The sequence below is a fragment of the Pholcus phalangioides genome, unplaced genomic scaffold (assembly GCF_987345545.1).
Source record: "Pholcus phalangioides strain wild (caught in Gottingen) unplaced genomic scaffold, Ppha-v1.0 ptg000029l_1, whole genome shotgun sequence".
Classification (NCBI taxonomy): domain Eukaryota; kingdom Metazoa; phylum Arthropoda; class Arachnida; order Araneae; family Pholcidae; genus Pholcus; species Pholcus phalangioides.
Genome location: NW_028301619.1, coordinates 953,152 through 1,060,006, shown reverse-complemented (window position 1 = coordinate 1,060,006; position 106,855 = coordinate 953,152). Strand labels below are relative to the sequence as shown.

At 35.4% G+C, this 106,855-nt stretch overlaps 1 protein-coding gene and 1 non-coding gene across 2 annotated transcripts; both read right to left on the bottom strand.

Moving 5' to 3' along the window:
* Nucleotides 1–9,881: 9,881 nt before the first annotated feature.
* Nucleotides 9,882–106,553, bottom strand: Rab8 (RAS oncogene family member Rab8). Its single transcript, XM_089252522.1, has 7 exons — nt 106,187–106,553; nt 95,979–96,039; nt 66,541–66,601; nt 39,553–39,630; nt 23,959–24,048; nt 16,106–16,222; nt 9,882–14,129 (listed from the first exon to the last, which is right to left on the bottom strand). The coding sequence occupies exons 1-7, from the start codon at nt 106,308–106,310 to the stop codon at nt 14,040–14,042; spliced, it is 621 nt and encodes a 206-aa protein (XP_089108648.1). The 5' UTR covers nt 106,311–106,553; the 3' UTR covers nt 9,882–14,039.
* On the bottom strand, nt 38,958–39,031 carry TRNAF-GAA (transfer RNA phenylalanine (anticodon GAA)). The gene has a single exon. It is a non-coding gene; the product is annotated as a tRNA-Phe (tRNA).
* Nucleotides 106,554–106,855: the final 302 nt, after the last annotated feature.

The following is a 106,855-nucleotide window of genomic DNA, read 5'->3' as shown; positions in this document are numbered from 1 at the left end:
TTTGATATATCAACATAATTAATCCTATTAAAATCAAAATTTCATATGAAAAATTATTCATTCAAACGTTTTTAATTTCAATTCAAACAAAAAATTGTACACTCGACTTTAAATTTTCTCCAAATTTTTATTTGAAGGCAATATTTTTATTTAAAGGCACACAATATGGTGATATATCAGCATATTGTGTATCTGATATATATCTTTGTCAGGTTCACGATATAGATGTATGTCATGCTCAGGATATAGAGCTATGTCGTCTTTGATAGATCTATATCAGGTCTATATCGAGAATCTGATATAGATCTTTGTCAGGTGCACGATATAGATCTATGTTTTTCAAACTATATTAAAATAATTTATTGTCCCAAGTTGTTGTCCTTCAAAGTAGAGATTATTCACATGGAATCAAATACATATTCGGCTGAAAAATTAAAGATTTGATCAATTAACATCATAAATAATTTGCACCATATAAGACGAGATCGTTCTATATCATAGTTATGACATCTGATATTCCTCTGACATTTCGATATATAACGATATGGCCCAAATATTGTACTATATCGTTGTGCTACTGGGGTAGGAGAAGGCGGGTCTTCTTCACCCTTTAACCTCTCCTTCAACATCACAAGATAGCGCCGAACTGCGTGCTTCCCCAACAGTAGAATCCCTTCTTTATGAAGGAGTCTTACCCAACACCAAAGCCGCTTGAATGCAGCTTTGCCCAACACCGTTTAGGCCAAAGCTGCATTAAGAGTGGCTTTGGTCTAGGCAATCTTTCAAGCGGCTTTGGTCTAGGCTTTTTGAATAGACGTCATAATCATCATCAGCATCACTTTGAGGGACGAGCACAGGATGATTCCATTGAGAAGACATATAAAGAAGACATATAAGTAGGGTGACCATACGTCCCGTATTTACCGGGACAGTCCCGGTATTTTCTCTTTTTTTTGGCCGTCCCGACTTTTTGGCAAAAGTGTCCCGGTTTTTCCCGTATTTCACACGAAGCCTACTTGAATTTTTATTCTTTATTGAAGTCAAAGATTGAAATTATTTTCCAATTATTTTATGATAGTTACAACTATATATGGGATATTAATCTCCCACATTTGCCTTGGTAAACTTTTTTTTCCGTGGAATACATTTTAATCCACTGCAATTTGCAGTAATGCATCATTTCCCACCATTGTGATTTTTCCGTAATTTCAACAATATTTGGCAACTTTGTTTAGTTTTGGCAACGTTTTTGGCGACAATTGGCGAAGTCCTGTATTTTCCCGCATTTGAAATCCGGATGTCCCGTATTTCTCTCGAGGAAATATGGTCAGCCTACATATAAGACTTTATTTCTCCTCTAAGGATGATCCCCATGGAAATCAATGTTAAAATTGCCGATTTTACCGTAGAAATGCGGAAATTTAGTGGGGTTTTCCGCCACATCAGTAATTTTAAAATTGGAATTCAATTTTCGATTTTCCAAATACCGAGTTTGCTTAAAGATACGACGCCCAGAAAATTAAATATAAAACAATTAACCGGATCTACTTTTGAGTTGGATATTCATGCAATAACACATTGATTTCAACTTTTTATTTATATCTTCTCAAGTGTGAAAATGAAAATTAATATCTCCGTATTGTCTTATAATATCCAACCGCACCAATTCATATTATTCAGGATGTTTTCAAATTGATTACGGCCCATAAATTACATTGAAGAAATTCCGCAGCTTTAATTAAACATTTCTTGAAACAAAAACAGGCAAATCGATAACTTGAACTTCAACAAAAATTTTGAAATATCTAGCGCCCATCAAAAAGAAAAAAAAAGATTAATTTCTGCGTTTCTTTAATTTAGATTTCCGTCTTTCATGAGCCGCGCAGGAAGTCGCCATATTGATTACTTTGTCCACGTTCTGTATGTCCCTCAAAGAAAGAAGAAATATCACGTGATCCAAAAAGCCTCATAGCAGAAAGCCTTCGTGCGAAGCTCGTGACGTCACTGAAGTCACCCACGGGAAGTGATGGTAACTCGTGGGAAATTTCCCATATTCGTGGGAAAAATTGGCTAAAATTTGCCCAAGTGGGAAATTTTGAGAGTTCATCAAACAAAAGAATTTTTGCAAAAAATTAAGAAATTAATGCAGTACAATACGTTTCTATTGTAAAATACTTGATTATGTATTTGCCCCGCTAGAGAGCAGCACATTTTCTGAGTGAGTGGGAAAAAATTAGTGAAAAGTGAATTTTTTGAGGGAAATTTCGCTGGAAGAGGTTACCATCACTGCCGACGGGGCTAACGAGAGAGAGAGTTTGCCGTTCTCGTTAGCCCCAGTCACCCATTTCACCTATAGTTATTGGATATACTTCAAAGAAAGGTAAAGATTTCGCATACGTCGGACTGCTATATCCAATGGCTACAGGTGAAATGGATGACTTCAGTGACGTCCAAGCTTCGCGTGGAGGCTTTTCGCTATAGAAAGTGTTGGCTTGCCCCTGCTGACGAAGCACCTAGTTGCGGCCCTATATTGGATTACATTACCTCTAAATTATGAGCAAAGATGAAAAATTATACACGAAAGCTCTGTTTAAACAGTGTTTCCCAAAGTAGGAAATATCGCCCTTTGAGAGGGATGATGAAACGAGCCAGGAAATAGGTAGAAGCCATGGAGGAAAGAATAACAGGTGGTGACGTGCCAGCGCGTCCGTTGAGAAAGTATTTGGAATCAGGGTTGCCAGATGAAGCCAGTGATCTCTCTATTAAAGGGACCAAGTAAGCCCAAACAAACCGTGGCTTCCCATGCTTTCCTATGAGAAACATCCCCGTTTTTAAAAAACATTTAAAAATTTTCTTTTCACTTCAGGAATTCAATTTTTTCCCCTCAAATTTTGTGGATATATTTATACAATTGAACGAGAGCTTTGACAATTTTAATTGTTATTTGTTTTCGAATATTAATTTCAACAACATGGAACCTTTTGCAAAAATAACCAAAATTTACCCATATCTTGTGCCGCAAAAAAAAAAATTTCTTCTCAGCATTTTAATTAAAAAAAAATTATGCCAAGGCATGTAACATCTCAGTGCGCTGAGATAGAGACAATGTTTAAAGACACTTGAACAAGCGGTGTTTGAAAAAATCTGACTTTTTTTTTTTTGCGAAAAACATTATATATGCAAAACATTAGCATATATAATGCCTTTCAGCTGTTTATTAAAATATTGTAGAAATATTTCCAGTCCAGGTAGAACAAAAACTCGAACACAGACACACACACACACAATTACAGATTTCAAATTCAATTCGAAACTGTGTTTTTTGCGAAATTTCCGTACACATATCACCAAGGGCGTAGCGGGGGGGGGACTTGGGGGTCTGGTCCCCTCCCCGAAATATGAGAGAATTACCGAAAAAAAGAAAAAAGATGGCCGAATCTTTTGTTTTATCACTTTGGTCCCCCCGAACGAAATTTCTGGCTACGCCCTTGCATACCACTTTAAAAGCAAAAGTAATAGATACAAAATGAAGAGGAAAAAAACAGCCCAAGTGATTATTTTCTTAAATACTATAGGCCAGAGAAATGACTTATCGCGGTTCGTATTTTAAGTTTTGAAATACGTTTTATTTTTAAGTTTTTTATTTTTAATATTTTTTTCTCAATACTATATCTACATAGTGGAAGGTTCGAATGGGCGGCATATATTTCAGTAATACGTATTCAAGAATATGAGAGTGGAATGGAAGAAGGGTGGCGAAATTTGTACAGCCTACAGGCAACAAAACCATAAATACACAGTGGCGGAGGACGCTCGAGCACTACCAGTACTTTGAGGCACGGGGGCGACAAAATGCTGTTTGCCCCGGGTGGCAAAAATCCTAGCTACGGCCCTGTCAGAAGGTGCTCGAGCACCTCAGAATTGATTCAGAAATCAAAATTCCTCATGTAAAGCTTAAGACGAGCGCCCACGGGTGTGAAACACTTTCGAAATGTCCCGGATCTATCATAATGATGAACGAAACAAAAAGGCAAAATAAACAGTTAAAAGAAAAAATTATGAAAATTGTATTTCATTGGAGCTTCATATTATTTTAATTAATCATATTCCCATAGGCATTAATATGATACATCGAATTTTTAAAATAAATTGAAGGCACTGAACTAAAAACTTATGACGAGTTGAGAGGGAAAAATGATCTCTCCCCTTTCAAAAATAAATTTAAAATATAAAAACCCCTTATATAAGGATAAGATTTTCTTTCCCCTTTATTGGATCATGTAGATTACCTGGAGACGCATTAAACAGTCATGGTGCTTAAATTTATTTAGTTATTAATATTTTGAGAGAATTCGATCGAGATTTAAAACACATGTTAAGTATAGGGAAAAGAGCGGTTTGTTTGTCAGCCCATAGGGTTGCCACAACGGCTTCAATTTTCGTGCCTGATGTCACCTCCTTGTATTATTTCCTCCATCGGTAGAAGCCACAGATATAATATGGGATCTTCTGGAATGTCTGAAACGAGGGGGAATGAGAAAAATATTATCTGGGGGGGGGGAGGGGGTTGTGAGATGGCATAAATACATTTGGAAACTCTTGACTTGAAAGAACTCGAGCAACAATCATCCTCGTTCACAAAATCTTTTTGTTGATATGAATCTTTATTTCAATTTTTTGGTCGCATTTTTGTTGATTTACTCTTCAAGAGTTTTTTGGCTTAAGAATTTTTTTTTCATTGATGTTTGCCCCGGGACGCTTAATTCCATACCATACATAGGATTTTAACACGGGATACCCTCGTTAGTTATGATCCCTATTACGTCATTAAATGCGGTAACACCCTATCGTGGTTTCGGAATTTCGTGCCACTATATAATGCGCATGCTCGTTTTCGTGACATAATGATCGGCGCCAACGTATTTCCTGGTGACGTTTAATACGGTTATATCTGCAATCGGGACAATGGTAAGAGCATGGTGCTCTCACAACGGAGGTTGTGGGTTCGATTCTCTCATTAACCCCAGCCAAATTGTTTTTTCTTCCCACCCAGTGCTGTCTTAGCGCATGGGCCCAACCGGGCACGACCCGGAGACCTCAAGAGAAGAGGGGCTCACAGAAAAATAAGTAAAGTAGTTGAATTTTTCGGGAATTTGCCAAGTAGGGCCTCAAAAAAATAACTTGACCCGCGGCCTATGATGCGCTTGAGATGACCCTGCCCCACTATCTTCTTAACTGACAATAATAACGGTTCGGAGCTGGGCCCTGCTATCATTTATGGATTTTTCTGATTTAATCCAAATGCATTGCGTCATTAATGATTTAATCCAAATGCATTGCGTCATTAATGATTTAATCCAAATGCATTGCGTCATTAATGATTTAATCCAAATGCATTGCGTCATTAATGATTTAATCCAAATGCATTGCGTCATTAATGATTTAATCCAAATGCATTGCGTCATTAATGATTTAATCCTGTCAGGCCCGTAGTCAGAATTTTCGAGAGGGGAACCACTTTCATTTCAGGGGGACCAAAGTGATAGATTAATAGATTTGACCATCTTTTTTTTCTTTTTTCGGTCATTTTCTCACATTTCGGGGGGGGGGGGGCAGACCACAAGAAACCCCCCCCCCCTTCCCCGCTACGGCCAAAATCCTGCTGCATCAAGTTGACAATAATAATGGTTTGTGGAGGCACACGACGGTTAGCAAAACTGTTCTGGTTCTTATCTTCTTAGTAAAAATTAAAACTTTAGAACATTTCCGGCTGCGGTGTAGTATTACCCGCGGCCAATTTTTGGAACATCCTGTTTGAACTTATCAATTCTGCCATGTTTCCGGTTGTGGTGAAAACAGAGTCGATGTTTTCAGGTCTGAAGCACGGGGTCCCCATTATCGACCCAAGGAGTGAAGCGACGTCCGAGCTCGACGTCGGGTGGCGAAGCCGTTTGCGGGCCACCTCAAAGTACAGGGCTGAGAGAGTTTCCCGTGGCAAGGCCTTCAGTCATGCGATAGAATTGCTTGTTGAAAGAGAATGTATTTTGGTTGAGACAACAAACAATTCTATCGCATGACTAAAGGCCTTGTCATGGGAAACCCTCTCAGCCGTACTTAGTGACATCTACACATACACTATTTTGAAACAAAACTCTTCCGTGAAATCCGTTTTCCTTTTTACGTCAGATATGCTGACGATTGCTTCGTCCTTCTTGACCGTAACGCCAACATTTAAAATATTCTAAATACTCTCACACACAATTCCATTGCCCCTGCATTCTCTAAACTAAAAGATCCCATTGGCCCATTCAACAACTGGGGCATGTACAGCATTTCATGCCAATGTGGATTATCATATATTGGCCAAACTAAATGCGCCTTAAATACCGTTTAAATGAGCATAGAAGATACGTAACTAACCAAGACTTTAACCGCTCATCCATAGCCCAACACTGCTGGTCCTTTGACCATAAATTTGACTTCTCTTCTGTCAAAATCATTCAAAAATGCCTCTCAGCGTCTGACGTGGACTTCTTCGAATCATTCCACATCAACAAAAACACAAACCAGTTGGCCAACGACCTAACTAGAACATCACCCTTCTTCAAAATCTGACAACAGTTTCTACAATAATTATTCTTCTCCATCAGCATCACTATCACGTTCTCGTTTGCTATTGGCTCCACCACTTTTCTTTTTCCGTCCTCCTCTACTCTTTTGTTGCCAGTTCATTTTGAGTTCGAGTCTTTTGTCTACAACAGCGAGTAACTCCCGCCATAAGAAGTTTTTCGATATTTTTCTTTTTTCGTCGTTTCTGCTACTGATGCAGGAACTTCATATAGTTCCGAAACGCGTATAGCCGTGGTTCTTTTGCAATTTTGGGTTCAACTACGTCGGTCGTTCAATTGTATTATATAATCCAAAAGGTAATTCATTTCTATGTTTATGGTATTTCTTTTTAAACATGTCAATTGTGTTAGAATTTACTACCTCCAGGGGTAAGCTATTCCCATGGCCCCCCGCATCTTGGTGCAGGGCCCCTAGGCTGGGATCTTTGGCGGGCCCTTCTATAGTGAATTTATAGCATGGAAAAAAATCAAAAAATGATGATAATTGTCCCGGGCCCTGTTGGCCCTGCCCATGTGGGGGCCATGGCTATTCCATTTATTAACAACCCTATTAGAGAAAAATTCCCTACGACACCATAACAAAGAATTGTCCTTTACCAATCTATACTGGTGCTCTCTTGTAAAAGCAGTCGATTGACAGTGTACTAATAATTCATGTTTCATCCTATCCATCTCTTTGAAAATTTTGAACATGTCTATCTTATCTCTTAGAAACTTGCGTTTATCCAATGTAAACATATTCAAAAAATGAGGTCTCTCTTCATAACTCAAGCCCTGAGTGCCAATAAGGACCTGTGTAGCTCTTCTCTGCACCCTTTCAACCAAGTCTATGTCCCGCTATAGGTATGGTCTCCAAAACCTTACAGCATATTTCAGTCCAGGACGAACTAATCCTCGAAAAAGTTGAAGAATGACTTTAGGAGAACGCGAAGAGACCTTTTTGAAAATGAGACCAAGCATTCTATTCGCTTTTTTTGACCATCACTGAATAATTTTCAGAAAACCTAAGCCGCTCGTCAATGAGAATTCCCAAATCGGTGACCATAGTTGCATCTGGGATAGTGACACCATTCAGCTTGTAAGAGAAACGTGGGTTGTTCTAACCAAAATGAGCAGCTATGCACTTGTCAACGCTAAACGTCATGCTCCATTAATTTGCCCATGCTCAAATCCTGTTTAAGTTGGTCTGGAGCAACTCCCTATCGCTATGATTCCCGACTACCTAAATTAGCTTCATGTCATCTGCGAATTTGATAGCAATCCAATTGGTACCCTGATCGAATTTATCGATAAAAAGTGAAAAAGTATGGGGCCAAGGGCATTTCCTTGTGACGTCTGAAACAAGATCCTCAGAACTAGTGAGAACTAAATCCAAAATCGTAGTACCCCCTAGTGGCTTCCAATACAAAAAATTATCAAGCTTCAACTTCTCTTTCATATTGATCTCTAGCTGAAAGGTTCTCCTAATCGATACTCGAGTATAATTGAAATCCCAATATAACAACTCTCTTACACATGTGAGAAATTTCGTCATGAAGTTTTGCGATGTAGTTTGGATCCTATTCAGTGGATTGTAACAAATCCCTACAACAAGAGTTTGACGCCTTTTCTTTTCAACTTCAACCCATATAGTTTCAATATCACTTCTCTACACATTACTCTCTAGCCTTCAAGACTCCACCCCCTTTTCTATCCGATCTATTTCTTACAAAACTATCGTATCCTGAGATATGTAAGAAAGATTCGTCCCTATCGTTTGCCCAAGATTCTGTAATGGCTATAAGATCCAGGCCCTCCACAGCTGTCATAATTTCTAAAAAATCCTAATTTTTCCAAGCTCCTGGCAATCATTAGCACACATTTTAATTTGCCCTGTGATTTAGTGTCAATCGAGAAGCCATCCTAGTCAGAGGTGGGTATTTCCCCGTCAATACTGTTATTATTAACTAACCCACATTCACGACTACGTGGTGTGGGAGTAAAAAACCTGGTCTAAGCCTCTCATAAACTTCTCAGACCCCCCCTCCTATTCAGATGAATCTCATCTGAACGAAGCCACCTATCGGTAAATGAGGGAAGCTCCAAGAACGTGACTGCAAGTGAGGAGCAAATGTCCTTCAGGCCTAAATTAAATTGGTGGATCCTACTCCTATACCCCCTGGCAGTACTGGAATCATTGCCACTTCTGAATCCCCCCCACTCAAATGGATAATAGTAAGTCCCAGTACTCTGACAGAGACTCACTAATATTTGCTCCTACCCACAAAGGGCAATTTTCAATGATGAAAAACGTCTTGAATGTTGCTAATCTTTCCCCCAGGAAGACAACAGTACTCGAAACCCCAAAAATGATATCACTATCCCCCTACCTCATCCATGACCACCCATTCATTCTCTAAACTGTTGTTGTTCGTGGAGATTGCTTCTTCATCGACAGGTCAATCATCTCATCAAAATTTAGTAAAAACAGTGTTCAAGCTGTGAAAATAACTAATACATTTTCAGACTGCTAACATCATTCCCAGTCATCCAGCTCATAACTTTTGCCTTTTATTATACATATTTTTATCTTGCAGTATATCTGAAAGCATATTAAATATGAAAAAATAGGCTGTTTGCTGTCTTTCTTTGTGGGCGATTGACATTGTGAATTTTTGTGTAATAGGCACACCTCGTTAGTGTGAGAAACAACTATTAATAATCATAGGAAGTTTTTTTTCTTCTTTAAAGATCGAAATTTCATACATCAGATGAGAGTTAGCGAAAGCCAGAGTGATTTTAAACCAATAGAAATGTCTTGAAATACTGTGATAGCACGTGCGATGTGGTATATATTCCATCACAGACACACATGGAGTTGGTCACAATAATGACTACCTTGTATCATTTTAATTAATTAACCCCTTAAGTGCCCTAGGCATACATGTATATGCCTTATGAAGTCTCAACTGTGCTACAGGTGTAGCACAGTTCACGTACATACATCTTTACAGCACGTGAGCGAAAAAGGGTGACAGATCCTTCAAGATTTCGTCAATGAACTCAAAAAACCTGGCAAAGAAACCCCTCTCAAAGATGTAGGAAGCAATGTGATCAAATGACATTAAATAAGCTTCAGAAAATGCAAATATTAGAAAAAATAAATTTTCTTAGCTAAAAAAAAATTAGAATTTTTTTTTATAATTTACTTTTCCAAAACAGTCAGAAAATAAAATCAACAAAACAAAATCCAGAAAATGCTGAACAATGTGCTTTCTGTTAAGCCAGACAATTTTATTTCTGTTCAATTATATAAAACGTACAGGTTCAAGTGCAATAATTTTGAGAGTAGTTGCACTTGGCAAATTCCACACATCAAGCAAAAAATTCACGTATTTCTGTGGTCAAATTGCAATGTAAATAAATTAAAATAAATCTATGAGTATCACAAGCAAATCTCAGATCTGTCTTATAAACAGTATGAACATACCAATAAGTTATTAAGTTGGAAAAGATATTTCTCAAAATCATTTCGGAAAATATATATTTAAAACAAATCTATTAACTCAACTTCCATGGGGTCATTTCAAAGAATAATTTATTCAAAAATTGTTTATTCTTTACAAAAGTGGCCAATCTTAATGGTAAGGCAAAGAAAAAGTAGTGACATATTGTATTTTCAAGCATTATCACAATGCTTCGAATCATTTTCATGTACCAGGTAACTTGAAAAATTCTGAGATTTAGATTAAGTTAATTTTTTTAAGGGTATTTTTTTTAATTTTATCAACCTGTTTTTATTTATCTTTTTTACAGTATAAATAACCAAGAAGATCAAAGGTCCCATACTGGTTATTACAATGTGTTACAATAAGTTGCAGTAAGTTTTCTATAATATACAGAGGCTTTTTAAATAATGATAATCTGGAATATCTTTATGAAACTTTTTTAATTTTGCACTCACGCAAGATCTACACAACATACACAGATTGCATTTTGAATCATGTCAGCAGTGTGTGAATATCCCAGAAGGTCGAGTTGCCTAACTTCTGTGTGTGATACAGACTTTTCTTTTTTTGTGCACCTCATGTATTAATTTAAAAAAAACCATTACACACCTGATATTTTATTAACTTATTCAGTTTTTTTCCCATTTAATCATTTTACCCCCTGCATATGATATGAAAAAATTCAGTACTTTTCCGCAAAAAAAAGTAAATTTGTGAAAGAAAATATTAAATAAAAAAAAAGTTATGTCAATGTTGGCTTTTTGACACACATAGCTATGTGCAAAAGAAACCAACACTAGAGATAATTTCCTTCAGAAGAGTTTATATATTTTTATTTGCCAAATAAGTGGTTTTTAATACATTTTCTCAGGATTTCTTTTGAAATTAATAGAACTAAGTGGTCTAGTTAATTTCATTATAAAGTTTAAAAAAAATCCAAGAAAGTTTTCCTATGGATTAGTAACACCATCTATTAATCAAAAAACAAGGTAAAATAAATGTGAACATTGAAACGGAAATTCTTATTTGTGATATGGCAAATTAGACTGTGCACAAAACTTGTTGTCCGTATCACATATGGGCGAAACTGTTGAGGAAGATCAGGAGAACGTGCGAATCAAGACGACTTATGCACTCACAAGATCAGCGATTACAGGCAACCAGCTTGAGTTGTTATTCGAGCTTGCTTTACAGACTTTCTTATATTAAACAGCCATTTTAAACCTGTCATTATGGTATTTGAATCATGCATTTCACAAATGTGACAATGCATTTTTGTTAGTCACATGTTTTGGTCGAGTGAAGTTACACGTGGAAAGCCGCTCAATCTTCGCTTTCATAAAACACACACACTGCCACTGTGATTCAAAATTACATCTGCCTGCAAGGAATGTTGGTAGATGCTGCACATGTGTTGAATTTACAAATGCACGCTAAACGTGGCATTGCCAAACTGTCCATAAAAACACGTTTTGGATCTTGCAGAACCTTATACATTTTGTACATGTATATTTATAGATATATTTTGGGTAAAAAGAAAGCCATGATCCAACCAACCATTACAGAAATCACTTCTATCATGTGTTGAGGTTCCTTATTTATGTATTACTTATAAAAAATCCATGTTTTGTAGATTTATGTTCATACTTGAATTGAAAAAAGTTTTTTTACAGTCAGGCTCGCTTATAACAAACACAGATATTACAAAATTTCACATATACACAACAAAGTTCTCTTTCCCGGGATATTCATATTGCTTATCAAGCTGTTATGCATATAATGAATAGTTTCAGAGTTTTTTTACTTCGTTACTAATAGGCCCAACTGTATTAATAAAACTATTACGTATGCTATCAATATGAATTTGAATTATTGTAAAGAAAAATTCCCAACAGTCAACTACCACTCCACTCCTCGACTTACAAATGAAAAATACACAAACACATGTTATGCTCTGTCACAATTCGATAGTTAAAAAATTAAAATAAACATTATCCTACAAAAAAAATCTGCATCTTCTGTAACCTTCTCCCTCAACATTATTTTTCTTTAACTTAGACTATAGATTACATTTTTAAATGGGACTACTCTATTTCAAATCCCATATTAGCAACCTTTTGCTTGAAACGATATAAACCTACAATGTTCAAAACAGACCTAATTCATAAGTCAGGAATCAGTTGTGTTGGAGAATATCATCAATTTAGAGATACATTTTCCCCTTTAAATTATTCATAATTAAAACAATTGTATTGCAAGTGCTGTTTTTTTCAAACGAAAACAAAATACACCTAATAAAAAATTTTTAAAACATAGTTTGCAAGTGACAAATATAATGTCGAATTGAAACTATTCAATAAAAAATCTAAAATCAGACAACCTATCAAAACAATTTCTTTTCCATGATGGGTTCATTTTCATGTTTCACAAGTACTGAAAATTTATTTACACAAAATGATTTCGAAAGAAATTGACATTATTTTTCTTGAAACTGCAAAATTTCAATGGCATATTAAAAAAAAACATTTTTATAAGCAAAGATTTTATAGGAGTTATTACTTTCAATAAAAGTAAATTTTGGGAAAGTGTTACTATCACTAAAATGAGTTTCCTACAATTTGAACTTTTAGCCTCAATATACTTTTATAACGTTATTGTAGTGCTTTTTGATGTGCTTGTCCAGCTTATAAGTTTATAAATTTGTTTTTGTCACAATTAAATTACTTAAATTAGTACGTTCCCATGGAGTTGAACTAAAAAATTATTTTAATTAAGGAGAAGCATCACAGTCTTGAATCATTAGTTTACGTGCAATATAAAATTTTGGAACTCTCACTTTAAGACAACACTGCAGTGATGAGGAAACTGATACTGTAATTTTTTCCCCCCAATATATCTCACATTACCAGGGGATATCATGAAATAAAAAAACAACCGAATTCAATAACTACACAAACACAAAATATTATTTACAAAGTATTAGTATTCAAATATGAACAAATATTTTAGAATAAAACATAGAAAATGAGAATTTAAAGTAACTATTTTTTTTTCAACGATGAAAGATTGTTAAACAAGTTTGCAAAATAAGCAAAAAGTAATAAAATAGACTTTTCCCCATTTTTCTTCTAGCATTATGATTGTAAAAACACCCGATTTCAAATAAGTTTTAAAATAGAATTTGTGACTAGGTAGTGCATACCATTGGTGGCCAATGGGGCTTCATTGAGGTTCAAATAACACCGAAAAGAATCATTAATTATACAATTGCATCGAGAGAATTTGCTAATAAATGTATATATAAAATGTCTTTCCAAACGAGCATGTTTAAAATAAAATACTGACAAGAGTACACAAAAAAATTACACTATTTACTAAACCTGATACGACTGACAAATGAGTTAGAAGCACAACTGAGATTTTTTTAGCACTTTAAGGTAGCCAAATCAGTATTTTACATGTCTTGAAACATAAATCATTACGTTTTTTTCCACTGGTCAGAAATTAAACAAAATATTTCAATGCAAATAGTTTTTGTAAAATCTGCACCAAAAATGGACATGACTGCTTAAGGTGCAGGAGAAAAATTGAGAAAGTCACAGGTTTCAATATAAAGTCATTTGGTAGCAAGACAATTATACAAATGTAATATAGCAGTAACCTCTGCTTTTTCACTTACTCAATTTTTTTTATATCCAAACAAATAAGATGGTGCAGCAAAATGTGAAACTGCATTGCAGTATACATTTCAGATTTGCGCTATCTATTGACAATTTGAAATGCTTATGTACAAATTACAAAAATATCTTAATCAATATACAAGTCACTGAATAATAGTTTGCTTGCTTTCATACAGTCAATATATATATATACAAAGCCTTCATTTTAAACATATTTCTGACAAAACTTATGAAAAAACTTGTCAAAGTATTGTACAAAACCACCTAGACTTTCTGACAGGTTCAATATTTTTTAGCTGATGTCCGCAGGTCTTTGGAGGTTGATTAGCTTCCTATAAGAGGAGAAAAATCGTATTCAGAAAAGTACTCTGTATAAATGAGAAAATAAAATTAAGTTTTAAACTTTCAAACATAAAATCCAGAGCTTTGCCACCTGAACATGGAAATTTTTGTGTAACCTGGAATTCAGTGTATAATTCAATTTTGGTTATTTAATCTTAGGCATCAACTTTGAGTTTAAATTAGTTCCTCCTCGCTGATCGACTATATTCCAAAATGCAGCACTGTCATGAGGTTTATTTTAAATGTATTTGACCATGTCAAAAATTAATATATTGATAAACATTTTTGTTTAATAAACATTGGCCTTGAGTATACATGCAGGTAATAAAAATATATTGTTAACCTACTATAGTTTATTGCGCTTAGAATTAAAAAAAAAAGTTTTTGCAAGTCTTACATTTACAAAAACCATGCCATGGTGTTTCAATTCATTTGTGGTCTGGTCTACTATTAAAATGTCTTTTTACATACAGCAGGCAGACCCTTCAGTACGATACTTACAAAACTTAAAAATTGAAGCATTTGCCATTTTCACTTCCAACATGAATGACAGCAGCGCTTCTTGCACACGAAACACGCATAACACTGATATCATGAAATATGTTAGGGCTACACTTATACAACCATGACACTTTCCAGGAACTGATTTGTTAGAAATTCCCATAAGCACCTTATTCGAGTCATGCAGCAATGCACTATTTTCAGGGGCTCAATCCAGTTTTTCTCCACTGGGTTTTGTTTTTGTGAGAATATATTTCTTGTTTTTTGTTAGAGATTAACAAATTTATCATGAATTCAGCCGGTTAGCACGAGTCCATTCACAATAACAAAATTAAGCGACATTAATATTATCACTTTTTTAATGGACAGTATTTATATCATTGGCAATGAAGTTTTCTGCCATTTATTTGTACAGATTTTGTTATAATAAACACAACACACTGAATAAATAGTTGGACTTCTGAGTAAAAAATGACTTGTTCAAAAAGAACACCTAATTTATAAAAAGTCTGAAATATTTGATTCAATTGAAGATGAGAGTTTACAATAATTATACTGATCCAGACAAAACCGGTTTTGAAGAATAACTCCTTCATGAACACTGTGCAAAGCCAATTTCTTTGATGTACTGACACCTAATGGCTGTGCACAGTTTAAAGATAATCTGAGTCCACACTGACCTTGGAGAATGACCAAACTAAAACTGGTTTATAATAGTTACTTAGTATCGTGAGGAGGAGAGGGGTTTCTGACGGCAAACTGTGCATATGTGCAACTTCATGCTCAGACAAACACGTGTTTTGCCAAGGGGTGGTGCACGTGCCTAACCATTTATTCAAACATGTTTGATATGGAGAACAAAACTAAATAGAAACCTGTTTGGAATAGCGGTTCAGCACACATCATGAGCAATTCTATTCCAAGCAGTAGTTTCCACACGTTTTACAAGACCTACAACAGCAGTTTACAAAATGGGAAGTCCTGGAGTGTTCTCAACGCCATATTTCCAGTGGCACAAGTTGCATATTTTTTTAGATACACTGGCCAGACAGAAGTTACAGCTAGGATTGTAACTGATCAGCATTTCATTCTAACACTGTAAACAAATCTCCATGTGTGGGCATTTATCAATGATTTAGTAATTCATTAATTTTTCTTGCAGACAAATAGGAAAAGAAAAAAATTATGAAAGGCTCATTTCAGTTTCTGAAAGTTTGTGAAATGCAATCCTTTACACACAGAATTTTGTGAAGTAAACCTATTTCCCAGACCTGGAATTTTGTGAAGAGTTTTCCAGACCCAAATTTTGGTTGGACAGATCCCTGATTTAGTTAATAGCAATTGTCATTGCATAGCAAGCCTAATGTAGCAATTTTCAATCAGTTTATTTTGCATAAATACACTTTTTGGCACAAATCACAAGACCTCATTTTGACAGCAAAGAAGAGGGAACAAAATTACATACCATCTTCTTTTCCATTTTTGTTTTAATGTCTCTGGCCAGAGATAAAAATGCTTCCTGTACATTTATACTGTTTTTTGCACTTGTTTCCATAAAACGTATTCCATATTCAACTGCCAACTGAGAAAATGAAAAATTAAATATATGTGAACTGCAAAAAACTTCTAAAAATGTCAAAAGATTTAATAGAAAATATTTTATATATTTTTACTCAAAAAGTTTCCATAAAAAATATTGGTATTTCTATTGGAAATTAAAATTTTCTCATTGAATCACATTCATTTGTAAACATATTCAGCTGAAAGTAAACCATCAGCAAAAAATTAATATATTGTTCTAATATCACACATTTGCAATAAACCAGTATATAAACCATAATTTGTGTGAATGCAATTATGGAATGAGGCATTTACACTTTTGAAGTTTTCATGATATGTAAGATTTCCAATGATTTGCGCATGTGCACGCGTTTCTGCAGTTCATTATATTTTCTGTTCTTTGTAACACAAATTGTTTTCTGCAGTTTTTTTATTTGTATGAAAGGGATTGAAATTACCTGTATGCAGATGAACCTTCAGCGAAAGTTGAAGGGACTGGCATAGAATTTGTCAAATACAAAAGATTTGTGATTATCTGACACTAAATTAAAAGACAATTGACAAAATTTGGTATGTCTGTGTGCTCTTTAAATATGAATTCCCCCCAGTGGATAATTTGCAGTTGGGGGCCATTAAATTTGTATTTATTTATTTTCACTTACACATAATAGTTTAGTTATTTAAATTAAACACTCATTATAAAAAAAAACTCAAGGGACCCGAAAATCAAGTTGCTACATCTAATAAAAAAATATTCTATGAAGATAGGACCATAAATTTTCTTATATGTCGAGATTCAATATCAGCCAGGTTTGAATTTATTTCATTTAAGGTGTTTATACTTTATTGTTAGTACACAAAGAAAAATGAAACTAATAATATGCCCTCTTGGTTATCCAACTATTTCGATTATCCAACACGCCTGGTCAGATAATTGGGAGTCTACTGTGCAGGATGTTATGGGTTGAAACCAGGATTTTCTAATGTTCCTTAGAGATGTGTTGAAATAGGTTAGTGCATCAACTGTGATTAGTGTATGAACTTTGATGCAAATACATCTTTATTTTTAGTACAAAGCCCCCCAGATGGAAAACTGAATGATGTAGGCAAGTTTTGTCACACCATTAGAGTGGTTATCATTTAGCCCATGACACGTACACACACAGGACAGGCACACTTGTGATGCCTGTTCTATAGTGAACTGATTCTCAAATACATACTATATAGATCGTGGAGAAGAGATTCAGGATGGGAGAACAGTTGAAAATTCATGCAAGGCTGAAAGAACACCCCTACATTCAGCATAATGTAACAATACAGTGTGATGTCGATACCAAAATTTCATTCTCTGCCCATTTCTCTTCAAGGAGATGTCTTGATGATTCATATAGCTACAAGAAAACAATTTAGACATCCACTGAAATCACTATTCTAACTCACCTGGGTCCTTTTTTGAATAAAACTGCCCCCCCACCCCCAAAAGGAAATTAGAGTAAATGTTTTCCTATCATTCTCTGATACCATATTAAAAATCAAATATCAGTGACTCACTAACACATTCAATCAAAAAGTTCAATTTACCAGTTTAACTAGGTGTAATTATTACCATTGCTAAATATTTTACTCTTACCTGTCACAGGCACTGTTGCTGAAACATAATTATGAAATAATTAAAAAAAATACCTCATTGTTATTTGTTATAATGGTTTTAGAAGAAAATTATTATCAAGCTTACAAAGAAATCCATTAACACAAAAAATAACATATGAACAGGGCTTTACAAATGTAAAAAAAATTTAGGTGCCAGTCAAATTTCTTAGGAACTAAGGAGTTTTTCCCTCAAAAAGCAAAACATTATCTGGGACTGTTTTTCTTAACTTTTTGGGACTAAATGACTCTTTTCCATGTTGGAAGACACATCATTACAAAATCAGAAAACTTGGTGCCATCCTTATACTCCAATTTAGCAATCACATATATAAAATTCTAGTGACCATGGCGACCTTTTGCTTAGAATATTTCCTGAATATCAATATACAGTAGTCTCTTGCTAATGTGGCACATATCAGACCAGCATGTGCTAGATTGCCAAAATTGCTGGATTACTTTAACTTAATTGAAAAAGTCAGTATTTTAAGTAAAAACTTCTAGCAAAGACAAGCACAAGTGACATGTTTTCCTCTTCTATACTCGAAGAAATCCTGCCTAAAAATACTGGATTACTGGCCGGGCCGGATTATCAAGAGTCTACCAGCAAATGTAGACAGGAAAAATTCTACAAGCAGTCAGACTTTCTTCTCTTGACGAAGAAGTTGCACAGTGAATCTTCAGACAAAAAATTAATTAAAAACTGATTTAATATCGCACACAATGCATTTTTTGCCCCAACATTCTGGCTTGCACATTCTTATTTGGTGAGCAATGTTTAAGGATATATACTAACAGTTCTTAAAATAACACCAGGTTTAATGATTTACTTTCAATTAAAAAATGAGCACTTCTTCCTTTGAAACTGCATCCTGTGTATGGCAAAACATGTGCCAGAATTTAATCTGCTTCTTGCATTGGATTTACTGTCTGGCAACTCAGTTATAAAAGTATTACCATATTGATGATTGGAAACTGCCAAAACCCTATGATCTAAATTCGTAAAAGGTTGAATGAATCCAACAAAATTGCTTGGATGATGAGTGGGCTACTTCAAATATGAATTGCCAGCATGGGAAAAATTCAAAATACCAATTTGTAGATTTTAGTGTTTTTTCCCCCCCCCCCATAATTTAATGCCCATTTTGGCAATGTTTGGTTGGGGTGCATTGAGATTAGGTACCACTTGATGTGAATTGTGTTATTCAACCTATGGATCAAGGTGTACCACTCTAAATCAAGCATTTTTATCTTCATTAAGGCCAGGATTACACAATAAGTTTCAGAAAAAATTGTTTATAAAACTTGAAAAAAACAACCAATAAGCCTATTGCTTATATTTGCTCAAATATAACTGATATGCTTATTGGCTGCATTTTCAAGTTCTACAAAAGATATTGTGATCACAGCCTAAGAGTATGGCAGGGTTACCAGACATTTTTTTGTGTCATTTTGAATGTTTTCATATATTTCCGGAATTACTTATTTCTTTCTGAAAGAAAAAAAAAAATTACACTGCAAAAAAAACCATGCATCTCTTTATTAGTGTTTTTTTCCCCCACAAACTTTGACCAATCATGTCGAAATCCACAGATAACAAGAATCAAATTATCTCTGAGCATACCAGATACCGTGCAACTTCCAGCAATAGCTTATAAAGGGATTATGTGCTCAGAGTTATTGGTACACTTCATTTCCCAGTACTACACATTATGCATGGCTATCTTGATATTTAGATCTCACAGCAGTATAGTCCGACTGAGTAAAGGGTTGATTTCAATCGAATGAAAATCCTGAATTACTAAAATAAAAAAATAAATAGTACATATTGTATTTTACAAGTAATTTCCTCTGCATGTGAGGGAATGTATGTGTGCACATTCCTGTTTTTAAAATTTGAACACTGTTAAGAATCAATAACTTGTAACTTAAAGGACATATGGCTGATAAAGACAAAGTGCAAACAATTGGAATTGTTTGTAATAACATATGCCTGAGCCCATCAGCGCCTGCTAAATTTGTTTTGTTAAGAACAATGAATAAATGTGTGACTGTTTATATATCATATAAATAGTGTATCATAAATAGTGAGCTGTAAAATTCTTTTCAGGGAAAGCTACAAAACTTAAATAAAATTTTCAACAAAACACAGAGCATAGAAGAATGACTGGTTTGGATGAAAAGCCTTTGTATTGTAACACTGCTACTCATACAGAACATAACACCATGACAGTGATTCCATGTTTTGAAGCAGTGGAAATCTGGCAGTGGAAAAAAGTAAGACAAGATCATAAAAATGACCTACTTCGAATGGCACTGACAGACAACATTCAGCTTCATCGCAAGTGTTGGTACAATAATAGATCAAAACAGATGTGGCACTGCATGCTTCTATAATGGATTTGGACCTTTTCACAGAAAAGTATCTGCATCTATTCTTTTTCAACATATTGCCATGGACCAACACTTCATTGCAATGGACTCACAGACATTGACATGTTGATAGACAACAGGTCAAGTTTTTTGTTATCAGTTTTTGTTCAACTTCCATCACAATGATGGATGCGCATGTATTCAGCGTTAGAAGATATTATAGCAACAATTGTTGCATTAACCAGATGTGTGGCACCATTAAATATTAATTATTTGATTGGCTGCTAGAAGTTTAGAGAAGCTTCAACAATGCTATAACAGGAAAGTTCTAGATGACCATATGCTTATATTATAACATAAGAAAAAGCCTTTTTACATATAAAACTACATTATAATGTGGTAAATGTAATATGGGTTGACAAAAATTGCAATCTTACCTTGACATAAACATGGATGTAAATTTACTCAAATAGAGAAAAAAATCTGCTTGTATATCTGCAGACCCATTTATTTCAATTTCTATAAAAACAATCTATTTCTATTGTGATCAAATATTATTTATTTGATCACAATAGTGATTATTTATCCAGAGATGGTTTCAAAAATTACTAAGCACGATTAACTGTGTATTTGTTTTCTTACATAGAATAGAAATGCATGATAACTTAAAGGCACATTAGAGTTGAATAAAATACTGTGAAAGCAAAAATAAGTCTAAGTTACATGAAAGACTTTTTGAAATTAAAAATAAAGGCTACTTCATTTTTACTATAGTCTTAAAAAATTGTTATTGATAATGCTTCTCATATCTATGTATATAAAAACGAATGTATGTAAGTCTGTTTGTCCTTTATGCATTACTACACCATTCATCCGATCACCATGAAACTTTGGAGTTGTTGAGTACACTCCCGCGAAGGTTTCTGGCATAAATTTTTTTTTGAATTTTTTCCCCCTTTCCTTCATTTCCTTGAATTTCCTTTCTTCTGAGATCACAACAATGCACGACGGGTAAGCTAGTATATATTTTACAATATTTTCGGTCCAAAAAAAACAAAACAAGATCACGATTTCTTGTGGCACACATAAATTAAAGCAGTATTTTATCACTCAAATGATAAAAATGCAAATATATAATCTTTCACTCTCCATTTGTGTTCTTTAAAACTAAGACGTATGACCAAATTAAGCATTTTCCTAACACAAAGCACAAATTTAATAATGAAAACTTCGCGAATAAATATGACAACTGATTCCAAATTGATAAAAACTTCTATAAAAAAATCTATTGAACACACCTATAACAAACGCAAGTAAATACAGTCAACAGTTTATTTCTCTAATCTTCTGGCCTCAAGCAATATACTATTTCTTCAAACGTCTTTCCCATTTATAAACTAGTTTTCACGTCGGTACGGGTTGGTGAAATTGAGCGTCTACTGTACTAGGTTGAATTTTGAGGTGCAAAAACTTTGTTCTGATTGGCCAAGTATAAAAAATTTATCATGTTCTGATTGGCCAAGTATAAAAAATATACATGCTCTATTAAAAATAATCAAGAACTAAAAATCTATCATAACTGCTATTAATGTATCAGTACCAAATCCGGGTATATAAATAAAAATCCTATTTACTTTTGAAAAAAGAGCCAATTCATTGAAAGATTCATTTAAACAGTTTTCCCAAATGAATAAGAAACAATAATTTGGGTGAGTCACATGTCAGTAATCAATAATGTCATAAAATACAATGTTGTTCATCTGAACTAATTAATGGTGATCAGGATCAGCGATGCACAAACTTTTTGAAGCACAATGCCCTTTTGACCAAAAAATTTATTGGCGACCCATACAGAGGCTGGCCATGTCTCGCGACCCAACTAGGACATTACGTCTATTTTTTGCCAGTAAACATGTCCCAAAAGTCTGTTTTGGAACTCTTGTTCTAATTTTACCTAGGCAATATTTACTTCCAAAGATATTCAGTTTTCTTAAATATCATATAAATATTTACTTTGTTTTTTGATGTATTTGGTGCCCCTTATGCAAGATGGAAGTGTAGCGAGGTGCATGTTCCTTGATTTTCATATACAGGGTGATTAAGAAAGAATCATCCGATTTTGAAATGATTCTACACTTGAAAACGACCATAAAAAAATTTCATGAAATGTGCACACATTTTACCCCGTATATTCACATATTACTTATTGTTCTATATTCAGTGTTTTTAATTTTTAAGAAATATACAATTTTGAAATCGGGTGATTCTCCCATGTACTTTTTTGCAAGAACATTGCACATTCGCGATTCTGGCATGACAGAGCAGATATATTGATTATTGTACAATTAGAATTTGATAAAATCATGTATGATACATGGTAATTAGCTCAGCTGAATAAAAGCATTCTTTAGTTCTAGCATATTTTTAAATAAAAACAAATTTCTTATTTGGAAGTTTTTATTTTGGAGAACCTCTCGCAACCCATTAGTTGATTGACGAGACCCACAGTTTGCGCACCACTGATCTAGATAATACAAAAAAATAAGTATGAAAAAAAAAAAAAGGAATTTTTTTATTCCCGATAATTTCAAATGAAATCACACAAATTTGAGGTCCAGCTTCCTATAGAGTTTTCATCAATTGATATTATGAAATGGACTGAAACGTGGAAGAGTAAATCAACACCACCGGTCGTGTAACGGTGCAAACATGCGGCAGGTGGACAGGGACCACCCCATTCAAATAAGTGCTAATTAATTAATATTTATATTTTTAAAAGTAATAGTTCCATCTAAAAAGTCATGTCAAGCCATCGGATGTGGTGCTGCCTCGTCATTGTTTGCGATAAAAAGGTATGTTATCGGCACTGCTTCCGCCACCTGACGGCTCCAGAATAATAGACATTATGAAAATGGGGAGAAATCGGATCCGATTGGTTGCCTCAACAACAGCCAACCCTACATAAGGCGATAGTGAGACCACCTTTTCGGATTCCTTTTCAACTTTACTCCATCATGTAGTTTCATCTCAATAACTTGCTTCATCGGTCATACTTCGATTCTATCTGGGGGGAGTCTGGTCCTCCGTCATCAATGTTCCTGAATTCTTGGCTCTTGTTGTGTTTGCTCGTGATGCTTACTTAATTCTGATCCCAGTTGTGAGAAACTGTCGCAATCCATGACTTGACAGCCATGACTTGAATTCATTACAAGAGGGAATTCTAAGAAAATTCAAATAGACTAATCTGGTAGTGCCATTTTGCAGGCATCCAATCAGGAAGCTGCACTGGCCTTACACCCAAGCTCTCATTTTCGTTCCCACCACAACGTTTTTGAAGTGAACAGGCATACATTTTTCTGCTAAGCAAACAGAAGGTTAAGATGTGTTATCCAACCCAAGTGGGATCCTTGGTCAGTGTGATTAATGGTTAAATATTTATTCCTCTGAAGACAACAAAATACAAACACACCTAATGCATTTTAGCATTAGGTGTGTTTGTATTTTTTATATATTTGCTTTATTCATTGGTGACTTCTAAATAGAACTGAAACCGTTTGAAGAATTTATTTTTATGCATTTTAAAAAATAAATAATATGACACTGAACATTCATTTGAGGTATCATTTCACAAGCTTACACTTCTGCAACTGCCTTAAGCTGGAAAATGCATTTATGTAATCCAGGAAAATATGACAATTGGAAATGAACATGAAAAAGAAAATGAGTTTAAGCATTTACTTGTTCTCCACGTTCCTTTGAAACCTGCCTTCTTTCATTGACATCACATTTGTTTCCTAAAATCATTTTTTCAACATCTGTTGACGCATGCTGCAATTATAATATGAAATAAAACAATATCACAAACAGAAAATTTTTGATAACTTTGATAAGTAATTAAAGTTCAGTCACTAACACATAAAAACAATCACAGTAGACTGGCTTTGACAGGGTTGATACAAAATTTCCAACATAAAAATTAAGTTTTTAAGGAGTCATGACAAACTTCATAACTTACAAGTTTTATAGTAAAAAAAAAGCACACATGCAAATTTATTTTGAATCTACCACACAAATTTTCCCTCTTCTCAAGAAAAAATTATATATATATATATATATATATATAAAATAATAATAGATAAATGAAAATAAATAGAGCAGTTCAGAAATTACAACTTTTGATTTGTCACCCAGTATTATAAAATTCATAAAAAAATCCATATACAGATAATCCATACTTTTCTGTTGTCACCAGATGTTTTAAAACCTTCAAGTTTTGCTCAAAAATATAATTCATAGCATCATCAAATAAATGATAAAAATTCTACAAGACATTCATAAAGTAATTTCCCCCTCAATTATTCAAAGTAGAAAAACCAAAGTTAAAAAAAATTTTCGTTATAAAATTATTTATATATTTGTAGCAACTCGTTTCACCTCTGAAAGTGGATCAACAAATACATGAAAAATTCTTTGAAATTAATTTTTTCAATTTTCATGGGCACGATTCCTGCTGGCTTCTTATTAATTATACTCAGAAAAAAAAACTGTTGCAAAATGGGAGCAAATTTCGGGAGACTTCACACAATGTTTGGCAATTTAGCACTCGATATTTGGCAAAATTAACATTCATAATTTGTCACATTAGCTCCTTTACTCGCAGAATGAAACATTTTTTCACGAAACATCGGAAGTTGACGCAATGATGATCGATTGACGCATGCTATCATTCTGTTTGATTGCACAACTTATGTAAAAACATCAGGATAGTATTCACTGAGATTCCAAGTCAGTGAGATCTTGTGCTCATTTTTTGATTATCTATTCCTTCCTTTGACAACATCAATCATTAGATAGTAAAGATTTCAAAAATATTTGTCATCTCGTTTGGTTATAGTTTCTAAAACAAAGCAGAAGTTAGGCATAAATGGAGACTTTTTCATATTTTTGTTAGACAGCATTTGAAAACTTAGTAGGAGCTTCCCTGACATCGGTTATAAATTTTTACTGATAGTTGGTTCCTACCCCTTCTTAGCCATTTTGTTTCGTAATGCTGAGAAGGGATATAGAAGATTTTCTTATACAAATGAAAATTCCACAAGAATCACAATCAGTGTTATTCGAAAAATAATTTTGAAGAGTAATTTCACTCCTCTTCAAAGGGGTATTTTTTCATCAGTGAGAAATAACTATTAAAAAAAATTACTCAAAAGCTAGGAGGATTAATTTTGAGGAGTAAAGTTGAATCATGAATCAAGATGCATATTGATGAACACTGGTCACAATAGACTAATTGCTCATTGAGGTGGTTGACCCTTACAACAGCAATCAAAAAAGCAAAGCAATCAAAAAATATCTAATATAAAATATCTAATAGTGAGTTCAAAACAGAACAGAAGAGCCTACAACAACATTGAACGGAGTAAGGTGTGAGTGATATTGAGGTGAGCAGTTTGTTCCATTGGTTCGGTGTGCTAGCTATCGGATTCTGCAGTTTAGTCGAAATCAATGCTTATCGCCAGGCAGCAACAGAAGAAAACAGCATCTAAATAGAATGAGCCAATTTCTTTACAGATTGCATTACCGTGCACAGACAAGAAAGATCTGCACAGGTGAAATAAAAAAATTAAAGGGAATTTTGCTTACAGGAGCCAAAACCATCATGTGAGGGTACGAACATAGTATAGGCAGATTTTCCGATTTCAACAGTCAGTGCACCATTCACACATGTAGGAGAACACGGTAGAGGGTGTGTATGCACACAGCAAGCAGATTTTTCGTCACACATTTTCACACTTCGATCGGCGCTGATTGTCGGAATTGGAAAACGCGCACCATATCCATACCCTGAAGATTGCCATTTGCATCGCTTTTCCATCATTTCTCTAATTAGCTTTCTCTATTAGCTTTCCGCGCTTTGGTGGTACTACCTAAGACAGATAAACATTGTAAAAATGTGGAGAACTCAAAATTTGTTTTTGCTCATTGAAATTCTGTTGATTGGCCCTGAAATCAATCATTGTTGATTTCATGGATCTAAGGTCAGCTTTACCAGATGTGGAGACCAACCATCATCCCCACAAGAAGAGGGGGGAGGCTCCAAGACAATTCTTTTTTGTTTTTTCACACTTTAAATTCACTATAGAGGGGCGGGCAATGATAATCTGGCCTGAGTTTGCCAAATATCTTAGCCTAAAAGTCCTGCTGCATGATGTGGGGCCATGGAACCAACTATAGGCTCTTCTAGATATATTTCACATATACATTAATTATACTATTCAGATTTTTCAAAGTCCAATATTAGACATTTGCTATTTGCCCTACTCAGAGCCACAACTGGGGGGAGCAGGCGGGACTGATGCCCTGGACCAGAGAGGGCACAAATTCCCCACTTTAATCTGTTTAACATTAGAAGGGGGTGCCAAAATGCATGCTTGCCCCAGCTCACCAAGCATCAAGTTGTGGCCTCCTAAATTATACAGGCCTCTGCACACGCAATCAAGTGATCTGTGACATCAGCAACAGTAATGCTATATCTTGTTCTTTCCCTATGTAGCCGAGCACTATTGAACATGTTTTTTTTGTTTGTCTCTCTCGCACGTATTTTTATAATTTCACTTGGATTGCCCAGTTTTTAACATTCATTTTTTTTTTTTCATATACAAGTATATACGTATATTTTTATTTCTGATGTCATTCACGTGTGTCGTTCCGAATTGTCGAGGCAATTACAGAAATGGACCAACGTGTTAAGATTCCCCTCATATTAAAAGAAAAGTTTTCAAAATTACCAGCAGTAGTAGGGAAGGGAAGTGCGCTTTTGTATTATTTATAATATTAATCAAATTTTATTGGTTATGCAGGCAAAGCATTATTATACTATTTTTATGATAATGTGGAAGGCTAGTCAAAATTTAATCATGCAGCTCATAAATTTGGATTTGTCTAAAGAATAAAATATTTCTTTTACTTCAATACAAAATAAAAGTTAGTATTATTGCTTTTTTTGGTATTGCTGTTTTATGATTATCTCTATTGATTAAGCAGATTGAACATTGATTTTCCATCAAACATGTTTACCATGAGGTAGCTGTTTTTAAATAGCATGCTATCACTTATTATTTAATTTTTTGTCCATTTCAGCAATTTTCTCATTGTTTTATTTTTACATAATTGTCGATAGTTTACATTGGTTTAACTTCCCGCTGATGATTGGCTTAATAAAGATTAGTTATACATAGTGATGTAAAATTCTCTAGAATAATCTTTAGGAGAATATTCTTATTGAAGAGAATATTCTCAAGAATATAGTTATATATTATAATGAATGATCTCTATAAATAACTTGAGAATATTCTCTGGGAGGACAATTATAAATAACTTGAGAATATGTATATATGTGATATTCTTATTTTTGATAAGAATATTTTCTTATCGAAGATAATATTCTGTACATGTCAGATAAAATCAAAACATTTAAACCCCTATAATTGTCTCAAGATGACATTAAATATAGACATTTATTGGTATTGTCGAAACCAAAGCAAAATCCCTCTGTGTCTCAAGATGAAATATTTTCTTATATGTACGAATTTGGCTAATGTTATGAAATACTATGAGGTTTTTTCCTCGTCTTGTAGGTATGTGAACATTTCAAGTCAAATGAAATAATTAGGGAAGCAAGATATTTGATGAAAAATCTGGGAAAATAATTACTGTGCCTTTTAAGCACCCTAAACTGCAGAATGGTGCAATTCCATCGCTATATCCAAATTGTCCTGCATATATGTCTGCTTCAACTTCAACATAGTCATCCGGCAGAGAAAGTCCAGAGATGAGAAAGAAAAGAGAGTTCCAATGTAAAAAAAGCATTAGAGAACAGCTTTAATGAAAAAGATTACGAAACCAGCAGAAAAGTTCAAAATATAGCTGATATATTTTCTAAAATTGACTGTTGATATTGGACACCAATAAAAAACAAAGACAACATATTTCTTCATATAGTGGATGTTCCCAATCCAAGAATACAACCATCTGTTGTCATTGACAACAACCTGATTGTTTCCGCTGCTGTTGAAAACTCCCCAATTGAGGAGGTATGTAATGCATGAATGATCACTAACATTACTGAACTTAACTCTGTTGAATTTTGTCAAGACGTGTGATGAAGGGGATGTATCTAAATTTGATTCAAACTTGAAATTGGTGGAAGTATTGTTAAAAAGAACTTTAGGGGAAAGTACAGACATGTTTCATTTTATTATAGAATAATTGAAACTGTTTGCATTGAAAGATAATCAAAAACACATTACATGTTCAATTGATTTGTCAGTTTTTTCTTCCCTTTTCTATACATGTATGTGTGTGCGACACCTCATGCCTATAAGTTTGTTAGGGACAGTGGATTTCTTATATTACCTCCCCCAGCACATTGCAACGAATGTTTCTCGGATGCAGACCCAACAGTTTGAGCAGAAAAACAATTTTCTGTGGTATGCTCAAACTAGTCGAAATCATTAACAGACAGCGAGAGATATGTTATGTTAATGGTAGATGAAATACACATAAAACAATTTTTTGATTTCAAGGGAGGAAATATGGTTGGGTTTACCACTGATGGGACTTCTGCTGCAACTAGCACCCATGTATTTATGGTTAACAGCATTTTATGTGCATTCAAAGATGTACATATATTGTCAGTCAAATCATTTAATGCTGAATTTTAACATTTTTATATCAAAAAAATAATCCTAGGTTTAGAAGGTGTTGGTTTTTTTGTCATTGCAGTTATCACTGATAACAATAGCATTAATAAAAGTGCAATGGCCATGTTTACTAGTCCACCTAAACAGCAGATAGTACATTGTCACCCTATTGATAAGAATAGGCCATTATTTTATGTTGTTGATGCTGTGCATTTGCTGAAGTGTATCAGAAATACACTCATGTCCATAAATTGAGGATAATGCCAGGTCCGGCATTCATTCATATTCATAACGCCCATTTATTAAACAAAAGATAAAGAACAAAAACGATGGTGTATGTATGATACCATTCATAAAAACTACAATTTTTGCTCCCTGGAGCAATTGTAAAAAATATCTTCTTTACAAAAACTTACTATTACATGGTTGGTATGATGGTTAATACATTGTATGTCTCCCATGCGATGAAATACAGTCCGTACAACGCACACTGTGACGATGTCCACATTGCATGTTCTCTACTCCAGGCTAATCGCTGCCGACAGTGGGTTGCCGTGAGCGGAACACATCTGACAGGCCTGCGAGCATATAGACCAATATCTCCCAAACGTCTGTACACGGTTTGCCTTGAAACTGTGGTACCCGTGGCTGCAGATAGCTGACGAGACAGGTCGAATGCTGTGCTCCGTCTGCTTCTTTTGGCAGTTACTGCCAAATACCGGTCTTCATTCGGCGTTGTAACTCGGGGGCGACCTGTACTGTAATGTCTACTGACATTTCCGTTATCTTGGAATCGTTGCCAAAGCCTAGAGATGACACTTTGGGCAATTCCTCGGATACTTCCATCTGAGTACGCCCACATTCCAGGCGGCCGATAATTCTACCACGTAAAAAATCATCCACATGCGTCCTCTGTGTCATAACTGTTCGCTTATGGCACTGAGCGCCTTACAGAACTCATGTGAACAATTTTACTTCTTTGCCACCATTCCTTATATACCCCCCTCTTACACTCTCGTCATTGTGACGTACTATCGGCATCATCTGGTGGCTTCCTGAAATTTGCATATCATTCTTGTAGATGTGTGTGATAATTCTACAGGTGAAATTTTTACTTTAGATTCAGATTTCCAAGTGATTCTGAATTATCCTTAATTTATGGACATGAGTGTAATTGGGTTAACCAAAAATACCCTGAAAGAGCTCTGTATTATCCTCCATTTGAAGGGTTCACAGAGATAGGTGCACAGCATCATTATTTGTTTTGGAAAAGGTGCACACATCAGGAGCTGAAAGCTTATTAAAATTTGGTTACAATCTATATCTTACAGAGCATTGCACCCAACCACATAGCTGCCAACTTTTGAAAAAAAAATTTCCAAATAAAATAGGGATTTTCCACACATAAAAGTTAAAGCTTAGGGGAATAAAATCCCTACGCAAAAAACAAATGAAATTGGAGGCCAAAACTTCAATGGTGATTTTAAAAATATATTCAGTCCCCCCCCCCGTATTCGCGGTTTTTTCCTTCATTGGAAAATTTTTTTTGAAACACTCAACAATCGTCATTCACGCGTGTTTTGTTTACAAAATTTGAGTTGTGTGTGTTTAGGATGGCTCATTTTTCAAGTGCTACTGATAATGCTTCGGAAAGACAAAAAAAGAAGTGAAAGGTTTACAAGAAAAATTGGATATATAGACTATGCTTGGCGAAAGAAATTCAATTGCTGCTGCTGTGGCCCATCATTACGGAATCAACGAATCTACGGTGAGATATATCAAGAAAAAAAAATCTGAAATTCGTTCAGCCGTGGCTGTAGCTGCACCTGAGGCAGTGAAAACTGTGCATCGCCTACATTCTTCCCGGAAAAAACACACTATAATCTTGGCTTGAGGGGGTAGAACCCCAACCCCGTCCTGCATATGCCAATGTATTGTGTTCAATCAGAAACGATGTGAACAAACATTCTGAGTGAATGACCACAATATCATTGGAAGATGAAGGAAAAAAAACGTCAATTTTTGAAGCACATTGACTTTTTGTGATACTTGCTTGGTGTTTTTTTTATGTCAGTCTCCACCATGGCAGATGTTTATGTCCGTTACACAACACAACTTGTACAAAAAGAAAAAGTCTGCCCTTTTCTGGAACGTTCGATGAAAGGAAATTCATTGGGGAATAAGTATGTTTAAAATTGATTATATTTTTTGTTATCGCATGTACGTTACTTCAACAAAAGAGGAGATTTTGACACATGCGTGTCACTATAATCTTCAATTATTATCCAGGACTATTGGCTGCAAAGCTATTTACCTGCACGATAAGACAAACAACTTTTCTTGTTACCATCAGAGGGTTTGTAAAACTTCCTTTAAAAGGAATTTCCCATTTACGATATGTGACATCATTTCGAAAAGGGAAAAAACAGAGGCAAAAAACTTTTTGCCCCACAAGAAATTCCTTATGGCTTGTTTTCAGAAGAGGGATTCTTTTTAAATGAAGTACAGAATTTTTAGGGACAATTAGGGATTTTTTGTGATTTTCGTAAAAATTTGGGAGATTTAAGAACTTTTTGGGAGGTCGAGAGATGAAGATAAAATTCGGGAGACTCCCAGAAAATTCAGGAGACTTGGCAGCTATGCAACTATTATAGAGAAACAAAACGTGAAACTTGCTTTACAGATTTTCAATCATATATTGGCGGAGGGGTTGCTAGAACTTAATAAAAAAGCAAACGTTGTTGACTGTGAAAGCACTTCTCATTTCATAAAGATTATTTTAAGGTGCTGGAATGTAATGAACGTGAAGGTATTGCAAAAAATGAAATATCAGGCACCTATCATACCATCTGAGAATGATGAAAGAATAGTATTTCTTCATATGGTTATGGATTGGTTAGATGCTTGGGAAGCAATGGGTTGTGAAAGGGGAAATCGACAAAAGAGACTCATTCTGTTCTAAGTTTAACTAAATTCACTGATTGAAATTTGTAAGTATTGTTTCGATGAGTTGAAAATGTCATATGAACTTTTAGGGAAATTCCAAACGGACTGCTTAGAGTCTCGCTTCAGAAAATATAGACAATTCAGTGGAGCTCAGTACAATGTCTCTCTAAGGCAAGTATTTGAGGTAGAAAAAAAATTACATAATGAAACATTGTTGAAAGCTGGATTTCTAGATAATGAAGAAAGATGAGACAAGAAAATTGTTTTCATTCCAGTCTCATTGATATTGATTGTTTTAATGTTTCTGTATCAGATGAAGATTTAGAAAACTCTGTTGAAAAGCACTTCCTGTGATTGCTTACATAGGTGGATGTTGTGTGAGAAATGTGTTAAAGTTGAATGTGAGAATTGTATAGAAGCATTAATTATGAATGACTTATCTAATCACCACTCTTTAATAAATGCCATTAGTCTGGGAAACTTGTGTATCCAGAAAACATTGTTGTGGATGCGCTACTTTTTAATTATATTGTTGTTAAGCTCTGCACTGTTTTTGAGGGAGAGTTTAAGAGAGATGATCACAGGAGAATAGCACATGAAATAACGTATAATTTATTGATTGAAAGGGAAATTTTTCCACCTGAAAGATGTGAAAAACATTCTATGGATTATAATTAGGGATACGTAAATTTCGCAAAAAAAAATTTTTTGAATCAGAAATTTTGCATTTATTCACAATAACGAATTCCAAATGAAAAAAATTTCACTTTCATTCACACACATGAAAAGAACTCGAATAAATGAAACGGTTTAAATCAAAAATTTAGCATTTTAAAAAAAAAGTATCTATTTCACTATTAATTTAACCTTATTTTTCAAATGCTTTTTATAGCATCATTTTCCGAAATTCAAAAAAGTTGCATATACAGTTGGGTACACTTATAACATAACCGGTGGATAAAAAATACAGTTGTGAAATCCTTAAAATTTGGACCATTCACGTCTATACTTTTTTATCTCTGTTATACCCTACTTAAAACATGCGTTGTGAATATAACAAAATAAAAAAAGTAATCCAGATGTAATACTGCAAAAAAAAAAAACCAAAATTATATAGTCAAAAACACAGCCTTTTATGGATAACATTCCTTGTATACGGGTGATATCTTAGACCTAAATTTTTTCAATAAATGCGAAAATACATGGATGGAATAGTTACACTTCCTAATCAACAGATATTATAATTGACAAACTTTAGCGCCACCCGTGGATAATAAATATAACTATTTTGGAAATAAAATTTTTGACATTTATTAAAATCCTGTCTTCCTGTGCAGAACTGTATTGTCTATGCTCTTCAAATTATATGGAATTTTTACTTGTTTTTATAACTTTGTGATGTTTTTTTATTCGTGGTCTCAATTCAAGTTGAGACTGGTGGCTAATTCAAGTTTATTATTAATTGGTAAATTCATGAACATCACAGTGGGATTATTTTTTCTGAATTTTTTAAATGTACAATACTGTCAACTTCAAAGGGAAAAACCATTAGCATACTATATTTACTACTCAAAAAAATCATTAACATTTCAAAAAATATCTGCATGTTGTTGTATATATTATCTCGTTTTCTAAATAAATTTCCAAAATTACCAGGTACCAATCAAAAACTATATTCATGCTATATTATATTTCAATTATGTGAGGCATAAGCTTATTTTTTCCACGCCAATCTCAATAATGCATATATATCATTGCTACGTAATCTAATTTCAAAACCTCCCTATAACATACACGTCGGTTATTACACACTTCTCAAATCACCTAGGGCTATGTTGTAGCCGAACTCGACTGTATTTACATCTAACACCACGCCAAAGAGGGAAAAAGTGATGCTTGTGGTTTCCCTTTCAAGCACGCTCACAAGTACTGAGCAAAATTACGACTTTCCACTTCAAAAAGTGTAAATTACCTAGATTTCGCAAAAAAGTAATAAAAAAATCAATTTCAGCATTTATTTGTCAAAGTTGGAAATATTTCACATTTATTTTGTAAATTTCGCATTTATCGCGGCTATTTCGTAAATACGAAATTTACGTATCCCTAATTATAATATAAAGTCAATTCTATAGGCATCTACTAATGCATACTTGAACAATTTCTGTAAAAAAAAGAATGACTTACTTGTAATGAATTCAAAATAAAAAAGTAGAAAACAATCCCAAGCGAAAGATATGAGAAAAATGCAAACACTTTCCAAGTAGTTTAAAAAGTAACCAACAATGAAGACAAGGAGAAAGCTGTGAATTCCTAAATGTATTTAGACATACCATTGGTGTCGTTTTCAGAGCTAGGAAATCATGGCTTTTTGCTTTGCTATTTGCCTTTATCGTTAATTCCTTCTTCAATTATGCTTATCAGGCAAAGAATCATTATTTGTTCATACTATCCAAAGAGGTTTTTATTTTTTCAAATATTTTGCAGAGATGCTGTGGAGACAATGCGAAACCGCCTGTGCACTTTCGAAACATAACCATTAAATGAAAAAATATTCCTTAATGCAATATACTGTGATTTGGGAGGGAGACATCAAATTTCAATTTAATTTATTTATATATTGTCTCCCTTATACCAGAAATATAAATGTGTGGACGGTTTAGAGAGATATAGATGGCTTTTTTCTCAGCCAGAGATATCAAGGAAATAGTTATTTTCCGGATATTATGCTGATATCTCTGGCTGAGAAAAAAGCCATCTATATCTCTCTAAACCGTCCCACCCGGGGGCCATTTCCTGAAGTTAAGAGAGGCTACTAATGCCTCTACTTCAGCGCCTCACGACACAGTGCGTGAAATTAGGAAGGCAGATTCATGGGTCTCCAGTGGTGTAGATGGTAGCATGCTTGCCCGGTTTGCAAGAGGGCCTGGGTTCGAGCCCCGGCGGAGACGTGATGACTTTTCTTTCCGAGCTCACCTCAGCATAATATCCGGAAAATAACTGTTTCCTTGATATCTCTGGCTGAGAAAAAAGCCATCTATATCTCTCTAAACGTATATATAGTTGAAAAAAAATTTCAATGTTTTGACAAAAAACCCTGACTGGTTTCGTAATTCATGGAGAAAAAAAAAAATCAAAAAATATCCTCGCAGTATCTGATGGGATTGTTAGGTGAGGTCGCGGTTTAGCACTACTTCTTGTGACATCACAATCCTACACAAAGGCCAGTTATCTAGGCAGTTGTGCTCTGGTGTTGGCTTGCACCGCAAGCTTGTCATCGTATCCCTTTAAATTTGGTCCAAATATTGCATCACAACACTATTATTGGAGAATGACTCTTCAATTCGATCACCGACCTTATTTTAGTCTGATGTCTATCATTTTTCGAACTCTTGTTCTGTCACATCCACATACTATTTAGTTGTTACGCTATAGCTAGTTGATAAAGATCGACCTGATTTTAAAAAAAATGTACAATAATTTAAAAAAATCTTACTTCCTTCTATGCAAAAAGAAAAAAATATCAGTGGCCTTCCTCATGCGGGAACCAATACTGTTCACAAGGACTCCCAACTGTCCCTTAGTTCATTACAGTTCCCTTCTCCCCCATTCCTCGTTCAGGCAAATATTACAGATGTTGAAATATCTGGACAAGCAAAGAAAAAAATTTTTTTTTGCTCATCAAGCTGAATAGCTTTTTACCCCCCCCCCCCATAATGCCTGTCTCAATGTAGGTTACACATTGACAGATAACATTGTTCTTTTCTAGCGCTACTTACCCATCCACCCCCTCTGCAAAAAGGGTTTGGAGAAAAAGAAACCCGGGGGATATTGGGGGGGGGGAGGAGGAAAAGTCTCTCAAGAACCATAAAAAATCTGTGACCTTTACTCAAACTTAATGACTGATTTGGGACTTCTATCTTTTTCTCATTTTGTGATTTTTCTGTGATGGTAGACACCCTGCTTAAAAACCAAAACTATATGTGGGAGACATTTCTTTTATTCAAATGCTGATTACTTTTGTTTGCCATATTTTTCATCAATATTTTGAGCGCAGGGCTGCAACTAGGGGGGGGGGGAACAGATGGGTCTGGTGCCTCAGACACAGGGGGCGAGAATTTCAACCTCTGCTTCCACATTACAAGGGGTGCCAAAATGTGTACTTGAAGAACCATCTAAACTGAAGAGCCAAAAAAACTGGTAAAGGCATGCGTATGCAAATAAAGAGATATGGAACCAATCAGAGTAGGGCGCTGCAGTCGGCAACGCCTATATAACACAACAAGTGTCTGGCGTAGTTGTTAGATCGGTTACTGCTGCTACAATGGCAGGTTATCGAGATTTAAGTGAGTTTGAACATGGTGTTATAGTTAGCGCACGAGAGATGGAACATAGCATGTCCGAGGTAGCGATGAAATTTGGATTTTCACGTACGACCATTTCACGAGTGTACCATGAATATCGGGAATCTGGTAAAAAAAATTAAATCTACGACATCGCTGCGGCCGGAAAAAGATTATGCAAGAACGGGACCAATGGCAACTGACGAGAATCATTAAACGTGACAGACGTGCAACCCTTCCGCAAATTGCTGCAGATTTCAATGCTGGGCCATCAACAAGTGTCAGCGTGCGAACCATTCAACGAAACATCATCGATATGGGCTTTCGGAGCCAAAGGCCCACTCGTGTACTCTTGATGATTGCACGACACAAAGCTTTACGCCTCGCCTGGGCCCGACAACACTGACATTGGACTGTTGAGGACTGGAAACACGTTGCCTGGTCTGACGAGTCTCGGCTCCAATTGCTTCGAACTGATGGACGTGTACGGGTATGGAGACAACCTCATGAATCCATGGACTCTACATGTCAACAGGGGACTGTTCAAGCTGGTGGAGGCTCTGTGATGGTATTAGGCGTGTGCAGTTGGCATGATATGGGACCTCTGATATGTCTAGATACGACGACTCTGACAGGTGACAGGTACGTAAGCATCCTGTCTGATCACCTGCACCCACTCGTGTCCATTGTGCATTCCGACGGACTTGGACAATTTCAGCAGGACAATGCGACACCCTACATGTCCAGAATTGCTACAAAGTGGCTCCAGGAACACTCTGACTTTAGACACTTCCGCTGGCCACCAAAATCCCCAGACATGAACATTATTGAACATATCTGGGATGCCTTGCAACGTGCTGTTCAGAAGAGATCTCCACCCCCTCTTACTCCTATGGATTTATGGACAGCCCTGCAGGATTTCATGGTGTCAATTACCTCCAGCACTACTTCAGACATTAGTCGAGTCCATGCCACATCGTGTTGCTGCACTTCTGCGTGCTCGCGGGGGCCCTACTCAATATTAGGCAGGTGTGCCAGTTTTTTTGGCTGTTCAGTGTAGTTGCTGCCCTGCTTGAGAGCAATCATTCAAAGATTTCTTGGGTGTCGAAAATATTGTCATACAAGATTTTTCTAAAGTAATTGTTGTAGACAACCTGGTTATGCATTACTACCATGAGCAATCTGCCACGACTAAAGAATAGCATTCCTATATAAAACATTATCATTATAGATGTTACTGTTTTATAGAAATCCTGCTGTGTATACAAGGACATAGCTGCCAACTTTTGAAAATGAAAATTCTGGAGATTTTCACGCGAACCCGTATTTTATGCTAAAACCACTCCCTATTAAATACAAAAGGGATTTTTCTAAATAAAATAGGGAGTTTCCACACATAAAAGTTAAAGCATAGGGAATAAAATCCCTACTCAAAAATTGAAGTCAAATAAAATAGGGATTTTACACACATGGAAGTTAAACCCTTGGGAATAAAACCCCTACGCAAAAAACAAGTGAAATTGGTGGCCAAAACTTCAAAATGGTGATCTAAAAAAATAAATAAATATTGTGTTCAATCAGAAACGCTGTGAACAAACATTCCGCACGAATGACCCCAAAATCATCGGAAGATGAAGGAAAAAAAAGTGTCAATTTTTGACACTTGCTTGATGTTTTTTTTTCATTTCACATGGGTGATGATGTCAGTCTTTCCACCATGGTAGATGTTTATGTCCGTAACACAACTTGTACAAAAAGGAAAAGTCTGCCCTTTCCTGGAACGCTTGATGAAAGGAAATTCATCTGGGAATAAGTATCTTTAAAATTGATTAAATATGCTTTTGCTTATCAGTATTCATGTTTTGTTATATCGCAAGTACGTAACTTCAACAAAAGAAATTTTGATCACATGAGCATCACCATAATCTTCAATTATTATCCAGGACTATTGGCTACTAAGCCATTTCCCTACACGATAAGACAAACAACTTTCTTATTACTATCAGAGGGTTTGTAAAACTTTCTTAAAAAGGAAATTTCCCCATTTACGACATGTGACGTCATTTCGAAAGGGAAAAAAACAGAGGCAAAAGACTTCATGTCCCACAAGAAATTCCTTAGGGATGGTTTTCATAAGTGGGGATTTTGTTTTTTAAAATGAAGTAGGTAATTTTTAGGGACAATTAGGGATTTTTGCAATGTTCGTAAAAATTCGGGAGATTTAAAAACTTTTCGGGAGGTTGAGGGATGAAGCTAAAATTCGGGAGACTTGGCAGCTATGCAAGGATTCCCAGAACTATATCTTCAAGATGAGACCTAACACATGTAAAGACAAAGATTTTTTTTTAAATGGAACCCAGGGTCATGAGCTACTTATTCAGGGAATACATGCATTGCCCCGCTTCAGAATTTGGCAAAATATGGCAACCCTGCTCAGATCATGATGAGTGAGAGAAATTTCTTCCTTTGAAACACCGACAAAATTACGGAGAGAGAGAGAGAAAAATACAGTCTTTTCTCTACGGACATTAAGTGCGCGGGGGGGGGGGGGGACACTTTTGCAATTCTGTTTAATTACGAAAATTGTTTGTCTTGATGTGTGTGCTATCACCCCTCTCATTTTGGCAGTAGAGTTCTAGGAAACCCTCTGTATATGTTTAACACATAACTTGCAACATAAGGGGAAATACGAAGGTTTTTAACAACTGGCTGTTGCGAAGATATATTTCGGAAAGAGAGAAAATTCAACTGCCCCTGCGGGGAATCGAACCCACGTCCTTTCACTTTTCGGGTGAACGCCCTAGACCACTAGACTACAGAGGCACAGAATCTCTCAATCTTTCCTTGGAGCTCGTGTACACTGAAAGGGACCGTACATGGACGGCCGGACCAGACTCAGGCCAAGCTCACAACTGCTGACGTTGCCACCAGATGGCGACTTATACAAGGAATTGAATCCTGATGGCGACTTATACAAGGAATTGAATCCTTGTATAAATCGCCATCTGGTGGCAACGTCAGCAGTTGTGAGCTTGGCCTGAGTCTGGTCCGGCCGTCCATGTACGGTCCCTTTCAGTGTACACGAGCTCCAAGGAAAGATTGAGAGATTCTGTGCCTCTGTAGTCTAGTGGTCTAGGGCGTCCACCCGGAAAGTGAAAGGACGTGGGTTCGATTCCCCGCAGGGGCAGTTGAATTTTCTCTCTTTCCGAAATATATCTTCACAACAGCCAGTTGTTAAAAACCTTCGTATGGTAGCGGAGAGTGACGTCATCCTTGTATAAGGGGAAATAACTTTTTTTTTTTTATAAAACAATTGAACATTAGATCTAGAATGAAAAATTTACCTCCTCAATGTTCCTTATCCAGTTTTTTATATTTTCAAATGACCTATCATTTGTTACATCATATACAAGCATGATACCCTAAAAAAATAAAACAAAACTATATGATAGTAAAGTTGAATTATAAGGCATATGAAATTCCAAATATTTTAAGCACTGTTGCAATATTTATTTTGCATCAATAAAATATACCAGCATAATATTTGTAATTCCGATATTCATGAGACACTGACTTTCATGAATAAGAAAGTTATCTCTATTAACCACTTTTCATTTGATGAAACATAATTTTATACATTTTAGAAATAAAATAAAAATTTCAATATGCAGTGAAACACTATACAATAACAGTACTCGAGGGACCAGAGAAACCTATCGTTATAGATGGAATATATAAAGACTATGAAAAGTGCATCAGGGCTAGAGAGTAATATCATAATATAGTCGGTTTTCATTATAGTGAATATCATTAGGCAATTTTCACTCTATTCTCATTCTTTCTTAAAAACAATATCTGCAAGTTAATTTTATTAAAATTAGTGTAAAAGTATGACATTGACATGGATTACACCCGGCTGAACCGGGACTCATCAGTGAAGAGAACGGTCGCCCATTGATCCATACTCCAATTTCTATGCTCTCTGCACACCATGATAAACGGATTCTCCTGTTTGTAGAAGTGAGCGGGACGCAAACAGCAGGTCTTCTTGCAAACAACCCTCTCTCATGAAGTCTTTTGGAAACAGCCACCCTTGATACACGGGTTCCTGTGGCTGCATACAAGTCACGAGAGAGCTGAGAAGCTGTAGCACTCCTGTTACGCCTCGCTATAATCGACAAATGGCGATCTTCTCTGGCCGTCGTGGCTCTTGGACGACCTTGCCCAGGCTTTCTCTCGATGGATCTGGTATCCTGGAACTGTTTCCATAAGTTACACACGACGCTGGGCATTAAATTGAACTCTCTACAAATCTGGACTTGAGATTGGCCTGCTTCTAGCTTCCCCACAATTCGCCACCTCATTCCATCATCTAAACGTTGGTGGTTACTCATTTTTACTGTTACAATTTGAAATTAACTGATTGCTGCAAAATAACACCAAGAAATTCGCTGAGGTGTGCTAGCGAACGAAATGTGTCTTAACTTACGCGCGCTTATAAAGCCTGTTTCTCTACTGGCTCCGCCTACACACAGGTGTACGCTTACGTATTTGACGTACAAGATTTGCATTTTTGTCTAGAAGCAGTGGTTTTACATTCAGTTCAGTTCTTTTCATGAAATTCAATAAATATGCAAATTCTCTTAATTTATTTCACCAGTGTAACTGCCTAACAAGAGAACAGCTCACAAAATATTTAGTTAAAAATCCTTCTCAACAGTCACCTCCCAGAAATACGGTTAGCTTTGTTTTATAGATAAATAGTTGACCCAGAAAGCCAAATAAACATTTTATTTTAATGCTATTCCCATATTAATAATTAACCCTTTGGCTGCTCATCCCGCGGGCATGTGTTTTTCTTCCTTTATTGAGGAGCGCATCCCGTTTTTTCCCCGTTTAACCACTGAAATAAATTATACAGTATTAGACGTTTCATTTATGTTTTGGCCAACAGATGTCGTTAGTTGTCCACTAAATTGCGGCATTTGAACACACGTGGTATTACCGCTCAAACTTCACTTTTAAAATTAGGCAATTTTTGAAGCAATTTCGGTCCACAAATTGAGCAGTCAGAGGGTTAATCTGTGAATATCTTTTATATTTTAACGAAGACTAACTTTTGCAGTTCAATTATATTATAGCTTATAACTTGCTTAGCTAATTATTTTGTTTGAAAATTCTTAATGACTTGAATCTTATTAACCATATAATAGACATTCTCTACAGGTACTTTCAATATGCTTGATTAAGAAGCTATTTTGTAAAAACTGTGATATAGATCAGGGCTCAACAAATCACAAAAAAATCTAGGCACCATAAACAATCAACACCAGAACTATCGCGGAGCATATTTCAAAAATACACGATACTGTTTTAAATGTGGATTTATTTTGGATTAAAATAAGTTTTATAAGGGCTAGGGTTGCCTGTCTTAAAATATTTTCGTATAAGGTTTTTTGGGAAGAGTGGGCACTCCTAGGGGCCCCAACTCCGCGAAAAAACTTAATTATATATTTCAAACTTATATTGTGTATTTATTCATTGATTTCAAAATTCCGATAAGGCAAAATAATGAAAGGTTAGTATAGGGATGCCAGACATCTGGCATAAGCGGCCGAGTGGCAAGATGCTCGTCTATTACCAAGGTTACCGCCAGGTTGGAACCGGGAGAAGAATAATATTGATAGCAATATATTTTTCCCTAATGAGCTTAAGACAACCATTGATAAATGATGCCTTTGTAGCGACCTCTACTTGAACTTTCACCGACTGCGGAAAAATTATGACGTCGCACTTCGCAATTTTCTGGTGCGAATATTTGTTGCCTAGCAACACGAGTTGCGATAAAAAATCGAATGTTTTTCTTCGCAGTCGGCAAGCAACCATTGTCATGTGATGTCTTTCATTTTTATGTGTCCGTACCAAATTAAACATGTATTATATAAAACCTTCTGATTGTTATTATATTTAATAATGGAGCTCAACAACCGGTCCTACAGATAGGCGCCTACACACCGGTGCCCTGCATCGGTCCCTAAACTGGGTGCCTAAACTGGCGACGCCGGACGTGATTTCGAACAGCGCCATGATTTCGTCCATCAACTTCAAAAACTAATGCGTTCAATGAAACCCATACCTACAACAACTCACGGATCTACGCCAACATATGTTCCTACATGTCTACAATCCGCATCTCATGTGTTCCTGCGTAACGATGCACCACACTCTGCCTTGCAACCAACGTATCAAGGCCCATTTCTGGTCAAAGATCGACGAGATAAATTCTTCGACATCGACTTCAACGGGACATCCAGGAGAATCTCCATCGATCGGTTGATCCCAGCTTTCCTAAGTGACCAGTATACCCAAGTGCCTTCGACGTCACCCGTCCATCCAAGTACAGTACCAGCAACTGTGACTCGTTCCGGTCGTCATGTCCACTTCCCCGACAGATACTCGACCACGACATTTCGTTGACACTAGGGGGGGAGTGTGTAGCGACCTCTACTTGAACTTTCACAGACTGCGGAAAAATTATGACGTCGCACTTCGCAATTTTCTGGTGCGAATATTTGTTGCCTAGCAACACGAGTTGCGATAAAAAATCGAATGTTTTTCTTCGCAGTCGGCAAGCAACCATTGTCATGTGATGTCTTTCATTTTTATGTGTCCGTACCAAATTAAACATGTATTATATAAAACCTTCTGATTGTTATTATATTTAATAATGGAGCTCAACAACCGGTCCTACAGATAGGCGCCTACACACCGGTGCCCTGCATCGGTCCCTAAACTGGGTGCCTAAACCTTCATTTCCAACCCAACTCCTTAACAGCAGTAAGGCCCAGTATATATCGATATGGCTATAAGGAATTCAATAAAGCACACAAGGGGAGGAAACGTGCATTGCTTTGTGTGTTCATGAAATTATTGAGGGCATATGTCAAAAATTCTTGGGGCTCAAGAGTGAGCTGAATCCTTAGATTTCCCCTACCTATGACATCCCCCACTTTGCCTTCATCCCAAGCAGCCAAGAAAATTTGACATTTTATGCCAATACTCAATTTTACTAGCAGAAAGAACATGAGGTATTGTTGTTGCAAGAGGCAAACCATTTTGACACTTATCATGTAATTGTATAATGAGCCCAAATATGAAAAAAAAAATTTAAAAATGGTTCTGTACGATAAAATACGGGATCTAAGGTCTACGGGAGAGTAAAAGTTGTACCACCAAACATTCAACACTTAGTTGACCCTTCGACACATCCAGCTGAGCTTGCGGCTGCAAAATGCATGGTTGAAAATAAAATGTGATTCACCTCTTTGGCTTTACACTCAAGGACTCTGGCACCTTTGTGTTCTATTTTCCACCAAGTATATGAAAGATAAAAAATAATTATTTCATGCACTCTACCATACTTTAGAAATTAGTCCATCTCCTTTTCAAATACCCTGTATGTTTGCTTACGTCTGAAATGTTTTTTTAGTATCCTATAAATTTTTATATATCCTAGTTTCATAAAAGAGAAAATTAACAATTTTATTTCTTAAAAAATGTATTCATGGCATACCTAAAATCTGGTTAAGCAACAAAATTTTCAACTGCAGTCAAAATGACCGCTCAGTATAGTTCTAGGTGGAAGTAATTTTTAAAAATCAACGGAAATGACTTTAAATTTTCGTTTTTGCTCCAAAAGATTCCTTTAGGAAAAGTCAGGGAATTTTCCTTCCTCAGGGAATTTTATTCCTTCAGAAAAAGAAGGGGAATTTTCAAATTTTGAAAAATAGAGTTGCAAATGGCGATCAGAATGACTGTGCAGTTCTAGCGTTAAAAGCCATTTTCTTAGAGAAAAATGAACAAAAAAGTAATATTTCTTTCTGTAATAAATATAATTAGCCATTTGAAAGGCTAAAACCAAGAGGGGTTATTTTGCTATCATGTAATGGCAATGGTGCTTTTGTGTAACAACGTTTTTGTATCTCCAGGGTTTGGGCATTTTCACTCCAGTGGCTAGTTTATGTATCTCCACTTTTAACATAATAAATAATCTGCTATTAATATTAAACCAGTTCTTGAAACATTATTTATAATAATGGAGACGAGGAAGTGTTCCGGTAAAGGTAAATAAATCGAACCTCGTACACGCTTAAAAAGAAACAGATTACGCTATAGTTACAATGTCAAAAATAGGCCTAGTTGAAAAACGTATGTCGGTGTTGATCTCCATGCAAAAGCATGTAAACTGCTTCGTAACTTGCTTTACTTCTATGTCTACCCAAGGACTGAGAGCGTGAAGAGCTCGTCAAATTCCTTCAAGAACATTTTTGTCCTGCACCCATTTAGCATCGCTAAAAGTTTCAAGTTTCGCCGACAAAATCAGAAGGAAGGTGAAAGCATCGAAGAGTATTTTGTGAAATTGGAACAGCTTGCATCAACGTGCATTTTTGGCGATTTTTTGGACGAGGCTTTGCGGGATAGATTATGCATATTCGCTGTGAGGCAACTCAAAAACGTTTACTGGCAAGAAAAAATTTGAAACTTGCAGATGCCATTGACATAGCTGCAGCAATGGAACTTGATGAAGAAGGTTCTAGCAATATCAAAGTTACAGCAGCTGGACTCTCATTGAATGTAAACGAAGTGGAAAAATTGACTTTTCATCAAAATAAACCAAGATGGAGTAAAGGTGTTCACAGTAACAAGTTCTTAGAAATGCTATTAATGTTGTGCATCAACCAATGCCGAAAAGTGTAAATACAAAAATGCTAGGTGCCATGCCAACAATAAAATTGGACATATTTCTCCAGTATGTGCAAGTCAGAGCATAAAAATTTCTCTGCTAAAATAATATTTACTGCAGATAAATCGGACACAGAAGGGTATAATTTATTTTCAGTGAATTCAATTAATAAATTGAATGAGGAATCTCAATTCTTGGTTAATGTACAGATCTCTTTTAAAGAATTAGAAATGGAGTTGGATACTGTAGCAGACGTAGCCATTATGTCTGAGCAGGGTTAGTAAAAAAAACAGGTTTTTTTGGTTTAAACAGTTTTTTTGTTTTAAATAGTATTATCATTAAAAACAATAAAATTACTGAAAAATCCTAAAACTTCTAATTAATTAAAATTAAATGTTTATTAATGTAATTAACGCTATTCCCATATTGATTAATCAATAAATATTTCTTACATTTTAAGAAAAATCAACTTTTGCAATTTAATTATTTTTTGCTTAACTCAATGGATTACTGTTTGAAAATTCTTTTAATGTTATCATTAACCATATAATATATCAAGGTTTTTTCTCCAGTTACTTTCAGTATACTTAATTAGGAAGCTATTTTGCAAAAAACTAATAAAAATTAGGTGAATATAATGTATTTAATGAAGCATAAATAATGCAGATTAATTAGAAATGATTTACGATATACAGGGTGATTATAACTAAGGTTCTGTTTCAAAACACTGTAAAAAAAGAACTATTGTCAGAATGACTTGAAAATTGACATGAATATTCCTGAAGAAATGGAATTTTATTTGGTAAAGGGGAAAAAAATATTTAAAAATGTAAAATTAATGACATCCAATACGTGGGAAATTTGGTTGCAGAACGGAAACGATAGCCAGTCATGGCAAAATGATAATTATAGCATTTCACGATTTCATAGTTAATGGAAACATCACAAAAAACGAAGTAATCAAACACAACTACAACTTACTCAAGAAATGTTAAATATGTTGTCCACTGTGTTTTGGCTATGAGGTGAAAGCACAAAAATTCTTGTTCAACAACAGAGTATTCCATGGTCATGATGTGGATGAGCTTGCAATTCACCTTTATTGAACCCCCCCCCCCCCAATTAATATTCCTGAGGAACTGCTAACATATAGGGGATGCGCTGGAGATTGCAATTCAGCAAAGTTTGCAATCTGACCACTGTTCACAACATTTTGTGGTACCCCCCCCCCCCACGCCAGAAGTTGCATACTGTCATTATGGGTCTAAATAACATAATTTATTTGTTCCCAGTCAATTTCAGTAATACTATACAAATTAGAGTTTACAATTAAATTACATGTTTTACAATATTTGACAGAAAATGCAAAGAGAAAGAAAAAATGTTTGAATGGACACGGTAGAAAATAGTTAATTCATAATATGGTGAAGAAAGCTGGGACAGGGAAGAGAGCAATAGCTAAAAGCTAGTAAAATGCTCTCGACCCTATGACATCTTTGCTCTTGCGATACACGTAAATCTTATTTCTTTTGACCTGAAAGAAAGATAAAAAGAACGAAGTATATCGGCCAAATAGGTGCAAATATATTTATTTATTAAATCAAAAAATGAATTATGGCAACCAAAAGCTGATATAAGAGAATTTCATTCTACGCAGTTTTTTTTTTACTTTAATTCAATGGCAAATTTTTAATAATACAGAGAAAAAGCTAGACAAAAATAGCAATTAAAATAAATAGCATCTACATTTGATGTTAACGATCCATATAACCAAATCGAATTATTATTTCACTTAAATTTACCTGTCGAAATTATTTATTATTTGATATAGAAAATTTGATATCAGGATAAATTAAATTTCATTGCGTAATATTTGTTTAAATTTCATTTATTGTCTTCTCATTCATTAATGTGACATTGCTATTGCAGTACTTTGCTAACCACAGTTAATGAAACAGAAGGAAAGTTGCTTTCACCAACAAAGGAGTTGTCCTGACTTTCTGTGAAAAGTTCATAATTGTTTGTAAAATTAGTTCAGAAGAAGGAGCCAGCAAAAAGAATTAATTTTTTAAGAAAGACACCAAGCAAGTCACTTTACAAGTGTCGTTGATAGGGGTGGGGGGAGATAAAAAAAGTATGGATAAAGTAGAGGTGCTGATAAGGACACGAATGGGAGACCCCATGCCGATTACAAAATCCTGTAATGTCCCTTCAACAGTTTGGTTATGGAGAACAGGTGATAGAAAAAAAGGAAGAAAAAAAAAACCAGAATGTATCACGGGAGAAACATTTACAAAGATTACAAACACATTACAAAAATTGGATTAAAAAAGAAAATAGTTTTTGACGAGAGGAGAGGTGAAGGAAAAAAAAACCTCTTATCAGTGATACCAAGTGCTTTTGTACATATGTACAGACGAGCACGCGCAAACTGTTCATTCCAAGGGATTTTCATCCAGAAGATGGTTAAATACAGTTTAGGGACCGATGCAGGGCACCGGTGTGTAGGCGCCTATCTGTAGGACTGGTTGTTGAGCTCCATTATTAAATATAATAACAATCAGAAGGTTTTATATAATACATGTTTAATTTGGTACGGACACATAAAAATGAAAGACATCACATGGCAATGGTTGCTTGCTGACTGCGAAGAAAAACATTCGATTTTTTATCGCAACTTGCGTTGCTAGGTAACAAATATTCGCACCAGAAAATTGCGAAGTGCGACGTCATTATTTTTCTGCAATCGGTAAAAATTCAAGTAGAGGTTGCTACACACTCCCCCCCTAGTGTCAACGAAATGTCGTGGTCGAGTATCTGTCGGGGAAGTGGACATGACGACCGGAACGAGTCACAGTTGCTGGTACTGTACTTGGACGGACGGGTGACGTCGAAGGCACTTGGGTATGCTGGTTACTTAAGAAAGCTGGGATCAACCGATCGATGGAGATTCTCCTGGATGTCCCGTTGAAGTCGATGTCGAAGAATTTATCTCGTCGATCTTTGACCAGAAATGGGCCTTGATACGTTGGTTGCAAGGCAGAGTGTGGTGCATCGTTACGCAGGAAGACATGAGATGCGGATTGTAGACATGTAGGAACATATGTTGGTGTAGATCCGTGAGTTGTTGTAGGTATGGGTTTCATTGAACGCATTAGTTTTTGAAGTTGATGGACGAAATCGGATTGTTTGATGTCTGGTATTGCGGAGAAGTACTCGCCAGGCAGTTGCAATGGTGATCCATAGAGGATTTTGGCGGAGGAGCATCCTAAATCTTCTTTCACTGCTGATCTCAGGCCTAGTAGTGCTAATGGAAGAGCGTCAACCCAAGCTGCATGGGATTGGATTCGGCATCTTAGGGCAGCTTTCAGAGATTGGTGTTGTCTCTCGATGAGTCCATTCGCCTGAGGATGATATGCGTTCGTCTTGTGATGTTGGAATCCGAGGTATCTGCTTAAGGTTTGGAAAAGATGACTCTCAAACTGTCTTCCTTGGTCTGTGGTAATCTTCTGTGGTATGCCAAATCTGGCAAACCAGGTCGCAATTAGGGCTTTGGCGACTGTTTCGGCTGTTTGGTCTGGCATAGGTGTGGCTTCGATCCATCTGGAATATCTGTCTATTATCGTTAGGAGGTACCGTGAGCCTTGGCATAATGGCAATGGGCCAACTATGTCGAGATTGATGTGTTGAAATCTATTGTTTGGTACTTTGAATTCGGCCAGAGCGGAACGAGTGTGTCGGTGAAGTTTAGAACGTTGGCATGCAATGCATGCTCTAGTCCACGCCTGACAATCTTTTTTGATGTTGCGCCAGATAAAGCGTTGAGAAACCAACTTGGTAGTAGCTTTGATACCTGAATGAGAAAGCGTATGGAGTGATTCAAAAGCTTGTCTTCTGTGTGATTCTGGAATATAAAGACGGATGTGTCCCGTAGAAATGTCACAAAACAAGTGCTTCGTTATATTACTGTCCGGCAAACGCAGTTTAACGATTTTCAATGATGAGCTTTGTTGGAGTTCACGTAATTCATCGTCACATTGAGAGTCGGCAATCGCATCGTAGTCGATTGGTGATGGAGAAGCAATAGTTGCGATGCGTGACAAAGTGTCAGCAACTACATTGTTTGGTCCGGGAATATACCTGATATCAGTAGTAAATTCTGCGATATAATTTAATTGCCGTAGTTGTCGAGGCGAAGCTTTGTTCGGGTCTTGTTTGAAGGCATATATCAATGGACGATGGTCACTATAAATGGTAAAATGACGTCCTTCTAGCTGGCATTTGAAATGTTTAACTGCGCTATAAATAGCTAGAAGTTCTCTGTCATACGCACTGTATTTTACTTGAGACTGAGACAGTGTGCGAGAGAAAAAACTGAGGGGTTGGATCACACCGTCATGCTCTTGCTGTAACACTGCACCAATGGCATTGTCCGATGCATCTGCTACGAGAGAAATGTGCGCATTTGGCTTTGGATGAACGAGCAAAGTGGCGTTGCATAGCGCTTCCTTGACATCGACGAAGGCTTGTGAAGCTTGTTGAGTCCAATTGAGTGGTTTCCGGCTGTTTTTCGCGTGACCTGCTAACATAGCGGTGAGTGGTCGCTGCAGGTCCGCACACTTAGATATGAACCGGTGGTAAAAATTCAACATGCCCAGAAATCGGCGCAAGGACGTGGCGGAAGTGGGTTGCATAAAGTTCTTGATGACATCTACTTTGGCGGATAACGGTTTGAGTCCATTCTTGCTAATTTCATACTCCAAGAATTTGATGGTCGGGACGCCAAAGATGCATTTTGGCACATTTATGCACAGTCCGTATTCGTCTAGTCGACTGAATACTTCACGTAAGTGTTGGAGATGAGTTTGCTCGTCTGGAGAAGCTACCAGGATATCGTCTAAATAACAGAATACGAATTCCAATCCTTGTAGGATCGTATTCATGAATCTCTGGAAGGTCTGCGCTGCATTGCGTAATCAAAAGGTCATATATTGAAATTCGAAGAGTCCAAACGGTGTAGTAATTGCTGTTTTTGGAATATCCGGCTCGTGCACTGGAATTTGTTGATACGCTCTAATTGAGGTCGATTGAGGAATATATTGTCGTTCCGTGGAGAATGTGCGAGCAATCTGTGAGGAAAGGAATCGGGTAACGATCAGGAACTGTGATTTTGTTTGTTTACATAGTCTCCACACGGTCTCCAGTCGCCAGATTTCTTTGGCACTAGATGGAGTGGACTAGACCAACTGCTCTTCGTAGGCTGACAAAGTCCTTGTTGCATCATGAACTCGAACTCTTTTAGCGCAACTTTCAACTTTTCCGTGGAAAGCCGTCGAGGTCGGGCAAAAACTGGTGGACCTGTAGTCTCAATGAAGTGCTTGATATTGTGCTCTTTAATTTTCTTATTTTGGATGTGTGGACGGAGAATATCAGGAAACTCTTTGACTATATCCCGATATGGCGATGATAATAGGTCGATACCGTTCAAGCAAAAAGATGGAGCTGCGATATTTCTTGCAATGGAACAAGTGGCAGATAGCAAGGTCGTTCCATCGATGAGGCGTTCCATCGATGTTTGCTATCGACTAACAGGTTGAAATGCGATAGAAAATCTGCACCAATAATTGGTCGGGTTACGTCGGCTATGATGAATGGCCAAGCAAATGTCCTTCGGAGGTTCAAATTCAATGTTAGAAGTTTGGTACCGTAAGTTGAGATAGTGGAACCATTGGCGGCTGTAAGAATCAACTTCTCGGGTTTCTTGTGGGTATTGACGACAGTTCGCGGGACGACTGACACATCAATGCCCATGTCGATCAAAAAAGTCCAGTTGGTGGAAGGATCGGCCAGTATGACTCTGTCGACGAATTGGCAGCCGTGGCCTTGGCAGGTGGACGACTGCCTTAGTTTCCCGGTGAGGTTTTGAAGGAGCAGGGCTGTTGATATTTCTTAGCTTGAGCTCCGAAACTGGTGTGATAGAAGCAGAAGCCATTTTCAGCTTGTTTGTATTGGGCTCGGCTGTGGGATCGCGAGCGAGAATACCGTTCCCGATGACGGAATCGAGGTCTAGGCTGTCGCTGTGAAGTGTGAATAGCGGCCTTCAGCTCACTCAACTCTTTGGTCAGAGCTGCAACTTGTTGCTCCAGTGATTGGCTGATTGCGTTCTCAGGTCAACCGGATGCTGAACAGATATTTGGAATGGCCAACTCGGCGATTTTATCTGCCATTGAAGCGAGTTGTGGAAGCCCTTCGCTCGAAGCAGCTAGTATAGCTTGGACGTTAGCGGGGAGTCGCGCTAACCACAACGATTTCAGCAAGTCATCACTAAAGTTACGTCCGGCAAGCTCACGCATTTGGGCAAGCAGATGCGATGGTTTTTGATCTCCTAGTTCTAAACCTTGCAGTAGCGTACGGATTTTCGATGATTCGCTCTCCGCGTAAACCTGAATCAATCGTGTCTTCAGCGCGTAGTATTTATTCTGCTGAGGAGGTTCTAGAACTAAATCTTGGACTGTCGATAAAATATCGGCATCGATACCAGTGATAGTATGGTTGAACTTCGTAGCATCGGCAGTTATCGCTGCGATCGAGAATTGTGCTTCTAGTTGGATAAACCACAAGTTTGGATTGTTTCTCCAAAATGGGGGCGGCTTTATAGCGACGCGATCGACATTCGGCGGATTGTCCATTTGGAACGGAGGAAACGATTACTCACTTACCTTGAGAAGCTTGCTGTTCGAAATCATGCCGCTGTTCGAAATCACGGCCGGCGTCGCCAGTTTGGGCACCCAGTTTAGGGACCGATGCAGGGCACCGGTGCGTAGGCGCCTATCTGTAGGACCGGTTGTTGAGCTCCATTATTAAATATAATAACAATCAGAAGGTTTTATATAATACATGTTTAATTTGGTACGGACACATAAAAATGAAAGACATCACATGACAATGTTTGCTTGCCGACTGCGAATAAAAACATTCGATTTTTTATCACAACTTGCCGACTGCGAAGAAAAACATTCGATTTTTTATCGCAACTTGCGTTGCTAGGTAACAAATATTTGCACCAGAAAATTGCGAAGTGCGACGTCATTATTTTTCCGCAATCGGTAAAAATTCAAGTAGAGGTCACTACACAGTCATTTTGAACAATGCTAAGGATTTATTTCGAACGCTCAATGGCAAAGAATTCCAAATGTGAATACCCCGGAAGAAAACCATATTTTTCTTGAAATTAGTTCTCGCTGTAGGGGTCGGGATACAGTTTCTAGAGGAGAATCTTGTTGGATATCCATGTGCAGTGATAGGAAAAGAGGGAATATGTGTTAGTTTATGTAGTGATTCATACATTATTATAGCTAATCGATATTTTACCAAGCTATCTAACGGAAGAATTCGCCATAGTTTAAAAAGAGGAGCCATGTGCTCATTAAATGAGGCAAAGCTCATTACCCTCAATATTTTCTTCTGAGCAATTATCAGGGGTTGTAGAGATGCTTGAGTGGCAGATGACCATACTTCCAAGCAATAAGTTAATTTAGAGAAAAAAAGTGAAAAATATAACATGTGTATTACATAAAAAGGTACGAAATGCCCTGCTTTCGAAAATATGTATATATAGGAGTTTAATGATTTGCTGACTTCTAGTATATGGTTAGACCATGAAAGATGTTCATCAATTAAAACTCCGAGGTATTTAACCGAATCGACAAACTTTAACTCATCCTGTTTGAATTTTATTGGCAATGGCACAGTGTCCAACGGCTTTTGCCAAGGTATGAAAAGTATGCAAACTGATTTAGAAGTATTGAGTTGTAGTTTATTCACTGATAACCAGGTGCTTAATATGTTCATATCGTAGTTGATTTCATCTATGATTTGAGGAATTTGATTTCCTGAATGTAAAAGGGCTGTGTCATCTGCATACATAAATACTTTGCAATTTCTGAATATTTTATAGATGTCATTGACATAGATCAGAAATAAAAGTGGTCCGAGGCAAGAACCCTAAGGCACCCAGCAAATCACGTTGTTGACACTAGAGTTGTACACTCCAATATTTACAAATTGTTTCCTGTTTGAGAGGTAACTCTGAAACAATTTTAATGCTAAACCACGAATTCCATAGAGAGCGAGTTTTTTAGTAAAATTTCGTGGTTTACGAAATCAAATGCTTTCTTAAAGTCTAAGAATATTCCGTACGTGAAATTACCATCATCTATAGCGCATCGCACTGTGTCAATGAACCATATAAGTGCAGTTTAGTTGACATATTTTTACGAAATCCAAATTGTTTTTCATATATGGAGCAATTGTTTTCTAGAAAATTCAAAATTCTATTGTACATCGCTTTTTCAATGATTTTACTCAATGTTGGCAAAATTGAAATGGGACGATAGTTTAGGGGATCAGTTCGATCACCCTTTTTAAATAATGGAATTACTTTTGCAATTTTTAGCTGATCTGGAAAAATTCCGCTTTCAAAGATCAAATTTATTAGATATAAGAGAAAAATTTTTAAAAATTCTATATTTTCTCTCACAATACGTATACTTATCTTATCAAAACCAACAGAAGATTTAGAGCTAAGTTTTGATATTATTCTGTTTAGTTCATCAGCTGTAACTGGGTTCAGGAACAAAGAATTCGCGACAGATGTTATATTATAATTTACAAAAATTTCGTTATTAACAGCAGGTGACATATCAGTGTTATTATTACAGAATGCATGATTCAGTGTTTCTGCAATCTCTAGAGTATTAGTTGATTCTGATACAGACCCTAAAATTTTTAGGCTCGGGATCACAGTAGATTGTTTGGTATTCTTATTTAAAACTTGATTAATTACTTTCCATGTTTCTGAAATATTTCCATTAGATTTTAAAAATTGATCTTCAAAATACTTTCTTTTGGCATTTCGTAAAGTAGATGTCAGTATATTTCTATAGGTTTTATATTTTTCTCTTAATTGAATGTTGAAAGGATTGGATTTCAACCTACTATAAAGCCTGTCTTTTTTTTAATAGACTTGAGAAGTGAGCTAGAGACCCAGGGTTGTTTGGGGATGCTGTACTTTTTAATTCTAACTTTTTTTATTTCTGCTTCTTTCAGTATATCCTCAAAATGTTTAGAAAAGATTTGATAAGCAGCGTTGGGATCACTGCATGAAAATATATCGGAGACCCAAGGTGGATCAGATAATAATAAATTTAGTTTGCTATGATCATAACGAGTGTGGATTTCTTTACGGCTATCAATATTATTTTTAAAATTATCAAGATAAATAAAGATCGGATGATGATCTGTTATATCAGAGTTTATAATGCCCACTGTAGATATTTGTTTCTTTGTTCTTATAAAAATATGATCCAAAGCTGATGATTTTCTAGTGGCATTGGTTATAACATGTTCTAGTCCGTAAGACAATAAAATATTACTGTAATCTGAACAAACTTTGTTATTAGCTAATAAATTTATGTTGATATCACCACAAACTAATATTTCGGTAGACTTTGTAGACAGCGAGTTTAAGACAGAATCAAGTGACTCTAAAAATCTGTTCACATTAGAGATAGGAGGTCGATAAATTGATCCAATTATTAAGCTGTCCTTTGAATTATTATAATTTACTTCAATCCATATTGATTCACATTCATCGATAACTATTTCTGATTTGCATTTGTAATTCAACTTATTATGCACGTACATTCCAGAGCCACCATGTGAGCTATCTTTTCTAGGTGAAATTAATAGTTCAAAATCTTTAATACCCAAGTAATTACATTCTACTTTATTAGTGACCCTGATTTCACTTAACGCGATAATTTTAAAAGGTGTTTTGCAGCACGTCAAAATTTCAGATAATGAGTCGAAGTTCTTTTTAAGGCTTCTTATATTTGCATAAAATAATGATAATTCGCAGCGTTTGTTGTTGTATAATGGATAAATTTCCTCAGTGCTAAAATTTCTACAATTAATTAACCGTGAAGAGTTTGTACTATTCATTTTTTTATTACGTTTTAAATTTAACTGAAAAAAAAATTCTATGAGATCAGAAAAAATTCGGAATAATACTTATCTTTCAAAAATCTTCTTTCGTAGACCTCCTTTATATCGTATTTAGAGCATAGCAGGAACACTCTGCTCTCCTCGTCCTTTCGGGTGTAGATAGCTCCATTCTTCGTCCATAGGAAGCGCCAATCGTGAGTCTTCTTTGCTGCCAGGGCCAGGGTGTAGATCTCTTGCATCCTTGGTGTCAGGTGTTCACCGAAATATAGCCTTGTTGCTTCTCCTGGAAATCCAAGATCCTTTCTTGTAGACTGCCTTTTTTTCGCCTTGGTTAGTATCTGCTCCTTGTGCCGACGGTTGACAAAACTGACTATAATTGGTTGACTTTTGCCTTTGTCTTTTCTGCTTCCGAGACGGTGACTTGCTTCGATGTTGCTTTTGTCTACTGTAACTTCCATCTTCTCCGCAAGTTTCAATACAATCTCGTCCGTATCCTCTCCCTTTCCTTCAGGAACATTTCGGATGACGAGGTTATTTCTTCGTGCATAGGCATCCATGTGTTCAAGCTTATCTTCCAACATTTGGTTTTGGCGCCAAATCATTTCGTTCTCCTCCCATAGTTTCCTATTCTCGTCTTGTAATTTGCTGATGGTTAGTTTCAGCTCCTCAAATTTCTCGCTCATGAATTTGACACTTTCTGATAGATCACTCAGTGAATTCAAGCATTCTAGTTTTCCACTGATGGTATCCAACGCAGTCAGTTTAGCCTCGATTCGGTCGACGGCAGACAGCTTATTCTCCATAGCGGAAATCCACTTATCAAGTTCGGCGCAGGAGGGTGCCATTTCTTCGATCGGTGCAAAAGAATGGAGAAGAAAAACGTGCGTCTTATCTCAACAAAGTCTCAGTGGAAAGTTAAAGCTTCAGCAGCTGCTTTGCTGATATTGCAATGTGCAGGAAGTTGTTCTATCCACACACTGATGCTGTGAAAGTGCCGAAATGATGTGGTTGCACAAAATAGATTATACTGCTGGCCAAGTACAGCATCATCTACTTGCACTTTTTTCCTCTTGCAAAGGAAACTTCCATTGCTCCAGGAGTATCCATCACAATTTTCAAGTCATTCTGACCAGTACTTATTGTATAGTTTTGGAATCAAAACTTAAATTATAATCACCCTGTATATAGCTGATTATTTTTCATAAATCTGTTACTACTATACAGTAGAACCTTCATTAACTGGACTTAACAGTGAAAGTATAAAAAAAAAACTACCAACTATTGAATATTAAGACTGGGAGATATACAGTAGATGTGCTACTTCTTATGGGAAAGAAAATGGATGTGAAGGTAATGTAACTACTAGTACACTAGTCTTTGTTCTTTAAGGACAGCTGGTGTCTTTATTGGAATACAAGACCACCTGTGTGTGTGTGTGTGCCCCTAGCATGATGGTGTTACTACTGTTGCTGCTTCTTTGTGAAGGGAAAAAGAAACCTGTGAGAAATACACCACATTTAGATGTGTGATGCAATCCTTATTCATGAATTTGCTTAAGATAGAGCATCAGAATGTAGCCAAAGGTTAGAAAATGTGGTAAGAATGAGAAATTTTGGCTTCTGTATATAACTTTAAATAACTAAAATACTTCATATGAAAAAAAATAATATATATATATTCAGGCCACTTTTATGACTTTTGAAAAAAACCACTAATAAAATCTTATGTCATTTAAAGATATACCATCAGAATGTACCCCAAGGATATAAAATGTGGTAAAAATGAAACATTTTGGCTAATAATGAACCAATATGATATATGACATTTAGGCCAGTTTTATTTGATTTTTTGAAAAAAACCACTTGGTTAAAACCAGGGTTGTTTGGTTTTAACCAAGTGGTTTTTTTTCAAAAAATCAGATAAAAGTGGCCTAAATATCATTTTTTTCCTTGAAAAATATCATATTGGTTCATTATTAGACAAAATGTTTCATTTTTACCACATTTTATATCCTTGGGGTACATTCTGATGGTATATCTTTAAATGACATAAGATTTTGTTCATATGAAATATCTTAGTTATTTAAAGCTATATACAGAAGCCAAAATTTCTCATTCTTGCCACATTTTCTAACCTTTGGCTACATTCTGATGCTCTATCTTCAGCAAATTCATGAATAAAGATTGCATCACACATCTAAATGCAGTGGTGTATTTCTCACAGGTTTCTTTTTCCCTTCACAAAGAAGCAGCAACAGTAGTGATACCATCATGCTAGGGGCAGGTGGTCTTATAATCCAATAAAGACACCAGCTGTCCTTAAAGGACAAAGACTAGTGTACTAGTAGTTACATTACCTTCACATACATTTTTATTTTCTTTCCCATAAGAAGTAGCACATCTACTGTATATCTCCCATTCTTAATATTCGTTAATAATAATAGTTGTTTTTTTTTAATACTTTCATGGTTAAGCCCAGTTAATCAAAGGTTCTACTGGATAGTAGTAACAGATTTATGAAAAATAATCAGCTATATACAGCATGATTATAATTTAGGTTTTGATTCCAAAACTATACAATAAGTACTGATCAGAATGACTTGAAAATTTACATGGATACTCCTGAAGCAATGGAAGTTTCTTTCGCAAAAGGAAAAAAGTGCAAGTAGATAATGCAGTACACTTGGCCAGCAGTATAATCTATTTTGTGCAACCACATCATTTCGGCACTTCCACAGCATCAGTGTGTGAATAGAACAACTTCTTGCACATTGCAATACCAGCAAAGCAGCTGCTGAAGACCCATTTTGACAATAACAGGATGCAAATTAACCCTTGCAACTTCTGGGGGGGGGGGGGGGGTTGGTGCCACAAAATGTTACGAGCAGTGGTCAGATTGCAAACTTTGGTTAATTGAAATCTCCAGTGCATCCCTTCCTATATGTTAGCAGTTCCTCAGGAATATTAATGGGGGGGGGGGGGGGAAGAGGTCGGTTCAATAAAGATGAATTGCAAGCGCATCCACATCATGACCATGGCATACTCTGTTGTTGAACAAGATTTTTTGTGCTTTCCCCTCATATCCAGAACACTGTGGACAACATATTTAACATTTCTTGAGTAAGTTGTAGTTGTTGATTACTTCGTACTTTTTGTGATGTTTCCATTAATTATGAAATCGTGAAATGCTATAATTATCATTTTGCCATGACTGGCTATGAATTGCAATCTCCAGTGCATCCCCTCCTATATGTTAGCAGATCCTCAGGAATATTAATGGGGGGGGGGGGGAGAGGTCGGTTCAATAAAGATGAATTGCAAGCGCATCCACATCATGACCATGGCATACTCTGTTGTTGAACAAGAATTTTTGTGCTTTCACCTCATATCCAGAACACGGTGGACAACAAATTTAACATTTCTTGAGTAAGTTGTAGATTACTTCGTTTTTTTTTTATGTTTCCATTAATTATGAAATCGTGAAATGCTATAACTATCATTTTGCTATGACTGGCTATGAATTGCAATCTCCAAACTTTGGTTAATTGCAATCTCCAGTGCATCCCTTCCTATATGTTAGCAGTTCCTCAGGAATATTAATGGGGGGGGGGGGAAGAGAGAGGTCGGTTCAATAAAGATGAATTGCAAGCGCATCCACATCATGACCATGGCATACTCTGTTGTTGAACAAGAATTTTTGTGCTTTCACCTCATATCCAGAACACTGTGGACAACATATTTAACATTTCTTGGGTAAGTTGTAGTTGTTGATTACTTCGTTTTTTAGTGATGTTTCCATTAATTATGAAATCGTGAAATGCTATAATTATCATTTTGCCATGACTGGCTATCATTTCCGTTCTGCAAGCAAATTTCCCATGTGTTGGATGTCATTAATTTTACATTTTTAAGTTGTTATTTTTTTCCTTTACCAAATAAAATTCCATTTCTTCAGGAATATTCATGTCAATTTTCAAGTCATTCTGACAATCGTTCTTTTTTTACAGTGTTTTGAAATCAGAACCTTAGTTATAATCACCCTGTATAGCGTAAATCATTGCTAATTAATCTGCATTATTTATGCTTCATTAAATACATTATATTCACCTAATTTTTATTAGTTTATGCAAAATAGCTTTCTAATTAAGTATACTGAAAGTAACTGGAGAAAAAAACCTTTATATATTATATGATTAATAATAACATTGAAAGAATTTTCAAACACACAGTGATCCATTGAGTTGCAAAAAATAATTAAATTGCAAAAGTTGGTTTTTGTTAAAATGTCAGAAATATTTATTGGTTAATTAATATGGGAATAGTGTTAATTACATTAATAAATATTTTATTTTAATTAATTATTAGAAGTTTGAATGATTTTTCAGAAATTTTACTGTTTTTAATGTTAATACTATTTAAAACAAAAAAACCTGGTTTAAACCAAAAAAACCCGGTTTTTTGGTTTTTGTAAAAAAAAACGGGTTTTTTACCAACCCTGGTTAAAACCAAACAACCCTGTCTCCGAGTATTGGCTAAAGAAAAATCTACCTCAGGTTGTTCCCAGATTTATGAATGTATTTCTTCAGGATTACAATAAAAATCCTATTGATGTTTCCGGGGAGGTGATTGTAGATGTCACTTACGAGAATCAGACTTTTTTTTTTTTTTTTTTAAACCAAGCACAACTCAGGTCTATCGCCAAAGGCAATATCAAACTTCCAAGTCTTGTGCTATAATTGTGCAAAGCGATCGACCAGCATTGTTTGGAGAAGAGACTGGATAAAATGTTTCAAGTTGAATTAGCCTAAAATATTTTCTATATGCAAAATGAATGAATCTGGTGATCCTGCCAGGAGGCTGACTGATAAATATTACAAGCTTTTCGAGGAAAGTTGTGAACCAATTAGACATATCAAGGCAACAATGGAAATGAAGGATGCTCAACCAGTTTTTTGCAAAAATCCCATCCTGTGCCTTATTCATTGAAAGTGAAAGTTGCCAAAGAAATTCACGAATCTGTACAACGTGGAGCATTCCAGTTGGGCAACACCTCTTGTGATGAAAAAGAATGGTGATGCTCGACTCTGTGGTGATTTTAAAGTCACTGAACAAGTATCTTTATCAAAATCAATATCCACTGCCTACACAGCAGGATTTGTTTTCGACTCTCAATGATGGAAAGTATTTTTCAAAGTTGGACTTGAGTCATGCTTATCAACAAATCAAACTTGATCAACGTTCTCGAGAATGTCTTACTTTCAACACTCACCTAGGTTTAGTACATCCATCAAGATTGTTGTATGGCATAAATAGTGCATTAGCAATTTCTCAATCATCAATTGAAAAGATCCTTCAGGGTTTGTAATCAGATATGTTTTCAAGATGATATTTTGATTTCTGGTGATACAATTAACGCACATTTGAAAACATTAGAAAAGGTATTTGAATGATTTTCTGATTATAATGCGAAACTTAATTTGTCAAAATGTAGCTTTTTGCAAGAAAGTGTAAAATTTCTTGGCCATATAATTGACAATCAAGGTATTCATCCTACTGATGTGAAAAGATTAAGTGCATTAAGCAAATGAAAGCTCCCACTAATGTCACTGAACTTAAGTCATTCTTAGGTCTCTTGAACTATTACTCAAAGTTCGTTAAAATTTTGCTATGCTATTGGGTCCTATATATAAATTGCTTCAAAAGGACACACCATGGAAATAGTCGTCTCAGTGTGAAGAAACTTTTAAGAAATGTAAAAAAATTTTATCATCAGATGCAGTACTTCCACTATGATGAAACCTTGCCATTACAAGTATCTTGTGATGCTTCTCCATTTGGTTTGGGAGCTGTTTTATCACATGTGATAGACAATAAGGAATGTCCCATAGCATATGCCTCTAGAACATTAACTAAAGCTGAACAAAATTATTCTCAAATTGAAAAAAAGGCAGGAACAATAATTTTTGCTATAAAAAAAATTCAGCAGTATTTGTTTGGTAAACCTTTTGTATTGGTTACTGACCATTGCCCTTTAATAAGCATTTCTGCACCAGACAAAGGAGTCCATGTAATTGCAGCCGCTAGGCTGCAGAGGTGGGCTTTATTATCTTCATTCAAGTATTCTATTGAATACAAAAAGAGTTCTGATTAAGACAAAGCTGATGGATTATCTCATGCTCCAGTAGAATCTGAGATGGATGCACAATCTGATGCATTCAAGATTTCATATTGTGAGGATTTGCCGATAATTAGTTCAGATATTGCCAAGGTAACTTGCAATGACTCAATTTTGGGAATGGCCTTGAAATATGTTCAGAATGGTTGGCTTTAAAGACTCAATAATGAGGCTTTAAAACCATTTTTCATATGCAAGGATTAGTTGTCCGTGGACTGTGGTTGTCTTCTATGGTACGATACACATTCTGAAATTTCCAAGATAAAAGCTATTGCCAGAGGTCATATTTGGTGGATACAATTGCAAAAATTGAAAATCTTGTTCAACATTGTTCTGCATGTCAGAAGGCAAGCAAAGCTTTATCAGCAACCCCACTTCAACAGTGGGTGCGGTCCAAATTTCCATGGGATACGGTGCATATTGACATACTGATTTTGCACAAAAAGATGAAAAGAATTATCTTTAGGTTGTTGATAGCCACTCTAAATGGTTGGAGGTGATACAAATGCTTTCTATTACTTTGGTTAGTACCACTGATATGCTTTACAACAGTTATTTTCTCGATATGGTTTACCATCAGAGTTGGTTTCTGACAATGGTCCTCAATTGGTTTTGGAGGAATTCAGATCCTTTTTAAAACCGAATGCAGTTTTCATTCAACTCGCAGAAAGGTCAGTACAGACTTTCAAGCATGTATGAAAAAACTGAAAAATGATCATAGATCTTGAGTAAGGAAATTTCTCAATCCTGATGACATATCGTTCACCTCATTGTACAACTGGTTTATCACCCGCTGAATTGTTTGTCTAGACAACTCAGAACACCGTTGTCTCTTGTACATCCCAGTGTTCAAGCGAGGGTAAAAAAACAAGATTCACAGAAAATGTATTATGAATGAAAAAAGCTTTTTTCACCTTGGTCAGAAAGTTTTTATTCAATCCAGTAACAATCATCAATGGAGTCAGGGAACGTTGGTAGAACCCAAGGGAAGCAAGACATGGATTGTTAACATCGCCAGTGAGAAATATCTTGCTCACATTGATAAGTTACGCCCTGATCATGCTTATAATCCAGTGACTGCTGATAGTAGTGTATGTGATATTCCTAGGAAATCAATTGCAAGTGAAAGATGTGATCAGCACGTATTCCCAAGAGATTGTTACGATCTATCCAGGGAATTTGTTAGTATTAGTAGACATCCATGCCCGACCCAGGATTCGAACCCAGACCTGCACAGTCAGAAGCTAGCTCCCTAACCACTGGACTGGCAGGCGGCAGATCTATTACACATGTTCCTGTTGATGAGAACATTACCCATTCATCACTTCCAAATCCGTCACGACAGATGTGACAATTATATTCCTGTCAAATGTCAAACAGTGGAGTGAGTTCTTCTGCTGTGCAACAAAAAGTTATCGGGTGAATCATAATATTGCTGATAAAAGTACTGTACCAGTGACTCGTCGATATCCATTGCGTGAGCGAAGAAAGCCTTCACATTTGATTTACGAACATTAACTTCTAGTTTTACATTCATATAATCATCTATGTACTTCCGATTTTTTTTGGGGAGTATTGCAATAAATATACTTAGCCATTTAAAAGGCTAAAACCAAGAGGGATTACTGAGAAATTGAATTTTCTGGATGTTATGCCGAAACTAATATTTGGAAAGAAAAGTGATTTGCCTCCTCTGGGAATTGAACCCGGGTTCCCTTCCATCTCTTCATACAAGAGGGGTTATTTTGCTATCATGTAGTGGCAACAGCACTTTTGTAAACACAACATTTTGTGTCTCCAGCAAGTAAGCGGTTTGGGCATTTTCACTCCAGTGCTTAGTTTATGTATATCCACTTTTAATGTAATAAATAATTTGTTATTAATATTAAACCTGTTCTTAAAACATTATTTATAGTACTTTCAACTTTTTCCAGAATACAGTAACACCCTTTAATGTTGATAAATATACTGATATGAATTTCAAAAAATTTAGTAACCATATTTAGAAAATTTTAGGTGCCAATCCTAATTTTTCAGTCAAAATGGTGACCTGGTGCTTGTCAGGTACTGATACAGACTAAGTAAAAGTACAAAATGTGTTTAATAAAAAATAACATTGCTCAATTATTTTTTTTTTCTGAAGTTGCCAAGGAAGTTTCAAACGTTTTAGGGTATATTGAAGCTGCTGATTTCTAAACTGGTGTTGATTTTGTTGAACTGGCTCCAGTTTTGGAGACAATACATGAATCGCTAAATGTAAAAAGGGGTCATGTCACATGTTTTTAAGTTTTCAGGAGAGGAAAAAAACTCCAATAGTTTGTTTTTAGTAAAAAATTTAATTGTAATGTCTTTGGAATACATTTAATGAAGCCCTGAGGCTGGATTTTTAATTTTACTTGCTTAAGAATATCCACAAGCGAGTTAAGTCTCATACAGTCATGACCTTTTTTTACAAGTAAACATCTTAGAGCCCCTAATTTCCCAATGAAAAATATCAGGAAAACACATAAGTAAACAAATGTACACAATGAAACAAACTTTATTTAGCTTTGCATACTATACAAACTGTGTATCAGACAGGGATCAAAAGTACTACTCTTCCAGGTGCCTTTCTAAATAATTAATGGTTGGTGCAATAAAATCTTTTCCCAAAAATCTTTATACTGCATTGGGATGTATTTTTTTGTTTTATTCAAATCATCCATTTTTTTCTTTGGTCATTAGAAGTTTTGTTGATAAATAAGCCTTGCTTTGGGGTTTATCATAAGTGGTACACCAAGTTATCTTAGTGGGACAATTTGTGAGCTAATATACCACTGATGTATTGTGTACATTTCAACTGTATGGGATGAATCTTTGAGCACAGAAAATTGATGGTATTTGGAATAGAAAAACCTTGTGCTCTTTTAGGACATTCTTTCCCCTGCTTTCCAAATTTAAGATTTTCTTCTTGTACAGATTGGCCAAAATGTCTTGAAATTAATAACGTCCTTACACTTTTAAGTTCTGCTACAGTAAATGTTGATGCAATCTGATTGATCAAATCCACACATTTGTCCACTGCGTACACACAATTTCTCTATTTTTGTTTAATCAGGGTGAAATCCCTATCACAGGGTAAAACAAATGTCCTTCGATGAGGAAAGGTAGTTTAATTTCCTCAAAACGTCCATACTCTACTGAGAATATCAAAAACTTCATAAAAAAAATGTAATTTTTATCCTGCCTTCCACAGTTGACCATAAAAAGGTACAAAATCTTTCCATCTTCAGCTGCATCGACATATATATTTTTCAAAAGTAACACGACTTCATTAGGCCCTTTGCTTCTTTGTTTTATCATAAATGAAACATTTCATTTTACTATCTCTTAGGTTACGAATACCTAAGATATTAACACTCAGCTACCTGAAATAGAACATATCAGGCACTAGAATCTGAGGTAAGGATAATGTAGTCATATTGTCAATACACAGACAGAATATCGCTGTTTTCTTGGCAAAGCAAAGCTTTTTCGATTGCATCATAAAATTTTTTGCTTCTTTTACACACTAATAATTCTGCCACGGCAGTTCGCTTAGCTGATTCACAAAGGGCAGAACTTTTCATATTAACCTTTAACTCTTCACATGTGTCCTTTGCTGGCCTTCCAAATCTAAGAGAAAAGTTTTCCTTGAAGTACTGCCAATAACTGTTAAGAAATCTTATCAGTGTGAATTTCTTTGAAAAGGGCATGCATAGTTTTCACACTGCGATCAGAATTCAAGTAGGTCACTTCTTTTCTAGTATAACGGAAATATCGTGTCTGTGGTGATTTTGCTCAATCTTAAAAGGTCCCAGATTCTCTGAACTCTTTGGTCACTTGGTAAGTTTTCACGAAGGCTTGTTTACATACTTTTTGATCAAGACCAGATTTTAGGAGCTCATAGTAAACTGTACAACCTTTGGGTTTCCTCTTCTCTTCTGGCACGTTCACTCTGGTTCTTTTTCTACCCAATGAAACTATCTCCATCAAGCCTTGAAGGAAACTATTTCGCTAATTTTTTGTCCTTTTTGTGTAGAACTAAGTAAACAAGACTATCAATTCACCTTCATCAAAGAGCTTGAGACACTTGCCAGGGCAGCAACTAGAAAAATATAATTTAAAATTTTTTAAAGATTAAAAAAACACTAATTTGGAGATAACACAAAAATCAAATAAACCACCCTAACTTAAAGTGAAATTGTCCCTATACCAGTTATGAGAATTTGATACTTACGTATTGTCACTTCACAATGGGCGAAGTTTTTTTAGCAATTTATTTTCTAGCAGTATTAATATGCGCTTCCCCTTTGAGCCTGGCATCCTTAATGAAATTTCGTCTGTAAGACAATGTATTTCTTTCCTTGTTTCCTTTGCTTAGTCAAGACATTTTCCTCCTAAGATGAAGAAGAGTCTGAATAATCTGATGTTACTTCCACGATTCACTTACGATGGCGTTTCATTAATAATGTCGAATAACCACAACCCTTGGTCAACAAACAACAAAACAAAAGCAATTTAAATGATGAAAACCTTCTCATGAAGGTAGCTCAACAGAAAACCCTGCTGCCACCTGTTAGTGTTCGAGAACTAAATGTAAAAAGGAGACAAGACACCTTTCAAATTTTAAGGTTCCTTTTGTCTCAGCATCTAGAGGAGAGACTTGACACATTTTACCATAAAACAACGAATTGGTGTCTCTTTTACAAGAATCCATCAAAAAATAAAAACTTTAAAAATGAGACATGACTCACTTTTACATTTAACGATTCAAATGTGGATGTCATATTTCTAAAATACAGTATCCCCATTAAAAATGTAATTATAAAAACTAAATACTATACATGCATGATAAAATATACAAAGCCCACATAAAAAAATATTATGGCTGTTTTATTCTAAGTACGGATAGCTTCTCGATTTACTCCAACCTGTTTAGCTTTTCACTTTTTAAATATATTAATTGTGTTATAATTTACTACTCCTCAGGAGTACCACAACCTGGAGTTGACCCTTATCAATTGATATGGGTGTCGCCTTGTCGAAGCAGTCAATTGACAACGTATTAATAATTCATGGTCCATCCCGTTGAAAATTTTGAATACTTTGATCATATCCCCCACCACCGGCATTCTTCCATTGTAAACATATTCAAAAATTAAGTCTCTTTATAACTCATTCCGTGTGCCAACAAGGGCACACTTAGCTCTCACATCCCCCCTCAAGCCTCAACCAAGTCAGTCTATCTGTAGGTATGATCTCCAAAACCTTATAGCCTACTCCAGTCCAGGATGAACTACAGAAGAATGACTTTAAAAGAATGCGAAGAGACCAAAGAGAAAATATCAAATGTATTTATAGAAACCAATCTTTGTCATCTTGATCTTACCATTGCTCCCCTATAATAGGCTGTGGTGATTGTTCTGAATCTTTCTTGTCCAGCAGTATCCCTGAAATTGAATGAAAAAAAATCCAAAATGCAACTTTTCAATAAAAAAAAGGAAAAAAAAACAATCTTCAAAAAATAATTTTTTTTAATAAGCACCAAGTAAAATATCATTGGAAAGAATGAAAAATTCATACAGAATTTTTGTTCCTTTCACTTTTTGGTCCTCAAAAGGGTTAAATATAACTAACGTTTTATAACTTGAAATCATTTTGTCTAAAGAATATGTATAGGAGTTCTCACACATGAGAATATAAGAGTATCTTAAAGAGGATAAATAACAGTATCTGATTCACTAAGTGATGGAAATAATTTTTTTTAAATAATTAAAATAAAATTAGTAGATCAAGAAATACAGTAATTGTATCTGAACTTTGAAAATATGGAAATGAAAGACAAGGGCAATTTAAAGTAATATTAGTAAATTTTATTAATATAAAAGTTTTGCTCTAATACAAACCTATTAATAAATGATTATTAACCCTTAGACTGTGAAAATAGAATAAAGCCTTTCTGTATGTATGAGAAAAAAATTCCTCTTTCTCTGCACTGTGAATCACCATAAATTATGGGCATCTTTTTATCAGCCACCTCGTTGGGCATTTTGCCTGTTGTGGCGTTGTATTTGTATTTGTATAAAGCGATTCTGCAAGCTACACTCATCATCTATAGACAGTGGGAGCAGTTTAAGGGTTAATAATGTGTGAAAAAAACTGACAAGTTTGGTGGAGGTTGTTCCTCCTAGAAAACAAGAGCAACACATCCCTTTTTTTAGCAAGGGTATGGTGGTAATTTCACTTTAGATATGACTATATAACTAAGAATTATTTTTACATTACAAGTGATACTTCAGCTAATGAAGATAATTCATTTCAGAATAATATTCGTTAGCCAAAATCTTCGTAAGCCAAAATGCAATTTTAAGCAGGATTCTATGGAAAATAGTTTTTTCTCCAGGTACTGCCCAAAATATAAAGATAAGCTTTTTTTAAAAAACACTAAGGAGCCCTATAAAAAGTACAAAATCTACTGAAGGGTAAAATAAACAAATTAAAAATTGTATAAACAAGAATTTATAGAAAAAGATGAGTTACTGAATATCTTTTCATATTTAACACTATGTACACATTTAATAATGAAGGACCGGACACATCTCACTTTACATCTCAGGTAGATATTGAAGCATCTCTAACGGACTAGGCACTATGTACACAACTCAGTGAGTTCATAGTGTCCTCATCCAATTGCTAAGCTCATTTTTGTGTCCGATACATGCAGATAGAAAAGCTAAGCTCCTAGAATATCGATTGTTCAGTAGAACTGGGCAATTCTAGTAGTCACAGTGATGGACTCGCATCGCGAAGTCCCGGGTTAGGAACCCCACCATCGCCACAGTGGTGGTCGGCTGAAGTTGGTTTTCTGTGGTTCCAAACTTTGAGGTGCGAATGTGAGCCAATCTCCCCTTTAAAAAGTCTCATCACAGAGAACAACAAATGATACAAATGTAATTCAATCTTTACACTTCACTTCTGAAATATAGATGGCAGCACTGAAAAACCAGACAACACTACATATGCACACAGATTGTTAGGTACACACACCTACAATTCCACCACAACTCACTATGTAGTAAATTGCCCATATATGGTTATAGACCTGAGTTGTGCTTGGTTTGAAAAAAAAGAAAGGACTGGGCAATATATCAATTTATAATAAATCACTGATGTAACTGATGCCCACATCGATATACTAATTTCACGTTTTTGAACACAGAGATGAATCATTAATTCCAATATCTAATATCAGTGGAATCCAATGTAAGAACATGAGAGTTGAAATGACGATGTCGATATAACCAGTGCGCTTGCGCAATGTTAATGACCAATACCACAGATATAGTGATGTGCTTGAGCGATATTGTTACATCTGTTACCGCCAATATAGAGAGTGCGCTTGTACAATATTGTTACATCAGATTCCACCAATATTAAACACTGAAGTTGAAATGATGATACAGATACAGTGAGTGCGCTTGCCCGATGTTTAATATCCGTGGAATCTGATGTAACAACAACCGAGTTGAAATGACAATGCTGATATAGCTCGATCTTTACGAGAGCAGGTGGACACATGGGGAATAAAAAAATACATTTGATAAATTTAGTGTTTAACTGGTATGATTGGATTTGAGGGAAAAATTTTTATTCACTTAATTATTATTTTGCGAACTCTACCTCACATAAATTAGAATATATGTTTTCAGATTTCTTGAACAATGTTTCAACACATGTACACGTAGCATGGGTGGATCTAGAGCTTGCGGTTGGGGAGAGGGGGTGATTTTACAAATTGCTAAAAATTAGACACTCTGAAAAAGATGGTCATATGTCCAGCATTTTGCCCCGTATTTTCCACGATAGTCACAGTTTTTTCTCATCGTGGCTTTTTTTTAGTTCCTGTTTTTCAGTGGAAGTTTTCTTGAATGTATTTAATCAAGAGCATTGGTATAGGTAATTTTGAACAGATTGACTGAATGCAATATTATCATATAAAGTTCTGAAAATTTCATGAACTATCGTATTTCGCTTGGGGAGAAGGAGGGGATTAGATCCACACCTTCACGCGAGTTTGTTAAAACACTTATACCATAGTAGTTTCCCAAACAGTGTACCAAAGCACAGGAAGCAGTGACAGATTAATGCAATTTTATGGGTGGAAGCAGTTGGTTGGAAGATGCAACAAATACTGGGGAGGGGGTTTATTGTACTATATCCCAGAGAATTTTGTTTTTGCTCTCTGTGGGGAAGTCGCACCCTCCTTTAATCCATCAGTGACTAGGGTAAAGGTAGGGCAGTAACGCATGAAGGATTTTATGGGGGATCATCTTTTTCTTTTCTTCCAAAGGGGTTTTTACTAAATAACAAACCACTGCGATATGGCTGGATTATCATTGATTTGCCATTGTGTAACATACCTGTTACCACCATTGTCTAGGGTTAGGCCTCAAAATGATTATGATTGGTTATGTGATTGATGACCACGGCTGATTAGTAATAATATTTGTATTAAATATGTCAAATTAAATATAAAAACCTTGTTTTGCTAGCGGAGGGCCTGAGACTTCCATTGGTGTGAATACATTGTTTTGTGCATCATACAATAGGTCTTAACAGGATGTCTACCATACACCAAAAGTGAAATTCTGCAACTTTTCTGGTACTTTTTAGTGATCTTTTTTCATTCGACAAAATGAACGCACTGGGCTATTTTCTTATACGAGTAGTTCCTAAGCGCAGAATAGCGACCCCCCCCCCTGGGGTTTTGTTAATGAAATAGGGGGGTCTTAATGAAATGGGAGGAATGCAAGTGAATCTACAAAATAAAAACATTTGATAAGAAATCAATTTTAATCTTTTGCAACTTTCAGTGGAGAATGAAGTCGATACATTTATACAGACCCCAAAGTAGAATATGCCAAAATCTGCAAAGTACGTCACAGAACAATCTGGAAGAATTTAAAGACAAGTATAGTGAAGAATCACTATTATGAAAAATTTTCTAATCAGCCGAGGGCTTGTTGCAGAACAATCCAAAATATTCTGCTTTGGAGCACAGACATATATTTTTATCAACCTTACAAATCTTTGATGCTGGGGAGGGAGCTGCAACCCCTTCATGCTCCCATGTATCTCCACCCATGGGAAGCACTGTCTTACAGCATAAACAGAAAGAAAATTTCTCTATCAGAGTTAAATCTTTTCACAGAAAGAAAAAGGGACTAAGGAAATTACTTCACTTAGACCAAATTTTTTGTTGTCAGATATTTTTTAAATTTCACTTTAATGTGAGACCCAATACATATTTCACATAAAGCAGTAAAATGTGTTAAGCAACTCCATTTAATGATGTTCAACTGTATCTATTTGTAATTTGTTCATTTTTGCAACACCACAGTCATTTGGAGCTCACAGTGGTTTATTCAAACGAGATCTAGTAAAGCCTATTACAAATGAGAATTAGAACCCAATCCTCTGTGGTGTTAAAGCCGGGGGTAACTGCGGGTGCTTGAACACCCATGGTAATTGGTGACATGGGTCTTAACGTCTCCAGAATTTATTCAGAAATTGAAATTTCCTGTATATAAAGCTCAAGATGAGAGAGCACTCACAGGTTCGAAACACTGCCGATGCCCATCAGTTCTTTTGAATTGAACATATTCATATACATAATAGCCACCTGTCAGATGGTCGTTTGTATACATGACCAGTATATAGCACATATTAATCAACAGAATTCGATGTTTTAGAATAGTTTTAAAATATTTCTCAGGTCGACATCAATTGTTACTTTTAGGTAACCACCAGGCAGATCATTTAAAAAGTGCTTACATAAAATATAATTTAATTCATGGGCTGCCTTAGGGCCCAATGTGGTTATATATGTGTTCATGTCTTGCCTTTTCTATGTGCAGACGTGCCAACTTTTGAAATCCAGAAATCCGGAGATTCTCCCGAGCGGGACCCCCCCCCCCCCCGGCATTCGCAGACTCGATCAAAAAAAAAATTCAAATTTTTTTTTTTAATCAATTAAGAAAAAGTTACACCCCCCCCCCAAGGCAAGTTCTGCATTGCCCCTGAGCAGAATATAATTCCATGTCAGTCTTTCCGCACAGAATAGAGAAATCATTCCTTTCGTGGATGCTATCAGTGATTCTATCTTGGGTATATAAACTCTTATAAGCTTTATATTTTAGCTTTATTATAGCTTAAAGTTTTATATTTTCTTTCTGAACACGTTTAATCGGAAGAAACAATTAAAAAAACTCAAATTACAACGCTGCCGACAAAAAAAAACATGTTTACCGCACAGCTGTTAACGGAATATAATAAGGATTATACAGGAATTTCGGCAACGAATGTCATGCCCCTGATAAATGAGTGCCGAGAAACGTACGTAAACAAAGTTGCGTCTTTGCCAGTTGCTTAAATGCGGTCACAGAGACTTTTTTGAGGCTGCTCAATGGAAATGACCACGGCTGTCCTCTATTTGTGTTTTCTCTAACGATGACAGTAATCATTGACGCCATGGCAACGCGAAAGCTCGCGTAAAATCTAATTTTCTGAAAAAATCCGGAGTCTCCCTCCTAAATCGGGAGAGTTGGCAGGTCTGTATGTGGTTTCTGTTTTGTCTTTTAAATGTATTTTGTGTTTGCTGTAGCAAAGAAAAAAAATCAAGTTCTATTTGGCACAAGTGTGTACATAAATAAAATTATGATTCATATGGTCAAATGAAATACCAAATCTCTTGACTTCTGGTATTAGAGATGCAACACATTTAAATAGTTCAGCATAAATCACACTCAGCACGGTTGCCCCAAGTCGTAACTCTGCCCTACTTTAGATAAAGTCTCGTGGGAATACAATGGGATTCATGTTAATTCAGATTTGAAATAGAAAACCCATGGTGCACATGTAACTAAAAAGCTTAGATACAGTAAGACCTCAATAAGTTTTCACTCGCGTTATCAAGAAATAATGACTATTTAAGCAAAGTGTCATCAGTTTTAATGTGCAATATTGTGAAAAATATAACATTTACTAAAATATGAATTAAGATTACAATATTTACAAAAAAAATTTTTTTACCTTTTTTGAGCTTTTAGTATTTTACTTATATGGTAAAATACACTGATACACTTATCAGCAATTCATGATACAAATATAAGATAAACTCGAACACACTGCCCAATTTTGACTTGAGGGGGTACTACACAGGGCAAAGCAGACACTAAAAGGCTTCACCTTTTGAAAAAATGTCTGGTTTTTCAACAAAAATATTTTGATTTAATCTGAAGCCTAAAATTAATAGGGCAAATGCAGAAATAGAGTCCAGTTTGAACAATCCCTAAAGTTTCTAGAGCTTTGATTTTTTTAGTCAGCAAATGAACTTTGTCCATATAACTTTATTAACTAGAGCTGTTCCGTTTTGGTACATATGGTTTTTACGGTCACTTTTGAACATATGGCAATGTTGTTATCAAGCCCTTTCTTTAAAGGGAGCCATAGAAATAACCTGTTTCTGACTCAAACTTTTCCTAGTGACAACTGAAATTAGCGACAACAGACGTGCCAACTTTTGGAATTCAGAAATCCAGAGATTCTTCTGAAGGGGGGCACCCCCCCCCCCCCCCCCGACACTCATAGACTCGATCAAAAAAATCACAAAAAAATATTTTTCGAAAACATTTTTTTAAAATGAAGAAAAAGTTCCATTGCCCCCCCCCCCGAGCAGAATATAATTTCATGTCAGTCTTTCCATGCAGAATAGAGAAATCACATTTACGTATACTGCTCATAAAACTTAAGTTTCCTTTCATGGATGCTATCAGTGATTGATAATCTTGAGTATATGAACTCTCAAAAGCTTTATATTTAGCTGTATATAGCTTAAAGTTTTATATTTTCTTTCTGAACACATATTTAATCGGAGGAAACAATTAAAAAACTTCAAAATACAAAACTGCTGATGAAAAAACTTGTGTTTACCGCATGGCTGTTAATGGAATACAATAATGATTATACAGGAATTTTGGCAACCAAAGTCATGCCCCTGATAAATTATTGCAGATAAACGCTACTTAAAGTCTTTGCCAGTTGCTTAAATGCAGTCACCAAGACTTTTTCATACGGCTGCTCGATGGAAATGACCACGGCTGTCCTCTCTCTCTCTCTCTCGATGGGTGTTTTCCCTAACGACGACTACTTTCATTGGCGTCACGACAACATGAAAGCTCGCAAAAATCTAATTTTCTGCGAAAATCTGGAAAAATTTTTAAAAATCCGAAGAGCGGGAGGAAGGATGAAAAATCCGGAGTCTCCCGCCTAAATCCGGAGAGTTGGCAGGTCTGCGACAAGTAAAGGAGGGTTTAATACAGGGTTGGGTTTTTGACATAAGCATAAAAAACTGGTTTAAACTGTCAAACACCTAAATGAAGGCTTTTGGATAATGTTTTGAACACAATAGGTATATAACATGAAGAACTTACCTTTTTACATATTACAATGCTTTATTTTTAAACACTAATTTATTACAATAATTAAAACAGAATACCAATTATAATTTACGATTTTTAATTTTTCGACAAAGAAAAAATTTAGGACAAAGAATCTAGAACAAATACATAATTTTATAGTTAATTTTATCTAAACTCTATTGATTATCTTTGTTCAATTTACTAAGTCAAAGAGAGCTGTTTATTCAAAACGTGTGATAAGGGATCAGGGTTAGGACCTTAGAAACACAGTATTGAAACAGTGAAAAACTTATTGTCAATGTTATCAAATAGTTTTTTTTTAACCCGATAGATATATTAAATAAAAAAACACATTCAGGTAGATTAAAGTGTATTATATTTTGAATTATAATTACTGTGCATAAAATACATATTTTTCAATATTTTAAATTTTCATATCTGCCCAAGATTTTATTCCATATAAAAATTCTCACGCAGCATCTGTCAGTACACTATAATTAAACTAATTTATTCTCACCTAAAAATTTCTTAGCTTAGGTTGCATAAATTCAGAGTTAAGAGTATTTTCAATCAAAGCAGAGCTGGCAGGACTTGATATACCCAAATCATTGTTTTGCACATTTAAATACAGCTTCAATTGGAAAAACACTTCAAATTGGCATTGTATAAATGCCAATAAATATACCATATGATAGTAAAACTTATTCTTAGTGCAAAAGTAAGAATAAGTTGCAGGAGTTTCTTAAGCACCACATATACAAGCCAACACTCCAAATTAAAAGTCATTTTATTACTACAATTTAGTATTTTGATTGCTAGATATATATTCTAATGTTATGCACAATAAGGATATTCTTTCAAGTATCAGTGATTATCTAGGTAATTTAATATAACATAAATCAATATTACATATATGGTATTTTTTAACACCTATTTGTTATGAAAAGAGTACAGCATGTGGTTTATATCAATACACATATATAAGCAATTGAAGAAATTTTTGAAGGTCCAGAATCATCCGGAATTGAAGAATATCAAATAGTATAGTGCGATAGTTTTTCCTTCAGCTTTTATACTATGCTCTATTCAAATTGTATATTTTATAAGAAAACAATACATATATTGTGCAAAATAATTTGATAGAGAGTAGAAAATTATTTTGAATTCATATTAAGTATTTATTCTTTGTATAAGTCATTTTAAACAATACATGCAATTAACATGTATATAGAAACGTCCTCTCCACTTGTCAATACAAGATTCATCGAAAGACTGGTTATTTGTGGAGATTTAGATTACAAGGAAGAAAATTCATCACTGCCCCCCACGGGGACTCGAACCCCGGTCTCTCGCTTGCCGGACGAGTGCTCTACCATCTAAGCTATGAAAGCAGATAAAATGTTTCAACCTTGGAGCGGATATATATATATATATATATATAGATACATTCTATCTGCTTTCATAGCTTAGATGGTAGAGCACTCGTCCGGCAAGCAAGAGACCGGGGTTCGAGTCCCCGTGGGGGCAGTGATGAATTTTCTTCCTTGTAATCTAAATCTCCACAAATAACCAGTCTTTCGATGAATCTTGTAATTAACATGTTTTTCCAATGAAAATTTTTGTATTGAAAAGCAATATTTGAGGTTTTTGATGTCACAGTTTAAACCATAAAAAACTGCCATGCGTCAAAAACCTGCCAACCCTGGTTTAATAACATGGTTATCTATGAAAGCTAGATGAAATCAAAGAAAAATGATGAGTTAATGAGGCTTTACTGTATTTCTTTTCTAGGTTTTTCTTTCATCACATACAAAATCTCTTTAATAATTACTTGCCATGTTCCATATACTTGGGTTCTATATCAGTTTACTATATTCCTTTGGTTCAATCCAGCGTTGGGTTTTTGATATGACAAGCATCAAAAACTGGTTTAAACCATCAAAAGCTGAATGTTTTGAATAATATTTCAAACACAATAGGTTGATAACATGATGAAAAACTTACTTTTTTGTATATTACGATTTATTTTAAAACACAAACTTATTACAATAATCAAAAAAAAATATTAATCAGTTTACAATTTTGAATTTCTCGACAGTCTAGAACAGATAATATAGGCCTATAATTGTATGGTACATTCTATCTATTGATTACCTGCATTCAATTTAATAAGTGAAATAGAGCTGAATAGAGCTGCTTATTCCTAATATCATAAATCTTAATTGTCGATGTCATCATTCTTAGTTTTGTAATAAGTTATAATAAATAAGTTATACGAGCTTTTCTTGAGCATCATATGCAATCAGCACTGCTAAATTAAAATATATTTTAGTCCTACAATTTAATATTTTTATTGCTAGCTATATTCTAATGTTATGCACAATAAGGATATCGTTTTAAGTATCAGTGATTATCTAGATTATTTTATAATAACAGAAATCACACACAACATTACATATATGGCATAAAAAGAATGTTTTAAAACAACTATCTGTTATAAAAAAGTGCAGCAGATGGTTTATATCAATGCACATGCATGTATATAAGCAGTAGAAATTTTGGAAGGTCGAGAATCATGTTAAATTAGAGAATATCAAATACTTCCATAGTTTCTTCAGCTTTTATATTATGCTCTATTGAAATTGTATATTTTATATAAAGAAATACACATATATTGTCCAAAATAATTCTATAGAGAGCAGGAAATTATTTTACAATCATATTAAGTACAGTAAAACCTTGTTAAGTCGTCACTCTAATAAGTTGTCACTCCGATTAAGTCGCCATTTTTCTTCAGGCTCTTCCAGCTTTCATAGACAACAATGTTATTAAACCCTCGTTTACTCGTCACTATGAAAAAGTTTGAGAAAGAGGAACTGACTATTTTTATGGCTCCCATTAAAAAAAGAGCTTATTAACAGTATTGCCATATGCTTAAAAGTCGCCATAAAATCCTATATACCCAAACGGAACAGTTTAAGTAGCGAAAGTTATGTTGGGGAAGTTCATCTGCCGACTAAGGTTTTTTGAAGTGTTAGGGGCTGTTCGAGCTAGATCTCATTTCTGCATGGGCTCTACTAATTTAGAGTTTAAAATTTAAACAAACTATCTGTGTTGAAAAAAATCAGACATTCTTTCCCAAGTTGAGGTCCTCTGTTAACTTTTCCCTGCCCTTGGCCTCCCACCTCAAGTCAAAAGTGTTTGAGATTACCTTGTAGTTTTATCATGAACTACTGATGAAGAATTAAAACACTAAAATTAAATTTGATGCATATTTAAAATTGATGTGCAATAGAAAGTTCTGTTATGAAGAAAGGCTACCTATTCGAACAGTTGCTCTGTTAGTCTAAATTAAAAATCACTAGCATAAATCAAAATGTACCAGTACATTTTACCACAATAAATTAAGTAATAAGAGATCAGAAAAGGTAAAAAGTTACTATTATTTTTCTTTTGCTATCTATAAATTGTATTAATATTGTTATTTTGATTCATAATTCAATAAATGCCCTATTACTTTAAATGTATACAATTTTTACAAGATTGCACATTAAAACTGACGGCACTCCGCTTAAGACGTAATACTTTTTTGACAACGAGGTGATGACTTAACCAGCTGAGGGGCCGCGACGCACATGTGAGTCAAAACTCTAGTGTACCAAAAGGGGCAGCAACTCACATATTCGTTCACCAAAAATGGTTTCGAAAGTGCCGGGAACGCGCATCTGCGTCGAAGAAAACCAGTTCCTTCCCCCATATCTTTTGTATTGCACCGGACACTAATACTGCCATGTCATACGCCCCTTTCCTTTCTCCATTTTTAATCTTTAGATTGCCCCTCACTTGAAGATCTCTAAAATAAAAGGACACAGGAAAAGAAGAGTTGTAGGGCACATGTAACTTCCTACACATTGATAACACAAATACTCATACATAGAAGAACACAAATGAACAATTGAATGTTGTTTGACATCGGTTTTTTTCGAGAATTATCACGAAGATACTTTGGGTTGGGGAGGTATTAGCAACTCAGCAGTGAAATAGAAGCATTCTTGGATATCAGATAATTCCCGTCAACAAAGGGAAACAGATTTTCTTGTAAAAGGCCTTGATAGACTGTAGCATATTTCATTCTGTCAATTTATCAATGTCGCCAATTTTTATTAAACGTTGTGTTTATCATAGAAATTTTATGCAACCTTTCAATAATTGTGTGTTGCAATTGAAAATGAAATACCTATAGCAGAGCAATAAAATCATGAGTGGAAACAGAGGGGACTGGTCGCCTCTACCGAGTGACGTATGCAGGATCAACTTTTGGGAGAGGCATGAAAGACTTCGGGGGGAAGGGCCACAAAAATTTTCTTCCGGAGAAATTCTGAGTTACTACACCCTTCAAAAAGCATTTATATTAACAGAAATTGGTAAATGTAACATATAAAGAGTATTTTCTTTTGATATTTAAATTTTTTTTACATAAATCTAGTGAAACTTTCATAGGTGGCCAACTTACCTTTGCGGCAAGTTTTTCTCAGAACGGAAAATAGGCTCCATAGACATAATACAAAAATAACCCCTATTTCGCGGCCACCTCTGTATGCGATCAGCGGCCAACCTATCGTCTTAGAGGAGTTTCACTGTATAATTTTTTCCCCTAATTTTTAATGGGCTTGGGGAGGGGGTGCACGGGCCCCAGCCTCCCTGCCCCTTTCGCCCTCCTTTTCCCCAAAAATAAATCTGTATTATCATAGTCGGAGAGTGAAGGAGGGAAATCTGCCCCCCCCTCGTTCGAAGCGCCTGCATCCGCGTATGAATGAAATACAGTGCGAATCCCCTCTCTTGCGGACACCCTGCATCTTGCACATAGTCATGAGCAGAGATACGGAAGTTCATGGGGGGGGGGCTGCTCAACATAATTTTTAGGAATTTATTCAGCTTTATTAGCTTTGCGTTGAGATAGGTAGACCATTGTTCAAATACAGATAAATACCCCGTATTACCTGTACAAAATACATTCCTATTCATTGTACTAGCAAGTTTGAAAGAAACGTAACATCAGTACCAGCAAGTGAAAGAGATAAAGATTTTCCTTTCCCCTCTAATAATCCTCTTCCACAGTAAGAGTCGGAATTCTTTTTTTTTCCCTCCTTTATTGTATGCTAAAATTGTTTCTTTCCTAGTAAGAAACGATTTCAAAAACAGTTATTCAGTTTATCAATTGACTGCTTCATCACCTTCATTTTCACTTGCGACAATATTAAAACAAAGTAAAAAAAGTGAGTGACAGAAGAGATTTTATCAAGCTCAGAAAAAATTAATCATCTAAATCATCCATTTCTGAGTCAGAAGAGGAAGACATGAATGATGTAATATGGACTGGTGCAAACTTAATGCAAGAAATCCTCGAGAAATATGAGAGAATATTATTAATATTGCAAATGTGCCTTGCTAGTTTTCAATGCCTTGCAATGCGGAACATTTTACTGAATTTTTGTAGCCTACTGTATTTTTATGGGGACTTTTTCTCATTCCTTTCCTTTATTTTTCTACTATCGGTTCAATTCACAAATTTAATAATTGCTACTTCAGGTGTCTTTCTTATATATCAGGGGTGGGAAGTGACTAAGTCTATTTTGGAGCAGCAAAATTCAGGATTTGGAGCAGTTTTTGAGCAGCAAATTGAGGATTCTGAGCAGTTTTGGAGAAGCAAAATATAGGATTCGGAGCAGTTTTGGAGAAGCAAAATATAGGATTCGGAGCAGTTTTGGAGAAGCACAATATAGGATTCGGAGCAGTTTTGGAGCAGCAAAATATAGGATTCGGAGCAGTTTTGGAGCAGCAAAATATAGGATTCGGAGCAGTTTTGGAGCAGCAAAATATAGGATTCGGAGCAGATATTTATAAATTGGAACAGCGAAATTAACAACACATTTTCGTTAGTCCTCACCCCTTTCCAAAATAAAAACAACTGCACTGTCTTTTGTTATCAAACATCTTTTCATCGGCTTGTATTTTGTTTTTAGTGTTTCAGGCTTTTCATACCTTGTTTGAAAGGGCGGCTGTCATAAAATTTTTCGCACCAGTCTATTTAAGATGATTTTTGCCGGGGGCACTATTTTCTGTCTGGAACAGCAGCCCTTCAAAAATGGGGTAAAAATTTTCTATAATCTTTATGTAGATATTATAAATTTTCTATATCAAGTTTTAAATTTTTTTATACTCAGAAAGAAATTGTTGCAAAATAGGAGAGAATTTCGGAAGAATCAACATGATAGTTGGTGATTCAGCACTCATTATTTGGCGCGATTGGCGATTTAACGCTCGTTATTCTGCAGAGTTTCTAAATTAGCAATCATAATTCGGCGGACATGCCCTTTTTACTCCCGGAATACAATTTTTCATGAAACATCGGGATTTGACGCAATGACGATCGACTGCAGTAATTTCTGTTAATTACTGAGTAATAATTCGACTGAGTAATTAGAAAACGGAAACTGACTCGCATTTGCGCTTTAAAGCTGAAAGACTATTGCAAACCATCTTCAGTTGCCCGATCACGGATTATTGGGGGTTTCACGATGGAAAGCCCGATAGTTGAAGTACAGTGGAATAAAATGTGCTCTTCTCGGAAAGAATCGTTTCGCGGCAAGCAGGAACAAAAATTTTTTGACGTCCTTTCCAAAATTCCGGGCATACTGAAGCAAAATCCGCTATTTGGCACAGAAAAATACCCTATTAGAGCAGTATGGCGAAAGATGGTAATTTTGGCACAGTGCGGCGCAATTGGCACAGAGTTCCCACTCCTGTATATATTCATTATAATTTTCAAGCACTTCGTTTACCCCACATCTGTATGTTAGAGAAAATACTTCATTGAAAAGCTATCAAAATTCATTTCGTGCAAATGGTATGAACTCATGTGTATATGTTGCAATAAATATGAAAAATCGGTGAATAGCCATAATCGCCAGTTATTATGCGTAATCACCAATCGCGTCGGTATAAAGTAGATTAATTTTCCTACATTTATCACTTTTATCAGTGATTACGCATAATTCCCGAATGTAGTTGATAAGTAACATAAATATGGAACAAATCATGCAGAAATATCCCCAAATTCAACCACTTATCAGTTTTTCTCGTACATGATGGGAGGAATTAAATTAAATTAAAATAATGTTACAATGATAAAAACATAAATTATCATCAATCTTGTAATGTTATCTATCGTTAGAATGTTGGAATTACCTTTTGGGTGAGACAATATACTAGGGAAAACAACGTGAGCATACCAAAAATTAAAAGAGAACAACAGCTAGATGCGTTTCGGAACTGTATGAAGTTCCTTCTTCAGTAGCAAAGACAAATAGTGGAAAGACAAAATAATCTATATAGCTGGAGTTACTCGCTGTTCAAGACAAAGAGTCTGACTTTTTGACTCTTTATCTTGAACAGCGGTATTTGTCTATCACCGGTAAATGCGGTTAATTCAGAAAATTTAACAAATGGTCTGGAATTATGCATAATAACCGAATTTTTCGCATTTACCATAAAATATATACGGGGAGCACAGGTAACGGTACACACTGCATTTTACTGGCGAACGTTGTCACTAGAGGCATACTCCTAATTAGAAAAGTATCCAAATAGCGAGCATTATTCAGATACATCATTCATGTTTCAAAGGGTTGTTAGTTACTAAAATAAAACATTAATTTTTATACGGACACCCTGTGCCGGAAAATCAAATTAAAAAGTTGTGCCATCTGTCTGTCTCTCTACTGCAGCCAACAAAAACAAATTCTACGTTTCCACGTGGTAAAACAGTTTACCCACAACCAATGCTATTTTCCCCCCAACATTCCCCCCATTTTTCAAATTCGAATATCTCAGTGAATATTCCACTTAGAAACGTGGAATTTTTTGACATCATAGGGAGAGTCAGGGCAACAACTTTCCAGTTGGGTTTTTGGGCATAGTATGTCCATATAGAAAGTTAAATTTTATATTTTAATAACTATAGTACCCCTTGCAACATGAATGCGTGTCTGTGCATTCACGACTTCAGTAAATTTACAAATTTAAATAAAGCCTCGTTGAAAAAAAAAAAAAATAGTCGGAACAAAAATTACAAGAATGTACCGTGATAGGGGACACAAGCGGTCCAAAAAATTGTATGAGACATTCCAGTGGTCCTTGGGTTCAGAAAGGTTGAGAAACGCCAATCTAAAAAATTCGAGTCTTGAAAACGGAAATGACATAGCATTAAATTAAATTGGAGTTTTTTTACTTTTTTTAGCCGTAACACAAATCCAACAGAATGATCAACTTTAGAAGCCTTACATTTTGAATCTGAAAGCACCTATTAAATACAAACGCCTATAAAAAAAGTTTGTACACACCTATACAAACAAAATGTTTGATTTTCATTATTTGTGAAATTAGTGGAACAGCATATATAAGGTATATTTATAATTTAGATGGATTTGTACGACCTATTTCTGAAGCTGATGCGATAAGAACCCATAAAATAGATTGATGATCTAAAAAAAAAAAAAAAAAAAAAATCAAGCATAAATTATACGTTCAAGATCTATACACACTTTTCTTCCTTTATTTTTTTAACAGATAAATTATAAATTATCTCATATGCAGAACACCTAAAATACAAATTTTTCAGCATATTTCCCATATCTATATTTCTGAATAGTTAAACCGTGAACAAGTAAATAACTCTCTACTCCATCAGTACGATTGAGCAGGTTCGACAAAAATCAAGAGGTGCACTATTGTTCAGCCTAAAGAATAGAGGCATTAAGTGGGTGTTACACAAATGCCACTTCAGTCAAATCCCTACCACACCTTGCCCGATGTCCTGCGGAGCAGAAGGGGGAAAAACATTTTCTAGCTGGCCACTTTTGAAAACATTTTGTTGAAGGTGAAGTGTTTTTTTTCAAACCATTTTGTGAATCTTCTCTGATCCTCAGAGGGTTAAGAGGTTTTACTGTGTATTTATTCTCTGTATAACATAGTGACTTAAACATGCAATGAATGTGTGTATTTTCATTGGGAATTTTTATATTAAAAAACAATATTTCAGGTTTCTGACGAAAGGTTTTTAATGTGACAGTTAAAACCGTCAAAAATTACCATGCGTCAAAAACCTGCCTAAAACAGTAAAAATATTTACTTCACTTACAATTTGAAATATAGATGGCAGCACTAAAAAAAATTCAGACAACACTGGATAAACATACTTTGTTCCACACTCTACCACGAAGCTGGGCTGAAAGATCTCTGCAGCAGGATAAGTTCAGTGGTAGTTCAGTCCTGGCTTTCATTTATTCATTGTATATGGGGGAGTGAGGCTGTTGCCCCAGGCTCTGTACTAGAGCGAACATCGAATTCCCCCTTTAACTGTTCTTTATACATTACACAGGGGTGCCAAAATGCATGCTTGCCTCAGGTGACAAAGCATTTAGTTGCGGCCCTGTATACGAGTCATATTTATAGATACATAGATGCAAGTCAGAGCCTTAAACATATAACAAATGTTTTCTTTTAACATCAGACATCAATAGAACAGACAAACATTGCTCAATGCGATGAGCTCCGATTATATGCAGACATGCCAACATTGGCCTGAAGCCTTCCAGTAGTAATGAATGTTGAGCTTCACCAAGTGTTATGAAAGGTTCATTCGAAATTTCTTTCAACTGTGCATCTCTACCCGAGAAACAAACGCAGTTGTCTTTTGACACGAAGGATGAACCGGATTAAAATATTATTTAATACACATGATACATACTGTACAAATTCTCTAGCACATTCAAAAGAGACTGCTTCAATTCAAGCCGAAAGCATCGTTTCAACTATATCTTGTACACTACAGACAGAGAGAGAGAAAAAAGCAAAAACAAAACACAGAGGGAGAGGGGTTTCGTTAATGACGTCACAATCGTCTGGGTCAAAACGTCTGGGTCTGACACCACAAAATATATGAGAAAAACATCTTCTCTCCTCCCACGCACATACACTGATTCGCAACATCCTCCCACCTTGAGTTTATGCCAATTAAACTCAATATTCTCAGATCAAAATAAACAATATACTAATTGCATAAAATTTTCACAAAAATATTCAGATATATCACAATACTTACCAAAATAAATGATAAAGAGTTTACTCGAAGCATAATGACAAACTCTCAAAAAAATATTAAAAATTCCGAATAGCATATTAAAATATCAAAATCATTAAAAAAAATCATCACAAAGTACGCAATAAAATTTAACTATAACTCAAACGTTCAGGAACAGTCACTTTTGTTCCGCTTTTTGTTCGCAAAACTGGATCCGGGGGAGATTATTCTTCCAGTTTATGTTCGATCTCCATATGGTAAATCCTCTGAATCGGTCTCAGAAGTTCACCAGTGTCCGTTTTCACTCGAACAAGTCTAGTGTGACCATCTTTCCCTGGAATCAGATCTATCACACGAGCCAAGGACCAGTATGAACGTTTTCTGTCACTTTCTACGAGAACAACATCACCAACAGAGAGAGACTTGACTTTTTCTCTACGGAACGTTTGTTGACGCAACTGTCCCAGATATTCTGAACGAAATCTTTGTCTTAGCAAATCTCGCAACTTCTGTCGGTATAAGGCTCTTTTATTCAACTCTTTGGTATTCACAGCATCCAGGTCTGCAACGCTTGATGATCGTATCTCCATCAGGAACATCGATGGTGTCAACGGTGCCAGATCTTCAACATCTTCTGTCACATACGTAAGAGGTCTGTCATTGACAACAGACTCACAATCACAGAGTGCTGTGATCAGCTCTTCGTAGGAGTAGAGTATTAGAGATGCTCGTCCTAATACTCTTCTTAGGATGCGTTTTACCATTTGGATCAACCGCTCCCACCATCCTCCCCACCAAGCAGCAGGAGGAGGATTAAATTTCCAACTAATCCTTTGAATAGCCACTGCAGCAGAGATCTCATCCCAGTTAATGCTTGAGAATGCCTTATTCGCTCCAACGATATTTGTTCCATTGTCCGAATAGATTGTGGATGGTCTTTCCCTCCTAGCAATGAAACGTCGCAAGCTTTGGAGAAAGGCTTCAGTTGATAGTGATATCACAAGCTCTAAGTGTACAGCTCGGTACACTGCACATGTATATAACACGATCCATGATTTCTGGCCCTCTTTCAGATACAATGGACCGGCCAGATCAACTCCCACTATCTGAAATACTGCTGCGTCTTGCACTCTGTTTTCCGGCAAGGATATAGGAACAGACTCTACTTTACGTGCATTGAACCTCTTACATGTCACACAACGTTGAACAACAAACCAAACCGTTTTCTTTGCTTTTATGATCCAATATTCTTCACGTAAACTGCTCATCAAGAGAGAAACTCCGGCATGTAGAAGTTCCTTATGTTTCCACGAAATCAGGGTATGTACAACTGGATGATCCGAAGGCAGAAGGACTGGATATCTGAAATTTTTTGTGTCTTTTCTGTACATAACTGGCGTTTTTATTCTGATTATACCAAATTCATCAACGACTGGCCTCAATACACATATTTTTTCATCATCGAAACCCTTGAATGCTTCCTTCTGAATCAGTATAACAAGCATTCTTTCTGCGCGCTGTATTTCAAAACCAGTTGATGTCCAACTCTTTCGAAACATCCAATTTTTTCAAATTACTGGTGAACCTTAGGATCCAAGCCAGCATTCGTACGATGAAAAATACCTGTAATACCAGTTATCTGGTTTCGAACTTTCATTATGTGCAATCAATACACCTTTTCGCTTTTCAGAATTGACAACTTCTTCATCTGGCAATTCGGCAACCCGTTGCCAAGTAGACTCGGGCTCACTCAACCATGCTGGTCCCTCCCACCAGCTTAGATTCAATAAATGTTCAACCGAACAACCTCTTGAGGGAAGGTCAGCAGGATTTTGTTTTCCAGTGATATGCCTCCATTCGTTTATATGAGTCAACTTTCTTATTTCAAGTACACGATTATAAACGAATACACCCCAGTGTACATCTCTTTGGATCCAACTTAAAGCAGTGGTCGAGTCACTCCAATAATAAACCTTCAGTTCCGGTATGTCCATGTCAGAAATAACGGTGCTGCCTAATCTCGCCCCAATACAACATGCAAAAAGTTCTAAGCCAGGAATTGTTATGCTCTTCAACGGAGCAACTCTGGTACGTGATTGAACGAAATTCACTGAAACACAGTCAGTTGTTTCGATTCTCAAAAAAATGCAAGTAGAATAAGCATATTTGCTTGCGTCACAAAATATGTGAATACTGACTTCCTTATCAGTAAATCGACCTAGATTCACCCATCTCGTACTAATAGTAGGTATACTAATAGTAGGAATCAATCGTATGCCTTTTACCCATTTCCAAAATTGTTTGGCCAAATGGTCGGGTAAATTTTCATCCCACTTCAACTCTAGCTTCCAGCACTCTTGTAAAATTAACTTAGGAAGCAAAGTGACCGGTGAAGTAAATCCAATGGGATCGAATACCCTATTTGCCAATGAAAGCAAAACTCGTTTTGTAGCTACAATTTTCTCTTCTTCCGGCAGCTCGACTCTGCAGGAAAGTAGGTCATTCTCTGAATCCCAGTTCAGGCCAAGAACTGGAACGGGATCCGTACTATGTGATGTAGTGATAATACCAAGAGAATGATTGGACCTCCAGTCTCTTAGATTGAATTTTGCGGATAAAAGAAAAAGTTGCGATTCTATTATAAACTTATTCGCTTCATCAACTGAGTTCAGGCTGCACACACAGCTGTCTACGTAAAAGATTCTTTCTGAGTTCTAGCTGTAGTGGATAGGCCATCAGGAGCCTTATCAAGATGATGATTCAGTGTAGCAGCTAATAATAAAGGACTGCAATTGACTCCGAACACTACACGCTTATGCCTGTACACAACTATCTGATCTTTATCCCTTTTAGCCAATAATACAATGTTTTTAATGAACAGGGAAGGCGGATCACCCCCCCCTAAATATCCCCCGCACCCAAGCAACTTTGCAAGGTCACCTAAGCCCTCAGTAATTCATGAATATTCAATGCAATCCATCCTAGTATATGCACTTGCAAGTCCTTTTACATACTGACATCTGCCAACCCTAAACCCCCACCAATGCTTTCGTCATACCTGAGTTTCTTCACTGTAATGTACCGGCCGTCGTTACACATCCCGGATTCTATTTTATCTTTTCCCAACATAGAATTAGCATTTGCGAATGACAACAATGAAACAGTTTTCTTTCCACTAATAAGATTTATTACAACATTAGAGTTTTTTTTTACATAATTTAAAACTTTAACCAGTTAAAAAGGATTAAAACATAAATGCAACAATTTTTTAGAGTTTTTAACTTTAGTAAATATTGCAGGTTAAATTGTCATTATATCACCAATCTGAGTCAGTTAGTCGGAGTTCGTTATATCCACGCATCAGACATTCTCACCCAGAGGCCCTAGGTCGCTGCATCCAACTTGAATAGACTGTCGGTTCACCAGAACATAGTGACGTACTCTGCTCGGGGTGAGATGCCTTGTTAAATGCTTTTATGTATGTGTCTAGATCTCAGTAGTTCTCAGCACACTGGTGGCCTTTAAGGGGGAACTTCCCGTTCCAAGAATCAATCAGACAACAGAATCAATAGCCTGTAAAAACTCAGCATACTGAACAGTAAAACTCATTTGCATATCCACACGGAATAAAAACACTATTTCACTTTTGATATATGAAAGTTGGCAACATAGAAGGAGTAAACATTGAGGGTGACAGGTGATCTTGGTGATCAATGCCGGGAATAAAAGGTGAGACAATATAAAATCCATAAAAATGACTAGAAATAAGGACCATTTCCGCAGGGGCCTAAATGGTAATGTTACACACCACCTATGAGAAAACTTTCCGAAACAAGCTCTGCTGGTGCGCCAGCGCATGCTGAAAACAATAAGATTGTGTTCTGCTGTGACGCATAGCAATAGTAGGCTCAAAAAAGAACAAAAGAGTCTAGAACATAGTTGAATGGAGCAAGGTGCGAGTGATGAAGCAGTTTGTTTCATTGGTTCAACGATCACACTGAGCGTCAAAATCAGCAGTTTGGCGTCGGAATTGATGCGTATCACTAGACAGTGACAAGCATATAAAATTAATTAAAGGAATCACTGCTTATACAAGAGCCAAAACCATCATGTGAGAGCACAAACAGAGTCGATTTTCCACATTCCAAAAACCAATACTTCATTCACTCATGCAGGGAAGCACAGTGGGGGTGCTGACTGGGCTCCAGCATGGGGAGCCTGAGATAATTCTTAATTTTTCTTTAACACTATAAATTTGCCATAAGGGTGCCCGTGAAAAATCTGGCCTGGACTCAAAGATCTTGACTTAGGGCTCTGGCTGCAGGTTGTGGTCCAGGGGCCCTTTTGGAGGACAGATTTCACATAAATATTCCTTTTCCTATTCACATTTATTTTTCATTGTGTCCAATATTTACGCTTGATATTTGTTCTTGCATCAGCCTACATCACAAGCTTTTCACTGTATTCCAGTTGTTCTCAAACACTTTAGTCACCTGCGGTTCCCTTGCCTAACACATGGTTCATCTGTGGATCTTTAGAATAGTTTGGCAGATATTTTCCCATATAAAAATGTCAAAGCATAAACTGCCACACAAATCTATCTCCAGCTCACAGTGATACCCCTGACAAAGGTTGGAGATGCCCATAAAGGCCGCAATGCATTGTAACATATCGCCCCTTGGGCCATGTTCCATTGTTGCCATGCCATGTCACCATTGCTAACCCTCTACTCAATTAACACTAGTTCATTTCCCCAGAAGACCCGGTTGCGTGAGTGTCATTGAATTATTAATAATTATATATATATCATGTATATTTTTCTATGAAGAAATAACATGTAAAGAAATATATTGTATCAATGAACCTAATTAATACTGATTTAATTAGAATTCGAAAGTGGTTTGTTTCTAACGACCAACAGATAAACACATCAAAAGCTAAGTTTATAAATTTCCCTTCGCAAAAACTAACATTCATTTTTACCCTAATTCAATTTTCCATAATCACAATGGTACTATTAGTTCTGATCGTAATTCTTAATGTCTTTAATAAGTTACTACAATTAAATACCTAGGCGTATACATTGATCACAATCTTAAATGGAAGAATCTCTCTCTCTCTCTCATGTCAAGTATTTGCAAAAAAGACTACAGCTAGCAATTTATAAATTTTACTACCTCAAACCTTACTTGAATCAATCTTTTTTTCACTAACTCTTTATTGCTCCGTTTCACTTACTCCTAATATATGGACTAACTGTTTGGGGTTCTATTTTTCAACCCTTTCTCTATAATCAGCCCCCATAAGAGAATAATTTGAATCATCACAAATGATATTACTACACCATCTCAACATCTTGGAATACTTACATTAGGTCAATTATATTTCAATAAATGAACTAGTTCTAGCTGATTTTCAGATGGTCTATGAAATGATTTAGTAAATCAACGCTGTGATTATGTCATGGAAGTTGTTCAACCGTAGTTCTCTTGAGAACTGATATCACATGGCCATCTACAAGTGAGATCATTGGAAATGATCTAGTGTGTTTCGTCATGTCGTTCTATGATCTTTAAGGGCTGCATGCATCGACAGGGTTTAAACTATGATAGCAGGTTACAGCAAAGGTCACTTCAAAACCAGTTTTGGTGGCTGAATCTCAACCACCGTATTTGGTGAATTAGTAGCCGATCCACAGTCTAACCCATACACAGTGAATGCTTGGAAAAAATAATAATGGCCGTCATTCATGTTGCATAAATTATATTTTGAAATTGTAGGAATGGACTACTTTATTTGAAAATGAAGCAATAATTTTCTCATATTGGGTCATAGTCTTCTCTGAGGTAGAGGATATGGATGTTGATTCAGGCCCTGCAGATATTTTTGAAGCCCCTGATAAGTGCTGAAAAAAAGGCGAGTGACAATATTTGTGATTCCAATAAATAATGCACTTTATTTGCTAGTGGAATTATAAAAAGTACATGAAGGTTCGTATATCCAATTCTGAGCAAATTTCATGATAAATAATTATGACAGAATAATGGTTCTCATAATTCCTTGATTTCCCACCAAAGCTGAAAACTAAACATTCGTATGATAAAAAAATCATTGTTGATCTGCATATATAATAATTATTTAAAAAAAAATGTTTTCGGTGTTTCATCTTCTGATACTTTGCTCTATGGTTAAAATTTAATGCTCGCCAGTTATTCACCTTGTATGAAAACTAATTACTTTCAATGCACTTGGTCTGTATTCAAAATACTATAGCAGCGATTCCCAAACTGCATGCCGTAATCGATGAAAGTCGCCACAGGATATTTTGTAATAAAATGATAGTGAACGTGTTAATAGGACTATGACTCCCAATCAGTATTCCACAGCAATTCACATTGTCTTGGAAGCAGGGCTGGAACCAGAGGGGGCAAGTGGGACAACCAGCACAACCAGCCGGGGAGATAAAATTCAGGAGGCAGCTAATTTTAGATGGGAAAACAAAAATACCATTATAAAATCATATTTATAACGTTTATAAATGGTCAAATTTCACTATGGTGGGAATGACTAATCTCCCACCCCTTTCATTTTTATTATTTTCTTCAATTTTCCTTATAAATAAGTGCAATAATTTGCAAATAAAAAGTGATGATCATGCCCCCCCCCCCCCCACAAGGGTCGGGCTTCTTTAACACGTTGCTGAACCAATCATTCCTCGATGACAGGAAACTCTAGTCTCCAATGAATGTACGCCAGAACTTTGCCACTGGACTTATCCCGTTGCCGAGATCTCTTCCAGCTCAGCTGCGTGGCAGAGTCTGGAACAAACTCTAGTCTCCAGTGAGTGTTTACAATGCTTGATTGTCGTCAGATCCCACAAAGAAATTGCGATGTCTTGCTGAAACTAGTGAACTTTCTTCGACGTAATTGGGTGAGATCACTCTTAATTTCCACGAGAACATGGTTAACATACTCTAATAGCAAATCTGAATCAACTTGTTTATTCAATTCTTAAATGTAAATTGATATTGTAACTTAGAGTAAAATAATTGTTTTGACTTGAAACTGGCTATTGTTTTTCCTTGGTATTGCCTGTAGCTAAACTTATTAATGGGATCTGAGAATCACCCCATTCGGTTTTGACTTTTTTTTTTTCTTCTTCTAGTAATTGCTATTAACAATATGTTCAGCTAGTACCTGAAAGTTTCATCTTAATCAGGATAAATATAGAGGAGTTTTATTTTAGCTCCCAAAATAGGACTCATTTTCACATTTGAAAAAGTAAAAAAAATATGATAAAATATTAATCTGAATATAGGAAATGTGGTATCCAGAGAAGTGTCCTGCTCCATCAAAATTAATCTGTATAAATTGTTTCTATATCATAAGGTTATATGTTAAGATAACTATCTCTTATTAAGGTGGTGGAGGTTTAAGGACAATGGAAAAACTGCTATATCTTGAAAAATTGTGCATGAAAATTTTAGAGTGATAACTACAAATGTGAAACTAAACATTTTCCACTAAAAATAATTTTAGTGGGTGCTGCACTTTTTCCAGAAAAAAATTGTTGAAATTACAGCAAGTCAAAACCTGGAAAAAAGTATAAGGATATGCATGTTTTCTGACGTTGAAGAAAGAAATTTGCATTTTCTCATGTTGGTGAACAGTCTAGACCAGTGTTTCTCCGATACCAGGCCGTGGCCCGCGGTTGAGAAACACTGTTCTAGACTGTTCACCAACAGCCAATACGGCACAGTACCGGGCCGTGAGAATATTTTCATTACTCTTTCAATTTTCAAAATATTGTATTTTCACGAATAACTAATTGGTTTATTTCACTATTATGGTACATATTATTTTAGTTTTCAGTCTAAAAATCATACAAAGGAAGATGAAAAACCCTCCTAGAGTTCCAGATCAAAGGCTTCCAGCCGCAATTGTAAATTATAAGAATTTGGAGGATTCCTCTTCCCCTTATCTCCTGGAAATCCTTCGTTTTGTTGCAAGGCCCAAAGGAAAGAAACATGTCTCTGGTCCTTCCCTCCCCTCGAAACTAGTATTTTTAATTGTATTTTTTTTCTTTTCGTATTTTTGAGTATCCGTCTTCATGAGACCCAAACAACACAGCAGGGGTGGGGAATGTTTTTCCATACTCTCCGTCCCTTTTCCCCGAAAATATCCTACTGCTTCAGGGCTCTCTTTGTTGACAACCAGATGACCCTGTCGTTTGCGTGTCTATGGTTTGCCATTGTTGGCACCACAGAAAATGTCCTGAAGACAAACAATAATGCCATGAGAAAACTCGGCATCCCACGTTCCTTGGAGACTGAAAAAACATCTGTGCTGCTCGCCAAGCTGCATAACTTCAAAGGGGAATAATTGTGAGTGATTAGGAAAATTTCCGGGCAATATAAAACCACCATCGACAATTGGACCTGTTTATTTATGGCCAGTGGTAAAAACCCCTTTACGATTTAGTATGTGTTCTCAGAAAAGAACGAAGTATTTTACATATGCGTGGCAAATCTCTGACACTAATCAGTGAAGCACCATCTGTATACAGAAAATAGTGTGTTTTTGAATCGGTCATCAAGGTGCACATAACTACTGGTGATAACTCGAATATTGTTTTCTTTGCAAAAACGCAGTGAATTATGTTGCGAGAGTTTTCATTTCGATTTCTTTTCCAGTGTGGATAGGTTCACAAATCTCAATATTTGTTAAAAAAGAGAAAAGTTTAAGTTTTAGAGTAGAAAAATCGCGATCAAAGTTTTGTAATTTATCAAGTTACACAATTTAACATAAGCATCTATCCTGAATATACCGAAAGTGCTTCGCCCAAAAATGAACAATTTTCTGCTTTTCAGCGGACTTTTATGGTGAGTTACAATATAGACAATTTTTTTATATCATTACCTTCTTTCTAGCTAAGATTAAATACAAAGTTCGATTGTAAAATATATTTTACACTAATTAAGTTATTAAAAAAGTGCTGCATTGATGTTAGCTCAAAAAAATTCCATTGCCCACTATGAATGAAAACTTCATATTTTTACACACTATGCGAAATTAGACGTCGAACATTAAGACGCCTCGATTGATTTGTGATCAATTGAATTTTTTAATGAGGTAGAGGCGCCGAAATGAAGAAAACGTTGAGGGGGCTGAAGGTTGCCATTTGTCCCGTATATACGGGCTCAAGCCCTTATGCAGGAGAGTGAGTGGAGAGTTGCATTGTATATTGATTATTGGTGGCTCAGCCACCTCCTCAAATATATTGGGGGCGCTCAAACAGCCTCAGTAGCCAGGTTCCGGCGATTAAGCAATGATGATGTTTACTGCAGTTGCTGATGAAACGCTTCGTTTATGTTTTGACTTCTGCACGTTATTAATACATTACTGTAAAAAAAATGTTGCATCACTCCGCAAGAAAATAATGAATTCAATTCATTATAAACAGGTTTTAACTAATTAAAAGTTTAAATTAATTAATCAATTAAAGGGTTTAATTAATTAATTGATTAAATGGGTTTTTAATTAATTAATCAGCTCGCAATTGAAATGTAATTGGTTGTTTATTAATTATTAACTTTTGAACAAGTAAGCTATTCCAGACCGGGCCGTAAACTCACAGCAATTTGATTCACCAGCCCACGGTTCCAAAAAGGTTGAGAACTGGTCTAGATTGTTTTGATCAGCCATGCAAAGTGAAATCAATTTTTTTTCTGAAAGTGTGAAGATGCCGAAGACAACATATTTATTTGATACTGAAGGGAACAAAAAGCTTGCTCTCAAAGAAAACGTTATGCCTGGTTACGAAATGGCAAGAATTAAAAGACTAAGACTGTTGATTTTACAGTATCATAAATGGGTCTGAATTATGGACTGAAAGCTTGCACAAGAAGGCTTCTTTCTCTTACCATTCATCAGAAAAATAGAATTATTCACAGATTTTAGGTGAAAAAAAAATCTTTGATGCAATTCAGAAGGAATTAAACTTACACATGTCAAACTGTCATACACAGTCAATGTCATACACAGTCAATCATACACATGTCAAACTGTGCCTAATGTGAAAAAAAAATCTAGAGTGCGAAACCAAAATATACAAATCTTCCCCTTACAAAACAGCACAGACAAAAGCAATATGAATTGGCTAACGAGCATGTATCTTTTGATGCTAAACAGTATAACAGGGACCCTAGGTTGGGATGTTTGCCAGGACCTCTGGTTAAATTTTTTTATGAACCCCCTCTCTACACAGGCTGTCCCAAATTGTTTGCACAGCGGATATCTCTGTAACCGTTGACTTTAGAAACATGCTCTCAATTACGAAAAGTTTTCAAATGGCGTGCAGTTACTTAAAATCTGAAAATATATTTCAGGGGTGTCACACATTATAAAAAGTTAATTTTTTATTTTCTTCAGTCCCAGTGTGCTCAAAAACCCAATTAGAAAATTTTTGCCCTGTCTCACCTGATGAGAAAAAACCTACAAGTTTTCAAGTGCTATGTTCACTGAGATATTCAAATTAAAAAAATGGAGGAAAGTTTGAAAATAAACAGCATTAAATGAGGGTAAAACAGTTTTTCTGCATTTAATATTTTTTCCCAAATTTCCTCCATTTTTCGAATATCTCAGTAAATATTTCACTTATAAATATGGAATGTTTTTGTTGGCATCAGGGAGACAGGACAACTCCTCTCTAATTAGGTTTTTGACCACACTGGGACTGTATAAAAAGTTAATTCCTTTATTGTCTTATGTGTACGACCCCTAAAATAAATTCAGATTTTAAGCACCTGCAGCCATTTGAAAATTTTTTGTAATTGAAAGTATGCTTGTAAAGTAAACGGTTACAGAAATATTCGCTGCTCAAACAATTTAGGACAGCATGTAGTGTAAAAAACCAAGAATGATAAGAATCATTTCGGGCCCCGCTGGAGCCCTGCCAGCCGAAAATCATCTATAGCAGAAGGCCTCAGCACAAAGTTTGTGACGTCACTGAAGAAAGTTATCTCATCTATAGCCATTGGATATAGCAGGCTGATGCATGTGTCGTCTTTACCCTTTTTTGTAATATATCAAATAGCTATAGGTGATACAATCTTCTTCAGTGATGTCACAAGCTTCACGGTGAAGCCTTCTGCTATAGATGGTGTTGGCCAGCCCCACCCTTATGCAGGCTATTAACTAAATATTTCATCAGGCTATTATATGATAGTCCACAGATTATACAGTACAGTAATTCTTTTGTACTTCTGTAAGTAGTAAAACTACTTTCCAAGGTCAAGAAACACAATTATGGTAGGGGAAAAAGTTGTATGGAGGTTTTCCTTTATATATACTTTTTTCTTCTCTTGGAAATAATGCATCCTACAGGAGGGCTGGACAAATCCCAGGCACCAGGCCACCATGGCGACTAAGAAATTGATATTGGTGCCTAAACTTTTCTTCATGTAGTTACTAAACTGCCGGCCAAGAGCAGTCCAAAATGTTTTGAATAGCAGCATATCTACCAACATGAAAGAGTCACTACCCTGAAAAATTCTAAAGCAGCATTATTTTGAACCTTTTTCTTGGGGGGAAAAATTTTTGGCACCTAAAAATTGTTCTGGTGTCTAGATTTGTTTAGCGATTTGTCCAGCCCTGTCCTACAGAGGCATAGACAAAATTTTTGTGTAGTTTTCCAAAATTCAGGGTATTTGATGTGCTATAGAGTGTGTCAGTGTAGCACCTCCTAGAGATAAAAGGCCTCTGCAGTGTTTGCCATAAAAGTCATTCAGACTGCCTAGCAAATGTGCCACATTTTGAAACACAGCATCCTATTTCATTTCTTATTTTAATGCAGAATCTTCCTGATTGGCTCACAAATACTGCATAGTGATTGGATATGTGGGAATAGAAATCACCAATTCTGAGCCCGATCATTTCTTTTCCTCACATTGATGATACTAGCACGAGCAGGGAATTTTTTCCCCTGAATATTCTGAGGGAAAATGGACTACTTACTGACGTCACAAGCAGACTGCAGAAGCCTTCTATCTCTAGGAGGTGCTGGCCAGTGGCATCTCTGGCAACATTGATTTTCTTAATAATTCAAGCATAGTTTATAAATGAGAAAAACCAGGCTTTCTGCCTGAAACTACAGCAGACATCATCAGTAGATAACAGAATTGTAAATTACAAAAAATTTTAACACACCATATTTGAAGCTTGATTTTCTTTCCATCTAATTCAATCGTTTTGATTTTGAAATCAATGCCTGAAACAAAAATCAATATTAACTATACATATATAAATAAAAGAACCAAGTATATATATATAACCCATTTTAATAAGTAAATACAAAGTCCTGGACAAGTCAAAGAAAACACTCTTTTGGATTATTTTTTTCAGAAAACTAAATATGCTTCTCTGGTATTTGTTTGGCACACAATTTTTTTTTTTTTATTTGTCAAGCTCTGTGAATCTTTATTACCTATTCTATGATGTGCCACTCTATATATTTTCATACAAAAGACAGTTTGACAAATTTCAGGTGCCAGGTCATCATGGCAACTACTTAATAGGTATAGGCGCCTTAATTTTCACTAGCTCAGCCAAATACCCTTGGCTCACAAAATATTTTTTGTTTGGCACCTAGATTTTTTTCTCGATTTATCAAGCTTTCCAAAAGACCATGCATCCATTTTTTATACAGGGTTATTTTTTTCAATACAATCTCTTTTTAAGAAACTCATTAGAATAACAAAAATAAAATTTACCAACTCAGCCCCAAATGAATCTATAAAAAATTATGTTGTAACACACTGCATAACAGAGAAAAAGTCTTAAATTATTTACCCGATGAATATATAGACAGCCCAGTTAAAAAAAAAAAGCAACAACTCGTAAAATTAAATTTGAGTTATGCACACCATGAGAACAGTGGGAAGATGCCTCAACATATTGCAAAACAACAACTCCCAACTCTTGCACTTTTGCTTTCCATGATTCACATCAAGTGCAAAGTGAATCAATTAAAATACATATATCTGAAAAAATAGAATTTTGAGTTGCCTTTTTGAACGGGACCAATAATATGCTCTGCAAACAATATAATTTTTAATGATTCTTTTTTAAAACAAAACAGAACCAAAGCAGTAAATTTTACATCATTATCCTCAACCATTGTTTCTCTCAGGTTGAGGATAATGTGTTACCAATGCCAAACAATAGCTCATCTCACACCAATAAATCACTTTGCAAACTCGACTTTGCGTAAAATGACTTTTCTTTATGCTTCCTAGTATGTAATAAAAAATAATCTTTGTCTTAAATAACCTTATACACCTTTTGCAGAACCCTTGACTTTCTTCTAAATATTCAAAGTAGGGAAAAACAATTGAACTTTCAAATACAAAAATAAAAATTTAACAAATGAGAAAATTCACCTGTAGAAATTTTTATTAAAACTCTTACTACACATCAGTAGTGTATGCAGAATTTTCCCGGGGAATGGGGGGGGGGGGGTCAACTTTTTCTTCCCAAGGGAAGGTTTCAGTTTTTTACTGTAAAAATGTCATAATTTCAGCTCAACAGCAAAGTTTAATCCAAATATCCCCTTGTGCATACATCTATGCTGCATATGGAGGAAATTGAAAATTCAATTAAATTGGATAAAAACTACTATTTTGTATCCATTTCTAATATTAATTGAAGTGTTCTACCGAACAATGGTCTATATTGTTTTTTTAAACTTTAGAGGGACAACGAAAATTACCACTGAAAAAAGGGGAAATTTTTTTGTCTAAAACTAACATGGACCGTTATTTCGTCTGGAAAGGTAACCAAGGCGGTGGAATGACAATATAGACTGTTGTTCCATTATAGAACACATGATTGCAGCTTTTTAACCACTTTACGATCAAGGACGTAAACGCCAGTGGAATAAATCCAAACAAATCTGTTTTCTTTCCTCGCCTCATCACCACAAAACTTTGTTGCACAACCTTATAAAAAAAGTTTTCATCTCCGTGATGAGGAGGAAAAAATTTCTATTCTAAGGTGAAATAGGTTGTACTATAAACATGCAAATAAGAGGGGGAAAGAAAACTGGTAGGTGAGGGTGAAAAGAGAAATATACTTCATACCTACTATCTCTTATCTGTGAAATAAGGATCATTCCCAAAAAAAGTGTACATTCCACATTTTTGAAATGAAAAATCAAAGTTGAATTTTTAAAATAAAATTAATCTCAAATTATAGCCAATGACTAGAAGTTTAATATTTTATAAATATTTTTCACTTTTATTTTGTAATATTTTATTTTTTGGGTTTTATGACTCAGTCATGGATTTTGTCTACTCTGTTATGAAAACAAATATCACTGTAAAAAATATTATTTCTGGGGTTTTCTCTTACAATAATGAAATCAGCTTATTTCTTATACATATGCTGGAAAAAAAAAAAAAGTTTTAAAAAAAATTGATTTTCTGTTGTTCTGATAGTTTTTCATGATTTTTTCAAAATAACACACAGGAAAGTTCATTTTTTATATACATTTAGCTACTCAAAATCAAAACTTTTTATTTCTGACAGACAATGGGTTGGTAATTTATAATTTAACATCTTAGTTTGAAATGTTCCTAAATTTTTTGCCTGTGAACTGCAAAAAAATGCTTCCCGTAACAAAGTGAACACCATTGTAACAGAGAGCACAGAAATGCTTAACTATGAGAAAGATATCTCAAATATTCTATATAAATAGGTCACGCAGAAATACACTTTTATTTTCTCAAAAATTATACACAATATGTGATAGATGAACCAGAGACTCCTCTGTAACCTTTGAAAAATGTCTCCCCTCGTAGTTTGAATTTTGTTCTAGAAAAATTATTAAAATCTGGGCACTGGACTTGCTCAGTTGTATATTATATCAGCATGATTTCTCTTTTGTTTCAAAGTTTTTGTTGAAATTGAGTAGTAATTTGATGTAGGTATAATGACTCACATTAGTGTGAGCCAGTCACTCGCATTTATGGCTCTCACATTAGTGATCCAGAATGGACTTGGGGGGGGGGGGGGTATAAGAGCCTGGAAACAAAAAGATGATAATGGAAGATAATGGGGTTCTTGTCCAATAAAATATAGAATGTACTGTCATATAACGATCTATGCTAATACTAAAATGCCCCTTATGACACAACTCCCTGGATTTGTGCCTGGCAGTGATTTTATATAATGATCTGTACTACTTTACTTTCGTATTTAACTTTAAAAATAACAATATGATGAAGAATGTAGAAAAGGGTTTAAATTGAATAGATAACTTAATAAATTTAACTTAACTCTTCAAAACCTTTTAACTAAGAAAACTTTACTTTGAATCATGGTTTCCATTCTGTTGCGTTGCTTTAGTTTTGGAAGATGTAACAGAATGGACACGTAACAGAGTGGACAAATTAGCCTAAATTATTATTTTTCATTATAAATTTGAATGATTGATGAAAACTTTTATTATATTTTGAAGAATACCTCCATGTACTAGCACTAGATGTTGATATAGATGAAAAAAAATTGTATTTATTTATGATAATGACATTAACAGAGTGGACATCTGACAAAGAAAAATCTGGTACTAAAGACATAACGTGAATATTAAGTCATTTTGCAAAAGTCAAATCCAAAATTATTGATCAAGCATTAAAAGTAAACCTTTCAATGAGCACAAAAGTGTTATCAGATTTAATCTGGTATAAAAATGTATTTCCTAAATGACCGTAACAGAGTGGGCATTTTAAAACGGGAACGTTTCGGGACATGAAAAAAAAAGGTTTTTCCATAGGAAAATAAAATTTCAAAATTTTATTGCCAGTTTTATTCATCTATGGCACATATATAAAACATGATTCCAAGTTTTTTGAAAAACATTCCTGATTTCCACCAAGCTCTTTAACACTTTTTTGAAGCTGGAACAGCCAGATTTTGAGGTTTTACTACAAACAATTTTTAAAAAAAATCCGATACCATCTGAAACAAATTCAGAAGTAGGCGTACCATATATGAGAGAATCAAATGAAGAACTAGAAAAAAATTAAAATTACTACCAGAGTGCTCTGAAATTTTGTAAAAAAAATTATGAAGTCTCGGAAACAGTTTGTACACTTTTTTAGGAATGACCCATAAAAGAATATGGTAATATACTTTTTTCCTTTCATCTGTCTTTTTTCTTAGTTTTCTACTTTTTCCCTTCCTTTTTCTAACATGCCATTACCTTAGAACAAGGTTATCGAAACTTGTATCGTATTTATTGCAAATTCGCCAAGCAGAGATCATACAAATTTCTTTCCAATCGCTTGTGAGTGAACATTTAACAGAAGCTATAGGCCTATGGAACATTATTTAGTGAAAAAACTGATTTGCACAAATGCAACACAGTTATTCGGCCAAACACTTCTATTACTTATTATATTAAAACAGTGTTTCCCAGGATAGGGGATATTATCGCTTGAGAGTGCTGTAGCTGACCAAAAGAACAGTAGAAGCTACGGTAAAGTTCAGAATCTTATGGGTCACCTTAGGAACAGGAAAAGAGGTGAAAAAGATGCAGCTTTTATATTCTCCATCTGTGATCTTTTTTTGGTGAATAATTCTTTTAGTGATTTTTTTGGTGACCAGAGGGAAGTGAATCTTTTTTTTCTCTGACATTGGGGTTTATGAACCAAGTAACAATCCTATAATTATTTTCTTTGTAGTGTGAGGGATGTTAAATACGGATAATTTAAAAACCATGCTATAGAAGGATTTTTAAGTTATTAGAACTTTTCTAACGAACGAAGACATTTTCATATTTAATCTCAGAAATCTCATTTACGCCCAAAAGACCAAATACCTCTCATTCTCTATATATACCCCATTACTTAAAAACTAATCCAACAAAATTCTGGAGTTACCTTAGACACTTAAGTCTGTTGGTCCCACTTCCCTCAGAAGTTCAAATAAACATACATCTTCTCCTTCAGAGATGGCTGAAAAAATCAATTTAGTATTCTGTTCGGATTTCCTCAATAGACCCCTTCCCAATACTCTTTTTTTGATTCTATCCACAACTCGCCCCCAATATCTTTCTCCAAACAGGGTATCATTAATAATTATTGGAAAAACAAACCCTATTCTGTTGGTCCCGATGTCATCCCAAATTCCATTCTTAAATTCTGTGCTGATTAAGTCTCCGGCTATCTTTTAATCCTATGTGTGTGTTCAATGTTTCCCTAAATACTGCTATCCTCCCCAATGACCGGAAAATCAATAAAATTATTCCTATCCACAAATCAGGTCCACTTTCCAAACCCCTTAACTTTAGGCCAATAGCAATCACCTCTTCCTGCTGTAAAATCTTCGAACATATTGTAGCCAAAGAAATCTGTATCCACTTAGACTCCTTTTTTTAGACTCTTTTTTTCCCTCCAACCACACACAACACGGCTTTAGACAATCTCTCTACTACCTCTCAATTGGCCCTCTTCATCCACGACCTCTCGGAAACCATTGATAAAACCTACACACTGATATTGTTTTCCTAGATTTCTCTAAAGCCTTTTATAAAGTTCCCCATGATAAACTTCTCCTCAAACTCTCATACCTTGGCCTCAATGCACAAGTACTTAATTGGGTGGAGGCTTTCCTAAAACATCAAACAGTTCGTCCATTTTAATGATCATAACTTCCCATCCGCCCCCCCCCATAAAGTCTGGGACCCCCAAGGATCGGTCCTCTCCCCCATTACGTTTCTTAATTTACATCAATGACCTCCCAAAATCCCTCAACTGCACCACTAGATTATTTGCTGATGACTGTGTAATTTACCATATCATTCACCATGAATCTGATCAAGAACTTCTCCAACATAACCTGGTTTCCATCGCGACTGGTGTTCTTTATGGCAAATGCCAATCAATATCTCAAAAACGGTTCACATGAAAGTTACTTATACCAGTAAATTACTTCCTCTTGATTACTCGTACTCCATCAATAGTTTAACGTTATCAATGTTATCCCAAGTTTCTCAAATCAAATACCTGGGTGTCATAATCTCAGCAAACCTACGTTGGCACAAACTTGTTAACTATGTTTACCAGAAGTGTCTAAATAAACTTTTCTTCCTTCCCCCCGCAACCTTAAACACTCCACTCGGGATATCAGACTACTCTGTTACCAAACTTACATCTCCCTCGTTATTTCCTACGCTGCTGAAATCTGGGACCCCTACACCTCCAGTAATATAGACAAACTAGAATCAATCCACCCGATTTGCTCACGACTGCTGGTCATCTTTTGTTTCCGTGTCCAAAATTAATCTCCTCCCTCTCTACTCATCTCATTTCTCTATCAACATTGTTATATAAAATTTCCCGTGGTCAATTCAACATAGATACTTCAGGTATCTTAGCCAAACCATCCTACATCTCTAGAAGACTCGACTGTTCAAATAAAAAACCCTATTTTTGCTTCCACTGACTGAATTAATACCTCATACCATTGGTGAATGAAACAAACTCCCAAGCTCTATTGTCGAATCCTCCCCACTATCACTAGTTTTTTGTCCAATATCAAACAATATCTTGTATAAATAAATCTCAACTGAGGCTTTGGATTTTAACATAATGTTGGGAAACTTTTCTTCTCACCAACAAAAAAGGTTACACTGCATCTGTTCGAAAGAAGTATAAACAACGAGGAAATATTACAAATGAGTTCAGATGTCTGCATTAAACAATAACCAAGAAATTATCTTCAGTAGAGATGTAAAATTCTCGAGAATAATCTTTTGGAGAATATTCTCTGGTAGGACTACTATTATAAAATTACTTGAGAATATTCTTATAAGTTCTTGTTGAGAATATTCTCCTGTTACTTATAATATAGTTACATATAATATCCTTGAGAATATTCTCTGGAAGGACTACTTTCATAAATTACTGGGGAATATTCTTACACAAAATAATAATTATTCTGAAGTTATTAATAATAGTCCTTCCAGAGAATATTCACCTCGATGAGAATATTCTTCAGTTACCGAAATCTTTCCAGAGAGTATTATCAAGAATATATGTAATAACATGTATTATAATAAAAAATCTCAATAAATAACTTAATTATTATATAAAAATTATATCATTCTCATTTTTTATAAGAATATTCTCTAGTATATAATTTATAATAGTAGTCCTTTGAGAGAATATTCTATGGAGAATGTCCCTCTCTCTCTTCCCGTCAAGAAGATGGGTATATTGAAGTTTATAGACCACAATATTAAAGTTTGAAAGCAAGAAAATTAAATCAACAGGGCTGAATTCCACAACTTTTAAAGAAATGTGAGTGATACAGAATTTAAGTGTATGTGCATTGAAGAAAACAACAGTTCTGTATCTTAGAATGAAGGTGATTGTATAAGAATAGCTTCCTTTATCAATCACCTTTGGTTTGATTTCCTTTGTGTTAAACATATTTCTGAAAATTTATCCAATGTTAAAATTATTTTTTAAGGTTTTAATCTCATGGTTAATAAAATCTTTATAACCAAACTTTTAAAACCTCTCATGACCTCGAACTAAAAGTTGTCATTGGGGATGATTATACCAAAAATTGTTTTGTTGTAAATGTTTTAGGCAATGAAAACTGATTTATATTTCACAATATAAACAAAATTAGTAAAAAAATTTAAATTATTTAAAAGAAAAATGAATATTCTCGATTATTCTCCAATTTTTACATCCAGGAGAATATTCTTACCTCACATCTCTATTCAGATCAAGTCTGAAAATTTCTCTTGGTTGCTCAGTGATGCAAATACATATGTGAGAAGCAAAATGGCTAAAATGCTTTATTCATCCAAACAAAAAATATATAAATTTTGATTGCACTCAACATAACTCTTTAACAGTGTTGCTTTCTTTCATTTTGGTAAATTCCCAATACATGATATACCACTGTGTGGTGACTTTTTTTTATCACCAGACCCGATTTTATATACTATTCACACCCTTAAAACCCCTATATTTTAGTCCCACCCATGAATGGATAAGAATGCCTTTATAACGACTAGTACCATAGAACTGGCTACTTCTGTTCATGGGTGGTTTCTTTTGCTGTGTCACTGAAACAGCACTGTTCGTGTGTCATTCAGATTGTAGTTTTTCCATTTCAGATGATCTGAGCATGGGAAGACCACCTAAGTAACACGCTCGTCTGCCTTTAGTGGTTCATTAAAATATATTTGCTGGTGCAGCAATTCAGGAGGATGTGCTCTACCATTTTATCTCTCATAGTGCAAAGAGGGGGCATATTGCATTCATGTTCGGAATGAACTTTACTAGTCAGTGATTCACTTCTGATCAGAGTTCTAGCCTTTAAGAAGAGTGTTGCTCCAAGAGATCAATGACTGTGTTGGCTACATATAGCTAGCTACTTTCGCACAAATTTAGCAACAAAAACATACATCCTACCTTATATAGAGATTACAGAACTATTCATTTTTATTCGCTAGTTCAGTGTATCTCAACCTGTGGTCCACAAGTAGACTTGATAAAATTAATTCTAATAAAACTTAATTCTAGCCGGGATTACACTATAAAAGTTTTATAAAAGAACTTTTCTAAAGCTTTTAGTATAATGCCAACCTAACCGAATAAAAAATTATTCAACCTTTATAGTTATGTTAGTTTTTTTTCCATATGGGTTCAAATAAAAATTATACTTTTATAATGTCAGGAATTGCAATCCTTAAAGATACGATAAATACGGAGTAGCACAAATTTAGTAAAAAAATTCAATTTATCGCCTAAAATACAATTTGCTAATTGCTGCTGAAATTGCTGTAGGGTGGGGAAAATGAAGGACTGCTACAAATCGTAGAAAAAACAAAGAATATTTTTGGATATTTTTCACAGGAAAAACATTCAAATGATCAGATGACCATATTTCATTGAGAAAAATACATTAAACTGGGATCTCAAAAGCGTAAAATACAGGACATCGCCAATTGTCATAAAAAATATTGCCAGAAGTAGGCACAATCACCAATTGTTATTAAAATCAATGAAAAATTGAAAAAAAAAAAAAAACATTGAACCTGAAGAATATGCGATATGAACATTTATTGTCATAATTATCATAGTATAATTTGTATATTATAAAAAACAGTATTCACATGATTTTAGTAAATATTACAAATTATATTTTTATTGCATAAAAAAAATCAGAACTACCCCAAAATTAAAGGAATGTCTCATAATATTGGAAACAAATGGTCCGTCAAATTGTTTTAGACATTCTATTGGTCCTTCGGTTCCAAAAGATTGAGAAACGCTACGCTAGTTTATAGAAATCATGACAAGCACTCATTTGAAAGAAATACAATGAGCCAATTTTCTAATAACTTAAGTTAGATTACACGGAGAGAGCAAATACTTGGCCACAAGATGAATAAAAACTAGTGAGAACAGTATTTTTTCAAGAAATTAAAAATCGAAATAAGATAAAACCTAGATCCTTATGATCATTTTGGTACATTTCAACACTATGGGTTCCATTCTGAAAAGGATAAAAATAAAATGGTCCTGGATGGAAAGGACCAAAAATCCAGCTATCACGATGGATGCCAACTAAAGATTGAAAAAGACACCACGAGCACTTGGTTGTTTCCTTCATCTGTGTAAATTCTGATTGGTTTATGAATCTGTGACGTATTGCAAATTGATTCCATAGAGGAAGAGTTGGTGTTGATTTCCCATTGTTAACTAAATATTTCACATATGTTTTGGTAAAACTTCCTTTGTATAAGTCTAAATATACTGGTGGTTTTAATTTTTTAGATGACCCTAGCTTTACATTCATCTATAGCTGGCATCCATTGTGAAAGCCAGATCTTTGGTACCTTCCATCAGAAACCATTTTATTTATTTTTTATCTTTTGAAAACGAAACTCAATGCTCCAAAACACTATCGTATATAAGGATCTAAGTTTTATCATATCATTTGAATTCCAATTTATCGAAAAGCTGTTTTTCTCGCTGGTTTTTACATAAGTTGGCATAAAAACACCCTGGTAAAAATAAATATAGAGTTGATGCTTACCCATCAGCATTCTCATCAGAAATAAAAACTGTCAATATTGTGAAATATTAAATAGATCAAAATCAGTGAAAAATCAATGGCCACAACCATGAAAATATATAAAACAGATGCCCAAGTTACATTACTTTCTTTCAATAATTCGTATATTTTGTGTTTGTTATCAGAAAACTACGGACTAAAATACTCATAGTAATAGCAAGGAACACACGCCCTGATTTGACAGTTCTAGAGATTACAGTATCACGGGGATGGAAATGTATTAACGTGAATATATAGGTTCAAACTATATTTACCTATGGTGGAAATGAAAGTCGAGTTGAACATATCTTCGGAGAATCGGAAGAGGATACAAGTTTTGCCAACGCCTGAATCACCGATTAACAATAATTTAAAGAGATAATCATAGGTTTTAGCCATCTTCAAAGCCTAGGGGTTTTCGACAAATTACTCGAATCTCAATAAATGATCATAAAAAGTATATCAATTGGTTGACAAAAGGAAGAAGCTTTAGGTTCGCAATGAACAATAAAAAAACAATAAATAGTACAAGTTAGCAATGCACTCATTCACGTTGTAATAACTATTTTTCAGTTTCCTCGCACTGCTGTTTTCTTAGATATGCAAGGCAAGGCCTCACATTAATGTAGCCAACTCTTTTATACAAATATGTGATTTCTAAGAAATCACAAAAGCACAAAGCGCTTATAGATGTCACTACGACCGAAAATGATTAACAAAAGCATCAAACAAATCGATAAAATGACCATACGTCCCATATTCTTTGGGACAATCCCGTTTTTTTGTTTTTTTCGTTACCCCGACTTTTTAACAAAAAATTTTCCGGTTTTTCACGCATTTCCAACGAAGCCAACTTGACTCTTTATTCTTCAAATCAACGATTGCAATTATCTTTCCAAGTCAGAAATTGCCTTACGATAATTACAACCACAAACGAGAATATT

Coding starts and splice junctions, on each gene's coding strand:
- Rab8 (XM_089252522.1), bottom strand. CDS start 106,310: ATGGCTAAAACCTATGATTATCTCTTTAAATTATTGTTAATCGGTGAT. Junction 39,631..66,540: donor CCTATTATAGGGGAGCAATG/GTAAGATCAAGA, acceptor TTATTTTTTTAG/GGTATCATGCTTGTATATGA. Junction 24,049..39,552: donor GGATAAGGAACATTGAGGAG/GTAAATTTTTCA, acceptor TTATAATTGCAG/CATGCGTCAACAGATGTTGA.